This window comes from Carcharodon carcharias, chromosome 2 (genome assembly GCF_017639515.1).
Source record: "Carcharodon carcharias isolate sCarCar2 chromosome 2, sCarCar2.pri, whole genome shotgun sequence".
In the NCBI taxonomy this organism is placed as follows: Eukaryota; Metazoa; Chordata; class Chondrichthyes; order Lamniformes; family Lamnidae; genus Carcharodon; species Carcharodon carcharias.
This window is the reverse complement of record NC_054468.1, coordinates 148341971-148486149: the sequence shown is the minus strand read 5'-3', so window position 1 is coordinate 148486149 and position 144179 is coordinate 148341971. Positions and strand designations below refer to the sequence as shown.

General features: G+C 47.1%; 1 protein-coding gene across 1 annotated transcript; it reads right to left on the bottom strand.

The window, feature by feature from the left end:
- Positions 1 to 73078: 73078 nt before the first annotated feature.
- LOC121270607 (cobalamin binding intrinsic factor-like) lies at positions 73079 to 127109 on the bottom strand. Its single transcript, XM_041175993.1, has 8 exons — positions 127091 to 127109; positions 115005 to 115110; positions 105334 to 105528; positions 104710 to 104859; positions 101864 to 102019; positions 99211 to 99383; positions 78647 to 78830; positions 73079 to 73219 (listed from the first exon to the last, which is right to left on the bottom strand). The coding sequence occupies exons 2-8, from the start codon at positions 115069 to 115071 to the stop codon at positions 73191 to 73193; spliced, it is 954 nt and encodes a 317-aa protein (XP_041031927.1). The 5' UTR covers positions 115072 to 115110; positions 127091 to 127109; the 3' UTR covers positions 73079 to 73190.
- Positions 127110 to 144179: the final 17070 nt, after the last annotated feature.

The following is a 144179-nucleotide window of genomic DNA, read 5'->3' as shown; positions in this document are numbered from 1 at the left end:
CTCAAACACATACACACAGAGACTCACTCGCACTCACACACACACTTACTCTCACACAAGCACATGCACAGAGACTCACTTGCGCATGTGTGCACACACACACAAACACACACAGACTCCCTCACACACAGAAAAACACACACAGACTCGTTCTCACACACACATTCACACATGCGCTCACACATACAGACTCACACAAACAAACCGACTCACTCTCATACGCACAGACAGACTCACTTTCATACACAAACACACAGAATTACTCACTCTCTCACACACACAAACACACACACACAGACTCACTCATACACAAGCATAGACTCACACGCACACACAGACAGATTCACTAACTCACACAAACATACACAGACAGACTTACTCTCACACTCACACACAGACAAACTCACTCTCAGGCACACAAACACATGCACACAGACTTATTCTCACACATGCACACACATATACACACATTCAGTCGCAAGCACGTGTGAAAACACACACAGTCTCACTCACACACAAACACAAACTCACACAAATGCACACAGTCAGACTCACACACACAGCCACACTCTCACTCACATGCAAACATACACACACAGACTCATTCTCACTCACACACAGGCGTACTTTCACACATACACCTGCCCATACACACAGACTCAGTCTCACGCACACAAACAAAAGCACAAACTCACTTAAACAGATTTGCGCACACACACAATCACAGAGAAATATTCACTCCCCACCTGGGTCTGGGATGTTTGGATATTTAACTTCTGAAGAAGAGTTCCTGTAAATGTGCCAAGACGCACTTCCTCACTGTGCCCTGCTGAGGATTCCAGCTGCCCTAGCCAGGAATGAAGGGATGGAGAGGTATGCAGTTGCTGTGATTGCTCTTCCTTATGGCCTCCCTGGATCATGCTGCCATCTTGACCCCAGTTTTCATTTAGGGGCTGGTGCCTGCATGGGAGGGTGAGAGAGAAATTGCCTCATACTGCTCCACTAATCACAGAGCCTCTCTTGAGCCTATCAGCAGCAAATGCAGGAGAGAAATGGCCTGTGATTGAAGGAGGCGCTTCTTGCAGCTCCTTCACTTGAATTAGCTGTATTTTGAACAGTGAATCTGCAGAGACATGTGGGTCTGGACTGTATGTTGGACAAGCCTGGATTAGAGTATAAGAGTAAGGAAGTCTTTCTACAATTAGATTCATTGGCGAGCAACACCTAAGGGGGAATTTTATGGAGGCAATGGGACTCTCATCTCTCAGCTGGAGAGCTGATGAGAGACCCACATTGCCTCCTTTGGAGAAGGCCCACCAACTTATGGGCAAATAAGGCACCCAACCGGCAGGCCTTTCACAGGATCAAGGCACTGGGGGGCAGCAAGCCCTGCCTGCCAAAAGCTGCCAGCCAATCAGAGGCCCAGCAGAAATGCATGAAAGTCCCTGCCAGTTCTCATTGTGATGACTGTCAGCTGCAAATTACATGCAGTTACATGCAGCTCCTCTGTAGTCCTGTGCCCATCCTGTGTGGATTTTCGGCTACGGACTGTGTATGGGTAATGAAAACTGATGACACAACAGCAAAATCCAATGTGAAAGCAGGTTGCGATATGGACAGCTTGAATCTGGTAAATTACTGAACTATATGAAATATTCAGAGTGTTTAATATATTTGAAACAGTGCCTTATAATTGACACCTATAGTGTTGTCAAATGGTTAGTGGTGTAGTGGTGTTTCCTCGATCTAGGCAGCTGTCCAGGAGAAATAAGGATGTTATAAGTGGTGGGAACTGTACCGACATAACCAGTGATCCTTTAGGAAGTCATTGCAAGCTGCTCCTAAAGCACAGCCTGCCAAGGTAAGGCACTGACTTTTACAGGGGTGGAAGGAACATATCTTTTCCTCTTCCTCTCCCATAAACCTGGCCACCTGGTGAATTTCTATCCCATTTACTTCCATTTGAAATCAGTGATCCACTGGATCTCCCACACACCTTGATCAGCAAGCCGCCCATGAGCATGGACTCAACTTTCACAGCTCACTCTCAAATGACAACAAGGCTCTGCCCTTAAAGGAGCTCGAGTCTCTAGTGTGCTAATTCCATCAGCGTACACTTGTTCCTGAGCTAATGACATCTGCGCTGGATGGGTGACAGCTGTATACCCAAAGACCCTCTGCATGGTGAACCGGACATTAGGTCATGACATCCTGGACGTCCATAACTCCACTACAAGGATACCTTCAAGAGAGATAAGATGATGGCGGATATTGACACCAACAGCTGGGAGGCAGTCACTGGTGACCATGACCTCTAGAGGCTGTCTGTTTGGAAGGGAATTGGAAGAGGCGAGCAGAAACAGAAAGTTTCACTGGCTGAGAAGAGGATCCAGAGAAAATAGAGGCCAGCGATTCATGCACCTTCTCATCCATTGTCTTCCTCTGCAGTAAATGAGGTAAAGACAGCCATGCCAATGTGGGGCTCCTGAGGCACACCAGATGATGCTTAACACAAAGTTAACCATCATCGACTTACGAGATGGAAGGCTGCCACAACTACAGTCTTTTCAGTGACGTTAGTTTGAACATACCATCCAGTTTACCATGAGCAGCATTAAAGGACCCGAGCTAGTCCTGTTAAAGGATGGAGTTTTTCACTCCCGCCAGTGGTGGGAATCATGCTGGGTGGAGGCACTGAATTTGGCATGATGGAAAAAGTCAGCTTCCTGCCGGTAGGAAATTAGTTTGGAATTTTGTCTGCCCGAATTTAGCGGTGGGTTAGAGGCAGCTGGAGCTTCCCACTGATCTATGTCAGGAACCAAATTTGCATTCATTAGCATCTCATGAATGCTCATTAAAAGGCCACCTTGCCGGAATTAAGCTCCCCATGACCTGCAAGATGAAGTGCCCCACTAGCAGATTATTAGAATGGTCTGTTTCTCGACTGTTTATAAGTGGCTTGCACCTGGCGGGCTTCATTTCATCATCGATATCGAGATCAGTTAGACGTTGCTTTCTCTTACATTTAAAAGCGTTGCTGCAAGATTTTGGGTGCCTGTATCACAAGCTGTGCCAAGGCTGGGCGCAGAAGGCAATACCAGCAGGGAGTGGGGGGGAAGATGGAGCAAGGACTGGGGGGTGCAAATACAGGAGGTGAGGCAGGACTCCAGGGGGAACACAGGATGGGAGGGAGGAGACAGACAGAGGCAGGGCTGGGGGGTGCCAAGGAACAGAGTAAAGTAGTGAAAGACTGTCCTGGGACAAGAGTTAGAAAACTGTCCAAGGAGGAGTCAAAAACTGTCCTGGGGCTGAGGCCACGCTGTTGGGACATATTGAAGACTGTCCTGGGGCTATACGGGCCATGCGGATTTCTTTGCATGAGATGCATGTCTTGGTCCTGTTCTTAGGTAGGGTAAAGCCTCTCTGGGCAGTGACAATCGTGCACTGAATCATGTGCAGGACATGGTCAGTCACCTAAGATATTTGGTCCTGGGGGTTCAAGTCATTGTATTGTGAGGCAGAGGGCATGGCAACGTTCAGGGGAGGCCTCTGTATTTTGTACGTCAGTAGCTGAAGAGTCATGGGGGGTTACTGAATGGCCTCATGGGTGTGGGGGGGTGCGAAAAGTCATGGCGCATGTGGCCTTGAGAAGGGGAGGGGTCAGGTTGACAAAGGGCATGGGGACATCAACATTAAAGGGTTCAGGGGGAAGAACAGGAATATCCACATGGACAATGATGGGGTCAAGGGTAACAGAGGGAGGCTGGGTACTGGTGGGGGAAGGGGAATTAGGAGGTTGTGAGTATGGAAGAGGTTGGGAGGAACTTGGTGGGCAATAGGGAAAGGTTGGAAGCTTAGCTACATCATTTTCGCGCTCACCTCACAATGATACAGTTCGAATAACAAGCTAGAAAAAAATTGATCAGGGAGGGGTCTCAGGGCATGTGGGAGGAGTTCAGCACAGCAATAGTCGGCCAACTGAAGGGGCATCCTAAAACTATCCTGCTCAAACCATGGAGAACATGGCTCTGCTGGGTGCTGGTCTCGAGGGTCTGATGAACAATGAACAAGCTTGGCTCTTTTACTCATGGTGCACATTCAGGTGAGAATCTATTAAGTCTAGGTGGTGTGATTCATATGGTCTTAATTGGGATCAGATCCTTACAGAGGTGTGTCAGAATGGATGTAGGGTCAAACAATCAAGGGCCACATCTGCTGTACAGAGGCAGCATAGACCCTACAAGCCTCCATGTTCCCAGCGTACTGGTCATAGCATTCAAGGGACCATGCTTGCAGTCATGACAGAAGTGCAAGGATTGGCTATTGATAGCTATTGTCAAGGCCACCAAAGGACAACCAACACACGGCTGACTGTGACTTCAGGAATTGGGTCTTTTGACCCTATTTAAGACTCTCGTTGTGAATGCACAGTCACTTCTGAGGGGAAAGCTCAGCCACATGTTGTTCTCCAGGATGATCTCGTTCTGCAAGAGGTGGCCTTGGTATGTCAAGCACGGACTGAGGGCAAATCAAAGGCTAGAGACTGCATTCCTGCCCTGTATATGGAGGGAGAGCATTCAACAGAAACTACCGTTGATTGTTCAATTGTATCCATTCACAGATACAAGGAGTGGAGAATGCAGCTTGCAGGCAACACTGTCTTCTTGGTCGCTCTGACTAGGATGAGGAGAAGAAGGGCCTGACACTGATTGGCACAGCTCAGGGAAGAGTGCCACCCTGAGGAATGAGAGCCAGTGGGGCCCCAGGAAGACCCAGATGCTGATGAGGAAGGGAAAAATCCATTAAGATATTTTGCGTGACCAAGGATCTGCAAAAGACAAAGCTCATACGATGAGTGAAAGACAGTGCTGCAGGCATCTTCGCCTGTCCAGGGATGTGATAGCTCACATTTGCCACGTTTCCATGAGGAACTCTCACCACATGGACTTGGAGGGCAATGCTGGTTGCTCTACAGGTTATGGCCGTAGTGAACTTTGTTGCCAGTGGATCCTTCCAGGGGTCCATTGGGGATCTTTTGCAGAATCTCACAATCAGTGGTTTTCAATTGCATAAGAGAGGTTACAAATGCCCCTTTCAGTAAAGCTCATCATTACGTGCAGTTCCGCAGGGATGGTGCAAGCCAGGCTGCCAGGGCTGTGGAATTCGCTGTGATCTCAGGCTTCCTGCAAGTGCAGGCTGCCATCGACTGCACACGTATGGCCTTGAGAGCTCCCTGACAACAGCCTGTGAGATTCACTAATAGAAATTGACTCTCTGAATGTTCAGCTGATTTGTGATCACAGAAAGCAGATCCAGCATGTTTGTGCGAGGTGCCCAGGGAGCTCACATGACTCGTACATTTTGATGGTGCCAGAGATACCTGAGGGAGCTTAGCATTTAGAGGTTTGGCTTCTTGGTGTTGAGAGGTACCCCCAGTAGACATAGCTAATGATGCCCATACATCAGCCACTGAGTGCATCTGAATAGAGATGCAATGCTGCACATTCAGCTACCAGGTCCTTAATAGAGCAGGCTATTGGACTCTTAAAGATGCACTTCAGATATTTGAACTGGTCAGGCAGAGCTCTACAATACTCAATGCAGAGAGTGTCCTACATCATTGCTGTTTGCTGCAACCTGCACAGCCTAGCACTGCGAAGGGGGGATGTGTTGCCATAGGGAATCATGGAGGAACTAGATGCCTCCTCGGATGAGGAGGACTTGGAAGCGTAATGAATCAGAAGAGGGAGACGATTCAGACAAGCCACATGAGGATGCCACTGCATGGGCACAACATGGCAGATGTACCAGTGACATCCTTATGGCTACAAGATTTCAAGATGAATAAGGTGAAGACAAGTTTTCATGATAATAGTTCTCTTCAGGCTTTGATGCAGGGAGCACAACAAAACCTTCACTGTCAGCATTAATGATGGGGTCATCCAAGTTCAGTCCTTTCAGCTTTGGCGTTAACAAGTCAGTGGGCATGGCAGCCTTCAAGCGGCTGAAATGCCATTGCCCACATGGATGCACTCATGCCAGTCTAACAGCAGCTTAGCAAGACAGCACTAATCGGAAAAACATTGGCAATGGTTATTGCTTGACCATCTCAAGAGGGAACAATATCTTGGCAGCAGCATCTCTCCAAACATCAGCTCTCTGTGTGAATAATGCAGAGGCCTCAAATTCACAGTGAACCCCAAGAAGCTATCGGACATCAGGACATAGTGACCTGTTACTCAACGGCATGCATTTAAAGCTGTAAGTTATGGTTACCAATGACCTCACAGAGAGTGGTTCAGCAGGACTATTGTTATATTATTGACAAACACTCATTACCCTGCATTCATTGGAAGTCTGCCAAGTATACATCCTGCATTGCCTTGGCATTTGGGAGAGATGTGGCCCAGTCAGTATTGATACAACAGTCAATGACAACTTCTCCCCCTCTTAGATCCTGCTGAACACTCAGGAGATGTGCCGGAGCATTGCTTTCATAGCTTACAGTCCTCAAAAATTGTCCATCTCACAAAGGCCACTCCTTTTTATCTACCCTAAGTCAATGTGTGTACAGTCATGCAATTCCATGTTGATTTGTGTCCTGTGACTTTACAGGAGGATTCTGTTAAGCACCACTCAGCTGCTGTTCAGGAGCAAAATAAAATCCTCACAGGTAAGGAGACGGCTTCACCAGGATGAGCACCCCTGACATCACATACTCATTCCCTCTAGCAGACATTTCCAATGTCACCCAATGGAACTAACCTCCATCGTTTAGCGTCATCCATGGGGAGAATGGGAACTAAGAAAGGAATAATGTTCAGCTCTAAACACAGAGACCAAAACTGCTGCAGGGGGGCATGAAAGGCTGTAGTGCTTGAAGGTGAATACTATTTTTCCCAAAAAGTCACCGTGATAAAATAAATACCATTGCAAAGTCCACTTGGGCAAAAAGATTCTAACGTTGGTCATGACAAATATTTACTTGAGTGCGACAACATCAGGACAATCACTAACCTTGATGAATAATTCTCATGAGGCCAAATAATGTCTGCCTGATATGCAAGGGTGACATGTATATTGTCCAGCCATCGTTTTCATATAGGAAATGTCTTTGTTCATGTCGCAGATGTGGAAATAAAGGTGATTCACTGTGATGAGACTGTCTGAGACTTAATAGAACCAAGGAACCAGATGGGTGATTATTGGGAGTGGTTCATTTTGTACCCTTGAATAAATGCAGGACTTTGCATCATATCAATTAGCCATTCAATACCTGAGACTTGGAGAGAGATAAATGTGAAATATATTTACACCAGTGCAGATTATATACAGTGAATGAACACCTGTGCCACCAGTGTGCATTCAAAACTTCTTAATTTTTCTAACCATCTAGGTGTAGCCCCGACATCCTCAGCAGAGATTGAGGCAGCCTGCTGACTGCTATGTCCTGTTGCCTCTGATGACTTTGGCAGGGGCCCTCTGGAGGCCTGAGGCCTGAATGGGCCAGCCTGCTAAGGGTCTCTTGCTCTGGGGTAGGTACCCCCTCCCCTGCCTGACCTATTGGAATTGATGGAAAATTTACATGCTGCATTGCTTTGGCATTTGGGAGAGATGTAGTCCAGGGGAGATTTGGAGCTGCAGGACACACTTGGATATCCTGGGTGGATGCCCTGGAGTGTCTGGCTGGCGCTCCACCTCCCTTTGTGTGCCCAAGGGCCTCCCCCTCACTCCTTGAGGAGAAGGGGCACCTGGATGGAGGTTGAGGTGCACTGCCCCCCTCTCACCCAGCCACTGCTGAAATGCACCCATGGCTAGAACTTTGGTGTGCAGGTCCAATCACAAATCCGGCAGAAACTGCTGGCCCTGGGTCTTTGAGGTGGCCACCACCTTTCCCATGGAGACTCTGAAGCACTCGCATACCAGAGCCATGACAGCAGACAGAAGGTAGACAGACTCCATCTTTCGTTACAGTCTGGTGACGGCCTCTTACAACTGTGCCTAACGTTCCCCTGCCTGTCTTTACACCTCCAACATTTCTCTCAGGGCCGAATGCAGAGGCCCATCATTGGACACGGATTCAGCAGTGGCCTGGTCTCCAGCAGTCCTCCGAGTGTCAGAGACCTTGGCTGTCACTGCCTCCACCTGCTGTGGACACACGTTGGTGAGGTGATCACCAGATTGTGAACCCAGGCCTACACTAGAACCAGGACACACTGAGGTGTATGTATCTGCACTGGTGGAGGGTGTAGGTGAACACAGTGACAGGTTTCTCTGTATAAAAACAGATGAATTGACTGTGAGCTCTATGGATGAAAGCATTTTAGAAGCATGCATATCTGTTGTGTCTGTTGAATCCTCCCCAGTAAGGGATCAAGATGCTGTTTATGCAGGATCTTACATGAGATGGCGAGCTTAAAGTGGCTGGCAGATATTAGGTGCTGATGTCCCAGCTGCTGGTTGTGTGTGACATCCCTCTGGACTCTAACCCTTAAATTGCCTAATGCCCTTATGAAAATGCACTTGGATTAAATAGAAGTTTCACTTACGCTGGCAGAGAACATCAAATCATTCATTCATTTCCTGCAGTACAGGGCGGTCCTTTTCTGTTGACCATGGACACTGACCCTCCTGGTGACCTCTTCCCAGGCCAGTGTAGTCAGGTGGGAGGACCTCCCGCTCCCACCCCTCAGAAAGAGGACCTCCCGCCTTTCATGGACGACATGGAGGAGAATCCCCAGGGTGGCCTCACTCAACTTGTCCATTTGGGCACCATGGTTAAGCAGAGCTTTACACCATACCTGGCCTGCAGTGAGTGAATATCTGCAGGTGCTGTTTAAATGTAGCACCAGGACCTTCAATCCCATGAGATAACGACGGGGTGGACAAATCTCTGCCCGCCCAGCCATGAGATTCGACGAGCTCCTCATTGATGCATAATTAATGAGCTGAAAAAGGGGAAATTGGGCAGATAAATCTGATCCCCTGCCCAGCGGGAATCATGCCGACTTCCTCACCCACCATTGCACTTATTCTACAGAATGAAAAATTCCACCCAAAATCTCTTGGCATTCTTGGCTCAAAAGAGCTCCTTATTTCCTCTCAGCATTTGTCATCTCGCTCCACGCACACGGCACTATTCTCTGAATCCCACCAGATATTAATCATTCATAGATTTACATTTTTATTACTAAATCCCAAAACACTAACTGGTAACAGAGGGAGAACAGAAAGTTACAAAGATTTATTGAGGGTGGTATCACTGGTCATGTTGTAAATCTCACAGCTGTGAAATAACTATATTCCCAGGAAGCACTTAACGTTTAACAATAAATCAATAATTAAACAAAGTGTTCCCATCCATTGTCATTTATTTTGTCTGCCGGACAAAATATCTCATCGAACAATCGTTTCCTTCATGATTGGGTTCTGTTTCTCTATTATCATGTCACGTTGCAAATGCTCAAGAATACCAAGCCAATTATTTTGCTAGAAAAACACTAATTGAAAATCTAGCATTGGTTCCAATGATTGTAAATGGGACATTTTCCAAGTGTTCACATTTTTACATTTCACATTTTCCATAGTTTAGATGTCAGTCATGGTTCAGTGTGCACCACTCATGCCTCTGAGTCATAAGCTTGTGCGTTTGAGTCCCATTCCAGTGACATAATCTAGGCGCAAGCTCCCTGTATGATGCTGAGGGACTGCTATACTATTGGAAGTGCTATCTTTCAGGTGAAACGTTAAACCGAGACCTTGTCTACTCTCTCAGGTATGTGTAAAAGTTCCCCACAGTACGATTAGGAAGAAGAGCATAGCAATTCTCCCTGGTGTCCTGACAAATACTTTTTGTCAACAAACAACACAGAATCAGATTAACTCATCATTAGCACAAACAATAGCAAAATACTACAGATGCTGGAAATCTGAAGCCAAAACAGAAAATGCTGAAATGACTCAGCTGATCTGGCAGCATTTGTGGAGCAAGAAGTGAAGCCAAAGTTTCAGGTCAATTCCAGGTTCCTGAACTAGCTTTAGGTCTACCAGAATCTCAACTGGATGCTTGATGGCGAACAGATGCTTGACTGCAACCTGGATCGTGACTGCAACCTGGATCGTGACTGCGACCTGGATCGTGACTGCGACCTGCAGCTTGACCTTGTCCTGGAGCATTACAGTTTCATCTATTCCTGCTTGCCATCTGGATATGACCGGCTAGAAATGAGGGTGTTTAGGTAGTGGCTACCATGGCAATGGTAACATCTCAATTTCCAACTCTGCAATTGTGAACTTGGCTGTCGAGGACTTTTTTTAATTTATTTTTTCACGGGGTGTGGGTGTCACTGATTAGGCCAGCATTAATTGCCCATCCCTAATTGCCATTGAGAAGTTGGTGGTGAGCTGCCTTCTTGAACTGCTGCAGTCCATGTGGTGTAGGTACACCCATAGTGCTGTTAGGAAGGGATTTTGACCCAGCGACAGTGGAGGAACAGCAATATATTTTATTGTTGGGAGTTTATTTATGATAGTCAACATTACGTATAAGTGATTAATGCCTGTGCCCACGTGCTGAAACTACATTTTCTTAACTTTCCTAACACTGTCTTACAGTCATAAAGTCGTAGAGGTCTACAGCACAGAAAAAGGCCCTTCGGCTCATCGAGTCTGCACCGGTCAAACAGGTACCTAACTATTCTAATCCCATTTTCCAGCACTAGGTCCATAACCTTGTGTGCCATGGCATCGCAAGTGCACATCCAAATACTTCCTAAATGTTATGAGGGTTTCTGCCTCTACCACCCTTTCAGGCAGTGAGTTCCAGATTCCTACCACCCTCTGGATGAAAAAATTCTTCCTCACATCCCCCTAAACCTCCAGCCCCTTACCTTAACTCTATGCCCCCTGGTAATTGATCCCCCATCAAGAGGAAAAGTTCCTTCCTGTCTACCCTATCCATGCCCCTCATAATTTTATACACCTCACTCATGTCCCCCCTCAATCTCCTCTGCTCCATGGAAAATAACCCCAGTCTATCCAGTCTCTCCTCATAATTAAAACTCTCCAGCCCAAGCAACATCCTGGTAAATCTCCTCTGTACTCTCTCTAGTGCAATCACATCCTTCCTATAATGCGGATTCCAGAACTGCATGCAATACTCTAGCTGTGGCCTAACCAGCGTTTTATACAGTTCCAGCATAACCTCCCTGCTCTTATATTCTATGCCTCGGCTAATAAAGTCAAGTATCCCATATGCTTTCTTTACCACCTTATCAACCTGTTCCACTACCTTAAGGGATCAGTGGACATGTACACCAAGGTCCCTCTGATCCTCAGTACTTCCCAGGGTCCTACCATTCATCGTGTATTCCCGTGCCTTGTTTGTCCTGCCCAAGTGCATCACCTCACACTTATCCGGATTAAATTCTATTTGCCACTGATCAGCCCATCTCAGCTATATCCTCCTGTAATCTAAGGCTATCCTCCTCACTAGTTACCACCCCACCAATTTTCGTGTCATCTGCGAACTTACTGCGAACCCTCCTACATTCAAGTCTAGAGAAAAAGTACTGAGCAAACTATTGGGATTAAAGGGTGACAAGTTCCCAGGGCCTGATGGCCTACATCCCAGGGTCTTAAAGGAAGTGGCAGCAGAGATAGAGAATGCATTGGCTATAATACTCCAAAATTCCCTGGATTCTGCAAATGTTCATTGGATTGGAAAAATGCTAATTATTCAAAAAGGACGGGGGGGGTGCAGAAAGTGGGAAACTACAGACCAATTAGTTTAACGTCTGTCGTTGGGAAATTGTTGGAATCCATTATTAAGGAAGTAGTAATGGGGCATTTGGAAAGTCAAAACGCAATCCATCAGAGTCAGCATGGTTTTATGAAGAGTAAATCGTGTTTGACTAATTTGCTAGAGTTCTTTGAAGATGTGACAAGCAAAGTGGATAATGGGGATCCTGTAGATGTAGTATATCTGGAATTCCACAAGGTCTTTGATAAGGTGCCGCACAAAAGATTAATACACAAGATAAGATCACATGGAGTTAAGGTAATATATTAGTTTGGATAGAGGATTAGGTAACTAACAGAAAGCAGAGAGTCGGGATAAATGGGTCTTTTTCTGGATGGCAGGGTGTAACTAATGGGATGCCACAGGGTTCGGTCCTTAGCCCCAACCATTTACAATCTGTATTAATGACTTGGATTCAGGGGTAGAAGGTACTATAGCTAAATTTGCAGGTGACACCTAAATAGGTGGGAAAGTAAGTTGCAATGAAGAAGTAAGAAATTTACAAATGGATATGGACAGGTTAGGTGGATGGGCCAAAATTTGGCAAATGGAGTTTAACATGGATAAGTGTGAGTCCAGAGGCTCATCATCAGACTCAGGCTCAGCAAATTTCTGGCCTCCAGCAGTCCTCTGGATGCCGGAAACCTGGGAAGTTCCTGCCACCACCTGCTGTGGATCAGACAGTGAAATGTGCTCAACAGATTGTGATCCCGAGGCTTCTCTAAAACTAGGTCCCACTGAGGTGTGAGTCTCTGCGCTGGTGGAGAGTGTGGGTGAGCGCTGTAGCCGGTCTTCAATGAGGGTGTCATCAGATCCTTCTGAGGTTTCTTTGGGGCTTGAGTCGAGGACCTGGGTCATGGACTCCCTCAGCTGTTTCCTAGACGTGCCTGCAAAGTAAGGAGAGATAATTAGTGCATGGCAGTGGCCTGCAGAACAGGGGAACTTACTCACAGCATGATTGTCTGATGGATGTTGCACTGCTGGGTGCGCAGGGCAGATGAAGGGGTGTGTGAGAGAATGAATGGTGATATCCCTTGAATGAGAACCCTGTGAGGGGTTTGTGAGTCTGTGAGTTGAGAGTAATGAGAAGAGTGACTTACCCTGGTGGAGCAGATGAGACCACGCATCTTCTTTTGGCACACAGTACCTGTCCTCTTTTGCAGGACATTGGCAACCGCTGCCACCACCTCCCATGCAGGATTGGTGACCTTGCTTGCTGGCCTTCGGTCAGTGCAGGGGTAGAGGACTTCATAGCAGGCATCCACTGCATCCAGAAGGCCCTCGAGGGCGGCTACTAAATCTGGGGGCTGCATGTTTCCTCCCTTTGGCAGCCATTAGTTCTCAGCAGCTTCCTATCCCTTGAAGAGTGCTAGCTCTGTGCAGGGATGGCCTGGTTTACTGAAGGCCTGAGGTGACGACAGGGCAGGCAAATCAGGGGCCGCCCCACCAGCGACCCGGCGTGTTTCCCGGCAATGTATTATTCATGAGGCGGTATGCGCTTGGAAGCAGACAATATGGAGTGAAAAACTGCCATTTTGGCTGGCGGGTAATCCTTTTTTCCCACCCATAACTGCACTTAGTGCAAATCTGGATAATTCCATTCAATGTCCTCTGGTTCTAGGCCCCACCAGCCAGGCCCTCTTGAGCCCTGTAAGAATTTTATATGTTTGAATGACCTCTTATTCTTCTAAATGCTAGAGAATATAGGCCCAGTCTCCTCATAGGACAATCCTGCCATTCCAAGGGTCCGTCTAGCAAACATTAACTTCTCTCCCTCTATGGCAAGTATCTCATTCCTTTGGAGAGGGTACCAAAACACAACAGATACTGAAGCAGTCCATGTCCATATGCAGTAAAATCTGGACAACATTCTGACTTGGTTTGATAAGTGGCAAGTAACATTCGTGACACACAAGAGAGAATCTAACCATCTCCCCTTGACATTCAATGGAATTACCATCACTGAATCCCCAATATTAACATCCTGGGTTACTATTGACCAGAAACTGATCTGGACAAGCCAGATAAATACTGTACACAATACTCTAGGTGTGATCTCACCAAGGCTCTATACTACTGTAATTGCAGAAAGACCTCTTTACTCCTGTACTCAAAGTCTCTTGCAATAAAGGCCAACATACTATTAGCCATCCTAACTGCTTGCTGCATCTGCACATTAGCTTTCAGTGATTTATGAAGAAGGACACCCAGGTCCCTTTGGAAATAAACCTTTCCCAATTCATTCAAGAAATATTCTGCATTTCTGATTTTCCTACCAAAATGGATAACTTCACATTTTTCCACATTATATTCCATCTGCTGTGTTCATACCCACTCACTAAGCCTATTTAAATCCCCTTTAAACCTCTTTGCATCTTCCTCACAAATCATACTACCACCTAATTATGCATCATCAGCAAACTTGGAAATATTACCACTACTCCCCACATACAGATCATTGATACAGATTGTGAATAGCTGGGGCCAATGCACTGATCTTTGCGGCACCCCACTAGTCACAGCCTGCCAACCTGGGAATGACATGTTTATTCCTACCGTCTGTTTTATGTCTATTAACCAATTCTCAATCCATGTCAGTATATTACTGCCTTTCCCATGTGTTCTAACCTTGCTTACATATGTCCTGTATGGGATTTTATTGAAAGCCTTCTGAAAATCCAAATATACCACACCCATTGGTTCCCTTATCTATTTTGCCTGTTACATCTTCAAAAATCTCCAGTAAGTTTGTCAAACATGATTTCCCTTTCATAAATCCATGTTGCCTCTGCCCAATCCTACCATTATTTTCTAAGTGCTGGATTTCAATCATCTCAGCTCCAGAACATCACTGCAGGAGTTCCTTAGGGTAGTGTCCTAGGCCCGTCCATTTTCAGCTGCTTCATCAATGAGTCCTGTGCCAAGTATCCTGTGTCAAATTTCTCCTTAGCTCTCACCTACCTCTGACCTTTTATCTTGCTCCACCTGCCCCACCTCCTCTTAAACAGTATAAAATCCATCACATTTCTATTTCTCTTTAACTCTGAAGAAGAGTCATATGGACTCAAAATGTTAACTCTGTTTCTCTTTCCACAGATTGTTACGACTCACCCCGAGGTGAGGTTCACCAAAGTTGGTAAACGATGCGAGATTCTTCAATTTGTCACCATCTGGCTGGGACACCCCCAAACTGTTATGTGCTGGGTGAAGAGAGATGAACTGGCTCTCTCTTTATTCTGCACGCCACCAATTCTGTTGGTTGCAACAAGATTTAATCCAAAAAGGACCCCTTTCATGGACACCTTTTTTCCAGAACAAATTTTGAAGGAGCTCATTTGATTAGACTTTCTGGGATTAAAGGTAAGAGTAACTTTATTAACTATTAAAGGCAAGAAAGGAGAAAACACATGCATGTACATGCAGCCGTTGAAATTCAAGATTCCAGTAGAATTGAATCCGGCAAATGACACAGGATGAAAGAGCGTGAGGAGAGCGGCGGAGACGCAGGATAAAAGAGCGCAAGAAGAGCAGTGGAAACGCAGGATAAAAGAGCTCAAGGAGAGTGGCAGAGACATAGGATAAAAGAGTGCGAGAAGAGCGGAGGAGACGCAGGATAAAAGAGCGCAAGGAGCATGGAGACACAGGATAAAAGAGCGGGAGGAAAGTGGAGCCACAGGATAAAAGAGCGCAAGGATAGCGATGGGGACACAGAATAGAGGTGGGCGAGGAGAGCACCGGAGATGCAGGATAAAAGAGGGCGAGAAGGGCAAATTCACAGGAAAGAAGAGCGCGAGGAGAGCAGCGCAGAAGCAGAATAAAAGACCGCGAGGACAGCAGTGGATACACAGGATAAAAGAGCGTGAGGAGAGAGGCAGAGACACAGAATAAAAGAGCGTGAGGAGAGCAGGAGAGATGCAGGATAAAAGAGCCCGAGGAGAGCGGAAGAGACGCAGGATAAAAGAGCACGAAGAGAACGGCGGAGACGCAGGATAAAAGAGCATGAGGAGAGGGTAGACACAGGATAAAAGAGCGCGAGGAGAGCGGCGGAGACACAGAATAAAAGATTGTAAGGAGAGCGGCGGAAACGCAGGATAAAAGAGCTCGAGGAGAGCGGAGACACAGGATAAAAGAGCATGAGGAGAGCACAGACACAGGATAAAAGCGCGCGAGGAGTGTGGCGGAGACACAGGATAAAAAAGCATGAGCAGACTGGTGGAGACGCAGGATAAAAGAGCGCGAGGAGAGTGGCGGAGGTGCAGGATAAAAGAGCGTGAGGAGATCGGAGTCACAGGATCAAAGAGCATGAGGAGAGTGGTGGAGATGCAGGAGAAATGAGCTCGAGGAGAGCGGCAGAGACGCAGAACAAAAGAGCACAAGGAGAGCAGAGACACAGGATAAAAGAGTGCGAGGAGAGCAGTGGAGACGCAGAGGAAAAGAGCATGAGGAGAGCGGAGACAGAGGAAAAAAGAGCTCGAGGAGAGGGGAGACACAGGAAAAAAGAGCTCGAGGAGAGTGGAGACACAGGATAAAAGAGCACGGGGAGAGCAGAGGACACACAGGATAAAAGAGCATGAGGAAAGTGGAGACACAGGATAAAAGAGCGCAAGGAGAGCGGAGCGACTGGATAAAAGAGCGCAAGAAGAGCGATGGGGACGCAGGATAAAAGCGCGCGAGGGGAGCAGCGGAGACGCAGGATCAAAGAGCGCGAGGACAGCGGTGGATACACAGGATAAAAGTGCGTGAGGAGAGTGGCAGAGACACAGAATAAAAAAGCGTGAGGAGAGTGGCAGAGACGCAGGATAAAAGAGCGCAAGGAAAGCGGAGACAAAGGATAAAAGAGCGCGAGGAGAGTGGCTGAGACACAGGATTAAAGAGCGCGAGGAGAGCAGTGGAGACACAGGATAAAAGAGTGCGAGGAGTGTGAAGACACAGGATAAAAGAGCACGAGGAAAGCAGAGTCATAGGATAAAAGAGCACAAGGAGAGCGATGGGGATGCAGTATAAAAGTGTGCGAGGAGAGCTGCAGAGAACAGGATAAAAGAGCGCGTGGAAAGCGGCGGAGACACATGATAAAAGAATGAAGAGGAGAGCGCCAGAAATGCAGGATAAAAGAGCTCAAGGAGAGCGAAGACACAGGATAAAAGAGCATGAGGAGAGTGCAGACACAGAATAAAAGAGCACGATGCGAGTGGCAGAGATGTAGGATAAAAGAGTACGAGGAGAATGGCAGAGAACAGGATAAAAGAGCACGAGGAGCGTGGAGACACAGGATAAAAGAGCACGAGGAGAGCAGAGACAAAGGATAAATGAGTGCAAGGAGAGCGGCGGTGACACAGGATAAAAGAGCACGAGGAGAGCGGCGGAGACACAGGATAAAAGAGTGCGAGGAGAGCGGCGGAGACACAGGGTAAAAGAGTGTGAGGAGAGTGGCGGAGATGCAGAAGTAAAGAGATCGAGGAGACCGGCGGAGACGCAGAACAAAAGAGCGCAAGGAGAGTGGAGACACAGGATAAAAGAGTGTGAGGAGAGCAGTGGAGACACAGGGTAAGAGAGCGTTAGGAGAGTGGCAGAGACACAGAATAAAAGATTGTAAGGAGAGCGGCGGAAATGCAGGATAAAAGAGCTCAAGGAGAGCGGAGACACAGGATAAAAGAGCATGAAGCGAACGCAGACACAGGATAAAAGAGCGCGAGGAGCGTGGCGGAGACACGGGATAAAAAAGCGCGAGGAGACCGGTGGAGACACACGATAAAAGAGCGCGAGGAGCGTGGAGACACACGATAAAAGAACGCGAGGAGACCAGAGACACAGGATAAAAGACCGTGAGGAGAACGGTGGAGACGCAGGATAAAAGAGTGTGAGGAGAGTGGCGGAGATGCAGGAGAAAAGAGATCGAGGAGACCGGTGGAGACGCAGAACAAAAGAGCGCAAGGAGAGTGGAGACACAGGATAAAAGAGCACGAGGAGAGCGGCGGTGACACAGGATAAAAGAGCGCAAGGAGAGCGGTGGAGACACAGGATAATAGAGCGCAAGGAGAGCAGTGGAGACGCAGAGGAAAAGAGCGTGTGGAGAGCAGAGACACAGGATAAAAGAGCGCAAGGAGACCGGAGACACAGGATAAAAGAGCATGAGGAGTGCAGAGACACAGGATAAAAGAGCGTGAGGAAAGTGGAGCCACAGGATAAAAGTGCGCAAGGATAGCAATGGGGACGCAGGATAAAGGCGCGCGAGGAGAGCACTGGAGATGCAGGATAAAAGAGGGCGAGGAGGGCGAATTCACAGGAAAAAAGAGCGCGAGGAGAGCGGCGCAGAAGCAGGATAAAAGACCACGAGGACAGCGGTGGATACCCAAGATAAAAGAGCGTGAGGAGAGCAGTGGAAAAACAGGATAAAAGAGTGTGAGGAGAGTGGCAGAGACACAGAATAAAAGAGCGTGAGGAGAGCAGGAGAGACGCAGGATAAAAGAGCCCGAGGAGAGCGGAAGAGATGCAGGATAAAAGAGCACAAGGAGAACGGCGGAGACGCAGGATAAAGGAGCACGAGGAGAGGGTAGACACGGGATAAAAGAGCGCGAGGAGAGCAGCGGAGACACAGGATAAAAGATTGTAAGGAGAGCGGAGGAAACGCAGGATAAAAGAGCTCGAGGAAAGCACAGACACAGGATAAAAGAGCATGAGGAGTGCACAGACACAGGATAAAAAAGCGCGAGCAGACTGGTGGAGACGCAGGATAAAAGAGCGCGAGGAGAGTGGCGGAGGTGCAGGATAAAAGAGCGCGAGGAGATCGGAGTCACAGGATCAAAGAGCATGAGGAGAGTGTTGGAGATGCAGGAGAAAAGAGCTCGAGGAGAGCGGCGGAGATGCAGAACAAAAGAGTGCAATGAGAGCGGAGACACAGGATAAAAGAGTGCGAGGAGAGCAGTGGAGACGCAGAGAAAAAGAGCATGAGGAGAGCAGAGACAGAGGAAAAAAGAGCTCGAGGAGAGGGGAGACACAGGAAAAAAGAGCTTGAGGAGAGTGGAGACACAGGATAAAAGAGCGTGAGGAGAGCGGAGGAGACACAGGATAAAAGAGCGCGAGGAAAGCGGAGACACAGGATAAAAGAGCACGAGGAAAGTGGAGACACAGGATAAAAGAATGCAAGGAGAGCGGAGCCACTGGATAAAAGAGCGCAAGGAGAGCGATGGGGACGCAGGATAAAAGTGCACGAGGAGAGCAGCGGAGATGCAGGATCAAAGAACGCGAGGACAGCGGTGGATACACAGGATAAAAGAGCGTGAGGAGAGCAGCGGAGACACAGGATAAAAGTGCGTGAGGAGTGCGGCAGAGACACAGAATAAAAGAGCGCGAGGAGTGTGGCAGAGACGCAGGATAAAAGAGTGCGAGGAGCGCGGAGACAGAGGATAAAAGAGCACGAGGAGAGCAGAGCCATAGGATAAAAGAGCGCAAGGAGAGCGATGGGGATGCAGTATACAAGCGTGCGAGGAGAGCTGCGGAGAACAGGATAAAAGAGCACGAGGAGCGTGGAGACACACGATAAAAGAGCGCGAGGAGAGCAGAGACACAGGATAAAAGACCGTGAGGAGAACGGTGGAGACGCAGGATAAAAGAGTGTGAGGAGAGTGGCGGAGATGCAGGAGAAAAGAGATCGAGGAGACCGGCGGAGACGCAGAACAAAAGAGCGCAAGGAGAGTGGAGACACAGGATAAAAGAGCACGAGGAGAGTGGCGGTGACACAGGATAAAAGAGCGCAAGGAGAGCGGTGGAGACACAGGATAATAGAGCGCGAGGAGAGCAGTGGAGACGCAGAGGAAAAGAGCGTGTGGAGAGCAGAGACACAGGATAAAAGAACGCAAGGAGACCAGAGACACAGGATAAAAGAGCATGAGGAGTGCGGAGACACAGGATAAAAGAGCGTGAGGAAAGTGGAGCCACAGGATAAAAGTGCGCAAGGATAGCAATGGGGACGCAGGATAAAGGCGCGCTAGGAGAGCACTGGAGATGCAGGATAAAAGAGGGCGAGGAGGGCGAATTCACAGGAAAAAAGAGCGCGAGGAGAGCGGCGCAGAAGCAGGATAAAAGACCACGAGGACAGCGGTGGATACCCAAGATAAAAGAGCGTGAGGAGAGCAGTGGAGACACAGGATAAAAGAGTGTGAGGAGAGTGGCAGAGACACAGAATAAAAGAGCGTGAGGAGAGCAGGAGAGACGCAGGATAAAAGAGCCCGAGGAGTGCGGAAGAGATGCAGGATAAAAGAGCACAAGGAGAACGGCGGAGACGCAGGATAAAAGAGCACGAGGAGAGGGTAGACACAGGATAAAAGAGCGCGAGGATAGCAGCGGAGACACAGGATAAAAGATTGTAAGGAGAGCGGAGGAAACGCAGGAAAAAAGAGCTCGAGGAGAGCACAGACACAGGATAAAAGAGCATGAGGAGAGCAGAGACAAAGGATAAAAGAGCGCGAAGAGTGCAGAGACACAGGATAAAAGAGCGCGAGGAGAGTGGCAGTGACACAGGATAAAAGAGCACGAGGATAGCGGCAGAGACACAGGATAAAAGTGCGTGAGGAGAGCGGAGACACAGGATAAAAGAGCACGAGGAAAGTGGAGACACAGGATAAAAGAATGCAAGGAGAGCGGAGCCACTGGATAAAAGAGCGCAAGGAGAGCGATGGGGACGCAGGATAAAAGTGCACGAGGAGAGCAGCGGAGATGCAGGATCAAAGAACGCGAGGACAGCGGTGGATACACAGGATAAAAGAGCGTGAGGAGAGCAGCGGAGACACAGGATAAAAGTGCGTGAGGAGTGCGGCAGAGACACAGAATAAAAGAGCGCGAGGAGTGTGGCAGAGACGCAGGATAAAAGAGTGCGAGGAGCGCGGAGACAGAGGATAAAAGAGCACGAGGAGAGCAGAGCCATAGGATAAAAGAGCGCAAGGAGAGCGATGGGGATGCAGTATACAAGCGTGCGAGGAGAGCTGCGGAGAACAGGATAAAAAAGCGCGAGCAGACTGGTGGAGACGCAGGATAAAAGAGCGCGAGGAGAGTGGCGGAGGTGCAGGATAAAAGAGCGCGAGGAGATCGGAGTCACAGGATCAAAGAGCATGAGGAGAGTGTTGGAGATGCAGGAGAAAAGAGCTCGAGGAGAGCGGCGGAGATGCAGAACAAAAGAGTGCAATGAGAGCGGAGACACAGGATAAAAGAGTGCGAGGAGAGCAGTGGAGACGCAGAGAAAAAGAGCATGAGGAGAGCAGAGACAGAGGAAAAAAGAGCTCGAGGAGAGGGAAGACACAGGAAAAAAGAGCTTGAGGAGAGTGGAGACACAGGATAAAAGAGCGTGAGGAGAGCGGAGGAGACACAGGATAAAAGAGCGCGAGGAAAGCGGAGACACAGGATAAAAGAGCACGAGGAAAGTGGAGACACAGGATAAAAGAATGCAAGGAGAGCGGAGCCACTGGATAAAAGAGCGCAAGGAGAGCGATGGGGACGCAGGATAAAAGTGCACGAGGAGAGCAGCGGAGATGCAGGATCAAAGAACGCGAGGACAGCGGTGGATACACAGGATAAAAGAGCGTGAGGAGAGCAGCGGAGACACAGGATAAAAGTGCGTGAGGAGTGCGGCAGAGACACAGAATAAAAGAGCGCGAGGAGTGTGGCAGAGACGCAGGATAAAAGAGTGCGAGGAGCGCGGAGACAGAGGATAAAAGAGCACGAGGAGAGCAGAGCCATAGGATAAAAGAGCGCAAGGAGAGCGATGGGGATGCAGTATACAAGCGTGCGAGGAGAGCTGCGGAGAACAGGATAAAAGAGCGCGAGGAAAGCGGCGGAGACACATGATAAAAGAATGAAGAGGAGAGCGCCAGAAACGCAGGATAAAAGAGCTCGAGGAGAGCAGAGACACAGGATAAAAGAGGAGAGTGCAGACACAGGATAAAAGAGCATGATGCGAGCGGCGGAGATGTAGGATAAAAGAGTACGAAGAGAACGGCGGAGAACAGGATAAAAGAGCATGAGGAGCGTGGAGACACAGGATAAAAGAGCACAAGGAGAGCAGAGACAAAAGATAAATGAGTGCAAGGAGAGCGGCGGTGACACAGGATAAAAGAGCACGAGGAGAGCGGCGGAGACACAGGATAAAAGAGTGCGAGGAGAGCGGCGGAGACACAGGATAAAAGAGTGTGAGGAGAGCAGTGGAGACACAGGGTAAGAGAGCGTTAGGAGAGTGGCAGAGACACAGAATAAAAGATTGTAAGGAGAGCGGCGGAAATGCAGGATAAAAGAGCTCGAGGAGAGCGGAGACACAGGATAAAAGAGCATGAAGTGAACGCAGACACAGGATAAAAGAGCACGAGGAGCGTGGCGGAGACACGGGATAAAAAAGCGCGAGGAGACCGGTGGAGACGCAGGATAAAAGAGCACGAGGAGCGTGGAGACACACGATAAAAGAGCGCGAGGAGAGCAGAGACACAGGATAAAAGACCGTGAGGAGAACGGTGGAGACGCAGGATAAAAGAGTGTGAGGAGAGTGGCGGAGATGCAGGAGAAAAGAGATCGAGGAGACCGGCGGAGACGCAGAACAAAAGAGCGCAAGGAGAGTGGAGACACAGGATAAAAGAGCACGAGGAGAGTGGCGGTGACACAGGATAAAAGAGCGCAAGGAGAGCGGTGGAGACACAGGATAATAGAGCGCGAGGAGAGCAGTGGAGACGCAGAGGAAAAGAGCGTGTGGAGAGCAGAGACACAGGATAAAAGAGCACAAGGAGACCAGAGACACAGGATAAAAGAGCATGAGGAGTGCGGAGACACAGGATAAAAGAGCGTGAGGAAAGTGGAGCCACAGGATAAAAGTGCGCAAGGATAGCAATGGGGACGCAGGATAAAGGCGCGCTAGGAGAGCACTGGAGATGCAGGATAAAAGAGGGCGAGGAGGGCGAATTCACAGGAAAAAAGAGCGCGAGGAGAGCGGCGCAGAAGCAGGATAAAAGACCACGAGGACAGCGGTGGATACCCAAGATAAAAGAGCGTGAGGAGAGCAGTGGAGACACAGGATAAAAGAGTGTGAGGAGAGTGGCAGAGACACAGAATAAAAGAGCGTGAGGAGAGCAGGAGAGACGCAGGATAAAAGAGCCCGAGGAGTGCGGAAGAGATGCAGGATAAAAGAGCACAAGGAGAACGGCGGAGACGCAGGATAAAAGAGCACGAGGAGAGGGTAGACACAGGATAAAAGAGCGCGAGGATAGCAGCGGAGACACAGGATAAAAGATTGTAAGGAGAGCGGAGGAAACGCAGGAAAAAAGAGCTCGAGGAGAGCACAGACACAGGATAAAAGAGCATGAGGAGAGCAGAGACAAAGGATAAAAGAGCGCGAAGAGTGCAGAGACACAGGATAAAAGAGCGCGAGGAGAGTGGCAGTGACACAGGATAAAAGAGCACGAGGATAGCGGCAGAGACACAGGATAAAAGTGCGTGAGGAGAGCGGAGACACAGGATAAAAGAGCACGAGGAAAGTGGAGACACAGGATAAAAGAGCGCGAGGAGAGTGGCAGGGACGCAGGATAAAAGAGCACGAGGAGAGCAGAGACAAAGGATAAAAGAGCGCAAAGAGCGCAGAGACACAGGATAAAAGAGCGCGAGGAGAGTGGCAGTGACACAGGATAAAAGAGCACGAGGATAGCGGCGGAGACACAGGATAAAAGAGTGCGAGGAGAGCTGTGGAGAATCAGGATAAAAGAGCTCAAGGAGAGCGGTGGAGACACAGGATAAAAGAGCGCGAGGAGCGTGGAGACACAGGATAAGAGAGCACAAGGAGAGTGGAGACAAAGGACAAAAGAGTGCGAGGAGAGCGGCGGTGACACAGGATAAAAGAGTGCAAGGAGAGCGGCGGAGACACAGGATAAAAGAGCACGAGGAAAGCGGCGGAGACAGAGAATAAAAGGATGAAGAGGAGTTGCCAGAAATGCAGTATAAAAGAGCTCGAGGAGAGCGGAGAGACAGCATAAAAGAGCATGAGGAGAGTGCAAGACACAGGATAAAAGAGCATGATGTGAGCGGCGGAGATGTAGGATAAAAGAGTACGAGGAGAACGGCGGAGAACAGGATAAAAGAGCATGAGGAGCGTGGCGACACAGGATAAAAGAGCGTGAGGAAGGCAGAGACAAAAGATAAAAGAGCACGAGGAGAGCGGCAGTGACACAGGATAAAAGAGCGCGAGGAGAGGGGAGTCAAAGGATAAAAGAGCGCGAAGAGCACAGAGACCCAGGATAAAAGAGCGCGAGGAGAGTGGCTGTGACATAGGATAAAAGTGCACGAGGATAGCGGTGGAGACACAGGATAAAAGAGTGTGAGGAGAGTGGCGGAGGCGCAGAATAAAAGAGCGCGAGTCGATCGGAGACACAGGATCAAAGAGTGTCAGGAGAGTGGCGGAGATGCAGGAGAAAAGAGATCGAGGAGACCGGTGGAGACACAGAACAAAAGAGCGCAAGGAGAGTGGAGACACAGGATAAAAGAGCACGAGGAGAGCGGCGGTGACACAGGATAATAGAGCGCGAGGAGTGCGGAGACACAGGATAAAAGAGCGTGAGGAAAGTGGAGCCACAGGATAAAAGAGCTCAAGGATAGCGATGGGGATGCAGGATAAAGGCGCGCTAGGAGAGCACTGGAGATGCAGGATAAAAGAGGGCGAGGAGGGCGAATTCACAGGAAAAAAGAGCGCGAGGAGAGCGGCGCAGAAGCAGGATAAAAGACCACGAGGACAGCGGTGGATACCCAAGATAAAAGAGCGTGAGGAGAGCAGTGGAGACAGAGGATAAAAGAGCGCGAGGAGAGTGGCAGTGACACAGGATAAAAGAGCACGAGGATAGCGGCGGAGACACATGATAAAAGAATGAAGAGGAGAGCGCCAGAAATGCAGGATAAAAGAGCTCGAGGAGAGCGGAGACACAGGATAAAAGAGGAGAGTGCAGACACAGGATAAAAGAGCATGATGCGAGAGGCGGAGATGTAGGATAAAAGAGTACGAGGAGAACGGCAGAGAACAGGATAAAAGAGCATGAGGAGCGTGGAGACACAGGATAAAAGAGCACAAGGAGAGCAAAGACAAAGGATAAAAGAGCACGAGGAGTGCGGCGGTGTCATAGGATAAAAGAGCACGAGGATAAAAGAGTGCGAGGAGAGCGGCGGAGACACAGGATAAAAGAGCGTGAGGAGAGCCGAGACGCAGGATAAAAGAGCATGAGGAGAGCAGTGGAGACGCACAGGAAAAGAGCGTGAGGAGAGCGGAGACAGAGAGAAAAAGAGCTCAAGGAGAGCGGAGACACAGGAAAAAAGAGCTCGAGGAGAGTGGAGACACAGGATAAAAGAATGCGAGGAGACCAGAGACACAGGATAAAAGAGCGCGAGGAGTGCGGAGACACAGGATAAAAGAGCATGAGGACAGCGGAGGCACTGGATAAAAGAGCATGATGTAAGTGGAGTCACAGGATAAAAGAGCGCAAGGAGAGCGGAGCCACCAGATAAAAGACCGCGAGGACAGCGGTGGATACACAGGATAAAAGAGCGTGAGGAGAGCGGCAGAGACACTGAATAAAAGAGCGCGAAGAGAGCAGCAGAGACGCAGGATAAAAGAGCACGAGGAGAATGGCAGGGACGCAGGATAAAAGAGCATGAGGAGAGCAGAGACAAAGGATAAAAGAGCGCGAAGAGCGCAGAGACACAGGATAAAAGAGCACGAGGAGAGTGGCAGTGACACAGGATAAAAGAGCACGAGGATAGCGGCGGAGACACAGGATAAAAGTGCGTGAGGAGAGCGGCAGAGACACTGAATAAAAGAGCGCGAAGAGAGCAGCAGATACGCAGGATTAAAGAGCGCGAGGAGAGTGGCAGGGACGCAGGATAAAAGAGCACGAGGAGAGCAGAGACAAAGGATAAAAGAGCGCGAAGAGCGCAGAGACACAGGATAAAAGAGCGCGAGGAGAGTGGCAGTGACACAGGATAAAAGAGCACGAGGAGAGCTGTGGAGAATCAGGATAAAAGAGCATGAGGAGAGCAGTGGAGACGCACAGGAAAAGAGCGTGAGGAGAGCGGAGACAGAGAGAAAAAGAGCTCAAGGAGAGCGGAGACACAGGAAAAAAGAGCTCGAGGAGAGTGGAGACACAGGATAAAAGAGTGCGAGGAGACCAGAGACACAGGATAAAAGAGCGCGAGGAGTGCGGAGACACAGGATAAAAGAGCACGAGGACAGCGGAGGCACTGGATAAAAGAGCATGATGTAAGTGGAGTCACAGGATAAAAGAGCGCAAGGAGAGAGGAGCCACCAGATAAAAGACCGCGAGGACAGCGGTGGATACACAGGATAAAAGAGCGTGAGGAGAGCGGCAGAGACACTGAATAAAAGAGCGCGAAGAGAGCAGCAGAGACGCAGGATAAAAGAGCACGAGGAGAGTGGCAGTGACACAGGATAAAAGAGCACGAGGATAGCGGCGGAGACACAGGATAAAAGTGCGTGAGGAGAGCGGCAGAGACACTAAATAAAAGAGCGCGAAGAGAGCAGCAGATACGCAGGATTAAAGAGCGCGAGGAGAGTGGCAGGGACGCAGGATAAAAGAGCACGAGGAGAGCAGAGACAAAGGATAAAAGAGCGCGAAGAGCGCAGAGACACAGGATAAAAGAGCGCAAGGAGCGTGGAGACACAGGATAAGAGAGCACGAGGAGAGTGGAGACACAGGACAAAAGAGCACGAGGAGAGCGGCGGTGACACAGGATACAAGAGTGCAAGGAGAGCGGCGGAGACACAGGATAAAAGAATGCGAGGAGAGCAGCAGAGACACAGGATAAAAGAACACGAGGAGAGTGGCAGGGACGCAGTATAAAAGAGCACGAGGAGAGCAGAGACAAAGGATAAAAGAGCGCGAAGAGCGCAGAGACACAGGATAAAAGAGCGTGAGGAGAGTGGCAGTGACACAGGATAAAAGAGCACGAGGATAGCGGCGAAGACACAGGATAAAAGTGCGTGAGGAGAGCGGCAGAGACACTGAATAAAAGAGTGCGAAGAGAGCAGCAGAGACGCAGGATAAAAGAGCACGAGGAGAGTGGCAGGGACGCAGGATAAAAGAGCACGAGGAGAGCAGAGACAAAGGATAAAAGAGTGCGAGGAGAGTGGCAGTGACACAGGATAAAAGAGCACGAGGATAGCGGCGGAGACACAGGATAAAAGAGTGCGAGGAGAGCTGTGGAGAATCAGGATAAAAGAGCTCAAGGAGAGCGGTGGAGACACAGGATAAAAGAGCGCGAGGAGCGTGGAGACACAGGATAAGAGAGCACGAGGAGAGTGGAGACAAAGGACAAAAGAGCGCAAGGAGAGCGGCGGTGACACAGGACAAAAGAGTGCAAGGAGAGCGGCGGAGACACAGGATAAAAGAGCACGAGGAAAGCGGCGGAGACAGAGAATAAAAGAATGAAGAGGAGTCGCCAGAAACGCAGTATAAAAGAGCTCGAGGAGAGCGGAGAGACAGCATAAAAGAGCATGAGGAGAGTGCAAGACACAGGATAAAAGAGCATGATGTGAGCGGCGGAGATGTAGGATAAAAGAGTACGAGGAGAACGGCGGAGAACAGGATAAAAGAGCACGAGGAGCGTGGAGACACAGCATAAAAGAGCGCGAGGAGAGCAGAGACACAGGATAAAAGAGCACAAGGAGAGCGGCAGTGACACAGGATAAAAGAGCGCGAGGAGAGTGGCAGAGACGCAGGATAAAAGAACACGAGGAGAGTGGCAGGGACGCAGTATAAAAGAGCACGAGGAGAGCAGAGACAAAGGATAAAAGAGCGCGAAGAGCGCAGAGACACAGGATAAAAGAGCGTGAGGAGAGTGGCAGAGACGCAGGATAAAAGAGCGCGAGGACAGCGGAGTCAAAGGATAAAAGAGCGCGAAGAGCACAGGACCCAGGATAAAAGAGCGCGAGGAGAGTGGCGGTGACACAGGATAAAAGTGCATGAGGATAGCGGTGGAGACACAGGATAAAAGAGTGTGAGGAGAGTGGCGGAGGCGCAGAATAAAAGAGCGCGAGACGATCGGAGACACAGGATCAAAGAGTGTGAGGAGAGTGGTGGAGATGCAGGAGAAAAGAGATTGAGGAGACCGGCGGAGACGCAGAACAAAAGAGCGCAAGGAGAGTGGAGACACAGGATAAAAGAGCACGAGGAGAGCGGCGGTGACACAGGATAAAAGAGCGCAAGGAGAGTGGTGGAGACACAGGATAATAGAGCGCGAGGAGAGCAGTGGAGACGCAGAGGAAAAGAGCGTGTGGAGAGCGGAGACACAGGATAAAAGAGCGCAAGGAGACCGGAGACACAGGATAAAAGAGCGCGAGGAGCGCGGAGACACAGGATAAAAGAGCATGAGGAGTGCGGAGACACAGGATAAAAGAGCGTGAGGAAAGTGGAGCCACAGGATAAAAGAGCGCAAGGATAGCGATGGGGACGCAGGATAAAGGCGCGCGAGGAGAGCACTGGAGATGCAGGATAAAAGAGGGCGAGGAGGGCAAATTCACAGGATAAAAGAGCTTGAGGAGAGCACAGACACAGGATAAAAGAGCATGAGGAGAGCACAGACACAGGATAAAAAAGCGCGAGCAGACTGGTGGAGACGCAGGATAAAAGAGCGCGAGGAGATCGGAGTCACAGGATCAAAGAGCATGAGGAGAGTGTTGGAGATGCAGGAGAAAAGAGCTCGAGGAGAGCGGCAGAGATGCAGAACAAAAGAGCGCAAGGAGAGCGGAGACACAGGATAAAAGAGTGCGAGGAGAGCAGTGGAGACGCAGAGGAAAAGAGCATGAGGAGAGCAGAGACAGAGGAAAAAAGAGCTCGAGGAGAGGGGAGACACAGGAAAAAAGAGCTTGAGGAGAGTGGAGACACAGGATAAAAGAGCGTGAGGAGAGCGGAGGAGACACAGGATAAAAGAGCGCGAGGAGAGCGGAGACACAGGATAAAAGAGCACGAGGAAAGTGGAGACACAGGATAAAAGAATGCAAGGAGAGCGGAGCCACTGGATAAAAGAGTGCAAGGAGAGCGATGGGGACGCAGGATAAAAGTGCACGAGGAGAGCAGCGGAGATGCAGGATCAAAGAACGCGAGGACAGCGGTGGATACACTGGATAAAAGAGCGTGAGGAGAGCAGCAGAGACACAGGATAAAAGTGCGTGAGGAGTGCGGCAGAGACACAGAATAAAAGAGCACGAGGAGTGTGGCAGAGACGCAGGATAAAAGTGCGCGAGGAGAGCGGTGGAGACGCAGGATAAAAGAGTGCGAGGAGCGCGGAGACACAGGATAAAAGAGCACGAGGAGAGCAGAGCCATAGGATCAAAGAGCGCAAGGAGAGCAATGGGGATGCAGTATACAAGCATGCGAGGAGAGCTGCGGAGAACAGGATAAAAGAGCGCGAGGAAAGCGGCGGAGACACATGATAAAAGAATGAAGAGGAGAGCACCAGAAACGCAGGATAAAAGAGCTCGAGGAGAGCGGTGACACAGGATAAAAGAGGAGAGTGCAGACACAGGATAAAAGAGCATGATGCGAGCGGCGGAGACGTAGGATAAAAGAGTACGAGGAGAACGGCGGAGAACAGGATAAAAGAGCATGAGGAGCATGGAGACACAGGATAAAAGAGCACGAGGAGAGCAGAGACAAAGGATAAAAGAGCGCGAGGAGTGCGGCGGTGTCACAGGATAAAAGAGCACGAGGAGAGTGGCGGAGGCACAGGATAAAAGAGTGCGAGGAGAGCGGCGGAGACACAGGATAAAAGAGCTTGAGGGGAGCTGCGGAGACGCACAGGAAAAGAGCGTGAGGAGAGCGGAGACAGAGAGAAAAAGAGCTCAAGGAGAGCGGAGACACAGGAAAAAAGAGCTCGAGGAGAGTGGAGACACAGGATAAAAGAGTGCGAGGAGACCAGAGACACAGGATAAAAGAGCGCGAGGAGTGCGGAGACACAGGATAAAAGAGCACGAGGACAGCGGATTCACAGGATAAAAGAGCTCAAGGAGAGCGGAGCCACCGGATAAAAGACCGCGAGGACAGCAGTGGATACACAGGATAAAAGCGCGTGAGGAGAGCAGCGGAGACACAGGATAAAAGTGCGTGAGGAGACCGGCAGAGACACTGAATAAAAGAGCGCGAAGAGAGCAGCAGAGACGCAGGATAAAAGAGCACGAGGAGTGTGGCAGGGACGCAGGATAAAAGAGCACGAGGAGAGCAGAGACAAAGGATAAAAGAGCACGAAGAGCGCAGAGACACAGGATAAAAGAGCACGAGGATAGCGGCGGAGACACAGGATAAAAGAGTGCGAGGAGAGCTGTGGAGAATCAGGATAAAAGAGCTCAAGGAGAACGGCGGTGACACAGGATAAAAGAGTGCAAGGAGAGCGGCGGAGACACAGGATAAAAGAGCACAAGGAAAGCGGCGGAGACAGAGAATAAAAGAATGAAGAGGAGTCGCCAGAAACGCAGTATAAAAGAGCTCGAGGAGAGCGGAGAGACAGCATAAAAGAGCATGAGGAGAGTGCAAGACACAGGATAAAAGAGCATGATGTGAGCGGCAGAGATGTAGGATAAAAGAGTACGAGGAGAACGGCGGAGAACAGGATAAAAGAGCACAAGGAGAGCAGAGACACAGGATAAAAGAGCACGAGGAGAGCGGCAGTGACACAGGATAAAAGAGCACGAGGAGAGTGGCAGAGACGCAGGATAAAAGAGCTTGAGGAGAGCGGAGTCAAAGGATAAAAGTGCGCGAAGAGCACAGAGACCCAGGATAAAAGAGCGCGAGGAGAGTGGCGGTGACACAGGATAAGAGTGCACGAGGATAGCGATGGAGACACAGGATAAAAGAGTGCGAGGAGAGCGGTGGAGACACAGGATAAAAGAGCGTGAGGAGAGCTGCGGTGACTCAGGATAAAAGAGCTCAAGGAGAGCGGTGGAGACTCAGGATAAAAGAGCATGAGGAGCACAGAGAAACAGGATAAAAGAGCACGAGGAGAGTGGAGACACAGGATAAAAGAGCGTGAGGAGAGCAGCAGAGAGGCAGGATAAAAGAGCGCAAGGAGAGCGGCAGAGACGCAGGGTAAAAGAGCATGAGGAGAACACAGACACAGGATAAAAGAGCGCGAGGAGCGTGGCAGAGACACAAGATAAAAAAGCGGAAGGAGACCGGTGGAGACACAGGTAAAAAAGCGCGAGGAGACCGGTGGAGATGCAGGATAAAAGAGTGCGAGGAGCGTGGAGACACAGGATAAAAGAGCGCGAGGAGAGCGGAGACAAAGGATAAAAGAGCGCGAGGAGAGTGGAGACACATGATAAAAGAGCGCGAGGAGACCGGAAACACAGGATAAAAGAGCGCGAGGAGTGTGGAGACACAGGATAAAAGAGCACAAGGACAGCTGAGGCACAGGATAAAAGAGCGCAAGGAGAGCGGAGCCACTGGATAAAAGAGCACAAGGAGAGCGATGGGGACGCAGGATAAAAGCGCGCGAGTAGGGCGAATGCACAGGAAAAAAGAGTGCGAGGAGAGCGGCGCAGATGCAGGATAAAAGACCGCGAGGACAGCGGTGGATACACAGTATAAAAGAGCGCGAGGAGAGCAGAGACACAGTATAAAAGAGCACGAGGAGAGCGGCGGTGACACAGGATAATAGAGCGCGAGGAGAGCAGTGGAGACGCAGAGGAAAAGAGCGTGTGTAGAGCTGCAGAGACTCAGGATAAAAGAGCTCAAGGAGAGCGGTGGAGACACAGGATAAAAAAGCTCGAGGAGACCGGTGGAGACGCAGGATAAAAGAGCGTGAGGAGCGTGGAGACACAGGATTAAAGAGTGTGAGCAGAGCAGAGACAAAGGATAAAAGAGCGCGAGGAGAGCAGAGACGCAGGATAAAAGAGCACGAGGATAGTGGCAGAGACACAGGATAAAAGAGCTCAAGGAGAGCGGTGGAGACACAGGATAAAAGAGTGCGAGGAGCGCGGAGACACAGGATAAAAGAGCATGAGGAGAGCGGAGACACAGGATAAAAGAGCCCGAGGAAAGTGGAGACACAGGATAAAAGAGTGCAAGGAGAGTGATGGGGAAGCAGGATAAAGGTGCACGAGGAGAGCAGCAGAGACGCAGGATAAAAGAGTATGAGGACAGCGGTGAATACACAGGATAAAAGAGCGTGAGGAGAGCAGTGGAGACACAGGATAAAAGAGCGTGAGGAGAGCAGCAGAGATGCAGGTTAAAAGAGCTCGAGGAGAGCGGAAGAGATGCCGGATAAAAGAGCACGAGGAGAACGGCGGAGACGCTGGATGAGAGAGCACGAGGAGAGGGTAGGCACAGGAGAAAAGAGCGCGAGGAGAGCGGTGGAGACACAGGATAAAAGATTGTAAGGAGAGCGGTGGAAACGCAGGATAAAAGAGCTTGAGGAGAGCGGAGACACAGGATAAAAGAGCATAAGGAGAATGCAGACACAGGATAAAAGAGCGCGAGGAGCGTGGCGGGGACACAGGATAAAAAAGTGCGAGGTGACCGGTGGAGACGCAGGATAAAAGAGCGTAAGGAGCATGGAGACAAAGGATAAAAGAGCGCGAGGAGAGCAGAGACAAATGATAAAAGAATGCGAGGAGAGCAGAGACACAGGATAAAAGAGCGCGAAGAGAGCAGCGGTGACACAGGATAAAAGAGCGCAAGGAGAGCGGCGGAGACACAGGAGAAAAGAGTGCGAGGAAAGTGGCGGAGACACAGGATAAAAGAGCGCAAGGAAAGCGGCGGAGACACAGGATAAAAGAATGAAGAGGAGAGCACCAGAAACGCAGGATAAAAGAGCTCGAGGAGAGTGGAGACACAGGATAAAAGAGCATGAGGAGAGTGCAGACACAGGATAAAAGAGGACGATGCGAGCGGCGGAGATGTAGGATAAAAGTGTACGAGGAGAACGATGGAGAACAGGATGAAAGAGCGCGAGGAGCATGGAGACACAGGATAAAAGGGCGCAAGGAGAGCAGCGGAGAACAGGATAAAAGAGCACGAGTAAAGCTGCGGAGACACAGGATAAAAGAATGAAGAGGAGAGCGCCAGAAACGCAGGATAAAAGAGCTGGAGGAGATTGGTGACACAGGATAAAAGAGCATGAGGAGAGTGCAGACACAGGATAAAAGAGCACGATGCGAGCGGAGACACAGGCTAAAAGAGCATGCAGAGAGCAGCAGTGACACAGGATAAAAGAGTGCGAGGAGAGCCGAGACGCAGGATAAAAGAGTGCGAGGAGAGCAGTGGAGAGGCAGAGGAAAAGAGCGTGAGGAGAGCGGAGACAGAGGAAAAAAGAGCTCGAGGAGAGCGGAGACACAGGGAAAAAGAGCTCTAGGAGAGTGGAGACACAGGATAAAAGAGCACGAGGAGAGCAGATGAGACACAGGATAAAAGAGCACGAGGAGACCGGAGACACAGGATAAAAGAGCACAAGGAGCGCGGAGACACAGGATAAAATAGCACGAGGAGATCGGAGACACAGGATAAAAGAGTGCGAGGAGAGCGGAGACACAGGCTAAAATAGCGTGCGGAGTGCGGCAGAGACGCAGGATAAAAGGGTGCGAGGCGAGCAGAGAACAGGATAAAAGAGCGCAAGAGGAGCGGAGACACAGGATAAAAGAACGTGAGGAAAGTGGCGACACAGGATAAAAGAGCGCAAGGAGAGCGGAGCCACAGGATAAAAGAGGGCAAGGAGAGCGATGGGAACGCAGGATCAAAGCACGCGAGGAGAGCTTCGGAGACACAGGATAAAAGAGCGCAAAGAGAGCAGCGGAGACACAGGATAAAAGAGTGAAGAGGAGAACGCCGGAAATGCAGGATAAAAGAGCTCGAGGAGAGCGGAGACACAGGATAAAAGAGCGCGAGGAAAGTGGAGACACAGGATAAAAGAGCGCAAGGAGAGCGGAGACACTGGATAAAAGACTGCAATGAGAGCGATGGGGACGCAGGATAAAAGCGTGCGAGGAGAGCAGTGGAGATGCAGGATAAAATAGCGCGAGTAGGTCGAATTCACAGGAAAAAAGAGTGCGAGGAGAGTGGAGACCAAGGATAAAAGTGCGTGAGGAGAGCGGCAGAGACACAGAATAAAAGAGCGCAAGGAGAGCAGCAGAGTCGCAGGATAAAAGATCGTGAGGAGAGTGGCAGAGACGCAGGATAAAAGGGGGAGAGGAGAGCGGAGACAAAGGATAAAAGAGCGCGAGGAGAGCAGAGACAAAGGATAAGAGAGTGTGAGGAGAGTGGTGGAGACAAAGGATAAAAGAGCGCGAGGAGAGCCGAGACGCAGGATCAAAGAGCACGAGGAGAGCAGTGGAGACACAGAGGAAAAGAGCGTGAGAAGAGCGGAGACAGATGAAAAAAGAACTCAAGGAGAGCGGAGACACAGGAAAAAAGAGCTCAAGGAGAGCGGAGACACAGGATTACAGAGTGTGAGGAGAGCAGAGGAGACATAGGATAAAAGAGTGCGAGGAGACCGGAGACACAGGATAAAAGAGCACGAGGAAAGTGGAGACACAGGATAAAAGAACCAAGGAGAGCGTTGAGGAAGCAGGATTAAAGTGCTCGAGGAGAGCAGTGGAGACGCAGGATAAAAGAGTGCGAGGAGAGCGGTGGAGACACAGGATAAAAGAGCTCGAGGAGATTGGCGGAGATGCAGGATAAAAGAGCACAAGGAGAGCAGAGAACAGGATAAAAGAGCGCGAGGGGAGCGGAGACACAGGATAAAAGAACGTGAGGAAAGTGGAGACACAGGATAAAAGAGCGCAAGGAGAGCGGAGCCACAGGATAAAAGAGCACAAGGAGAGCGATGGGAACGCAGGATCAAAGCGCGCAAGGAGAGCATCGGAGACACAGGATAAAAGAGCACAATGAGGGCGGCGGAGACACAGGATAAAAGAGTGAAGAGGAGAGCGACAGAAACGCAGGATAAAAGAGCTCAAGGAGAGCGGAGACACAGGATAAAAGAGCATGACGGGAGGGCAGACACAGGATAAAAGACTGCGAGGAGAATGGCGGAGACGCAGGATAAAAGAGCACGATGCGATCGGCGGAGATGCAGGATAAAAGATTGCGAGGAGAGCGTCGGAGAGGCTGGATAAAAGAGCGAGAGGAGAGCATCGAAGACACAGGATAAAACAGCGTGAGGAGAGTGGAGATGCAGGATTAAAGAGTGCGAGAAGAGTGGCGGAGGGACTGGATAAAAGAGCGAGAGGAGATCGGAGAGACAGGATAAAAGAGCATGAGGAGAGTGGTGGAGATACAGGAGAAAAGAGCACGAGGAGAATGGAGGTGCAGGATAAAAGAGCGCGAGGAGAGTGGCAGAGACACAGCATAAAAGAGCGCAAGGAGAGTGGAGACAAAGGATAAAAGAGCGCTAGGAAAGCGGCAGAGACACAGGATAAAAGAGCGTGAGGAGAGCGGAGACACAGGATAAAAGATCACAAGGAGATCGGCGGAGACACAGGATAAAAGAGCACGAGGAGAGTGGCGGAGACGCAGGATAAAAGACCACGAGGAGAGTGGCGGAGGCACAGGATAAAAGAGGGCGAGGAGAATGGCGGAGAACAGGATAAAAGAGCGCGAGGAGAGAGAAGACACAGGATAAAAGAGTACACGGAGATGAGGGATAAAAGAGCACAAAGAGAGCAGAGAACAGGATAAAAGTGTGTGAGGGGAGCAGAGACACAGGATAAAAAAGTACGAGGAGTGCGAAGAAGCAGGATAAAAGAGCACCAGGAGAGTGGAAAAAAAGGATAAAAGAATGCAAGGAGAGCAGAGACACTGGATAAAAGAACGCAAGGAGAGCGGCGGTGACAGAGGATAAAAGAGTGTGAGGAGAGCGGAGACAGGAAAAAAGAGCTAGAGGAGAGTGGAGACACAGGAAAAAAGAGCTCACGGAGAGCGGAGACACAGCATAAAAGAGCGCGAGGAGAGTGGAAACACAGGATAAAAGAGCATGAGAAGAGTGGAGGCAAAGGATAAAAGAGCGTGAGGAGAGCGGTGGAGACACAGGATAAAAGACCGCGAGGAGAACGGTGGAGACACAGGATAAAAGAGCGTGAGGAGAGGGGCGGAGGTGCAGGATAAAAGAGCGCGAGGAGATCGGAGACACAGGATCAAAGAGCATGAGCAGAGTGGCGGAGGTGCAGGAGAAAAGAGCTTGAGGAGAGTGGCGGAGACGCAGAACAAAAGAGGGCAAGGAGAGCATAGACACAGGATAAAAGAGTGCGAGGAGAGCGCCGGAGACACAGGATAAAAGAGCGTGAGGAGAGTGGCGGAGACAAAGGATAAAAGAGTAAAGAGGAGTGCGCCGGAAATGCAGAATAAAATAGCTTGAGGAGAGCGGAGACACAGGATAAAAGAGCACGAGGAGAGCGGCAGAGACACAGGATAAAAGAGTGCGAAGAGAGCGGAGACACAGGATAAAAAAGCACGAGGAGAGCGGAGGCACAGGATAAAAGAGTGCGAGGAAAGTGAAGACACAGGATAAAAGAGTGCGAGGAAAGTGAAGACACAGGATAAAAGAGCGCAAGGAGAGCGGAGCCACCAGATAAAAGAGCGCAAGGAGAGCGATGGGGATTCAGGATAAAAGCGCGTGAAGAGAGCAGCGGAGACGCAGTATAAAAGAGTGCGAGTAGGGTGAATTCACAGGAAAAAAAATGCGAGGAGAGCAGCGCAGATGCGGGATAAAAGAGCGCGAGGACAGCGGTGGACACACAGGATAAAAGAGCGTGAGGAGAGCAGCGGAGACAGAATAAAAGTGCGTGAGGAGAGCGGAAGAGACACAGAACAAAAGAGCGCGAGGAGAGCAGCAGAGATGCAGGATCAAAGAGCGCGAGGAAAGCGGCAGAGACACAGGATAAAAGAGAGCGAGGAGAGCGGCAGTGACACGAGATAAAAGAGCTTGAGGAGAGTGGAGTTGCAGGATAAAGGAGTGCGAGGAGAGCGGCGGAGAGGCTGGATAAAAGAGCGAGAGGAGATCGGAGACACAGGATAAAAGAGTGCGAGGAGAGCAGCGGAGACACGGGATAAAAGAGTGAAGAGGAAAGTGCCGGAAACACAGGATAAAAGAGCTCGAGGAGAGCGGAGACACAGGATAAAGGAGCATGAGGGGAGTGCAGACACAGGATAAAAGAGTGCGAGGAGAGTGGCGGAGACGCAGAATAAAAGAGCACGATGTGATCGGCATAGAACAGGATAAAAGAGCCCGAGGAGAGCGGAGACAAAGGATAAAAGAGGACGAGGGGAGCGGCGGAGACACAGGACAAAAGGGCGCGAGGAGAGCGGTGAAGACACAGGATAAAAGAATGCGAGGAGAGTGGAGATGCAGGATAAAAGACTGCAAGGAGAACGGCGGAGAGGCTGGATAAAAGAGCAAGAGGAGATCGGAGACACAGGATAAAAGAGTGCGAGGAGAGCGGCGGAGATGCAGAAGAAAAGAGCACGAGGAGAGTGGAGGCGCAGGATAAAAGAGCGCGAGGAGAGCAGCGGAGACACAGGATAAAAGAGCTGGAGGAGAGCAGAGACACAGGATAAAAGATCACAAGGAGAGCAGCGGAGACGCAGGATAAAAGAGGATGAGGAGAGTGGCGGAGACGCAGGATAAAAGAGGGCGAGGAGAACAGCGGAGAACAGGATAAAAGAGCACGAGGAGAGCGAAGACACAGGATAAAAGAGCGTGAGGAGAGCAGCGGAGACAGAATAAAAGTGCGTGAGGAGAGCGGAAGAGACACAGAACAAAAGAGCGCGAGGAGAGCAGCAGAGATGCAGGATCAAAGAGCGCGAGGAAAGCGGCAGAGACACAGGATAAAAGAGAGCGAGGAGAGCGGCAGTGACACGAGATAAAAGAGCTTGAGGAGAGTGGAGTTGCAGGATAAAGGAGTGCGAGGAGAGCGGCGGAGAGGCTGGATAAAAGAGCGAGAGGAGATCGGAGACACAGGATAAAAGAGTGCGAGGAGAGCAGCGGAGACACGGGATAAAAGAGTGAAGAGGAAAGTGCCGGAAACACAGGATAAAAGAGCTCGAGGAGAGCGGAGACACAGGATAAAGGAGCATGAGGGGAGTGCAGACACAGGATAAAAGAGTGCGAGGAGAGTGGCGGAGACGCAGAATAAAAGAGCACGATGTGATCGGCATAGAACAGGATAAAAGAGCCCGAGGAGAGCGGAGACAAAGGATAAAAGAGGACGAGGGGAGCGGCGGAGACACAGGACAAAAGGGCGCGAGGAGAGCGGTGAAGACACAGGATAAAAGAATGCGAGGAGAGTGGAGATGCAGGATAAAAGACTGCAAGGAGAACGGCGGAGAGGCTGGATAAAAGAGCAAGAGGAGATCGGAGACACAGGATAAAAGAGTGCGAGGAGAGCGGCGGAGATGCAGAAGAAAAGAGCACGAGGAGAGTGGAGGCGCAGGATAAAAGAGCGCGAGGAGAGCAGCGGAGACACAGGATAAAAGAGCTGGAGGAGAGCAGAGACACAGGATAAAAGATCACAAGGAGAGCAGCGGAGACGCAGGATAAAAGAGGATGAGGAGAGTGGCGGAGACGCAGGATAAAAGAGGGCGAGGAGAACAGCGGAGAACAGGATAAAAGAGCACGAGGAGAGCGAAGACACAGGATAAAAGAGCGTGAGGAGAGCAGCGGAGACAGAATAAAAGTGCGTGAGGAGAGCGGAAGAGACACAGAACAAAAGAGCGCGAGGAGAGCAGCAGAGATGCAGGATCAAAGAGCGCGAGGAAAGCGGCAGAGACACAGGATAAAAGAGAGCGAGGAGAGCGGCAGTGACACGAGATAAAAGAGCTTGAGGAGAGTGGAGTTGCAGGATAAAGGAGTGCGAGGAGAGCGGCGGAGAGGCTGGATAAAAGAGCGAGAGGAGATCGGAGACACAGGATAAAAGAGTGCGAGGAGAGCAGCGGAGACACGGGACAAAAGAGTGAAGAGGAAAGTGCCAGAAACACAGGATAAAAGAGCTCGAGGAGAGCGGAGACACAGGATAAAGGAGCATGAGGGGAGTGCAGACACAGGATAAAAGAGTGCGAGGAGAGTGGCGGAGACGCAGGATAAAAGAGCACGATGTGATCGGCATAGAACAGGATAAAAGAGCCCGAGGAGAGCGGAGACAAAGGATAAAAGAGGACGAGGGGAGCGGCGGAGACACAGGACAAAAGGGCGCGAGGAGAGCGGTGAAGACACAGGATAAAAGAATGCGAGGAGAGTGGAGATGCAGGATAAAAGACTGCAAGGAGAACGGCGTAGAGGCTGGATAAAAGAGCAAGAGGAGATCGGAGACACAGGATAAAAGAGTGCGAGGAGAGCGGCGGAGATGCAGAAGAAAAGAGCACGAGGAGAGTGGAGGCGCAGGATAAAAGAGCGCGAGGAGAGCAGCGGAGACACAGGATAAAAGAGCTGGAGGAGAGCAGAGACACAGGATAAAAGATCACAAGGAGAGCAGCGGAGACGCAGGATAAAAGAGGATGAGGAGAGTGGCGGAGACGCAGGATAAAAGAGGGCGAGGAGAACAGCGGAGAACAGGATAAAAGAGCACGAGGAGAGCGAAGACACAGGATAAAAGAGCACAAGGAGAGCGGCAGTGACAGAGGATAAAAGAGCACGAGGAGAGCGGTGGAGACGCAGGAGAAAAGAGTGTGAGGAGAGCAGAGACAGAGGAAAAAAGAGTTCGAGGAGACCAGAGACACAGGAAAAAAGAGCTCACGGAGAGTGGAGACACAGCATAAAAGAGCGCTAGGAGAGTGGAAACACAGGATAAAAGAGCATGAGGAGAGTGGAGGCAAAGGATAAAAAAGCGCGAGGAGAGCAGTGGAGACACAGGATAAAAGAGCGCGAGGAGAACGGTGGAGACACAGGATGAAAGAGCGCGAGGAGAGGGGCGGAGGTGCAGGAGAAAAGAGCTCGAGGAGAGTGGCGGAGACGCAGAACAAAAGATGGCAAGGAGAGCATACACACAGGATAAAAGAGTGTGAGGAGAGCGGCGGAGATGCAGGATAAAAGAGCGCAAAGATAGCGGCAGAGACACAGGATAAAAGAGCATGAGGACAGTGGCAGAGTCGCTGGATAAAAAATCGCGAAGAGAGCGGCGGAGACGCAGGATAAAAGAGCGCGAGGAAAACCCAGGATAAAAGAGTGCGAGGAGCGCAGAGACACAGGATAAAAGAGCGCGAGGAGAGCAGCAGAGACACAGGATAAAAGAGCGCGAGGAGAGCGGCGGAGACGCAAGATAAAAGAGCGTGAGGAGAGTGGCGGAGACACAGGCTAAAAGAGCAGGAGGAGAACAGCTGAGATGCAAGATAAAAGAGGGCGAGGAGAGCAGAGACCCAGGATAAAAGAGCGCAAGGAGAGCGTCCGACAGAGGACAAGGAGAGCGGTGAAGACACCGGATAAAAGAGCGCAAGGAGAGTGTAGACAGAGGATAAAAGAGCACACGGAGAGTGTAGACACAGGATAAAAGAGGGCGACGAGAGTGGCGGAGACACAGGATGAAAGAGTGCAAGTGGAATGATGGAGACCCAGGATCAAAGGATGTGAGGAGCGCGGAGACACAGGATAAAAGAGCATTAGGAGCGTGGAGACACAGGATAAAAGAGCATGAGGAGAGCAGCGGACACCAGTGATAAAAGAGTGCGAGGAGAGCAGCAACACAGGATAAAAGAGCGCGAGGAGAGCGGCGGAGACATAGGATAAAAGAGCAGGAGGAGAACAGCGTAGATGCAGGATAAAAGAGGGCCAGGAGAGCAGAGACCCAGGATAAAAGAATGCAAGGAGAGCGTCAGACAGAGGACAAGGAGAGCAGTCAAGACACAGGTTAAAAGAGCGCGAGGAGAGCAGAGACACAGGATAAAAGAGCGCAAGGACAGCGGCGGAGATGCGGGATAAAAGAGCACAAGGAGAGCAGAGACACAGGATAAAAGATCACAAGGAGAGCAGCGGAGACGCAGGATAAAAGAGGATGAGGAGAGTGGCGGAGACGCAGGATAAAAGAGGGCGAGGAGAACAGCGGAGAACAGGATAAAAGAGCACGAGGAGAGCGAAGACACAGGATAAAAGAGCACAAGGAGAGCGGCAGTGACAGAGGATAAAAGAGCACGAGGAGAGCGGTGGAGACGCAGGAGAAAAGAGTGTGAGGAGAGCAGAGACAGAGGAAAAAAGAGTTCGAGGAGACCAGAGACACAGGAAAAAAGAGCTCACGGAGAGTGGAGACACAGCATAAAAGAGCGCTAGGAGAGTGGAAACACAGGATAAAAGAGCATGAGGAGAGTGGAGGCAAAGGATAAAAAAGTGCGAGGAGAGCAGTGGAGACACAGGATAAAAGAGCGCGAGGAGAACGGTGGAGACACAGGATTAAAGAGCGCGAGGAGAGGGGCGGAGATGCAGGAGAAAAGAGCTCGAGGAGAGTGGCGGAGACGCAGAACAAAAGATGGCAAGGAGAGCATAGACACAGGATAAAAGAGTGTGAGGAGAGCGGCTGAGATGCAGGATAAAAGAGCGCAAAGATAGCGGCAGAGACACAGGATAAAAGAGCATGAGGACAGTGGCAGAGTCGCTGGATAAAAAATCGCGAAGAGAGTGGCGGAGACGCAGGATAAAAGAGCGCGAGGAAAACCCAGGATAAAAGAGTGCGAGGAGCGCAGAGACACAGGATAAAAGAGCATGAGGACAGCAGCGGAGACGCAGGATTAAATAGCACGAGGAGAGTGGGGATACAGGATAAAAGAGCATGAGGAGAGCAGCAGAGACACAGGATAAAAGAGCATGAGGACAGCAGCGGAGACGCAGGATTAAATAGCACGAGGAGAGTGGGGATACAGGATAAAAGAGCATGAGGAGAGCAGCAGAGACACAGGATAAAAGAGCGCGAGGAGAGCGGCGGAGACGCAGGATAAAAGAGCGTGAGGAGAGCGGAGGAGATGCATGATTAAAGACTGCGAGGAGAGCGGCAGAGACACAGGAAAAAAGAGCACGAGGAGAGCGGCGGAGACGCAGGATAAAAGAGGGCGAGGAGAGTGGCGGAGACACAGGCTAAAAGAGCAGGAGGAGAACAGCTGAGATGCAAGATAAAAGAGGGCGAGGAGAGCAGAGACCCAGGATAAAAGAGCGCAAGGAGAGCGTCCGACAGAGGACAAGGAGAGCGGTGAAGACACCGGATAAAAGAGCGCAAGGAGAGTGTAGACAGAGGATAAAAGAGCACACGGAGAGTGTAGACACAGGATAAAAGAGGGCGACGAGAGTGGCGGAGACACAGGATGAAAGAGTGCAAGTGGAATGATGGAGACCCAGGATCAAAGGATGTGAGGAGCGCGGAGACACAGGATAAAAGAGCATTAGGAGCGTGGAGACACAGGATAAAAGAGCATGAGGAGAGCAGCGGACACCAGTGATAAAAGAGTGCGAGGAGAGCAGCAACACAGGATAAAAGAGCGCGAGGAGAGCGGCGGAGACATAGGATAAAAGAGCAGGAGGAGAACAGCGTAGATGCAGGATAAAAGAGGGCCAGGAGAGCAGAGACCCAGGATAAAAGAATGCAAGGAGAGCGTCAGACAGAGGACAAGGAGAGCAGTCAAGACACAGGTTAAAAGAGCGCGAGGAGAGCAGAGACACAGGATAAAAGAGCGCAAGGACAGCGGCGGAGATGCGGGATAAAAGAGCACAAGGAGAGCAGCGGGGACGCAGGATAAAAGAGCACCAGGAGAACAGCGGAGACACAGGATAAAAGAGCAGGAGGAGAACAGCGGAGATGCAGGATAAAAGAGGGCCAGGAGAGCAGAGACCCAGGATAAAAGAGCGCAAGGAGTGCGTCAGACAGAGGACAAGGAAAGCGGTGAAGACACAGGTTGCAAGAGCGCAAGGAGAGCGTAGTCAGAGGATAAAAGAGCACACGGAGAGTGTAGACACAGGATAAAAGAGGGCGAAGAGAGTGGCGGAGACACAGGATGAAAGAGCACGAGGTGAGCGGTGGAGACGCAAGATAAAAGTGCGTGAGGAGAGCGGCGGAGTCGCAGGATTATCGAGCACGAGGAGAGGGGCGGTGACGCTGGATAAAAATCGCGAGGAGAGCGGCGGAGACGCAGGATAAAAGAGGGCGAGGAGAGTGGCGGAGACACAGAATAAAAGAGCTCATGGAGAGAGGCGGAGACGCAGGATAGAAGAATGCATGGAGAGCAGGGAAGACACAGGATAAAAGAACAGGAGGAGAATGGCGGAGATACAGGATAAACGAGCACGAGGAGAACGGCAGAGACACAGGATAAAAGAGCACGAGGAGAACGGCAGAGACACAGGATAAAAGAGCATGAGGAGAACATCGGAGATGCAGGATAAAAGAGCACGAGGAGAACGGCGGAGACACAGGATAAAAGAGCACGTGGAGAGCGGCGGAGACGCAGGATAAAAGAGCACGAGAAGGTGGTGGAGACACAAGTTGAAAGAGTGCAAGGAGAGCGGCAGAGACACAGGATAAAAGAGCGCAAGGACAGCGGCGGAGATGTGGGATAAAAGAGCGCAAGGAGAGCAGCAGAGGCGCAGGATAAAAGAGCGCGAGTGGACCGGCGGCGATCCAGATAAAAGAGCACATGGAGTGCGGCAGAGACATAGGATAAAAGAGCAATAGGAGAGTGGCGGAGACGCGGGATAAAAGAGAGCATGGAGAACGGCTGAGACACAGGATAAAAGAACAGGAGGAGAACGGCAAAGACACAGGATAAAAGAGCATGAAGAGAATGGCTGAGACACTGGATAAAAGAGCAGGAGGAGAACAGCAGAGATGCAGGATAAAAGAGGGCGAGGAGAGCAGAGACCCTGGATAAAAGAGCGCCAGGAGAGCGTCGGACAGAGGACAAGGAGAGCGGTGAAGACACAGGATAAAAGAGCACAAGGAGAGCGTAGACAGAGGATAAAAGAGCGCACAGAGAGTGTAGACATAGCATAAAAGAGGGCGAGGAGAGTGGCAGAGACACAGGATGAAAGAGCGCAAGGGGAATGACGGAGACACAGGATAAAAGAGCGTGAAGAGCACGGAGACACAGGATAAAAGAGCGCCAGGAGAGTGTCGGACAGAGGACAAGGAGAGCGGTGAAGACACAGGATAAAAGAGCACAAGGAGAGCGTAGACAGAGGATAAAAGAGCGCACAGAGAGTGTAGACATAGCATAAAAGAGGGCGAGGAGAGTGGCAGAGACACAGGATGAAAGAGCGCAAGGGGAATGACGGAGACACAGGATAAAAGAGCGTGAAGAGCACGGAGACACAGGATAAAAGAGTGCGAGGAGCACGGAGACACAGGATAAAAGAGCATTAGGAGCGTGGAGACACAGGATAAAAGAGCATGAGGAGAGCAGCGGACACCAGGGATAAAAGAGGGCGAGGAGAGCAGCAACACAGGATAAAAGAGCGCGAGGAGAGCGGCGGAGACAAAGTATAAAAGGGCGCAAGGAGCATGAAGACACAGGAGAAAAGAGTACGAGGAGAGCAGCGGAGATGCAGGGTAAAAGAGTGCGAGGAGAGCGGAGGAGATGCAGGATCAAAGAGCGCAAGGAGAGTGACAGGGACACAGGATAAAAGAGCACAAGGACAGCGACGGAGATGCAAGATAAAACAGCGTGAGGAGAGCGGGCGGAACACAGGATTTTAGTGCACGGGGAGAGCGGTGGAGATGCTGGATAAAAGATCGTGATTAGAGCGGGGAGATGCAGGATACAAGAGCACGAAGAGAGCATAAACACATAATAAAAGAGCTCATGGAGAGCGGCGGTGACGCAGGATAAAAGAGTGCAAGGAGAGCGTAGACAGAGGATAAAAGAGCACACGGAGAGTGTAGACACAGGATAAAAGATCGCGAGGAGTGTGGCGGAGACACAGGATGAAAGAGCCCAAGGTGAGCGGCAGAGAACCAGGATAAAAGAGTGCGAAGAGTGCAGAGACACAGGATAAAAGAGCATTAGGAGTGGGGGGACACAGGATAAAAGCATGAGGAGAGCAGTGGACACCAGGGATAAAAGAGGCCGAGGAGAGCAGCAACACAGGATAAAAGGGCGCGAGGAGTATGGAGACACAGGATAAAAGAGCATGAGGAGAGCAGCGGAGATGCAGGATGAAAGAGCGCGAGGAGAGTGGAGACACAGGAGAAAAGAGTACGAGGAGAGCAGCAGAGACACAGGATAAAAGAGTGCGAGGAGATCAGCGGAGAGGCTGGATAAAAGAGCGCAAGGAGAGCGGCAGAGACACAGGATACAAGAGCACGAGGACAGCGGCAGAGTCGCTGGATAAAAGATCGCGAGGAGAGCGGCGGAGACGCAGGATAAAAGAGCAGGAGAAGAACGGCGGAGACGCAGGATAAAAGAGCGCGAGGAGAGCATCGGACAGAGGATAGGAGACCAGGGAAAACAAAGGATAAAAGGGCGCAAGGAGAGCATAGACAGAGGATAAAAGAGCGCACGGAGAGTGTAGACATAGGATAGAAGAGGGCGAGGAGAGTGGCGGAGAGACAGGATGAAAGAGCGCAAGGGGAACGGCGGAGACACAGGATAAAAGAGCGCGAGGTGAGCGGCGGAGACGCATAATAAAAGAGCGTGAGGAGAGCAGGGGAGACACAGGATTATAGAGCACGAGGAGAGCGGCGGAGATGCTGGATAAAAGAACGTGAGTAGAGCGGGGAGAGGCAGGAGAAAAGAGCGCGAGGAGAGCGTAAACACAGAATAAAAGAGCTCATGGAGAGCGGCAGAGACGCAGGTTAAAAGAGCGCATGGAGAGCGGTGAAGACACAGAATAAAAGTACAGGAGGAGAACGTTGGAGACACAAGATAAAAGAGCACGGGGAGAGCAGCGGAGACACAGGATAAAAGAGCACGAGGAGAAGGGCTGAGACACTGGATAAAAGAGCAGGAGGTGAACAGCGGAGATGCAGGATAAAAGAGGGCGAGGAGAGCAGAGACCCAGGATAAAAGAGTGCAAGGAGAGCGTCGGACAAAGGACAAGGAGAGCGGTGAAGACACAGGATAAAAGAGCACAAGGAGAGCATAGACAGAGGATAAAAGAGCACAAGGAGAGTGTAGACACAGGATAAAAGAGGGCGAGGAGAGTGGCAGAGACACAGGATGAAAGAGCACAAGGGGAATGACGCAGACACAGAATGAAAGAACGCGAGGTGAGCGGCGGAGACACAGGATAAAAGAGTGCGAGGAGCGCAGAGACACAGGATAAAAGAGGGCGAGGAGAGCTGCAACAGAGGATAAAAGAGCGCGAGGAGAGCGGCGGAGACACAGAATAATAGAGCTCATGGAGAGCGGTGGAGACACAGGATAAAAGAGCACGAGGAGAGCGGCAGAGACGCAGGATAAAAGAGGGCAAGGAGAGTGGCAGAGACACAGGGTAAAAGAGCATGAGGAGAGCAGCAGAGACCAGGGAAAAAAGAGGGCGAGGACAGGACCAACACAGCATAAAGAGCACGAGGAGAGCGGTGGACACCCAGGATAAAAGAGTGCGAGGAGAGTGGGGATACAGGATAAAAGAGCACGAGGAGAGCAGCAGAGACACAGGATAAAAGAGCATGGGGAGAGCAGCGGAGACGCAGGATAAAATAGCGCGAGGAGAGTGGGGATACAGAATAAAGGAGCATGAGGAGAGCAGCAGAGACACAGGATAAAAGAGCATGAGGAGAGCAGCGGAGACGCAGGATAAAAGAGCACGAGGAGAGCAGCAGAGACACAGGATAAAAGAGCACGAGGAGAGCAGCAGAGACACAGGATAAAAGAGCACGAGGAGAGCAGCAGAGACACAGGATAAAAGATCGTGAGGAGAGCGGCGGAGACGCAGGATAAAGGAGCAGGAGGAGAACAGTGGAGATGCAAGATAAAAGAGGGCGAGGAGAGCAGAGAGCCAGGTTAAAAGAGCGCAAGGAGAGCGTCCGACAGAGGACAAGGAGAGCGGTGAAGACACAGGGTAAAAGAGCGCAAGGAGAGTGTAGACAGAGGATAAAAGAGCACACGGAGAGTGTAGACACAGGATAAAAGAGGGCAAGGAGAGTGGCGGAGACACAGGATGAAAGAGCGCAGGGGAATGACGGAGACCCAGGATCAAAGAGTGTGAGGAGCGCGGAGACACAGGATAAAAGAGCATTAGGAGCGTGGAGACACAGGATAAAAGAGCATGAGGAGAGCTGCGGACACCAGCGATAAAAGAGGGCGAGGAGAGCAGCAACACAGGATAAGAGAGCGCGAGGAGAGCGGCGGAGACATAGGATAAAAGAGCAGTAGGAGAACAGCAGAGATGCAGGATAAAAGAGGGCCAGGAGAGCAGAGACCCAGGATAAAAGAGCGCAAGGAGAGCGTCAGACAGAGGACAAGGAGAGCGGTCAAGACACAGGTTAAAAGAGCGCAAGGAGAGCAGAGACACAGGATAAAAGAGCACGAGAAGAGTGGTGGAGAAGCAGGTTGAACGAGTGCGAGGAGAGCAGCAGAGACACAGGATAAAAGAGCGCAAGGACAGTGGCGGAGGTGCGGGATAAAAGAGCACAAGGAGAGCAGCGGGGACGCAGGATAAAAGAGCACCAGGAGAACGGTGGAGACACAGGATAAAAGAACAGGAGGAGAACAGCGGAGATGCAGGATAAAAGAGGGCCAGGAGAGCAGAGACCCAGGATAAAAGAGCGCAAGGAGTGCGTCAGACAGAGGACAAGGAAAGCGGTGAAGACACAGGTTGCAAGAGCGCAAGGAGAGCGTAGACAGAGGATAAAAGAGCACACGGAGAGTGTAGACACAGGATAAAAGAGGGCGAAGAGAGTGGCGGAGACACAGGATGAAAGAGCACGAGGTGAGCGGCGGAGACGCAAGATAAAAGAGCGTGAGGAAAGCGGCGGAGGCGCAGGATTATCGAGCACGAGGAGAGGGGCGGTGACACTGGATAAAAATCGCGAGGAGAGCGGCGGAGACGCAGGATAAAAGAACAGGAGGAGAATGGCGGAGACACAGGATAAACGAGCACGAGGAGAGCGGCAGAGACAGAGGATAAAAGAGCATGAGGAGAACGGCAGAGACACAGGATAAAAGAGCATGAGGAGAACGTCGGAGATGCAGGATAAAAGAGCACGAGGAGAACGGCGGAGACGCAGGATAAAAGAGCACGAGAAGGTGGTGGAGACACAAGTTGAAAGAGTGCAAGGAGAGCGGCAGAGACACAGGATAAAAGAGCGCAAGGACAGCGGCGGAGATGCGGGATAAAAGAGCGCAAGGAGAGCAGCGGAGACGCAGGATAAAAGAGCGCGAGTGGACCGGCGGCGATGCATGATAAAAGAGCACATGGAGTGTGGCAGAGACATAGGATACAAGAGCAATAGGAGAGTGGCGGAGACGCGGGATAAAAGAGAGCATGAAGAACGGCTGAGACACAGGATAAAAGAACAGGAGGAGAACGGCAAAGACACAGGATAAAAGAGCACGAAGAGAACGGCTGAGACACTGGATAAAAGAGCAGGAGGAGAACAGCGGAGATGCAGGATAAAAGAGGGCGAGGAGAGCAGAGACCCTGGATAAAAGAGCGCCAGGAGAGCGTCGGACAGAGGACAAGGAGAGCGGTGAAGACACAGGATAAAAGAGCACAAGGAGAGTGTAGACACAGGATAAAAGAGCGCAAGGAGAGCGTAGACACAGGATAAAAGAGGGCGAGGAGAGTGGCGGAGACACAGGATGAAAGTGCGGAAGCGGAACGGCGGTGACACAGGATAAAAGAGCACGAGGGGAGCAGCAGTGACACAGGATAAAAGAGCATGAGGAGAGCGGCGGAGACGCAGAATTATAGAGCACGAGGAGAGCGGCAGAGACGCTGGATAAAAGACCGCGAGCAGAGCGTAGACACAGGATAAAAGTGCATGAGGAGAGCGGTGGAGACACAGGATAAAAGATCACGAGGAGATCAGAGACACAGGATAAAACAGCAAGCAGCGAGCAGCAGAGACCAGGGAAAAAAGAGCGCGAGGAGAGCTGCGGAGACCCAGGATAAAAGAGTACGAGGAGCGCAGAGACACAGGATAAAAGAGCATGAGGAGCACGGAGACACAGGATAAAAGAGCACGAGGAGACCAGTGGAGACCAGGGATAAAAGAGTGCGAGAAGAGCGGCGGAGACACAGTATAAAAGAGCGCAAGGAGCATGGAGATGCAGGATAAAAGAACGTGAGGAGCGTGGTGACACATGATAAAAGAGCATGAGGAGAGCAGCGGAGACGTAGGATAAAAGAGCGCGAGAAGAGTGGAGACAAAGGATAAAAGAGCACGAGGAGAGCAGCAGAGACACAGGATAAAAGAGCGCGAGGAGAGTGGAGACACAGGATAAAAGAGCACGAGGAGAGCGGCGGAGACACAAGATTAAAGAGCGTGAGGAGAGCGGCGGAGATGGAGGATAAAAGAGCACGAGAAGAGTGGTGGAAACGCAGGTTAAAAGAGTGCAAGCAGAGACACAGGATAAAAGAGGGAAAGGACAGCGGTGGAGAAGCAGGATAAAAGACCGCGAGGGGACCGGCGGAGACGCATGATAAAAGAGAGCATGGAGAGCGGCAGAGACACAGGATAAAAGAGCAATAGGAGAGCGGCGGAGACCCAAGATAAAAGAGAGCATGGAGAGCGGTGGAGACACAGGATAAAAGAACAGGAGGAGAACGGCGGAGACGCAGGATAAACGAGCACGAGGAGAGCGGCGGAGACACAGGATAAAAGAACAGGAGGAGAACGGCGGAGACACAGGATAAACGAGCACGAGGAGAGCGGCGGAGACACAGGATAAAAGAGCACTGGAAGAGTGGTGGAGACGCAGGTTAAAAGAACGCAAGGAGAGCGGCAGAGACACAGGATAAAAGAGCGCAAGGACAGCGGTATAGACGCGGGATATAAGAGCGCAAGGAGAGCAGCGGAGACGCAGGATAAAAAAGCAATAGGAGAGCGACGGAGACGCAGAATAAAAGAGCGCATGGAGAGCGGCGAAGACACTGGATAAAAGAACAGGAGGAGAACGGCGGAGATACAGAATAAAGGAGCACGGGGAGAGCGGCGGAGACACAGGATAAAAGAGTGCGAGGAGAACGACGGAGACACAGGATAAAAGAGCACGAGGAGAACAGCGGTGATGCAGGATAAAAGAAGGCGAGGAGAGCAGCGGAGACGCAAGATAAAAGAGCGTGAGGAGACCGGCAGAGACACAGGATTATAGAGCACGAGGAGACCGGCGGAGACGCTGGATAAAAGATCGTGAGGAGACCGACGGAGATGCAGGATTATGGAGCAGGAGGAGAGCGGCGGAGATGCAGGATAAAAGAGCACGAGAATAGTGGTGGAGACGCAGGTTAAAAGAGCGCAAGGAGAGCGGCAGAGACACAGGATAAAAGAGCACAAGGACAGCGGCGGAGACGTGGGATAAAAGAGCACAAGGAGAGCAGCGGAGACGCAGGATAAAAGAGCACGAGTGGACCAGCGGAGATGCATGATAAAAGAGCGCATGGAGAGCAGCGAAGACACAGGATAAGAGAACAGGAGGAGAACGGCGAAGATACAGGATAAAAGAGCACGGGGAAAGCGGCGGAAATACAGGAAAAAAGAGCACGGGGAGAGCGGCAGAGACACAGTATAAAAGAGTGCGAGGAGAACGACAGAGACACAGAATAAAAGAGCACAAGGAGAACAGCAGTGATGCAGGATAAAAGAAAGCGAGGAGAGCAGCGGAGAGGCAAGATAAAAGAGCGTGAGGAGAATGGCGGAGACACAAGATTATAGAGCACGAGGGGTGTGGTGGAGACGCTGGATAAAAGATCGTGAGGAGAGCGGCGGAGATGCAGGATTATGGAGCACGAGTAAAGCGGCGGAGACGCAGGATAAGAGAGCACAAGGAGAGCAGAGACACAGGATAAAAGAGCGCGAGAAGAGCCGTGGAGACGCAGGTTAAAAGTGCGCAAGGACAGTGGCAGAGAAGCAGGATAAAAGAGCGCGAGGGGACCGGCGGAGACGCATGATAAAAGAGCGCATGGAGAGCGGCAGAGACACAGGATAAAAGAGCATGAGGAGAGCAGTAGAGACACAGGATAAAAGAGCAATAGGAGAGTGGCAGAGACACAGGATTAAAGAGCGCAAGTAGAGCAGAGACACAGGATAAAAGAGCACGAGAAGAGTGGTGGAGTCGCAGGTTAAAAGAGCGCAAGGAGAGCGGCAGAGACACAGGATAAAACAACAGGAGGAGAACTGCGGAGACACAGGATAAAAGAGTGCGAGGAGAACGGCGGAGACACAGGATAAAAGAGCAGGAGGAGAACAGCTGAGATGCAGGATAAAAGAAGGCGACGAGAGCGGCGGAGACGCAAGATAAAAGAGCGTGAGGAGAGCGGCGGAAACACAGGATTATAGAGCACGAGGAGAGCGGCGGAGACGCTGGATAAAAGATCGCGATGAGAGCGGCGGAGATGCAGCATTAAGGAGCATGAGGAGAGCAGCGGAGACGCAGGATTAAAGAGTGCAAGGAGAGCAGAGACACAGGATAAAAGAACGCGAGCAGAGTGTAGACACAGGATAAAAGTGCATGAGGAGAGCGGCGGAGACACAGAATAAAAGAGCTCGTGGAGAGCAGTGGAGACACAGGATAAAAGATCACGAGGAGAGCAGAGACACAGGATAAAACAGCATGCGGAGAGCAGCAGAGACCAGGGAAAAAAGAGTGCGAGGAGAGCGGCGGAGACCCAGGATAAAAGAGTACGAGGATCGCAGAGACACAGGATAAAAGAGCATGAGGAGCGCAGAGACACAGGATAAAAGAGCATGAGGAGAGCAGCGGAGACCAGGGATAAAAGAGGGCGAGGAGAGCAGCAACACAGGATAAAAGAGCGCAAGGAGAGCAGCAGAGACACAGGATAAAAGAGCATGAGGAGAGCAGCGGACACCAGGGATAAAAGAGGGCGAGGAGAGCAGCAACACAGGATAAAAGAGCGCGAGGAGAGTGGAGACAAAGGATAAAAGAGCACAAGGAGAGCAGAAGAGACACAGGATAAAAGAGCGCGAGGAGAGTGGAGACTCAGGATAAAAGAGCACGAGGAGAGCGGCGGAGACGCAAGATAAAAGAGCGCGATGAGAGCAGCGGAGATGCAGGATAAAAGAGCCTGAGGAAAGTGGCAAAGACACAGGATAAAAGAGCATGAGGACAGCGGCGGAGATGCAGGATGAAAGAGCGCAAGGAGAACGGAGAAGCAGGATAAAAGAGCGCGAGAAGAGTGGTGGAGATGCAGGATAAAAGATCGCATGGAGAGCAGCAGAGACCCAGGATAAAAGCACACGAGGAAAGCAGAGACACAGGATAAAAGAGCAATAGGAGAGCGGCGGAGACGCAGGATAAAAGAGAGCATGGAGGGTGGTGGAGACACAGGATAAAAGAACAGGAGGAGAATGGCAGAGGCACAGGATAAACGAGCACGAGGAGAGCGGTGGAGACGCAGGATAAAAGAGCGCGAGGAGAGCAGAGACACAGGATAAAAGAGCACGAGAAGAGCGGCAGAGACACAGGATTAAAGAGCAATAAGAGAGCGGTGGAGACACATGATAAAAGAGCACATGGAGAGCGGCGAAGACACAGGATTAAAGAACAGGAGGAGAACGGCGGAGGCACAGGATAAAAGAGCACGAGGAGAACGGTGGAGATACAGGATAAAAGAGCACGAGGAGAACAGCGGAGATGCAGGATAAAAGAAGGCGAGGAGAGCGGTGGTGACGCAAGATAAAAGAGCGTGAGTAGAGCGGCGGAGACACAGGATTATAGAGCACGAGGAGAGCAGTGGAGACCAGGGATAAAAGAGGGCGAGGGGGGCAGCAATACAGGATAAAAGAGGGCGAGGAGATTGGCGGAGACACAGGATAAAAGAGCGCGAGCAGAGTGGCAGAGAAACAGGATGAAAGTGCGGAAGCAGAGCGGCGGAGACACAGGATAAAAGAGCACGAGGAGAGCGGCAGGGACGCAGGATAAAAGAGCACGAGAAGAGTGGTGGAGACGCAGGTCAAAAGAGCGCAACAAGAGCAGCATAGACACAGGATAAAAGAGGGCAAGGACAGTGGTGGAGAAGCAGGATAAAAGAGCGTGAGGGGACCGGCGGAGATGCAGGATAAAAGAGCGCATGTAGAGCGGCATAGACACAGGATAAAAGCGCACGAGGAAAGCAGAGACACAGGTTAAAAGAGCAATAGGAGAGCGGCGGAGACACAGGGTAAAAGAACAGGAGGAGAACAACTGAGACACAGGATAAATGAGCAAGAGTAGAGCGGCGGAGGCACAGGATAAAAGAGCGCGAGGAGAGCAGAGACACAGGATAAAAGAGCATGAGAAGAGTGGTGGAGATGCAGGTTAAAAGACTGCAAGGAGAGCGGAAGAGACACAGGATAAAAAGCGCAAGGACAGCGGCGGAGACGTGGGATAAAAGAGCACAAGGAGAGCAGCGGAGATGCAGGATAAAAGAGCATGGGGAGAGCGGCAGAGACACAGGATAAAAGAGTGCAAGAAGAGTGGTGGAGACGCAGGTTAAAAGAGTGCATGGACAGCGGTGGAGAAGCATGATGAAAGAGCGCGAGGGGACCGGCGGAGACGCATGATAAAAGAGCGCAAGGAGAGCGGCGAAGACACAGGATAAAAGAACAGGTGGAGAACGGCGGTGATACAGAATAAAAGAGCACGGGGAGAGCGGCGGAGACACAGGATAAAAGAGTGCGAGGAGAACGACGGAGACGCTGGATAAAAAAGCACGAGGAGAACAGCGGTGATGCAGGATAAAAGAAGGTGAGGAGTGCGGCGGAGACGCAAGATAATAGAGCACAAGGAGAGCAGCGGAGACGCTGGATAAAAGATCGCGAGGAGAGCAGCAGAGATGCGGGATTATGGAGCACGAGGAGAGCGGCGGAGACGCAGGATAAAAGAGCGCACGGAGAGCGGCAGAGACACAGGATAAAAGAGTGCGAGGAGCGCGGAGACACAGGATAAAAGAGCATGAGGAGAGCAGCGGAGACCAGGGATAAAAGAGGGTGAGGGGGGCAGCAACACAGGGAAAAAAGAGCGCAAGGAGAGCGGCGGAGACACAGGATAAAAGGGCGCGAGGAGCATGGAGACACAGGATAAAAGAGCATGAGGAGAGCAGCGGAGACGCAGGATGAAAGAGCGTGAGGAGAGTGGAGACACAGGAGAAAAGAGGGCGAGGGGGGCAGCAATACAGGATAAAAGAGGGCGAGGAGATTGGCGGAGACACAGGATAAAAGAGCGCGAGCAGAGTGGCAGAGAAACAGGATGAAAGTGCGGAAGCAGAACGGCGGAGACACAGGATAAAAGAGCACGAGGAGAGCGGCGGAGACACAGGATAAAAGAGCACGAGGAGAGCGGCAGGGACGCAGGATAAAAGAGCACGAGAAGAGTGGTGGAGACGCAGGTCAAAAGAGTGCAACAAGAGCAGCATAGACACAGGATAAAAGAGGGCAAGGACAGTGGTGGAGAAGCAGGATAAAAGAGCGTGAGGGGACCGGCGGAGATGCAGGATAAAAGAGCGCATGTAGAGCGGCATAGACACAGGATAAAAGCGCACGAGGAAAGCAGAGACACAGGTTAAAAGAGCAATAGGAGAGCGGCGGAGACACAGGGTAAAAGAACAGGAGGAGAACAACTGAGACACAGGATAAATGAGCAAGAGTAGAGCGGCGGAGGCACAGGATAAAAGAGCGCGAGGAGAGCAGAGACACAGGATAAAAGAGCATGAGAAGAGTGGTGGAGATGCAGGTTAAAAGACTGCAAGGAGAGCGGAAGAGACACAGGATAAAAAGCGCAAGGACAGCGGCGGAGACGTGGGATAAAAGAGCACAAGGAGAGCAGCGGAGATGCAGGATAAAAGAGCATGGGGAGAGCGGCAGAGACACAGGATAAAAGAGTGCAAGAAGAGTGGTGGAGACGCAGGTTAAAAGAGTGCATGGACAGCGGTGGAGAAGCATGATGAAAGAGCGCGAGGGGACCGGCGGAGACGCATGATAAAAGAGCGCAAGGAGAGCGGCGAAGACACAGGATAAAAGAACAGGTGGAGAACGGCGGTGATACAGAATAAAAGAGCACGGGGAGAGCGGCGGAGACACAGGATAAAAGAGTGCGAGGAGAACGACGGAGACGCTGGATAAAAAAGCACGAGGAGAACAGCGGTGATGCAGGATAAAAGAAGGTGAGGAGTGCGGCGGAGACGCAAGATAATAGAGCACAAGGAGAGCAGCGGAGACGCTGGATAAAAGATCGCGAGGAGAGCAGCAGAGATGCGGGATTATGGAGCACGAGGAGAGCGGCGGAGACGCAGGATAAAAGAGCGCACGGAGAGCGGCAGAGACACAGGATAAAAGAGTGCGAGGAGCGCGGAGACACAGGATAAAAGAGCATGAGGAGAGCAGCGGAGACCAGGGATAAAAGAGGGTGAGGGGGGCAGCAACACAGGGAAAAAAGAGCGCAAGGAGAGCGGCGGAGACACAGGATAAAAGGGCGCGAGGAGCATGGAGACACAGGATAAAAGAGCATGAGGAGAGCAGCGGAGACGCAGGATGAAAGAGCGTGAGGAGAGTGGAGACACAGGAGAAAAGAGGGCGAGGGGGGCAGCAATACAGGATAAAAGAGGGCGAGGAGATTGGCGGAGACACAGGATAAAAGAGCGCGAGCAGAGTGGCAGAGAAACAGGATGAAAGTGCGGAAGCAGAACGGCGGAGACACAGGATAAAAGAGCACGAGGAGAGCGGCGGAGACACAGGATAAAAGAGCACGAGGAGAGCGGCAGGGACGCAGGATAAAAGAGCACGAGAAGAGTGGTGGAGACGCAGGTCAAAAGAGTGCAACAAGAGCAGCATAGACACAGGATAAAAGAGGGCAAGGACAGTGGTGGAGAAGCAGGATAAAAGAGCGTGAGGGGACCGGCGGAGATGCAGGATAAAAGAGCGCATGTAGAGCGGCATAGACACAGGATAAAAGCGCACGAGGAAAGCAGAGACACAGGTTAAAAGAGCAATAGGAGAGCGGCGGAGACACAGGGTAAAAGAACAGGAGGAGAACAACTGAGACACAGGATAAATGAGCAAGAGTAGAGCGGCGGAGGCACAGGATAAAAGAGCGCGAGGAGAGCAGAGACACAGGATAAAAGAGCATGAGAAGAGTGGTGGAGATGCAGGTTAAAAGACTGCAAGGAGAGCGGAAGAGACACAGGATAAAAAGCGCAAGGACAGCGGCGGAGACGTGGGATAAAAGAGCACAAGGAGAGCAGCGGAGATGCAGGATAAAAGAGCATGGGGAGAGCGGCAGAGACACAGGATAAAAGAGTGCAAGAAGAGTGGTGGAGACGCAGGTTAAAAGAGTGCATGGACAGCGGTGGAGAAGCATGATGAAAGAGCGCGAGGGGACCGGCGGAGACGCATGATAAAAGAGCGCAAGGAGAGCGGCGAAGACACAGGATAAAAGAACAGGTGGAGAACGGCGGTGATACAGAATAAAAGAGCACGGGGAGAGCGGCGGAGACACAGGATAAAAGAGTGCGAGGAGAACGACGGAAACGCTGGATAAAAAAGCACGAGGAGAACAGCGGTGATGCAGGATAAAAGAAGGTGAGGAGTGCGGCGGAGACGCAAGATAATAGAGCACAAGGAGAGCAGCGGAGACGCTGGATAAAAGATCGCGAGGAGAGCAGCAGAGATGCGGGATTATGGAGCACGAGGAGAGCGGCGGAGACGCAGGATAAAAGAGCGCACGGAGAGCGGCAGAGACACAGGATAAAAGAGTGCGAGGAGCGCGGAGACACAGGATAAAAGAGCATGAGGAGAGCAGCGGAGACCAGGGATAAAAGAGGGTGAGGGGGGCAGCAACACAGGGAAAAAAGAGCGCAAGGAGAGCGGCGGAGACACAGGATAAAAGGGCGCGAGGAGCATGGAGACACAGGATAAAAGAGCATGAGGAGAGCAGCGGAGACGCAGGATGAAAGAGCGTGAGGAGAGTGGAGACACAGGAGAAAAGAGTACGAGGGGAGCAGCAGAGACACAGGATAAAAGAGTGCGAGGAGAGCAGCGGAGAAGCAGGATAAAAGAGCGCGAGGAGAGCGGCAGAGATGCAGGATAAAAGAGCACGAGGACAGCAGCGGAGGTGCAGGATAAAAGAGCGCAAGGAGAATGGAGACACAGGATAAAAGAGCACGAGGGGAGCAGCAGTGACGCAGGATAAAAGAGCGCGAGGTGAGCGGCGGAGATGCAGGATTATAGAGCACGAGGAGAGAGGTGGAGACGCTGGATAAAAGATCGCGAGGAGAGCGGCGGAGACGCAGGATTAAAGAGCACGAGGAGAGCGGCAGGGACGCAGGATAAAAGAGCGCGAGGAGAGCAGAGACACAGGATAAAAGAGCGCGAGAAGAGTGGTGGAAACGCAGGTTAAAAGAGCGCAACGAGAGCAGCATAGACACAGGATAAAAGAGGGCAAGGACAGCCGTGGAGAAGCAGGATAAAAGAGCGTGCGGTGACCGGCGGAGACGCAGGATAAAAGAGCGCATGGAGAGCGGCATAGACACAGGATAAAAGAGCGCGAGGAGAGCAGCAGAGACGCAGGATAAAAGAGAGCATGGATAGCAGCGGAGACACAGGATAAAAGAACAGGAGGAGAACAGCGGAGACAGAGGATAAACGAGCACGAGGACAGCAGCGGAGATGCAGGATAAAAGGGCGCAAGGAGAATGGAGACACAGGATAAAAGAGCGCGAGGTGAACGGCAGAAAAGCAGGATTATAGAGCATGAGGAGAGCAGCGGAGACGCTGGATAAAAGAGCGCAAGGAGAGCAGTGGAGACGCAGGATAAAAGAGCGCGAGTAGACCGGCAGAGATGCATGATAAAAGTGCGCATGGAGAGCGGCGAAGACACAGGATAAAGGAACAGGAGGAGAACGGCGGAGATACAGGATAAAAGAGCACGGGGAGAGCGGCGGAGGCACAGGATAAAAGAGTGCGAGGAGAATGAGGGAGACACAGGATAAAAGAGCACGAGGAGAACAGCGGAGATGCAGGATAAAAGAAGGCGAGGAGAGCGGCAGGGACGCAAGATAAAAGAGCGTGAGGAGAGTGGCGGAGACACAGGATTATAGAGAACGAGGAGAGCGGCGGTGACGCTGGATAAAAGATCGCGGGGAGAGCGGCGGAGATGCAGGATTCTGGAGCACGAGGAGAGCGGCGGAGACGCAGGATAAAAGAGCGCAAGGAGAGCAGAGACACAGGATAAAAGAGCGCGAGAAGAGTCGTGGAGACGCAGGTTAAAAGAGCGCAAGGACAGCGGCGGAGAAGCAGGATAAAAGAGCGCGAGGGGACCGGCGGAGACACATGATAAAAGAGTGCGTGGAGAGCGGCAGAGACACAGGATAAAAGAGCGCATGGAGAGCGGCAAAGACACAGGATAAAAAAGCGCGAGGAGAACGGCAGAGACACAGGATAAAAGAGTACGAGGAGAATGGCGGAGACGCAGGATTAAAGAGCGCGAGGAGCGCAGAGACACAGGATAAAATAGCACGAGAAGAGTCGTGGAGACGCAGGTTAAGAGAGCGCAAGGAGACCAGCAGAGACACAGGATAAAAGAGCGCAAGGACAGCAGCGGAGACACGGGATAAAAGAGCGCAAGGAGAGCAGCGGAGACGCAGGATAAAAGAGCGCGAGTGGACCAGCGGCGATGCATGATAAAAGAGCGCATGGAGAGCGGCAGAGACACAGGAAACAAGAGCAATAGGAGAGCGGCGGAGACGCAGGATAAAAGCGCACGAGGAAAGCAGAGACACAGGATAAAAGAGTGCGAGGAGAACGGCAGAGACACAGGATAAAAGAGCAGGAGGAGAACAGCTGAGATGCAGGATAAAAGAAGGCGAGGAGATCGGCGGAGACGCAAGATAAAAGAGCGCAAGGAGAACGGAGACACAGGATAAAAGAGCACGAGGGGAGCAGCAGTGACACAGGATAAAAGAGCGCGAGGAGAGCGGCGGAGACACAGGATTAAAGAGCACGAGGAGAGCGGCGGAGATGCAGGATAAAAGAGCGCGAGGACAGCGACGGAGACACAGGATAAAAGAGCGTGAGTAGAGCGCCAGAGAGACAGGATGAAAGAGCACGAGGAGAGCGGCAGAGACACAGGATACAAGAGCGTGATGAGAGCGGCAGAGAGACAGGATGAAAGAGTGCGAGGAGAGCAGAGACAGAGGATAAAAGACCGCAAGAAGAGCGGCGGAGATGCTGGATAAAAGAGCGCGAGGGCAGCGGCAGAGACACAGGATAAAAGAGCGTGAGGAGAGCGGCGGAGACACAGGATAAAAGAGTGTGAGGCCAGCGGCTGAGACGGAGGATAAAAGAGAATGAGGAGAGCAGCGAAGACACAGGATAAAAGAGCACGAGGAGAACGGCGGAGATGCAGGATAAAGGAGCGCAAGGAGAGCAGAGACACAGGATAAAAGAGCACGAGAAGAGCGGCGGAGACGCAGGTTAATTGAGCGCAAGGAGAACGGCGGAGACACAGGATAAAAGATCGCGAGGAGAGGGGAGACACAGGATAAAAGAGCGCGAGGAGAGCGATGGGGACACAGGATAAAAGAGCATGAGGAGAACGGCTGAGACACAGGATAAAAGAGGACAAGAAGAGAGGTGAAGAAACAGGATAAAAGATCACAAGGAGAGCATAGACAGAGGATAAAAGAGCGCACGGAGAGCTGAGACACAGAGTAAAAGAGCGCGAGGAGAGTGGCGGAGACACAGGATGAAAGATCGCAAGGAGAGGGGAGACACAGGATAAAAGAGCACGAGGAGAGCGGTGGAGACACAGGATAAAAGAGCACGAGGAGAATGGCGGAGACACAGGATAAAAGAGGACAAGAAGAGAGGTGAAGAAACAGGATAAAAGATCACAAGGAGAGCATAGACAGAGGATAAAAGAGCGCACGGAGAGCTGAGACACAGAGTAAAAGAGCGCGAGGAGAGTGGCGGAGACACAGGATGAAAGATCGCAAGGAGAACGGCGGAGACACAGGATAAAGGAGCGCAAGGAGAGCGGAGACGCAGGATAAAAGAACATGAGGAGAGTGGGGACACATGATAAAAGAGCTCGAGGAGAGTGGAGACACAAGGTAAAAGAGGACAAGAAGAGCGGTGAAGACACAGGATAAAAGAGTGCGAGGAGAACGGTGGAGACACAGGATAAAAGAACGCGAGGAGAGCGGCGGAGACACAGAATAAACGAGCTCGAGGAGAGCGGCGGAGACACAGGATAAAAGAGCGCGACGAGAGCAGAGACACGGGATAAAAGAGCGCGAGGAGAGAGGCAGAAACACAGGATAAAAGACCGTGAGGAGAGCGGTGGAGACACAGGATAAAAGATCGTGAGAAGAGCGGAGACACAGGATAAAAGATCGTGAGAAGAGCCGAGACACAGGATAAAAGAGCACAAGGAGAGCGGTGGAGACACAGGATAAAAGAGCACAAGAAGAGCGGCAGAGACACAGGATAAAAGAGCACAAGGAGAGCAGAGGAGACACAGGATAAAAGAGCACAAGGAGAGCGGAGACACAAGATAAAAGAACGCGAAGTGAGTGGAAACACAGGATAAATGAGCGTGAGGAGAGCGGTGGAGACACAGGATAAAAGAGCGCGAGGAGAGCGGAGACACACGATAAAAGAACGCGAAGTGAGTGGAGACACAGGATAAATGAGCATGAGGAGAGCGTTGGAGACACAGGATAAAAGAACGCGAGGAGAGCGGAGACACTGGATAAAACAGCATGAGGAGAGCGGCGGAGACATGGGATAAACCTGAAAAAGTGACATCACAGGAAAGCTGTGACCTGATTGGTTGGTAGGAAATCTGCACCAAATTTGAAAAAAAACCACTGCAAAGCTAATTAATAAATTAATTATCTAAGTCGAGATGGCTGGGCAGGTGATGTGCTGTAGCTGTATGATGTGGAAGCTGGCAGATCCCATTGCGAGCCGCAGTGACCACATCTGCATCAACTGTTGGTTGCTGGAGGAACTCCGGCTCAGAATTGATGAGCTGGAGTCCGAGCTCCGGATGCTGCGGCACATCCAGAAGGAGGAGAGTTACCTGGATGCTTTGTATCAGGAGGCGGTCACACCCGGTAGATTAAGTACCTGAAGTTCGGTCAGTTGTCAGGGTCAGCAGGGTGTGACTGCAAGTGAGGCAAGGAGAGGGATCCTGTGTTCAGGAACAGAGGAGCCTCAGCTCTTGACCTTGTCCAACAGGTACAAGGTACTTGCTCCCTGTGTGGATGAGGAAGAGGGCTGTAGGGAGGATGAGCCAGCTGACCACGGCACCGTGGCACAGGAGGCCATTCAAGAGTGGGGATCAAAAAGATAAGTGGTAGTTGTAGGGGATTCTATAATTAGGGGAACTGATGGCATCCTTTGTAAGCAGGATCGAGAGTCCCGCATGGTATGTTGCCTGCCCAGTGCCAGGGTGAGGAACATCTCTGACCGGCTTGAAAGGATATTGGAGAGGGAGGGGGAGGATCCAGTTGTTGTGGTCCATGTCAGGACAAATAACATAGGTAAGACTAGGAAAGAGGACCTGTTTGGGGATTATCAGGAACTAGGAACTGAATTAAAGAACAGGTCCTCAAGAGTTATAATCTCTGGATTACTACCCGAGCCACATGCAAATTGGCATAGGGACGCGAGAATAAGGGAAATAGACACGTGGCTAAAGGAGTGGTGGGGAAAAGAGGGGTTCCATTTCATGGGGCACTGGCATCAGTATTGGAACAGGAAGGATCTGTACCGTTGGGACGGTCTCCACCTGAACCAATCTGGGACCAATGTTCTAGCGAAAAGGGTAAATAGGGTGGTCAACAGGACTTTAAACTAGAAAGTGTGGGGTGGGTGGGGGGGGGGGGGGTGGTGGGGCTGTGGTGGGGAGGGTAAAACTCCAAGAAGCATGATTAATGGGAAACAAAGCAGCAGGTTAGCGTGTGGGGGGGTGGATTCAACTTCATGGAAAATTATGAAAAAACTGAAAAGAAAGGAGAGCCCAGGAGAGGCTATTAAAGTCTCCAGAACATAAAATAGGACAGAGTGTTGGAAAGGGCTAGGAATCTAACTTCAAGCACATCAGATAAAGGGATGACGTTGAGAAGGGGGCCAGGAATACAGGATTGAAGGTGTTGTATCTGAATGCACGCAGTATACGAAATAAGGTAAATGAGCTTGTGGCGCAGATTGAAATTGGCAGGTATGATGTGGTGGGCATCATGGAGACATGGCTGCAAGGGGATCAGGACTGGGAGCTAAATATCCAAGGATATACATCCTATCAAAAAGATAGGCAGGTTGGCAGAGGGGGTGGGGTTGCTTTGTTGGTAAGAAATGAAATTAAATCGATAGCAAGAAACAATGTAGGGACAGATGATATAGAATCTGTGTGGGTAGAGTTGAGGAACCGCAAAGTAAAAAAACCATAATGGGAGTTATGTACAGGCCTCCGAACAGTAGTCAGGATGTGGGGCACAAGATACAGCAGGAGATAGAAAGGGCATGTAAGAAAGGCAAGGTTACAGTGATCATGGGGGATTTCAATATGCAGGTAGACTTGGAAAATCAGGTTGGTAGTGGATCCCAAGAAAAGGAATTTGTGGAATGTCTACAAGATGACTTTTTGGAGCAGCTTGTGATGGAGCCCACTAGGGAACAGGCAATTCTAGATTTAGTGATGTGTAATGAGGCAGATTTGATAAGGGAGCTTAAGGGGAAGGAACCCTTAGGAGGAAGTGACCATAATATGATAGAATTTACCCTGCAATTTGAGAGGAAAAAGCTGGAATCAGATGTAACGGTATTATAGTTGAATAAAGGCAACAACAGAGGCATGAGGGAGGAGATGAGCCTAGCAGGAAAAACAGTGGAACAATGGCAGGAGTTTCTGGGAGTAATTTGGGAGACACAGCAAAAATTCATCCCTAGGAAGAAGAAGCATATTAAAGGGAGGACAAGGCAACCATGGCTGACAAGGGAGGTCTGGGACAGCATAAAAGCTAAAGAGAAAGCATACAATGCGGCGAAGAGCAGTGGGAAACCAGGGGATTGGGAAGCCTACAAAGACGAACAGAGGACAACACAAAAGAAATAAGGAGGGAGAAGATTAAATATGAGAGTAAACTAGCCAGTAATATAAAAGGAGATTGCAAGAATTTTTTTTAGATATATAAAGGGTAAGAGAGAGGCAAAAGTAGACATTGGGCCGCTGGAAAATGACGCTGGAGAAGTAATAATGGGGAACAAAGAAATGACGGAGGAACTGAATAGGTACTTTGCGTCAGTCTTCATGGAGGAAGACACGAGTAACATCCCCAAAGTTCAAGAGAGTTGGAGGCAGAGGTGAGTATGGCGGCCATTACCAAGGAGAAGGTGATAGAATAACTGAAAGGTCTGAAGGTGGATAAATCACCTGGACCAGATGGATTACACCCCAGAGTTCTGAAGGAGGTAGCTAAAGAGATAGTGGAGGCTTTAGTGGTGGTCTTTCAGGAATCACTGGAGTCAGAAAGGGTCCCAGAGGACTGGAAAATCACTAATGTAGCCCCCCTGTTTAAGAGGGGAGTGAGGTAAAAGACGGGAAATTACAGGCCGATTAGCCTGACCTCAGTCGTTGGTAAGATTTTAGAGTCCATTATTAAGGATGAGATTTCAGAATACTTGGAAGTACATGGTAAAATAGGGCAAAGTCAGCAATGGTTTCATCAAGGGGAGGTCATGCCGGACAAATCTGTTAGGATTCTTTGAGGAGGTAATGAGCAGGTTAGACAAAGGAGGGCCAATGGATGTCATCTACCTGGACTTCCAGAAGGCCTTTGACAAGCTGCCGCACAGGAGGCTGCTCAGTAAGGTAAGAGCCCATGGCGTTAGAGGCCTGGTACTAGCATGGATAGAAGATTGGCTGTCTGGCAGGAGGCAGAGAGTGGGGATAAGGGGGTCCTTCTCAGGATGGCGGCCAGTGACTAGTGGAGTTCCGCAAGGGTCAGTGTTGGGACCACAACTTTTCACTATATATATTAATGATCTAGATGAAGGAACTGAGGGCATTCTGGCTAAGTTTGCAGATGATACAAAGAAAGGTGGAGGGACAGGTAGTATTGAGGAGGCGAGGAGGCTGCAGAAGGATTTAGACAGGTTAGGAGAATAGGCAAAGAAGTGGCAGATGGAATATAACATGGGGAAGTGTGAGGTCATGCACTTTGGTAGGAAGAATAGAGGCAATGACTATTTTCTAAATGGGGAGAGAATTCAGAAATCTGGAGTCCAAAGGGACTTGGGGGTCCTAGTCCAGGATTCTCTTAAGGTTAACTTGCAGGTTGAGTCGGCAGTTAGGAAGGCAAATGCAATATTGGCATTTATTTCAAGAGGACTAGAATATAAAAGCAGGGATGTGCTGCTGAGGCTTTATAAGGCTCTGGTCAGACCACATTTAGAATATTGCGAGTAATTTTGGGCCCTGTATCTCAGGAAGGATGTGCTGGCCCTGGAGAGGGTCCAGAGGAGGTTCACGAGAATGATCCCAGGAATGAAAGGCTTAACATATGAGGAACGTTTGAGGACTATGGGTCTATACTCGATGGGGTTTAGAAGGATGAGGGGGGATCTGATTGAAATTTACAGAATACTGAAAGGCCTGGATAGAGTGGACGTGGGGAAGATGTTTCCATTAGTAGGAGAGACTAGGACCCGAGGGCACAGCCTCAGAGTAAAGGGAAGACCTTTTAGAACAGAGATGAGGAGAAACTTCTTTAGCCAGAGAGTGGTGAATCTATGGAATTCATTGCCACAGAAGGCTGTGGAGGCCAGGTAATGAGTGTATTTAAGACCGAGATAGATAGGTTCTTGATTGGTAAGGGGATCAAAGGTTGCAGGGAGAAGGCGGGAGAATGGGGTTGAGAAACTTATCAGCCATGATTGAATGGCGGAGCAGACTCAATGGGCCGAATAGTCTAATTTCTGCTCCTCTGTCTTATGGTCTTATGAATAGTCTGTTTCAAAGTTCTAGTCGTGTTGAATTCAGTAGGGAGGGAGAGAGATCGGGATACCTGCAAAATGGTGATTTGCAGGGGTACTGTGTGTGGCTGTTACTTCTGAGTCAAACTTACAGCACTTGTTCTCCCTCGGAACACCCACTAACAGACAGACACCGGGGCAGCTTTTTAGCTCACTTTTATCCCCTTCTTTGTATATTCCAAGTGGGAATCATATTCACAAATCTGTCTGGGCATTGCTCACAGCGTTTCTTGATGAGATGATAAGATGACCCATTGTCTCTACCAGAGGGAGCAATTAGTTTCTGGATGTCTTTAGAAGTACCTTGTCTGGCAACTGGGTGGGGTTCCATTGCCTCTTAGGGAGTCCTGCAGCATTCCAGCCAGTGGCTTGTGCGCATTTTCAAAAACTCAGGTCCAATATTTCTGGACGCAATTCGATGTTTTTCCTTCATCATCATGACAACATGTTCCTTCTGTCAGCAAAGGACAGGGCACTGTATATTAATGTATGTAGCTTCCAGTACAGGTAAATATGCCACACTGTGAGCCCAACTGACAATCTTAAATTGGCTGTCAGCGTAATTCTTAGCACACTGAGGATTATTTAGCAAATGTTGTCCAATCGTGGAATCACATCTGATGTTGGACACTGTTTTGAATTTTGCAAGCACTGTCTGGTTGGGTACAGTCCGTATCTTGCCCATTATGAACAGCGGCTGAGACATGCTGTTTGATAAGATCTGCCAGTCTTTGGGATGTACAGCCTATACACCTAGTATCACACTAGCACTGCAATTCATATACCACTTTACTCATTTGTGTGATAGGCAGAACGTATTTTTGGCTTGACGGCAGCATCCTGTCAGTAGCGAATACCACTCGTGTTGCTACTGCATAGTAGCAGCATGAAACAACTAGTTTCTCCTGTTGCTCAAGTTTTTGAGATACCTTGCTCATCCGGGGTAATCTGAGGGAGACTGGGTGGAACCGGAAAATCCCGGCCTATATGCTTTTACTTTTGACAAGTATTACGTTTGTGGAGATGTGGGTTCCATTGTTGAGGAATGCAACATGTTCCCATTTCAGCATCAGCTGAGAAGATTTCTGTTAGCCAGAATCTCACACACCCATTTCACCCCTAGCCTCAGCTGATTATCCTTGGCTGTGCCACTGTGAACATTTCCATTGCACACACCTTTGACCTCCCTGAGAGAGATTGCCAATTCATTGTCAATATGTGTTACAGTCTGTACCAGTTGGGGATTCAATTGAGACCACCTAATCTTGTTTGAAACAGGATCCTCACATCCAACAACAACAACAATTTGTATTTATATAGCACCTTTAACATCATAAAACATCCCAGGCGCTCCATAAGAGCGTTATCAAACAAAGCTTGGCACTGAGCCACATAAGGAGATATTAGGAAATTTTCCAACAGCTTTATCAAATAGGTAGGTTTTAAGGAACATTTTAAAGGAAGAGAAAAAGTTAGAGGGGTTTAAGGAGGGAATTGTGTAGCTCAGGGCTTAGACAGCTGAAGGCATGGCTGGTAATGATAGAGAGATTAAAATCGGGGCTGCACAAGAGGACAGAAATGGAGGAATGCAGAGATCGCAGAATGATCCATTGAAGGGGAAATTGTCAAGCCATCTGTCTGAGCTAAATTTGAATCAACTCCCATGGAAAAATAAAAGCAAAATACTGCGGATGCTGGAATTCTGAAACAAAAACAAAAATTGCTGGAAAAACTCAGCAGGTCTGACAGCATCTGTGGAGAGCAAGAAGGAGTTAACGTTTCGAGTCCATATGACTCTTCATCAGAACACATTAGAACTCGAAACGTTAACTCTGTCTTTACATCCACAGTTGCTGTCATACATGCTGAGTTTTTCCAGCAATTTTTGTTTTTGTTTCCCATGGATAGACCCTGTCCAAACCCACAGCATGTGGCCAGTCCCTCTTTACAGAGCATAGTTATTCCAAAAAAATCAAGGCACATAAACCACTACAGTGATCATTCAAGTCCCAGCAGAACTGTTTTCATTGAAGTTTTCACTTACAGCAACTGAGACTGAAAGCAGACCTCCACTACTATGTCAAAGAATGAACAACACTGGAAACCACCTCATTATCAATGCTAGGCATATAGCTTGACTTCTTATATTCCTCCCTCTTAGTCTTTCTGTCAATATGGTTAAAATACAATGAACTGTTTGAAAACTGCTAAACAGCAGTAGCACCATATATTGTGCCAGTAATGTCATTCAGACCAGAAGCCAAAGAAAACCTGTCATTCACACACGTTATATTTGGAGCTGTTTTATCCATTGTTTTATCTCTACCTTTTAGCCTATTTTGATCCCTTCCCCCCACCCCACCCCCACTAGGGCTATCTGTACCTTGCTGGTCCTGCTTTCTACCCTTAATTAGCACATTCCTTAGATAATATCACCACCTTCAACACCTCTTTGTCCTTTTGTCTGTGACAGCTTTTGGTTATCTCCACCTATCACTGGCCCTCTATCCAGCTCTTCTTGTCCCACACCGCACCACCCCCCCTCCCTTAAACCAGCTTATATTTCACCTCTCTTCTATTTTTACTTAGTTCTGTTGAAGGGTCATGAGGACTCGAAACGTTAACTGTGTTCCTTTCCGCAGATGCTGCCAGACCTGCTGAGTTTTTCCAGGTATTTTTGTTTTGGTTTTATATTTGGAGTTGATGTGTGTAAGAGTGCCATCTAATGGTTTAGCATTGTAATGACAGCTCTTTATTTCTTCTTGCAAAGAAAATCAGAAAATCAGAACAAACTATGTTCCATTCTACTGCAGTGGAATTACTTTACTAGAAACTAAACCACTGAAAGGTAACATGCTCATATTTTCTCAGCAGAGCTAATTGGTTCTTAATAGTGTCCCAAACCATTAAGGTTTTGACCACACAAAATGGATATTAGCGCGGAATAAATATAACAAAGGGGTTGTTGGGAGCTGCCCCTGTGCAGTGCAAGTGCAGTGGTAGAGGCCTGAACAAGGGGATGGGGTCACCTATATCCCTGTTTACAATACCAGTCCAGCTACTGGCATCTTCTGCAGGGTCCTAAGAAAGGCAGCTGGATAGCCTATCTGTTTTAATAGGGAGGCCACTAAAATGGGGTCCAATAATATACAGTGTGCTTAGGACCTTGACTGTAATTTTGGGATGCTAAAGGATATACTATGCATCATCCATTTGTATTGGCATTGAGCAGTCTCCAGCAGTCCTGAAGATCCCTCAGAAGCAACCCAAGAACTCTCACTTTTATTTTTATGGGACCAGGAGGAGCAGGAATGTTTTTACCCCGTCAACCCGTGAGCGCTTTGCTCACCCCATACATCACTTCCAATTCCACCTAACCCTTCCCTCCTGCCCTGAGCCTTTGTACAAGCAATGCTTTAATTCTGTCATCTAGCTGGGTGGAACGCAGTCACTGATTTCCATTCTTATTTATCCAGTCAGAGGCCTAGAATCATCTGCCTTGGCTACTCTTCCAACTCCTGTGCTGTTACCTCTGGAGTTCTCCAAGGATCTATCCTTGGCCCCTCCAATTTCTCATCTACATGCTGCTTCTCAACAAATATCATCTGAAAAAACAACCAGTTCCACAAGTACACAGGCGGCACCCAGCTCTACATCACCACTACCTCTCTCAATCCTCCACTCTATTATATGTCAGACTGCTTATCTAACATCCAATACCAGATGAGCAGAAATTCCTTCTATTAAATATTAAGAAAACTGAAGCCCTTTCATTCCCTAGCCGCCAACTCTATTTCCCCACCTGGCAACTGTCTAAGGCTTCAACAGACCATTTGCATTCATATTTGACCCTGAGATGAGCTTCTGGCTACATATCACTCCACCACGAAGAGCACTTTTTTCCACCTCCATAACATTGCCCAAATCTGTCCCGTCTCAACTCATCTGTTGCTGAAACCCTCATCCATCCCATTGTTCCTCTAGGCTGGAGTTTTTGAATGTTCTTCTGGTCATCTTCCACACTCCATAAACTTGAGTTCATCCAAAGCCCTTGTCATAACTTACACAAAACCCCATTCACCCAACATCCTTGTGCTCGTTGGCCAAATTGGCTCCTGGTTCGGCAATTCTTCAATTTTAAAATTCTCATCCTTGTTTTCAAATCCCTCTATTGACCCTCCCTGTCTATGTAGGTCTTCCACCCTACAACTATCCAAGAACTCTGCACTCATCTAATCCTGGCCTCTTGTACATCTTTGATTTTAATTGCTCCATTATTGAATCTCACTTGTGTTGATATAAGATGTTCAGCGGGGCTCGCTGTACAATGATCAGCAGCAGGAGCCCTGGCTGTGATATTCCGTTTAAATCTATATTAACCCTAAGGCCACTTATGCAAACTATGTCTGAGTCAGACACAGGCTGAGAACTGGATCTGAGACTTTCCATTTCATTGTAGACACATCATGCAGCTTTGGAAATTGCTTTCATTGCCTGCCGCATAATCCCGATTTAATTATTAATCATTTTCTCTTTTACTATATGCTACACTCCATCCTGTTCATCCATTATTTCTCAAACTTTTAATATTAACCCTGCCACTAGACATCAGCCCTGTCAAAGGTAACATTATTAGCTCCCAGTGCTGGATGGAAGTTTCACCGAGAACCCAGTTAAACTTTTACAGCAGGGTTTTCCCCCAGTCAGGGACGAAGTTGAATGGCGGGTGCACACAGGTGCGCTTCCAATCGGTGCCCTGGATTGGGGGTGTGGTGCCATTTTACATGAGTGGGCCAATTAAGGCCTGCCCAGCATGACATCCTCATGGAAGCATTATGCGCTCCCTGTGTGGGTGGCTGGGTGGGGGGGGTGGTGGAACCCCAAAATCGAGAGTGTGCTCTTTCACACATGCGCACAAAAGAGCGTATTCATTTCCCTGAGGCTAAGTGCTGCCTCAGGGAGATCAGTTGGCCTGTGACAGAAATTAAAAATAGAAAAAAAAAATTCCTGACATGTCCCATCATGTGACACTGTCGCATGAGTTGGGACATGTCCATAATTTTAACAAAAACTTTATTAAAATTTTTTAAAACCTACATGAAACCTCATCCCGCTCGTGGATGAGGTTTCATGCTTTTTCTAATTCCTGCCGGGGCCCCTGGCCTTAAGGTTGGACGGGCAGGTCCATTAATGAGCTAAATGACCCTGTCAATGGCCTCAATTGGCCATTGGCAGATCGGCAGGCCCGCAGCTGATTTTGCTGCGCCCCCGCCTACCAGAAAATTTAAATGGAGCACGGTGACGTTGGGAGTTCTGCCATACGTCACCATGCATCATTTTATGTGTTGGGAAAATCCTGCCCCTAACTTTGTTCCCAGTCTGTTTGATCATTTCTCTGCTGATCCCTTTTACTTTACAGTTGTGATAGTGATGATTGGGATCCTGGCTCATTAAAAGTTCAATTTCTCCAAATCTCTCAATCACTCCCTGCTTGCCATTATGGATCTATTGGCCATTCTTATTGACTTGATGTCAAAGCAGTTTACTGTTTGACATGTGCTGAATATCCTGGTGTATAATATCCACTTTGCACTCACAGACTGTTATCTAGAACTGAATATGGGACAGGGTATATAACAGGTGGCCAGTGCGATATCGCCCATTTAGCATGACCACTCACGACCATTTTCTATCTATTTGAGTTTAACAGGCCTCCTGTCATGTTTTATGCCTGGATGAAATCTTACCCGAGAAATTTTTACTTAGTGCCTGATGTTTAGAGAGCAATTACAGCCTTATGAGTTAAACCTACACAGGACATGAGAATTATCCGAAGATTCCTAGCTGCTGTTGTTCTTGCGTCTAATCTGTAAAATATATCAGATTTTCAGTTCTGATGAAAGATCATCGACCTGAAATATTAACTCTTGTTTCTCTCTCCACTGATGCTGCCTTACCTGCTGAGGTCCAACATTTTCAGTTTTTATTTGTGATTTTCACGTGTTCCCAAATGTCGTTTGGCAGTACAGAACTTGAGTATTGCTGAAAAAAGAGACATGCTGTTGAAGCTTTTCATCTTATGCTCATCAGGAGCGTAACAATTCGTACTGCTTGAGAAGATAGTGCTGGTTGGTTGGCAGTGGACTCTGATTGGTAGAGGCAAATGCACCAGAGAGCAATTAACTGCCAAGCTTTTGCTTGAATTCAAACCAGGCAGGTCAACGTTCATTCCCTGGTTCATCCCCCATAGCAATGCCTTGTGCCATGGAATCTTTCACATCCACCCTGTGCACCTGGAAGATTCTAGCAGCACAGAAATTAAGTACAACTGTGACCTTGACAGCCACAGGCAAATCCAGTCCTTGCTGTTGTGTGACATAGAATTACATAGATTGTACAGCATAAAAACAGGCCATATTCATGCTGTGTCTATGCTCCAAAGGAGCCTCCTCTCCCTCCTTTTCAACTAACTTTATCAGTGATGTATGGGATTTCATTTCACGAGGCCTCACAACTCTGTGACGATCTCCTGACAAAATGGAGCCTCCTGATGCAATGCTCTTGCGTCATGTGAATGTAGGAGTCGTGGTCTCTGAACATAAGAACATAAGAACTAGGAGCAGGTGTAGGCAATTCAGCCCCTCAAGCCTGCTCCACTATTCAATATGATCATGGCTGATCTCATTTCAGCCTCAACTCCAATTTCTCGCCCTCTCCCCATAACCTTTCAACCTGTTACTAATTAAAAATTTGTCTATCTCTTCCTTAAGTTTATTCAGCATTCTGGCATCCACTGCACTCTGAGGTAGTGAATTCCATAGATTCACAACCCTTTGAGAAAATTAATTCCTCCTCATCTCTGATTTAAATCTACCACCCCTTAGCCTAAAACTATGGCCTCTCATTGTAGAATGCCCCACAAGGGGAAACATCCACTCCACGTCTACATTGTCTATTCCCTTTAGCATCTTATATACCTCAATTAGATCTCCTCTCATCCTTCTAAACTCTAGCGAGTATAGGCCTAAACTGCTCAATCTCTCCTCATAGGACAAGCCCCACATCTCTGGAATCAATCTAGTGAACCTCCTCTGAACCGCCCTCAATGCAACTACATCCTTCCTCAAGTAAGGGGACCAAAACTGTGCACAGTACTCCAGGCGTGGTCTCACCAATGCCTTGTACAGTTGCAACAACACTTCCCTATTTTATACTCTATTCCTTTAGCAATAAATGGAAAAATTCCATTTGCCTTCCTTATTACCTGCTGTACCTGCAGTCTAGCTTTCAGCGATTCATGCACGAGGACACCCAGATCCCTCTGCACTGAAGCATTCTGAAGTTTCTCTCCATTTAAATAATAAGTCGCCTTTTTATTCTTCCGACCAAAATGGATAACCTCACATTTATCTGTGGTAAACTCCATCTGCCAAATTCTGGCCCTTTCACCTAACCTGTCGATTCTGGGTCTCCAGCTGAAAATTTTCCTTGCCCTCCTATCCCTCTCTCTCTCCTGCAGCAGTAGGTGCTGCTTTGTATTATCTCATTTCCGACTCTAATTCCTCATGTAGATGGTGGGGGACACCTAGCAAGATAGCATGACCTTTCTCCTCATCACTCCTGTACAGCAGGCACAGCATTCATTCTTTTTAGGTAAATTCCTGAGAGAATTTCCAGAATAAGTGCTGATGGTGTTGATGAATTCTTGACAAACTGTCCATGAATGTCTCCCAAACTGTCCTCTGAACATGATGTAGACAGTCTATCCCAATCAGCAAGGCAACACTGAAAGCAGAGCATGACTTAAGTACCATTCAAAATTCTCAGCAGTGATTTATTCATTCCTATTCAGCTGAGTTGCTGTAAGAGAGGTTGTCAAATGAAGCATTACCCACCAGATTGGTGTGCAGCTATTTTAATGTGCCATGAAAAATCCTCCAGGCAGCTGTTCCTGGCACACACCTGAATTTCTCTACCAAGATGGTGTCACATGCTAAACTGGGCTAAACCAGTGTTGCTGCTTAAGACCCCATCTTGGTCATGGCAGACACTCTTCAATACTTAATGTTTGAAGTTACCTCAGCAATTACTATAGATTGGGACAGAGGTTTAATAGTATAGAAGCATGATGACTTTGTGATCCCGGTCTGTATATACAAAAATGATTTTTTTCAAGGAAGGCATAGCATTTATTTGGATTAAGAAGTGCCTTTATACAGTCTGGAAAGGTGTTGATAACTTTATCCAGTTCACCATCTCCAGGTCTCTATATCCATTTTAGCTTTCGTTTTCCTGAAGTAGATTATCTGAGGGAGAAAAAAAAATCTCATTTTCAATTCATAATTTATACGTTAATAAGGTTCAATATGTCAAGCTAAAAGCAAAATACCGCAGATGCTGGAAACCTGAAACAAAAACAAAAATTGCTGGAAAAACTCATCAGGTATGACAGCAACTGTGGATGGAAAGACAGAGCTAACATTTCGAGTCCTAATGTGTTCTGATGAAGAGTCATACGGACTCGAAACGTTAACTCCTTCTTGCTCTCCACAGATGCTGTCAGACCTGCTGAGTTTTTCCAGCAATGTTTGTTTTTGTTTCAATATGTCAGAAGCTAGGCAATGAAAACTTATATAATTGCATTGAGTTGTTTAAAAAAATAATTAATATCTACCAAGGAAAAAAGAAGAAAAAGTAAGGTTAGCATTTATAAAGCAGCTTTCAAGTCCTAAGGGCATCTCAAAACACTTTACAGTCAATGAGGAACTTTTGAAGTGTAGTCATTATTGCAATGTAGGAAATGTGATAACCAATTTGCACACAGCATACTCCCAAAAACAGCATTGAGATGATAAATAGATAATCTGTTTTAGGTGCTGGTTGAGGAATAAATCTTGCTCTTCATTAAAATAGTGCCATGGGATCATTTATATCCACCTGAGAGGGAAGATGGTTTAATATCTCGTTCAAAAGACAACACTTTCAATAGTTCCAACACTCCCTAATACACTGAAATGTCAGTCCAGATTTTGGGCTCGACTCTCTAGAGTGGGAGTGTGAACCCAGAACATTCTGACTCAGATGTGAGTGGATTACCACTATGGCTGACACCTAAGTCATTTTTCTTTTATACGTTCATGGGATGTGACCATCGCTGGCATGGCCAGCATTTATTGCCCATCCTTGGATTGCCCTTGAGAAGGTAGTGGTCGACCGACTTGCCCATCTGCCAACTATAAGGTTGGATAGGTAATGTAAAATTAAAGACAATTGTGCCATTAATGACCTTAATTGGCCTCTTAATTGTCAGGGGCGCACTTCTGACTTTTGCGTGCGTCCGCCAACTGAAATATCGTTGGGACGCTCGCCCGATGCCATCTCGCATGATTTCAAGCCGGATCAGGTCGGGCGTGTGCCCACTCGATCAGTGTAAAATTTTTCCCCATGTGGTGTAAGTACAACCACAGTGCTGTTTGGAAGGGAATTCCAAATTTTTGACCCAATGACAGTGAAGAAACAATGATGTAGTTCCAAGTCAGGATGGTGTGTGGCATGGAGGGGAATTTGCTGGTGGTGCTGTTCACATGCATTTGCTGCTCTTGTCCTTTCAACTGGTAGAGGTCAGATGTTTGGAAGGTGCTGTTGAAGGGGGCAGGGTGTGTTGCCACAATGCATCTTGTCAACAATACACACTACTGCCACTGTGTGCTGTTGGCGGAGGGAATGGATGTTGAAGGTGGTGGATGGGGTGCTGACCAAGCAGGCTGCTTTGTCCTGGATGGTGTCAATCTTCCTGAGTGTTTTTGGAACTGCACTCATCCAGGCAAATTGAAAGTGTTCCATCAAACTAATGACTTGTGCTTTGCAGATGGTGGCTTTGGGGATTCAGGGGATGAGTTACTCACCTCAGAATTCCCAGCCTCTGACCTGTTCTTGTAGCCACAGTAATATCTGGCTGGTCCAGTTCCGTTTCTGCTCATTGGTAACCCCCAGGATGCTGATGCAGGGGCATTCAGGATGATAATGCAATTGAATGTCAAGGGGTGACGGTTAGGTTCTCTCTAGTGGGCATTTTTTGTCTGGCGTATGTGTGCCATTAATGTTGCTTACCACTTATCAGCCCAAGCCTGAATATTGTCCATATAGCTGCATGCGGGCACGGACTGAATCAGGATCTGAGGAGTCGCAAATGGTACTGAACATTGTATAATCAACAGCAAGCATCATGATGGAGGGAATCACAGAATCACACAGCTCAGAAGAAGCCCTTCAGCCCATCGAGTCTGCACTGCAATGAGAGAAACACCTGACCTACCTACCTAATCCCATTTACCAGCACCTGGCCCATAGCCTTGAATGTTATGATGTACCAAGTGCTTATCCAGGTACTTTTTAAAGGATTTGAGGCAACCCGTCTCCATCACCCTCCCAGGCAGCACATTCCAGACCATCCCCACCCTCTTGGTAAAAAGGTTTTTTCTCACATCTATCCTAAACCTCCTGCCCCTCACATTGAAGTTGTGTCCCCTCATGACTGACCCTTCAACTAAGGGGAATAGCTGCTCCCTATCCACCCTGTTCATGCCCCTAATAATCTTGTACACCTTGATCAGGTCACCCCTCAGTCTTCTCTGCTCCAACGAAAACAATCCATGTCTATCCAACCTCTCTTCATAACTTAAATGTTTCATCCCAGGCAACATCCTGGTGAATCTCCTCTGCACTCCCTCCAGTGCAATCACATCCTTCCTATAATGTGGCGACCAGAGCTGCACACAGTACTCCAGCTGTGGCCTCACCAAGGTTCTATACAACTCCAACATGACCTCCCTACTTTTGCAAACTATTCCTCGACTGATATGCCTTTTTCACCACCCCACTAATATGCCCCTCTGCCTTCAGAGATCGACGGACACACACGCCAAGGTCCCTTTGTTCCTCAGAACTTCCTAGTGTCATGCCATTCATTGAATACTTCCTTGTCAAATTACTCCTTCCAAAGTGTATCACCTCACACTTTTCAGGGTTAAATTCCATCTGCCATTTATCTGCCCATTTGACCATCCCATCTATATCTCCCTGTAGCCCAAGACACTCAACCTCACTGTTAACCACCCGGCCGATCTTTGTGTCATCCGCAAACTTTCTACTCTTCACCCACAACCCCCCCCCCCTCCCACCCCCCACCCCCACCCCACATAGCCATGTATGTTGTTTATATAAATGACGAATAATAGGGGACCCAGCACAGATCCCTGTGGTATGCCACTGGACACTGGCTTCCAGTCACTAAAGCAGCCTTCTGTCATCACCCTCTGTCTCCTGCAACTAAGCCAACTTTGAACCGACCTTATCAAATTACCCTGTATCTCGTGTGCATTTGCCTTCTTTATAAGTCTCCCATGCGGGACCTTGTCAAAGGCTTTGCTAAAATCCATATAAACTACATCAACTACACACCTGGTCACCTCCTCAAAAAATTCAATCAAATTTGTTAGGCTTGACCTCCCTCTGACAAAGCCATGCTGACTATCCCTGATAAAACCTTGCCTCTCCAAGTGGAGATAGATTCTCTCCTTCAGAATTTTCTCCAATAGTTTCCCTACCACTGACATGAGACTCACTGGTCTGTAGTTCCCTGGCTTATCTCTACAACCCTTCTTAAATAGTGGAACCACATTAGCTGTTCTCCAGTCCTCTGGCACCTCCCCCGTGGCCAGAGAGGAATTAAAAATTTGGATCAGAGCCACTGCGATCTCCTCCCTTGCCTCCCTCAGCAGTCTGGGACACAAATCATCCGGACCTGGAGATTTGTCCACCTTTAAGTCTGCCAACACCTCCAATACCTTGTCACTCCCTATATCAATTTGCTCAAGAACCTGGCAGTCTCTCTCCCCAAGTTCATTGCTGAAGCAGCTGAAGATAGTTGGTCTAGGACACTGCCCTGTGGAACAGCTGCAGTGATGTCCTGAAGCTGAGATAACTGGCCTCCAACAACTATCTTCCTAGATGCTAGTGTGATTAAATCTATATTTTTTGGGACTTTTTGTCTGTATGTGTTTTAAATACAGTACTTAGGTGGAGAGCCACAGTAATTTCACACCTGTGGGGGGTGACCCTTTGTTGACTGGAAATCGTAACCTTTAAGGTGCAGTACGTACCAAAGACTGATACATTCAACCCTGCCTCAGAACGGAGGCGGAACCCTGTTGGGAGATACTAACAGGGCAGATCACTTCAAGGATCAGGGAATTGGAAGCAAGCAAAGAACATGTTTGGCTCCACACAGCTAAAGTGGTACCATTAGCTCCATGCCGCTATGAGAGCTGGGGCCAGGTGCCATTGGCATCTCTATGCTGCTGAGAGTTGAGGTTTAAGGAAAGCTCAGGAGCAGCATTCGCTTGGTGCAGCTGGGGAGATTGGAGCTCAGAGAAACCCAGGGGCAGTGCCAGTTCTGTGAAGTTGGTTGTTGGGGCAAAGGAAAGCCCAGAAGCCGTTGTTGGCAGCAACATGGCTGAGAAGCTGGGACATGCCTGTGTTCAGGTGCTGGAGTGTAGTCTGGCCATTACCGGGGTTGGGGGGGTGGGGGGGCGGGGGGAAGCCATCTTGGTAGTCGTCAGCTCAGCTGGAAAAGAAACCAAGAAGATTGGATCTTGGAGCAGATTCAAAAGAAAGCTGGAATTGTGTGCCTTTTAGGTTAAGATTGTACCTGTGGAACTCAGGTGGAGTAGAATTGATGTCAGCTGGGGATCAGTGGATCTTGGAAGAAGAGGAGCTGAAATCCCTCCTGAGGAAGACAGAGTTTTAAAAGGATTTTGTGGCTCACAGTGGTGACTGTTACTTGGGTGGGTTGCTGAGACAATTTGGGAAACCTGTCTTGGTTGTGTCTGCCATTTAATGTGTAGTTTGTGAAATGTTCGACCACAGTTTGCCTGTTAATTCATGTTTACCTCATGTTAATTCTGGATGTTAGTGTATAAGATAGCGTTGACTTTTGCTTTGCTGATTTTTGTATCATAAAACTTCTTCAATTTATTTAAAACTGTGGAATACAGTGGCTTTATTCTCTTCGTAAGTAACTGGAATTTCAAATATCACCTATTTTAACAACAACAAGGTTCCTGTTCCCTAACCGGATCATAACCAAATTTTGAGGTGTCGTCCAGGACCATAACAAATTGGGGGCCTGGTCTGGATCACAACACTGGGTATGGCTCCAAGCAGTGGAGAGTTTTCCCCTTAATTCCCATAGACGTCAGTTTTGCTCGGGCTTCTTAATGCCACATTCAGTCGAATGCTGCCTTGATGTCAAGGGCAGTCACTCTTGCCTTGCCTCTAGAATGCAGCTCTTTTGTTCATGTTTGAACCAAGGCTATCTGGAGCCGAGAGTCCCTGGATAACCTCAAACAGAGCATTGGTGAGCGGGTTATTGCTGAATAAATACTACTTGCTAGCACCGTCCATGATGCCTTCCATCATACTTCCTGTTTTTTGTGCACAGGGCAAACCTGGGCAATTTATCACACTGTCAGGTAGATGCCAGTATTGCAGTTCAACTTGAGCAGTCTGGCTATGGGTATGGCTAGATCTGAAATATAAATACTCAGTGCTACAGCAGGGATGTTATCAGGGCCATGGCTTTTGCTGTGTTCAGTGTCTTTAGTTGTTTCTTGATTTCTGAAAATAATTTTAGTAACTGCTTTCTATATTTGTAAAAGTTGTTGCACACTCACCTTGATCAGATGTACAATCAAGGCTTTGAACATCCAGATACGTGTGACCTTCCAAAGCTGGTATGACTTGGGAAATCCTCTGCACGCTGTCAAACGTTCCTTTAGGAATTTCACTGATCAGTTTTTCCAAATAATTTGAACATTGGAACTGCTGAAATTTCAATTGCTGGTTTACAATCAAAGCCTGAAATATAAAACAAACAGCCCTAAAATAATAAAATGATGTAAAATTGATAATACAATAAGACATTCTATTAATTCAAAAGGTCATATTTGGATATTTGGTTAAAGGCCACAAGTAAATGAATTTGACAGGGGATGAAATTCTTTTCACATTCTTTAACAGAATTGGGTTGGAGTGAGCTTCATTTGCCAACTGCATCAGCAGCAGGATAGCGGGAACAACCTTCAGGTAAGGAAGTTATCTGCAAAATAAACAGGACTTCTCCTGTGTCATGGACGATTTTACGGTGTTATCTTTTATTGTCTGTGATCATTTATTTTGTATTTGAGAAGTGTGTATTTCTTACCCTTGGTGTTTAAATAACCTAGCAGCAAGCATCTTGTCTTTTAAAAGCAAAAGGTTAGTTTATTTTTCACACCCCCATGCCCTGGAGGTTACCAAAGAAATTATGTATCACTCTCATCCACATCATACTCTCACACACACACCAAAACAATGCACAGGTAAAGATACAAGCAATAATTATAAAAATCAGTCTCTCTTTTAATGCAGGCCTGTTATTTCGTAGTCACATTGTTACATTGTTATAGGTGAAGGCTTTGAAATCGCAGAGATGATTTTAGCAGTTATGATGACTCCTTTAGTTGATATGCCAGAGGTTAGTTTCACAAGTAAGCTTGAAGATGGAACCAGGTAGGTGGGAGACAGGAGGCTCTTTGCCTTCATAGAACTGTAGTGTGCCTTTTCTTTAGCCTGGCTGGTCTCGCCCATAAAGAAATGAATGAAAGTCAATTCCTGCCTGAACAGAGCTTCTGTCACCAGCTTGACGCAACTATAAACAGCTGATTGGGAGACTCCATACAGATCCCCCACTGACCCCTGGAAAGAGCTGGATGCATAGAGATTGAGGGTCACTGTGACCTTCAGAGCCACTGGCATGGGGTGTCCACCCACATGATCTCAGGCCCAATCATCTGACAAATGAAGTTCACTGTCTCCCTTGAGATGCGGAGCCTCCTTCGGCATTGGACTTCTAACGTATTGAGGTAGCTGCATTGCCGTCTGTAAACCCTGGCAGCAGGATAATGGCATCTTCTGCAGCACCTTCTACTTTGGACTTCCTGCTGGTCTTGTGCCCCTTGTGCCTGCGCCTCTCCTCCCACAGGTGCCCCCCGTGGAAGCTGCATTGGCACACCTGGCCTCCTCTCCCTTCTGCCCCTCTCTTCCTCCTCAGAGGAGGTGCCTCCGGTGGAGACCACAATCCCCATTACCAGGGTAACGGAAGGGTGCCTGATACCTGGAAGGGTCCAGATGGTCTGAATCCTCCGGGGAACTTGGACACACCAATGATTCCTGAAATGAAGCCTGGAAATGCTAAGGATGAAGCACTGAACAGAGATGAATCTACCAAGTACCAATAAGTCACCAGCAGCAAACTATCTACTAAACTCCTTACTACTCACATTGGCAATGCTGCTGACCCTTCTTATCCTGCCTGTGGATGAGGTTTTGCAAATTGTCGGCTGGCCACCTACACATTTTTCCCACGCAACGAGCGCAAAACCACACAGGCAACATTAAATCGGCGTCATCTGCCGATTTAATGGCCTTAACTGGCTTCTTAATTAATGGTGGGTGCAGCTCCAACTCCCACTCGAGCTCACTGACCGAAATATTGCAAAGGTGAGCGATGACATCAGGACGCTCACCCAACGTCATCACATGCTGTTTTATGCTTGAACGGGTTGGGTGCGCACCTGCCCACTCAGCGAAAAATTCTGTCCATTGAGATAACTTAAACTAGCACTCTGAAACCTTTTTCCACTTGTAGCCTTAGCTTTTGTTCTGGCCAAGATGAAACTTATGTTCTTACAAAGAGACATTGAAAAATGTTGTTATCTCCTGGGGAAGGCCACAGTGAGCCATAATTAAATTAAAGGTTGTCTTTGACCTCATGAAAGATAAACACAGTCTGATCCACAAATCTGTCTGGTAGATTGGAGCCATTTTGATATTTAGTCTTTTAAAAATCAGTTCAATCTTTTTAAATGTAACCTTAAAATACAATTTTTTAAAATTTGCAACGCTTATGCCTGCACAGGAATAACACCTGACAAATAAGCCGTCACACAACACAATATCAGGGTGTTTAGGCTGGAGTGAGGTTGAAGGTGGTGTTAATGTTTTATTAATTACATTGTAAACATTTAATGGCAATTACATTGTTAAACATGTGATGGATATTTGTACAGCTATAAATGGGGATAGATGTGACTTGTGTTGGTCCAGGTTGAGTGCAATGCCTGACTTGGCGGCTGCGACGAAGGGCAGTGTCGAAACAGTCGCTGATTAAAGTCATCAAGAAGCCACTTAAGAAGCAGAGAAAATCTCGTAAGCAGAGCTATTCCATTTACGTGTACAGGGTGCTGACCCAGGTCCACCCTTCCACCAGGATCTCGTCCAAGGCCATGAGTGTTATGAATCCCTTTGTTGTTGTTATTTTCGAGAGCATCACCTCCGAGGCGTCGCACCTCATTCACTACAACAAGCGCGCACCATCTCGGCCCGGGAGATCCAGAGCGTCGTCCGCCTCATGCTGCCAGGGGAATTGGCCAAACACGCCGTCTCCAAAGGCACCAAATCGGTCACCAAATACACCAACTCCGTTTAGCTAGACAATTCTAAAGATTATAAATGGGGATAGGAGAGGAGCAGGGAGGGAGGTTGACCTCCTCATGAACCTGCTCCTGGGCCTGGCCAAGTTGGCCATTAACAGGTCCAGGCAGCGGGTGACCGAGGGGGTCACCCAACCTAACTGTCTGTCCCTCTTCCACGGCTACGTTCGCGGCCGGGTGTCCCTGGAGAGGGAGCACGCGGTGTCTGCCAGCACCGTCGTGGCCTTACATGCTCGGTGGGCACCGCGGGGACTGGAGTATTTTATCGACACCTTTAGTCACATTTTAGTTTAATGTTTGTAAGCTTCCTTTAAATTTTGTCTTTTGTTTTTGCAGTTTCCATTTAAGCGGCTGCCTTTTAGTTTGTCCCCTGATTTGTTAATTTAGTTTATTTGGCCTGACTCGAAAGATTTATAAATGGAGAAGGGCAGGGAGGGAGGATGACCTCCTCGTGAACCTGCTGGGCCTGGCAAAGTTGGTAGCAACAGTTCCAGACAGAGGGTTATCGAGGGGTCCTCCGGCCCGACTGCCTGATCCTCTTCTGCGGCTACATTCGCGGCCGGGTGTCCTTAGACAGGGGGCACGCAGTGTCTGCCTTCGAGGCCTTTCATGCACAGTAGGCACCGCAGGGACTGGTTGCCTTATCAACTACATTAATTATGTTTTAATTTGAGTTTTGTAAGTTTCCTTTAAGGTTTGTCTTTGTTTTTGCACTATCTCGTTAAGGGGCTACATCTTAATTTGTCCCTCATTTTCTAGATTTAGTTTAATTGGTTTTATCAAAATAGTATAAATGAGGATAGGAGAGGGGCAGGGAGGGAAGAGGACCTCCTCATGAACCTGTTCCTGGGATTGGCCAAGTTGGCCAGCAACAGGTCCAGGCAGTGGACAATTGAGGGGATCGTCCGACTGTCGGCCCCTCTTTCGCAGCTCTGCTCGTGACCGGGTGTCGGGGTGTTTCTACTGGCTGTTTTCAAAAAGAGTATAAATGGGGATAACTGGGACACTGGTGGTTTGGAGCAGTGTTGACTGTGAACTAAATCAATAAATTTTCTCCAGCAAAGAAAGCAGCTGTGGCTTAGTTTCAACTTCACCCATCGGCATGGATCCAATTAACAGATGGTCCCTCTACATTATTCAAAACCCCATAAACCTACTTTATAGCACTGTGATATGGTGATGAAGGGCCACCATCATTCAATAAGTCCTGCAACAACAAAATCTCTCAACTGCTGGCTGAAATGGGATATCACATGAAGAACACAGAATGCATGCAATCAGCGTTGCCATCAAAAGCAAACTCATGAAGAGTGTCTCTGACTCCCCTGTTGGGATCAATGAGCATATTATGACACTCAGTCTTAAGCTTAAATGTAATCAATCTGCTACCCTCATCAGTACTCATGCATCTACCTGGACTCCAAGGGTGGGGTGAAAGAAACCTTCTATTCTAGGTGCAACTCTGGCCTTTGTTCCAATAAAGAGCATTCTTCTTGATGATTTCAATACCAATGTGGTGCAACGACTGCCCTTTGTCTAAACACCATTGGAAAGCATGGAGTTGGAAAGTCCAATCCCAATGATGTACACCACCTTATCCTGTGTGCTGAATCTGATCTTGTGGTAACTAACACCCTTTTCCGTCAAAAAATACATTTCAATACAGCCTGGTAAGATCCTGGTACCTAATAGGCTAAGTGATAGTCAGGAGTAGGGATCGGAAAGATGTGCAAATACATGTGTTATTGTTATGGCTGGTGAATGCTGGACAGAGCACCAACTCATTCGCTTGAGGCAGCCCTGTAAAGGGAATAACAGCCACGACACGTATGGAGAAAGTTCAAGGTTTCTAGCCTGTCAAAGGACAACTTATGGGTGCCATATCAAGGCCCTAGAACAGCAACATCAATGCTGTCTTAGAAGAATTTGCGATTCAAGTGGGTGGGCAAAAAAACAAGCACGATCGCCCTCCAAAACATAGCTGCCAAGTATGGAGGCTATGGTAATCTCACATCAGCTGAAATGGATGGGACTTGTCATCAGAATGCCTGGCTCAAGACTGTCTCAGAGCTACGCCAGAGAGCCTGTTCATCTGAGGGCCAAAGGAAACATTTTAAAGACACTCTCAAAGCTTCCAAGATGGTCTGTTAACATCAACACATGGGAAGCAAATGTCTAATAGTAACCAAATGATGAGTCACAATCAAAAATGGTGTCAGGACCTTTCAATCAACAAGAGTAGCCACTGAGAGAGAACGGTGAGGGAGATAGAAAGAGAAGGAAGCTGCTTAAGCCAACAAACCACCACCATCTCTACCAGCTGACAACCTATATTCTCACTGTGGGAGACTTTACAAGGCTAAGAAAGGTTATATAAACCATTTGCAAACCCACAGCTAACACTGACATCTCACTCAAACCCAGTCAAATGTGAGGAAAAATCATCCTCAGCATGGGGGGCAGCCGGTGATGGCAAAACTGGGTATTAGACAGGGCATTTAACTGGTGTCTGATACAATACCCATTTAGTGTTCCTGCTCAAGTTGAATTTTGTCCCCATAGATTTGCTTATTGAAATTCAAGTATTATGTAAGGAAAGGTGTATTTAAAAAAAGTACTTGCAGTCATTTCTGCTTAGTGGAGATGGTTAAGAAGAGATTTAATATTAGTCCTAAAGTTATACTAAGAGTTTTGATAGGGCAAATAACAAAATACTCTTTTGCCTAGTTGGACAATCAATGAGGAAGGGTCATTAATTAAAATGGTCATTGCGAAGAGAGATTAGGGGAAATTTCTTCAGGAAGATTTTTTTGGCAGATAGCATGCTTTAGGCACTAAAGAGGGGGCAAAGCTGAGTTCTCAAGTTAAAACATCAGTTTGGCCTGCATTTAGATACAGACACCATCTTGGCAAAGGAATTGAAGACACAACAAAGAACAACCACCCACAGGCTTGTTAAACAGCCATGTCACTAAAAATGCCTGCTTGTGTTCATTAAAGAGACTTGCAGCATTTTAGTGGCTAGCGCTTCAGCTAACGTCCTTTCTGAACAGTTGTATTAATATTAATATAGCTGCATTTATTGCTGTCAGTTTCAAATGCGACTTAAATGCATAGTTACTAATTCATGGTCACCGCTGCTGGAGATATGAAGAGGATTTCTGAAATAGATCTGGCGATTTTCTTAGACACTTTCTCAAGACTTCACTAATATTTGGGAAACATTTATTTTGGAAATTCTCTGAGGACTTCACCTCAAAAGCGTAAGTGCTCCACTTACTCAACACCTTATAGGAGTTACCAGAGTGAAAAGAGTGCTTGAACATGGGCACCGTGTTAGGGATCCCCATTGGTCTGGATGAAAAATGGAAAAGGACATGAGACCAGGCAGGATAGAACCAACTACTGCAGGAGAGAAAGGAAATGGATGGCAAGAAGACATGCTTCTCTCCTGAAAGTACAGAACTTTCCTCCTCCTCTAAATCTCCTCCAATAGGTCTTCTGGTGCTGCATGAGAGAGTGCGTGCCTTCTCGCTCAGTCCCTGAGCTCTTCTACAATGTGCTGCAATGCACCAACCAGCACACTCCACAACCTGGTTGAAGTGAGTGTAAGAAATCCGCACTGAGTGTGCGACATCAACAGAGTGTGAGAGTTTGGTGAGCTGAGAGAAACTTAAATATCGTTCTAAAAATTGAATATTGTTTGTATTTAACATTTATCTGCAAGTACTATTTAAATTCTAAATCTCATCCAGGGGCCTAAGCAGGCAGATAGAAGCTATCCACTGGCAACAGTTGAAATAGTTAATTAAGGAAACTAGCTTGAACTGGTCTTGCTGTATCTGGACTCAGCAAGTCCCTTTGTTTATAACATATAAATTCAGACATTCTCAATGTGACCTTGCACTCAAGTGCAGCTGCAATGGATGGAGTGTGGGAGTTTGGTGAGCTGAGGGAGTTCAGTATAAAGGGGAGGGAGGTGCTCCTTTGCTTTTTCAAATTTTTTCACCCTTTAGGAACTGATTCTTGCTCTACAACAGGGGAAGAAGCTAACCATTTCTATTCTATTCTATTCCTAAGGTTTAAAATAGTAGAGGAATTTCTGATAATATTAATCAATATATTAAAAAAATAATTGAATAAAATAATTAAGTAATTAATTAAAGCACATAAATATGGCAGGATAGGTGATGTGTCATGGCTGCAGCATGTGGGAACTCCTGGATACCAGTCTAATCCAGGGCAAACACGTCTGCAGTAAGTGTCTGTGGCTTGAGGAGCTTCGACTCAGAATCATTGAGCTGGAGGCTAAGCTGTGAACACTGTGACACATTAAGGTGGGGGAAAGTCACCTGGACACTTTGTACCAGGAGGCGATCACATCTATTAGGATAGGGTCTTCTGATTTGGTCAGCAGTCAGAGACAGGAGGGTGTGTCTGCAGCTGAGACAGGTAAGGGGATCCAGAGGGCAGGAGTGCCAGCATCTGCAATTGTCCAACAGGTTTGAGGTTCTTTCAAAAACAGAATTACCTGAAAAAACTCAGCAGGTTTGGCAGCATCGGTGGAGAAGAAAAGAGTTGATGTTTTGAGTCCTCATGACCCTTCAACAGAACTGAGTGAATCTAAGGAGAGGGCTGAAATATAAGCTGGTTTAAGGTGGGGGAGTGGTGGTTGGGTGGGGGGAGAGAAGTGGGGGGGTGGTGGTGTGGTTGTAGGGATAAGCAAGCAGTGATAGGAGCAGATAATCAAAAGATGTCACAGACAAAAGAACAAAAGAACACAGGTGTTGAAGGTGATGATATTATCTAAATGAATGTGCTAATTAAGAATGGATGGTAGGGCACTCAAGGTACAGCTCTAGTGGGGGTGGTGTGGAAATGCTAGCAGGGCATAAAAGATTTAAAAATAATGGAAATAGGTGGGAAAAGAAAAATCTAGATAAATTATTGGAAAAAACAAAAGGAAGGGGGAAGAAACAGAAAGGTGGTGGGGATGGAGGAGTGAATTCAAGATCTAAAGTTGTTGAATTCAATATTCAGTCCGGAAGGCTGTAAAGTGCCTAGTCGGAAGATAAGGTGCTGTTCCTCCAGTTTGCGTTGGGCTTCACTGGAACATTGCAGCAGGCCAAGGACAGACATGTGGGCAAGAGAGCAGGGTGGAGTGTTAAAATGGCAAGCGACAGGGAGGTTTGGGTCATTCTTACGGACAGACCGCAGGTGTTCTGCAAAGCGGTCACCCAGTTTACATGTGGTCTCTCCATTGTAGAGGAGACCGCATTGGGAGCAACGAATGCAGCAGACTAAGTTGGGGGAAATGCAAGGGAAATACTGCTTCATTTGAAAGGAGTGTTTGGGCCCTTGGACAGTGAAGAGAGAGGAAGTGAAGGGGCAGGTGTTGCATCTTTTGCGTGGGCATGGGGAGGTGCCATAGGTAGGGGTTGAGGAGTAGGGGGTGATGGAGGAGTGGACCAGGGTGTCCCGGGGGGACGATCCCTACGGAATGCCGCCAGAGGGGGTGAAGGGAAGGTGTGTTTGGTGGTGGCATCCTGCTGGAGTTGGCAGAAATGGAGGAGGATGGTCCTTTGAATGCGGAGGCTGGTGTGGTGATAAGTGAGGACAAGGGGGACCCTATCATGTTTCTGGGAGGGAGGAGAAGGCATGATGGCGGATGCGCGGGAGATGGGCTGGACACGGTTGAGGGCCCTGTCAACGACCGTGGGTGGAAAACCTCAGTTAAGGAAGAAGGAGGACGTGTCAGAGGAACTGTTTTTGAAGGTAGCATCATCAGAACTGATGCGACAGAGGCGAAGGAACTGAGAGAATGGGATGGAGTCATTACAGGAAGCGGGGTGTGAGGAGCTGTAGTCGAGGTAGCTATGGGAGTCGGTAGGTGTGTAATGGATATTGGTGGACAGTCTATCACCAGAGATTAAGACAGAGAGGTCAAGGAAGGGAAGGGACGTGTCAGAGATGGACCATGTGAAAATGATGGAGGGGTGGAGATTGGAAACAAAATTAATAAATTTTTCCAAGTCCCGACGAGAGCATGAAGCAGCACCGAAGTAATCATTGACGTACCGGAGAAAGAGTTGTGGAAGGGGGCTGGAGTAGGACTGGAACAAGGAATGTTCCACATACCCCATAAAGAGACAGGCATAGCTGGGGCCCATGTGGGTACTCATAGCCACACCTTTTATTTGGAGGAAGTGAGAGGAGTTGAAGGAGAAATTGTTCAGTGTGAGAACTAGTTTAGCTAGATGGAGGAGAGTAGTGGTGGATGGGGATTGTTCGTGCCTCTATTCGAGGAAGAAGCTAAGGGCCTTCAGACCATCCTGGTGGGGGATGGAGGTGTAGAGGGATTGGACGTCCATGGTGAAGAGGAAGCGGTTAGGGCCAGGGAACTGGAAATTGTTGATGTGATGTAAGGTGTCAGAGGAATCACGGATGTAGGTGGGAAGGGACCGGACAAGGGGAGAGAGAAGGGAGTCAAGATAACGAGAAATGAGTTTCATGGGGCAGGAGCAAGCTGACACAATCGGTCTACCGAGACAGTTCTGTTTGTGGATTTTGGGTAGGAGGTAGAAGCAGGCCGTCCGAGGTTGGGCGACTATCAGGTTGGAAGCTGTGGGAGGAAGATCTCCAGAGGAGATGAGGTCAGTGACAGTCCTGGAAACAATGGCTTGATGTTCAGTGCTGGGGTCATGGTCCAGGGAGAGATATGAGGAAGTGTCTGCGAGTTGACGCTCAGCCTCCGCGAGGTAGATGTCAATGCGCCAGACAACAACAGCACCACCCTTGTCAGCCGGTTTGATGACAATGTTGGGGTTGGACCTGGTGGAGAGGGAATATTAGAGGTGGGTAAAAGGATCTGTTGAACGGGGCGAGGACTCCTGCCCAAAGAAGTAAGCACGGAGACGAAGACGGCGGAAGAAGAGTTCAGCATCGTGCCAAGCCCAAAATTCATTGAGATGAGGGCATAAGGGTATGAAACTAAGTCCTTTGCTGAGCACTGAATGTTCAGCGTCGGAGAGGGGAAGGTCAGGGGGTATAGTGAATACACGGCTGGGGCTGGGATTGGAAGATGGGGTGGGGACAGAGGGACAGGCAGGGGGGGAGGGTCCTAGATGGGTGTTGGTGTCGATGAGTTGTTGGAGCTTGCATTCCTTAGCACTTGAGAGAAAGAGAAAAAGTTTCTTGTTGAGGCGTCGGATGAGACAAAGAATAAAATGAAACTGCAGCTTTGAAAATGAGTGCGGCGGTGCTGCTGGAGGGAGAGGTCGAGTGTGTTCATATGGCGGCGCATGGCACTGAGTGTGGATCTCAGAATGTGACCAGAACAGCAGTCCGAGAAACGTTTTATGTCCCGGAGATACCTGTAATCCTGGGTGGGTTCGAAACAAGAGGGACGGAATTTCAGTTGAAATCCTCGTGGGGTAAGTCAGAGACGGAGACAGTCACTGAGAAAGGAGATATGGCTGTGAAAGTGGGTTTTAGTAAACGCCTTGTCAAACACCAGGAGAGAAATGGAAAGCAATGAAGGTGAACAAGGCAAAAGAGATACGGAAATCTTGTCGCAGAGAGGAACAAAACTTCTTCAATGTAGGCATTCCTTGAAGAGGAGTGGCAGTCAATGAAACAAAGAGATAAAAACAAAATACTGCGGATGCTGGAAATCCAAAACAAGAACAGAATTACCTGGAAAAACTCAGCAGGTCTGGCAGCATCGGCGGAGAAGAAACGATTTGACGTTTTGAGTCCTCATGACCCTTCAACAGAACTGAGTGAATCTAAGGAGAGGGGTGAAATATAAGCTGGCTTAAGGTGGGGGGGTGGTGGTGTGGTTGTAGGGACAAGCAAGCAGTGATAGGAGCAGATAATCAAAAGATGTCACAGACAAAAGAACAAAAGAACACAGGTGTTGAAGGTGATGATATTATCTAAACCAATGTGCTAATTAAGAATGGATGGTAGGGCACTCAAGGTACAGCTCTAGTGGTGCTTGGCCTAAATAGCCAAGTGGTTATGGTACTGCGTTTGTAACCCCAAGATCAAGAGTTCAAATCTCACAATGGCAAACTATGGAACAATGTGACTTCATCTGAAACAGATGGAAACAGGTTTGTACTTGAAAGAGTATCAAGAGTTCAAATCTCACAATGGCAAACTATGAAACAATGTAACTTCATCTGAAACAGATGGAAACAGGTTTACTCAAAAAGAGTATCAAGAGTTCAAATCTCACAATAGCAAACTATGAAACTATGTAACTTAATCTGAATAGGAACAGATGAAAATGTGTTTGTACTCGAAAGAATTACAGCTCTAGTGTGAGTGGGGTGGAAAGGCTAGCAGGGCATAAAAGATTAAAAAATAATGGAAATAGGTGGGAAAAGAAAAATCTATATAAATTATTGGAAAAAACAAAAGGAAGGGGGAAGAAACAGAAGGGGGGTGGGGATGGAGGAGTGAACTCAAGATCTAAAGTTGTTGAATTCAATATTCAGTCCAGAAGGCTGTAAAGTGCCTAGTCGGAAGATGAGGTGCTGTTCCTCCAGTTTGCGTTGGGCTTTACTGGAACAATGCAGCAAGCCAAGGACAGACATGTGGGCAAGAGAGCAGGGTGGAGTGTTGAAATGGCAAGCGACGAGGAGGTTTGGGCCTTTCTTGCAGACAGACCGCAGGTGTTCTGCAAAGCGGTCGCCCAGTTTACGTTTGGTCTCTGCAATGTAGAGGAGACCGCATTGTGTGCAACGAATGCAGTTGACTAAGTTGGGGGAAATGCAAGTGAAATGCTGCTTCACTTGAAAGGAGTGTTTGGGCCCTTGGATGGTGAGGAGAGAGGAAGTGAAGAGGCAGGTGTTGCATCTTTTGCGTGGGCATGGGGAGGTGCCGTAGGTGGGGGTTGAGGAGTAGGGGGTGATGGAGGAGTGGACCAGGGTGTCCCGGAGGGAACGATCCCTACGGAATGCCGCCAGAGGGGGTGAAGGGAAGATGTGTTTGGTGGTGGCATCATGCTGGAGTTGACGGAAATGGCAGAGGATGATCCTTTGAATGAGGAGGCTTGTGGGGTGATAAGTGACGACAAGGGGGACCCTATCATGTTTCTGGGAGGGAGGAGAAGGTGTGAGGACGGAAGTGCAGGAGATGGGCTGGACACGGTTCAGGGCCCTGTCCTACTCCGGCCCCCTTCCACAACTCTTTCTCCAGTACATCGATTATTACTTCAGTGCTGCTTCATGCTCTTGTCGGGACTTGGAAAAATTTATTAATTTTGCTTCCAATCTCCACCCCTCCATCATTTTCACATGGTCCACCTCTGACACTTCCCTTCCCTTCCTTGACCTCTCTGTCTCAATCTCTGGTGATAGACTGTCCACCAATATCCATTACACGCCTACCAACTCCCACAGCTACCTCGACTACAGCTCCTCACACCCCACTTCCTGTAAGGGCTCCATCCCATTCTCTCAGTTCCTTCGCCTCTGTCGCATCTGTTCTGATGATGCTACCTTCAAAAACAGTTCCTCTGACATGTCCCCTTCTTCCTTAACTGAGGTTTTCCACCCACGGTCGTTGACAGGGCCCTCAACCGTGTCCAGCCCATCTCCCACGCATCTGCCCTCATGCCTTCTCCTCCCTCCCAGAAACATGATAGGGTCCCCCTTGTCCTCACTTATCACCCCACAAGCCTCCGCATTCAAAGGATCATCCTCCTCCATTTCCGCCAACTCCAGCATGATGCCACCACACCAAACACATCTTCCCTTCACCCCCTCTGGCGGCATTCCGTAGGGATCATTCCCTCTGGGACACCCTGGTCCTCCTCCATCACCCCCTACTCCTCAACCCCTACCTACGGCACCTCCCCATGCCCACGCAAAAGATGCAACACTTGCCCCTTCACTTCCTCTCTCCTCACTGTCCAAGGGCCCAAACACTTCTTTCAAGTGAAGCAGCATTTCACTTGCATTTCCCCCAACTTAGTCTACTGCATTCATTGCTCCCAATGCGGTCTCCTCTACATTGGAGAGACCAAACGTAAACTAGGCTACCGCTTTGCAGAACACCTGCGGTCTGTCCACAAGAATGACCCAAACCTCCCTGTCGCTTGCCATTTTAACACTCCACCCTGCTCTCTTGCCCACATGTCTGTCCTTGGCTCGCTGCATTGTTCTAGTGAAGCCCAATGTAAACTGGAGGAACAGGACCTCATCTTCCGACTAGGCACTTTACAGCCTTCCGGACTGAGTATTGAATTCAACAACTTTAGATCTTGAGCTCACTCCTCCATCCCCACCCCCTTTCTGTTTCTTCCCCCTTCCTTTTGTTTTTTCCAATAATTTATGCAGATGTTTCTTTTCCCACCTATTTCCATTATTCACCCCACCCCCACTAGTGCTGTACCTTGAGTGCCCTACCATCCATTCTTAATTAGCACATTCATTTAGATAATATCACCACCCTCAACACCTCTGTGTTTTTTTGTTGTTTTGTCTGTGACATCCTTTGGTTATCTGCTCTTATCACTGCTTGCTTGTCCCTACAACCACACACCCCAACACTTCTCTCCCCCCACCCAACCACCCCACCACCACCCCCCCCCCCCCGCAACCCCACCTTAAACCAGTTTATATTTCACCCCTCTGCTTAGATTCACTCAATTCTGTTGAAGGGTCATAAGGACTCAAAACGTCAACTCTTTTCTTCTCCGCCAATGCTGCCAGACCTGCTGAGTGTTTCCAGGTAATTCTGGGTTTTTTTTGGATTTCCAGCATTTGCAGTTTTTTGTTTTTATCTCTTGAGGTTCTTTCAGTTTGTTTGGATGAGAGTGGGGGCTGCAGGGTGGATGAGCTGACTGACCATGGCACTGTGGGACAGGAAGCCATTAAGTGAGGGGCGCAAAAAGAAATGTAGTGGTCGTAGGGGACAGTATAGTAAGGGGGATTGAAAATGTTCTCTGTAGCAAGGAGCAAGAGTCCAGACGGCTACATTGCCCGCCCGGTGCCAAGATTTGGGATATTGCTCAGGGCTGGAGAGGAACTTGCAATGGGAGGGGGAGCATCCATGTAAATACCAATGACTTAGTTAGGATGAGGAAGGAAGTTCTTCATAGTTAGTATGAGCAGCAAGGCACCAGATTAAGATGCAGAACCGCAATGGTAATAATTTCTGGATTATTACCTGAGCCACATGCAAATTGGCATAGGACAAATAAGATGCGAGAAGTAAATGCGTGGCTCAAAGACTGGCATGGGAGAAGGGGGTTCCAATTCATGGGGCACTGGCACCAGCACTGGGGAAAGTGGGATCTGTATCGTTGGGACGGTCTACACCTGATCCATGCTGGGGCTGGTGTTCTCGCGAGATGCATAACCAGGGAAGTAGAGAGGGTTTTAAACTGAATAGTGAGGGCAAGGGATCAAATTTGGGAAGAAGGTAGAAGGAATAGAGGCAAGGCAAGAGAGTAAGGTACTAATATGGGAAATGATAAACAGAGTTCAAATCTAGGAGTAAATCAGCAAATAGGGCTAGATGCCATAAAAATGAAAGAAGGACAATACTAAAGACTCTGGGCAGAATCGTCTCAGATTTACATTAAGTGAGGTGGCTGGCAGGAAAAAGGAAGTTTTACCCACTGGCTGCAATGGCAGGTTTTCACACCGTATCTCAATCCCGCCTCATTAATCATGCACTTCCGGGAAATATGCCGTTTCTCTGGAGGGTGGCCTCCGATTCACCCGCCGGGCGCCATATTTAAAGTGCTGATACGCGCACACCTCTCAGTGCTTCCAGCCCAGGATTGCTGCACAGAAGACATGACTCCAAAAGGCAAGAGGACTCCAGCCCTCCGACTCAGTGACACATCCCTGGGACCCCTTATGGATACTGTTGGAGCCTGCTGCGATGTCCTCTGCCCCCACTCTGGCCGCAGGAGACCTATCAGTGTCACCACTCCAGCTTGAGAGGTGGTGGCATTGGTGATCTGCGCCAACGCTACACAGAAGAGGTTCACCATCCAGTGCAGAAACAGGATGAATGATCTCATCCATGCCGCCAAGGTAAGGCAGCCATCTCAACACTCCAAACTCACACACTCACAAGCCCATCAACATTCACTGGCATCTCACTCACTGCCAGCTCAAGGGACATCACCACTCACTCTCTCATACACGCCTTTATATCTCCCCCTGGACACTGCCTTCTCAGCCCTCACCCTTTGAGGCCACTTGCACAGGACAACATGTGTCCCCACACACACCCTAGGATACCTCCCTTTCCCACAGCAATGGCCTAGCCCTGCAGCTTCTTACCTTCCTTGAGGCCATTTTTCCCCCTTCCCCAAGGAAGCCATAACCTTGCAGCCATTGAAAAGCCACTCCCACCTTACGACTGGCCTTGTAAGTAGAGACCTGCTCATGAGCCCCACTAAAAGTGGTGCGCCGCTGTCTGCGAAGCCTGGTGTTGGTGACTGTGAGTGCTGCCAAAGCAAGGTTGGCAAACAAAGCTCAAAAGTCCTGAGTGAAGTGCAGCTCACCAGGTGCACATTGCTTATCTTCAGTTGTGAAGCACATCAATGTGCAATCACACCGACACGCCTGGAGAATCCAGTGTGGCTGCGGGGGGAGGAGGGGTGATCCTGATGAGCAGGGCTTATAATGATATGCAGGTGTATTACAATGTAATTCCCAATTTGCGGTGGCGGGAAACACAGCCCGCCATTGATGGGTCAAGCAGACGACTGGTTTCACAACATCATGAAACTGACTTTTGGTCTTCCATATTGTCCATTCACCACCACCACGACACCCGATACCTGATACTCAGCGGGCATGGAAAATACCACCCTCTGTATCTAAATACACGTAACATTCAAAACAAAACAAATTAACTGATGGCACAAATAGAAATGAATAAGTACAATCTGATAGCCATTACAGGGACATGGCTACAGGATGACATAGATTGAGACCTGAATAATAAAGGGTATGTGATATTTAGGAAGGACAGGAAGTTATGAAAAGGTGGAGAAGTGGTTCCATTAATTAATGATGGTATTAGCACATTAGAGAGGGATGACCTAAGTTCAGAAAACCAGGATAGAGAGGCAGTTTGGGTTGAGATGAGAAATGATAAAGGCAAGAAGTCACTTGTGGGAGTGATGTACAGGCCCTTTAATTGTAACTACATGATAGGACAGACTATAAAAGAAGAGATAATGGGAGTTTGTCAGTAAGGCATGGCAATAATCATGGGGGATTTTAATCTATATATAGGCCTGTGATCGGCGAGCCCAGGACAGGTCGGGAAACGGACCACCAACCGCGATCAGCCCTCTACCCCGATTTCACACTGGCTGGCCAATTAACGGTGGTAGGCGTATCTGGGTCCAGTGCCGGAAGCGCTTCAATGACCTGCTGCGCTCAGGAAGAGCAAGTATCATGTTGGTTTTGGGTCAGTGTGCAGAAGTGTTAAGGTGTGGCTGTCCCGCCCCATGGACCTCATGGGTGCTAGAATGAAGGCCAACTGTCAATGACACCGGAGCTGGCCAAGGGGGTGAGCCCTGGCTGTTCCTGCTCAGAGAAGAGGCTGGCAAGTACCAATAAGCAACCAGCAGCAAACTATCTCCAAAGCTCCTCATTACTCACACTGGCAATGCTGCTGACCCTTTTTATCCTGCCTGTGGATAAGGTTTTTGAAAATGCCAGCCGGCCACCTGCCCATTTTGCCTGTGCGATGAGCTTGAAATTGCACGGGCAATGAAAAACTGCAGTCAATTGGACTGTTAAGGGCCTTAAGTGGCCTCTGAATTAATGGCAAGCACAGCTCCAGCACCCACCAAACAAAATATCATGCGAGTGCACAATGATTTGGGAATTTCACCCAATGTCAACGTGTGCGATTTTACGCCCAATCAGGTTAGATGTGTGCCCACCCACGGGATGTAAAATTCTGCCCATAGACTGGAAAAATAAGATGGAAAAGGTAGTGTAGATGAGTTCATAGAATGTTTTTGGGATATTTTGTTAGAACAGCACATTCTGGAGACAACCAGAGAGCTGGTATTGTGCAACAAGATAGGATTAATTGATAATCTCATAGTGAAGGCACCCCTAGGTAGCAGCGATCATAATATGATTGAATTTTGAGGAAGAGACGAGTGCGTCCAAGACTAGTATTTTAAACTTAAATAAGAGCAATTGTGAGGGTAAGAACGTGGAGCTAGCTAAAGTGAACTGGCAAATGTCCTTAAGGGATAGGTCAATAGAGATGCAGGCAGACATTTAAAGGGGTATTTCAGAATACACAGAATAGAAACATTCCAATGAGAAAGAAAAATTCTGAGGGGAGGGCCCACCATCTGTGGTTAACTCAAAAAGTTAAAAATAATATCAAACTTAAAGAAAAGGCATAAAAGCAAAATACGGCGGATGCTGGAAATCTAAAACATTCTGCTTTCTTACCTTTATTCTACTATCAGCACCTGCTTTAGTCCTTACCATTACCATTAACACTCCCTTTGTCAATCTCTTCTTAGCCATCTATCCAGCTTCACCTGTTCCAATCCCCTTAAGCAGTATAAATTTCATCACATTCCAACTTCTCTTTAGCTCTGAAGAAGGGTCATACAGACTCAAAACATTAACTATGTTTCTCTCTCCACAGATGCTGTCAGACCTGCTGAGTTTTTCCAGCATTTTTCTACTTTTGTTAAAGAAAATGCATGTAATTGTGCAAAGACAGGTGGCAGGTCAAAAGATTGGAAAGAATATAAAGAACAGCAAAGAATGACAAAATGATTAGTAAGGAGGGAAAAACTAGAGTACAAGGGAAAGCTAGCCAGTAAGAGTTCCTATAAATGTTTAAATAAAAAAAGATTTGACAAAGTGAGCATTGGTCCTATAGAAAGTGCATCTGGAGAATTGATAATGGAAAGTAGGGAGATGGCGGATGAATTAAACAGGTATTTTGCATTGTCTCCACTATAGAGGACAGAAGCAACATCCCAGAAATAGCAATAAATTAGGAAATGGAAGGGACGGAGGGACTCAAGAAAATTACAATCACCAGGGAAGTGGTATTGAGCGAATTGTTGGGGCTACAGGCTGACAGATCTCCGGGCCCAGAAGGACTTCACCTTAAGGTCTTGCAAGAAGTGGCTAGTGAGATAGTTGCTGCACTGGATTTAATTTTCCAAAATTCATTAGACTCAGGGTAGGTTCCATTAGATTGGAAAAAGGCAAATATAACTCCTTTATTCAAAAAGGGAGGGAGACAGAAAGCAGGAAACTATAGGCCAGTTAGCTTAACATCTGTCAAAGGGAAAATGCTAGAAGCTAAATTTAAAGATGTTATAGCAGGGCAGTTAGAAAAATTCAAAGCAATCGGGCAGACTTAACATGGCTTTGTGAAAAGGAAATCATGTTTAACCAATTTTTTGGAGTTCTTTGAAGGAGTCGCATGTTCTGTGCATAAAGGGGAACTGGTGGATGTCCTGTACTTAGATTTCCAGAAGGCATTTCATAAGGTGCCATATCAAAGGTTATTGCGGAAAATAAAAGCTCATGGAGTAGGAAGTAATATATTAGCCTGGATAGAAGATTGGCTAGTCAACAGGAAGCTGAGAATTGGCATAAATGGGTATTTTTCTGGTTGGCAGGATTTGATGAGTAGTGTTCCACAAGGATCAATGCTAGGGCCTCAACTTGTTACAATTTATATAAATGACTTGGATGAAAGGACCAAAGGTATGGTTGACAAATTTGCTGCTGACACAAAGATAGGTAGGAAATTAAATTGTGAAGAGGACATAAGGAGGCTACAAAGGGACATAGATAGGTTAACTGAGTGGGCAAAGATCTGGCAAATGGAGTATAATGTGGGCAAGTGTGAAATTATCTATTTTGGCATGAAGAATAAAAGAGAAGCTCGTTATCTAAATGGTGAGATATTGTAGAGCTCCGAGATTCAGAGGGATCTGGGTATCCTAGTGCATGAGTCACAAAAGGCTAGTATGCAGGTACAACAAGTAATTAGGAAAGCTAATAGAACATTATTGTTTATTGTGAGGGGAATTGATACAAAAGTAGGGAGGTAATGCTTCAGTTGTACAGGGCACTGGTCAGATCACATTTGGAGTATTGTGTGTGTAGTAGTCTCCTTATTTAAGGAAAGCTGTAAATGCATTAGAAGCAGTTCAGGGAAAGTTTACAGGAGTAATACCAGGAATGGCAGGTTGTCTTATGAAGAAAGGTTAGACAGGTTAGGCTTTATCCACTGGTGTCTAGAAGAGTAAGAGGCAGCTTGATTGAAACATTTAAGATCCTAAGAGGTCTTGATAGGGTGGATGTGGAGAGGATGTTTTCCTGTTCTGGGAGAATCTAGAACTAGGGGTCACTGTTTAAAAATAAGGGGGTGGGTGCTCATTCAAGGTAGAGATGAGGAGAAATTTTTTCTCTGAGGGTCATGAGTCTTTGGAACTCTCTTCCTGAAAAGGTGGTAGGAGCAGAGTCTTTGAATATTTTAAAGGCAGAGCTAGATAGATTCTTGATTAAATGTTATTGAGGAGACAGGAATGTGGGATTGAGGTTATAATCAGATCAGCCATGGTCTTATTGAATGGAGGAGCAAGTTTGAGGGGCAGGCTGGCCTACTCCTCCTCCTAATTCGTATGTTCATATGTATGTATACCGATCCACAAGAATTGCATCTAATCAGCACTAAGTGCTTAACCTCTATGTTTTTAGCTGCTCAAGACGAGTTGAAATCATGGTAATCGGCAATGAGGACCAAAATTGTGTAAAAAATCGGCTATTAAATCTTATTAACACTGCACCCAGGAGATGCAGGTTTTCACCCTTTGGCCAATATAACTCCCAAAATGTGTTGCCACTGTGAGTGGTTGCCTTTTTATAAGAAACCTGTAAAAATATTTAATACAAAGGAAAATGCAGGGCTAGAGTGGGACAGTGAGATCATTTTTGGAGTGTTTAGTAAAGAGACATCACACATAATGCTGATGAACCAAATGACCTACTTGTGGCCAACTGCTCCACATAGTGATCAGTGCAGATGCAGAATACAAGCAAGATGGGAAAGTGACTGAGGAAAATGGAGTACATAAGTTACAATACGTACTATATGAGCCCTGGAGAGAAAGCATTAATGAAAAAGCTGACAGCGTAGCAATTAGACACAACCAATAAAAGAGGACATCACCGGAACAAGATGTCTTCTTCAATGCTTAAGTTACATTACTGGCTTAATTTGCTGAGCGTACCTGTTTACATCTTATAGTCACCATAGTTGTCTTGTACGTTTACATTCCTCTGAAAGAACTGTCGAAAGCTTACTGAAAGTTGAGTCATTTGAAAGAAAAATGGAGTTCAGATCATCAACTTTAACTTTGGGCATTGACAAGGAATGGGAGATACGGAATTAGCAATCAGTTGTATAGCCAACTCCATTTTTTTAAAGTCAATAGAAGGAGAAATTGGGCAGGATGTATAATAAACAATTTATTCACTACTGCCAATTTTTGACTGTCACAACTATCCGCCCTCTCCTCCCAGTTCATGAATCCTAAATATTGTCCAGTTTGTGCTGTACATTCTCCTGTTCCAAACAATGGCTGATTGTTACTAACAGTCAAATAAATTCAATAGTTAATTAAGTTTGAGATTTTTTTTGTTCCGATTTTAACTAACCTGAATCGCGAGGCCTGTACTGTAGATAGTCCCAATGTTTCCATCTTCTTGCTTTCTCGCAAGGATTTCCAGCAGCAGTTGCATGATGGGCTTCTCAATTTCATGTCTTGAGATCTCATTGTGTGGGGAGCGATGTAAACAACTTAGAGCAAGTACAGACATGGAGGCTGTGTCTACAATTTACAGAATGAACCAGTTACTACTCTTGGACAGTCGTTTTATTGCATCTTTTTGTTTTGGATATACACTAAATTACAAAAGCAGTCAGATCCTATGAGAGTAAATGTATCTTCTGGTGATGATGTGAAGTAAGGCATCCATTATACACCATATCCGATATCCTCTTCCAATAACTTAAAAGATAGAAAAATTGGGTGGATGTATAAAGGATGGCACATTTTATATCATCACTCAAAGTTAAATGACCTCTTACATATTTAAAGGCTGTGTTTATTTCTGCTGCAACACTAGGGGAAGGACTTCCTGCATATGCGCAGATGCAATGTCAGTCTCAGTCTGTCAGATTAGTGATTGTTTAAAATAAGAGATGCTTTTAAGTACAGCTTTCTGTCAATGAATTATAATTGTAAATGAGACAGTTACAAGACACCAACTTGCAAAAATTGCATAATTCAGCAACAGAAAGCAGAGCTGCATTTAAAAATCATCTTAAACAGTCACAGGCCGGGATTCTCTGCTCCCATTTGCGACGGTTATCATAGTGGTGGGAGCAGAAAATATCGGGAGATCGCAAAAATCGGCTTCATGTCATCGCAAAACCAGTTTGCAATCGTCCGCTCCACCTATCAATGGTGGGCCACATTCCCCGCCACCGCACATCGGAACCTCATTTCAAACTTTAGCATCTCATTATAAGCCCTGCTCGCCGGAATCATCCCCCCGAGCTGGATCATGGGCTCATGTGTTTCACAACGGTATTTAAGCAAAGTGCACCTGATGACCTGCATTTCGCTCAGTACTTCAAAGTTCATTTGTCTACCTTGATTTGGGCAGCACTCGCGGTCATCAGCGCCAGGCTTCACAAGCAGCACCACATCACTTTTAGGGGGGCTCACGGGAAGGTCTCTACCTACCAGGCCAGCTGTAAGGTGGGAGGTGGCTTTTCAATGACTGCAGAATTAGGGCTTGCTTAGGGAAGTCGGGGGAGTGGCAGGGGGGTATCCCAGGGTGTGTGGGGACACGTTGTTTTGTGCAAGTGGCGTCACACTGGGCAGGCCTTAATTGGCCCACCCACATAAAATGGCGGCGCACAGCCAATCGCAGGTGGCAATTGGCTCTGCACCCACACGCACCCATTCCCGACTGGCTTGCCTGACAGGGAGAAAATTCTCCCCATGATCTAATTGAATGGTGGCTGAGTGCCCTGCTCCTTTAATTATGTTCCTGTGTAAAACAAGAGATGCTGGATTTGATGTCCAATATAAAGCATGCCCAACATTTTCTTTCCATTGACATCAATAGATAGAAAAATCAGGCATGCTGTATAATGGGCAGGTGAATTCTTCATGCTCGTTTGGCACCATCAGCCATAGAAATGCCCTATCAGCATTGCAGGGTAAACAATATACTGGTTTAGTCAGAAAGCAAGTGGATTCTGCGTGATCAGATGCCCAATCCTAGGACCACATTGTCACTGCATCTCAGAAAAGGCGAATATTTATCCCTCAACCAATATCACTAAAAAGAGGTTATCTGGTCATATCACACTGCTGTTTGTGGAGTCTTGAGTGAAAATTAGCTTTGTGATTGCATTTTTAAAAGTGTAAATTTAATTGGCTGTAAAGCACACTGGGACAGCATAAAGTAGTGAAAGGTGCGATATGGTTGTAAATCTTTCTCAAACTTCACCTCTTTGACGAAGCTTTACCTCACACACCTTAATATCTCCTTATGTGACTCATGTCAAAGTTTGGTGATAGCACTTCTTCTGAAGCACCTTGGGATGTTCTACTGTTAAAGGCACTATAGAAATGGAAGTTGTTGGTGTAAAATGAATATGTGCTCATGGACAAGGGAAAAGGTCAGGAATTTAACTAACCAAAGTTCTGTACAATGGAGGCATCACCCCTTCCTCTTTATATCCCAGGAACAGTATTTTGGGAGAAGCTAACTAGAACTAAAAAATGGAAGATACTACAGGAGACAAAGGAATCAAGTAAAATTAAGAAGAGATTACTGGTGTTCCCCTTGTGGGAGAATCTGGAACTAAGGGTCACTGTTTAAAAATAAGGGGTCACCCATTTAAGACAGAGATGAGGAGAATTTCTTTCTCTCAGAGGGTCATGAGTCTTTGGAACTCTCTTCATCAAAAGGCAGTGGAGGAGAAATCCTTGAATATTTTTTAAGGCAGAGGTGGATAGATTCTTGATAAGCAAGGAGGTGAAAGGCTATGGGGGCTAGACAGGAATGTGGAGTTGAGGTTAAAATCAGATCAACCATGATCTTATTGAATGGCAGAGCAGGCTCAGAGGGCCAAGTGGCCTATTCCCTCTCCTAATTTGTATGTTCATATGTCACTGGTATTAGCAATAGGCAATAAGCAATAGGCATCTACATCTGAGAAAAGAGCATGGTTAAATGTTAAAGTATCAAACTATCAAAGTACGTGACAGTGACAGTGAATTGTACTTACCAACAGAAAAAACCTTTCCAAATGGAGCTTCATAATTCATAATTCTACCAATGAGCTCCTTCACAACATTAGCAGGGACACGTTGTTTTTCTGTGCAGTGTGCTAGAATTGCTAAAGTAAGTTGGTAGTAGTCTGTAAGAGGCTGTCGATTCAACACTGTAACATTGAAGCAAGATGTTTAATTGCAGCACAACAGCCAAGCCAAGGTGACCATTGAGCAGTGTGGCTTTCAATAATATTAAAAGGGAGAGTGCATTTGAAGGGAGAAAAGTGAATACAAATATTGTAATTGCTGCAGTTTGTGAAAGGCACTTTGAAATGTTGAAACTAAAACAACAGGTATAAACTGAACAAATAAAATCACAAAACAAAATTCAAAAAAGTGAAGAGTCAAGACATGAGAGGTAATGATGTAGATAGATATAGAAAATAGAGATAGGGATAGGCAGATCTAGATAGGTAGTGTGTGAGAGAAGAAAAACAAAGGTAAAGTAAGTAAATGTGAAAGGCTCAGGCTGAAGAGAAGGAAAGATGGAAAGTTGAAAGGGAGACGAAAAGAAAGAGCAAAAATGGAAAGAAAAGGAGAGAGGAAAGGAATTGGGAAATAAAAAGGAGAAAAGAGAAAGAAGAAAGAAAATTAATTCAAATCCCGTAAGTATTACAGCCTGGTGCATTGTTTTCCTAACTATAAAACAGATTTCCACCTTCTTCTTTGAAGGAAAATTTAATTTAATCTTGAAGGCATCTAAAATACTTTTGCCATGTCCTTACTTGCACCAGGTCCCATTCACCCATTGCCATGCACACATTGGCCTATATTGGCTGCCGGTGAAGCAATGTCTCGATTTTAAAATTCTTATCTTTGTTTTCAAATCTCTCCATAGCCTTGCCCCTCACTATCTCTATAACCTCCTCCAATCCTGCAATCCTCCAAGACACTCCTTAATACCTGTGGCACTCCTTTGACCAAACTTTCAAAAATCAGTCCAAGTACCACCTTATGTGGCACAGTGCCAAATTTTGCCCCTGTGAAGAACCTTGGGATGTTTTATTGCTTTAAATTGCTACATAAATCCAAGTTGTTGTGTTAAAACATCTTTTTTGTCTGCTATTAGATTGAATTTGTATATGATGAGCATGCGCTGAGGACATACAGACACAATGGCCTGGATTTTCACTGATTCAGGAAGACTCTGGAGCCTTTAAAATGGCAGGTGAGTCCCGATTCCAGGATTCCCAACATCATTCCTGGACTGTCTGATTTTTAGGAGTACCTTTATAGGGTGCGGGCTGGTTCCTGTCAAAAGCCTGCATCCAGCACTCACAATCTGGCCAGCTCCATTGTGGAGGTAGGCAAATCCTACTCCTCTGCAATTTCATTGGAGGCAAGCCAGGCTTTTGAAGAGTTGTGGCAGAGGAGTCATATACGGGGGGACCTTTTAAAAGGTGAGTTCACAAATCCTCGTCATGCTTCCTATGCCAAACTCTGCTCTTCCACCCACCCACCCCTCCCCCACCACTGCCCCCACCCCCCACCCCACCATGGCCCCTCAGCATCCATGCTAAACTCTGCCCCTCCACCCAACCCTATGGCATCTCATGCCCCCCATGCCAAGCTATGGCACTTCAATGCTCATTGACCCAGTATATACTGCCTACAACCAATGAACCCCGTAGTGACAGTAGGATATTTTCTCTAGGGGACAGGTGTTTCAACAAAAGTAATAGTTGAATGGGCTGTCAGCCAAGCATATATAATGAGGCTTAGCTGAGAGCACTGACATCCATTGCTTGTTGAAACAGCTGCACCCCAGAGAAACTATTGTTTGATTGACAACTCAGGCTTTCTGATCTCTGCTGTCAATTTCACAATGTTTGTTTACACAAGGTTAAATGGTTTTAAGGGTTTGTTATTGAAATTTTAAAGGGGCTGGATGATTGACACTTTTATTGGCTTGTAGTGAAATGGCCTTTTTTCAACATAGGAGGAAGTTATGAATGAATTACTTTTTTAAAAGCTTTTTTTACACATCCTACTGACACTCTAGGGTACATTGGTTCTAGACAGTGTATAGTGGGTCAATGGACATGGAAGTACCATAGTTTGGCATGGGGGGGGCACAACGGGCCATAGCGGGTGGGAGGAAGGGCAGAGCATGGCATGGAGATATGAGGGGCCATGGGCCATGGGCCATGGGTGGAAGGGCTGAGCTTGGCATAGGGAGCATGAGGGGCCATAGGGCATGCGCAAGCACAAAGTATGGCATTGGGGGGGGCATGAGGGGCCATAGGGGTGGGTGGAGGGCATGAGGTGGCATGCATAGGGCATGAGGAATGTCTGGAGGTTGAGGGGGTGTGAGAGGTGAAGGCTAGAGGGCCTTTGTGTTTTCATTTTAACTGGGACAAAGCCACTCAGCACTAAGGCGGACCTTTTAAACAGCCCGCCTCCACAGCCAGCAGCCCCAGTGACTGCCTTCAAACTTGTTCCCAGGTCAGCTGGTCCGAATCCAGCTCACAACCACCCCCCCAGCAATGAAGATCCTGCCTTTGCAGGCACTTTATCCCCAGATGGGCAGGCCAAGTCGAGAATTTTCTTGATTCCCACTGCCTGCCTGGCAATGACAATCCAGCTGTGTTCTAAAACTCAAACCAAATAAGCTTTTTTTGTGGAGACTCAAGGGAATTCTTTGATTACAAAAGTCTTATGTTTTATTATAGAAATTTCTGAAAAATACTTAAATCCCACTGTGGCTAGAGCAAAAGTTGGATATTTTCTCAGGTAATGTTTTCTTCCATCAGTCAAACACACAACTTAATTCGCTTATAATGTTGTTTCCATTACGTGCCTAGGCTTTGGATCTCCTGCCTTAACTTGAAACTGAGAAGTTCCACCAGGTTAATTTGACTGTGTCCATCTGATATATAGGCCGGGTCAAGGCAGGCAGACCTGAAAGCCAATGTGTAGAGTGCAATACGACCAGTGGAAAAATCTTCACCTTGAGGTAAAGAAGGTAAAGAAGCACAATCATGAATATCATCCACATCTATAACAGTAATCTTTATTACAACTTGCAATAGCCTATTTAGTTATTATCCTCATATGAGTTATTGTAAAGATTTTCATAGTCTCTGTTTTGTTATTCTTCCATCATCCATCCATTCACCATCAATCAACTAATCAATTATCAATAACAATATGCTCGTCATGATCATGTGAATGACGTCAAATCCAATTAGAGCTTTCAAGGCTGGAATTACTTGGGTATGGAGGTAAAGCAGGCGGGAAGTTATCAGTCATCTGTGATATGCCCCACCCAATATTCAGTTCCACTAGCTTTGATAGGACTGAATATTGAGCAACTCATATTACAATCATTCAATGCAATTCGATCTGATTTGTGCCCCTGCCGTATCCAATTTCATTCCCACCAGTGTCTTCAAATGAGTATTTGTAAATGACGAATATTTACCTTTCTTTACTTCTCTGACGGCAGCTTCAGCCAGGCGCTGTCGAAATCGCCTCTCCCCTTTAAAGTTGTGTTGGTTGGCCAGACGCAGAGCGAGGAAAGCAGCAGGATCAGGGTTGGTGGAGTGGTCATCCTCCACACTCCGCAGCAACGTGCTGAGGAGTGAATTGACCAGAGGCCTTTCGGTCTCATAAAAGTCTGCCCAATATAATAAGACATGTTTAATGGTAACTTAATTTAGCTGTGAACAATCACAAGAATTTGTACTAATTGTTAAAGGCCATTAGGCAAAAGATTCAAGCTCTCCTAATGGACTAGTCATGCCTAGTCAGCTTTTCAGCATATCATTCAAAGGATGTTCTCCAGAGGAATGTTTCCAACTGCCAATGGAAGCCATTTATGTTGTGGATTATGCTGACATTCACTCACCACCCTAGACAACATGACAACAAATATAGATCATTCAGCCCTTGTGGCTTGCTCCACCCTTCAATCATATCATGGCTACTCTCAATCTCAACTCAATCTTTCTGTTTCCCCCTTCCTTTTCCCTTTTTTTCCCAATAAATTATATTGATTTTCCTTTTCCCACCTATTTCCATTATAAAAAGAGGAAAAAAAAGAAAAAAAGAAAAAAAAATTTATTTATTTATTTATTTTTTACATCTTTTATGCTCTCCCCACCCCCACTAGAGCTATACCTTGAGTGCCCTACCATCTATTCTTAATTAGCACATTCGTTTAGATAATATCACCAACTTTAACTTTAATACCTATGTGTTCTTTTGTATTATTGTTGTTGACATCTTTTGATGATCTGCTTCTATCACTGCTTGTTTGTCCCTACAACCACACCCCCACTCCACCTCTCTCTCTCTCTCTCTCTCTCTCTCTCCGCCCCCCACACACACACCTTAAACCAGCTTATATTTCAACTCTTTCTTGGACTCGAACTCAAGTTCTGTCGAAGGGTCATGAGGACTCGAAACGTCAACTCTTTTCTTCTCCGCCGATGCTGCCAGACCTGCTGAGTTTTTCCAGGTAATTCTGTTTTTGTTTTTGTTTTCAATTTTTCTGCCTTAGCTCCTTATTCTTTGATATCCTTACGTACCAAGAATCTAGCAGTCCCAGTCTAGGTAGCTCTAATTGTACTAACCCCTACAACCTTTTGGGGGTGCAAGCTCCATAGACTTGAACACAAAATCTACACTGACACTCCAGTGGAGTACTGAGGAACTGCTACACTGTTAGAGATACCATCTCTTGGATGACATGTTAAACTGAGACTCTATCTACCCTCTCAGGTGGACACAAAATATTCCATAGCATAATTCAAAGAAGAGCAGGCTGTCTCCCAAGAGTCCTGGTCAGTACTTATTCTTCAACCAACATCACAAAAACAATTATCTGGTTACAATCACATCACTGTTTGTGGAACCTTGCTTAATTGTCTGCTGGGTTCACTATTTTGTAACCCAAACTTACCTACACTTAATAATTACTTAACTGGCTGTACAGTATTTTTGGAATTCCTATAGCACAATACATGAAGGGTCCTTCTTTCTTGCAATAACTTCCAGAGAAAGAAACCCACTTCCTGGACATGAATTTATGACACCGATAAGCCTGTTCCTTCTTCACCTTTCTAGCTTCTCGGCGCATATTATGATTAAGGGCAGAATCCCGTGCCCCCCCACCCCCCTGCTGCGGGGGGAGTTCAGGAGCGGGTGCATGCAGGCGCGCCGAGTGGGGGGGTGCCCTGCCGTTTGACACGGGCGGGCCAATTAAACCCACCCAGCGTGACATCCACCAGAAAGCGCGATGCATTCCCTGTGTGGGTGGGGGGTTGGGGGGTGGGATTCCCTAAGCCAAGAGTGTGCTCTTTCACTAAGTGCCCCTTTCACTCAGGGAGATCGGCACCAGATTCAAAAATGTTAAATATAGAAAAATAAAATTTCCCTGACATGTCCTCTCATGTCACATGAGTTAGGACATGTCCATCACTTTTAAACAAACTTGTATTAAATTTTTAAAAACCTACATGAACCCTCATCCATTGGTACAAACGACATAGGTAAAAAAAGAGATGAGGTCCAACATAGAGAGTTAGGAAGTAAGTTGAAAAGCAGGACCTCAAAGATAGTGATTTCAGGGTTACTGCCAGTGCCACGTGCTAGTCAGAGTAGAAATAGCAGGATATATCAGATGAATATGTGGCTGAAGAGGTGGTGTGGGGGGGAGGGTTTCAGATTCCTGGGACATTGGGACCGGTTCTGGGGGAGGTGGGACCAGTACAAACTGGACAGGTTACACCTGGGCAGGACTGATGTCCTCGGGGGAATATTTGCTGGAGTGGTTGGGGAGGGTTTAAACTAAAATGTCAGGGGGATGGGAACCTATGCAAGGAGTCAGAGGAGGGGGAATCAAGGATAAAAACAAAAGACAGAAAGGGGAATAAGAAAAGTGATAGACAGAGAAATCAAGGGCAAGATTCAAACAGGGCCCCAGTGAAAAATAGTGGGAACTGGACAAGTAACGTTAAAAAGACAAGCCTTAAGGGTTTGTGCCTTAACGCGAGGAGCATTCACAATAAAGTGGATGAATTAACTGCGCACGTAGATATAAACAGGTATGATATAGTCGGGATTACGGAGACATGGCTGCAGGGTGACCAGGGATGGGGACTGAACATCCAGGGGTTTTCAGAATGTAGGAAGGACATACAAAAAGGAAAAGGCGGTGGAGTTGCATTGCTGGTTGAAGAGGAAATTAACGCAATAGTGAGAAAAGATATTAGCTCCGACAATGTGGAATCTGTACGGGTAGAGCTGAGAAAGACTAAGGGACAAAAAGCATTAGTGGGGGTTGTATATAGGCCCCCAAACTGTAGTGGTGATGTTGGGAATGGCATTAAACAGGAAATTAGAGATGCATGCAATAAAGGAACATCTTTAATTATGGGTGACTTTAATCTGCATATAGATTGGGCAAATCAAGTTTGTAACAATACCATAGAGGAGGAATTCCTGGAGTTTATACGGGATCTGGACCAATACATTGAGGAACCAACTAGACAACAGACCATCCTAGACTGGGTATTGTGTAACAAGAAAGAAATAATTGGCAATCTAGTTGTGTGAGGCCCCTTGGGGATGAGCAACCGTAATATGATGGAATTCTTCATCAAGATGAAGAGTGACGTAGTTGATTCTGAGACTAGGGTCCTGAATCTTAATAAAGGAAACTACGATGGTATGAGGCATGAGTTGGCTGTGATGGAGTGGAAAATGTTACTTAAAGGGATAACGGTGGATAGACAATGGCAAACATTCAAAGGGCACATTGGTGAACTGCAACAATTGATTATTCCTGTCTGGCGCAAAAGTAAAACAGGAAAGGCGGCCAAACCATGGCTTACAAGGGAAATTAAAGATAATATTAGGTCCAAGGTAGGGACAGAAAAAACAGCAGATCTGAGGATTGGGAGCAGTTTAGAATTCAGCAAAGGAGGACCAAGGGATTGATTAAGAAGGGGAAAATAGAGTTCAACTTGTGGGGAACATAAAAACTAACTGTAAAAGTTTCTATAGGTATGTGAAGAGAAAAAGATTGGTGAAGACAAATGTAGGTCCCTTACAGTCAGAAACAGGGGAATTTATAATGGGGAACAAAGAAATAGCTGACCAACTAAAAACATGCTTCGGTTCTGCCTTCACGAAGGAGGACACAAATAACATACCAGAAATGTTGGGGAACACAGAATTTAGTGAGAGGGAAGAACTGAAATAAATCAGTATTAGTAGCGAAATGGTGTTGGGTAAATTGATGGGATTGAAAGCCGATAAATCCCCAGGGGCTGATAATCTACATCCAAGAGTACTTAAGGAAGTGGCCCTAGAAATAGTGGATGCATTGGTGGTCATCTTCCGAGATTCTAAAGACTCTGGAACAGTTCTACAGATTGGAGGGTAAATAATGTAACCCCACTGTTTAAAAAGGGAGGTTGAGAGAAAAACAGTGAATTATAGACCAGTCAGCCTGATGTCAGTAGTGGGGGAAATTCTAGAGTCCATTATAAAAGATTTAATAACTGAGCACTTGGAAAACAGTGGCAGAATCAGACAGGGTCAGCATAGATTTACAAAAGGGAAATCATGCTTGACAAATCTACTGGAATTTTTTGAGGATGTAACTAGTAGAGTTGATGAGGGATAGCCAGTGGATGTGGTTTATCTAGACTTTCAGAAGGCTTTTGACAAAGTCCCACATAAGACATTAGTATGTAAAATTAAAGCATATGGGATTGGGGGTAGTGTATTGAGATGGATAGCAAACTGGTTGGCAGACAGGAAACAAAGAGTAGGAATAAACGGATCTTTTTCTGAATGGCAGACAGTGACTAGTGGGGTACTGCAGGGATCGGTGCTGAAACCCCAGCTATTCACAATATATATTAATGATTTAGATGAGGAAACTAAATGTAACATCTCCAAATTTGCAGATGACACGAAGCTGGGTGGGAGGGTGAGCTGTGAGGAGGATGCTTCAGTATGATTTGGACAAACTGAGTGAGTGGCAAATGCACGGCTGTTGCAGTATAATGTAGATAAATGTGAGGTTATCCACTTTGGTAGCAAAAACAGGGAGGCAGATTACTATCTGAATGGCTATAGGGAATGTGCAACGAGACCTGGGTGTCCTTGTACACCAGTCACTGAAGGTAAGCATGCAGGTGCAGCAGGCGGTAAAGAAGGTAAATGGTATGCTGGCCTTCATAGCGAGAGGATTCGAGTACAGGAGCAGGGATGTCTTGCTGCAATTATTTAGGGCCTTGGTGAGACCACACCTAGGATATTGTGCGCAGTTTTGGTCTCCTTATCTGAGGAAGGATGTTCTTGCTATAGAGGGAGTGCAACGAAGGTTTACCAGACTGATTCCTGGGATGGCGGGACTAACATATGAGGAGAGATTGAGCCGGTTAGGATTATATTCGCTGGAGTTCAGAAGAATGAGGAGAGATCTTATAGAAACCTATAAAATTCTAACAGGGTTAGGCAGGGTAGATGCAGGAAGGATGTTCCCGATGGTGGGGGAGTCCAGAGCCAGGGGTCACAGTCTGAAGACACGAAGTAGACCATTTAGGACTGAGATGAGGAGAAATTTCTTCACCCAGATAGTGGTGAGCCTGTGGAATTCACTACCACAGAAAGTAGCTGACGTCAAAACATTGTATGTTTTCAGGAAGGAGTTAGATATAGCTCTTGGGGCAAAAGGGATCAGAGGGAATGGGGAGAAAGTGGGAGCAGTCTATTGAATTGGATGATCAGTCATGATCATAATGAATGACGGAGCAGACTCGAAGGGCCAAATGGCCTACTCCTGCTCCTAGTTTCTAGGTTTCTATGTTTCTATGTTTACGACCTTGTGCTGCAACAGGGAGAGAAGCTCAATGAGGAGGAGATGCTGGAGTTGCACATCTCCTCCGATGAGGACAATGCCGACTGGGATGAGGCTGAGGAGGTCCTTGGAGGCGACGATGACAGGGATGAGGCCCATGCACTGGCTGGATGAAGCAAGCGCACTTGGAAGGCCCTCATAGTTACTAGATTTGTGGAGGATGATGATGACATGCAGTGAGGTGACCCCATAGTTCCTCACATTGCATTTGTGAACATTTGACTCCAGTCTGGCTTATGGCAGTGTGAATACCCTCTGTGAGAATGCTCCTGTCATGGAGATGCGGTGGAGGCCCTAATAGTCATTCGACTGCAGGAGGATGATGATGACATGCACTGAGGACATTCCATAAATCTTCCCCCAGCCTCTGAGAATGTCTGACTCCTGTCTGGCCTATCAGCTGGCTTGTGCTCCGTAATCAGGGTCATATCATAGAGGAGCAGCCATGAAACTTTGGAAGCGTCTGATGCTTTTCTGCCTTCAGCCCTTCAAAAGCTGGAGCACAGCATCACTGGTCGCTGAAGAGATGGAGGACAACCCCTCCTTAAAGGTGCTGAGAACACACCGAGAAAAAGAGAGAACTCTGTGGCTCTTGCCCACTACATTGTAGCAGCAATGACAAGCACCGCCAAGGTGCAGGCATCAGTAATGCCTCCAGGGAGTGAGAGGCCAGACAATCACTTTGGTCTAAAGGCTGCACAGAGCACAGGGAAGAGGTCCTGGACTGAGACACCTGCCTTTATCTTTTGCAGAAAGGTTTCACATCTGAGTGACAAGAACATTTCTCATCTGAAGAAGGAGCCACAGGCAGAGTGACATTCTAGGAGTTTATTGACAATAGTGAACAGTATGTATAAATGATTAACACCCATGCCCAGGTGGGAAACTAATTCTCCTTAACCGTCCTAACCCTACCGCTACGTGTTGGTGCTCCCCAGACAACCACAGCAGAGGTGGAGGTAGCCTGCTGACTGTGACGCCCTGCCTGTGATAACTTTGGGGGGGCGTCCTCTGGAAGGTTGAGACTTGAAGGGCCCCGGTCTGCTTTCAGGGCCCTGCTGTGTGGCAGTGGCACCTTCCTTGGCCTGTGGAGCTAGAGCTGCTGAGGTCACAGGAAGAGGGGAGTTGAATGGGCTAGGCACTCTAGTCACCTGGGTGGATGGGCCTGAAGTGTGCACCTGTGGATCCTCCTCCCTTTGGATGCCCGGGGGCTCCAGGCTGACTCATTGAGGACCAGGGTAGCTGGAGTGAGATCGAGCTGCCCGGCACCCCTCTCATGTACACACTGTTGGAGGCCAACTATGGCGTCAGTGTTGGAGTTGAGCACACGTGGCAGTGCAGGAGTTAACTCCTGGACCAAGGCCTCCATGGCGGCCACCATCCAACCAGTGTTGATCTCGGTGCGTTGCAATGCCAACGCTATCACCCCAGACTGAAGGCAAATGGACTCCTCCGTCGTGCCTTGCAATCTGAGGAGTGCAGTCCTGATGTTCCCGAGCTTGCCTTTGCAGCTCAGCAACTGTGACATGACCGATTCCAGAGGCTCGTTATCTGATTTGGACTCAGCAAATTTCTGGCCTCCAGCAGTCCTTCGAGTGCCGGACACCTGGGAAGTCCCTGCTGCCACCTGCAGTGGATCAGACAGTGCGATGTGCTCACCAGATTGTGATCCTTGGGCTACCCTAAAGCTAAGTCCTATTGAGGTGTGTGTCTCTGCGCTGGTGAATGGTGTGGGTGAGCGCTGTGAAGGGACTTCATTGAGGGTGGCTCCAGATTCCTCTTCAGGTGTTTCTTCAGGGCTTAGTTGGAGGCTCTGGGTCATGGACTCTGTTGACTGTTTGACAGGTGTGCCTGTGAAAGCAAGGAGAGATAATTAGTGCATGGCTGTGGCCTGTGAAAGGGGCACATCACTCACAGCATGGTTGGCTGATGGATGTTGTACTACTGAATCCTCACTTGGTAGAGCAGCACCGACCTCACCATCAGCACAGGAATGGCCCAGCTGGCCAGCTGGATGGCTCTGTTTTCAAAGTCCTTGAGGACCTTGATTTTGGGAATTCTGCCACCGGTCTGTGACCTCTCCCTGTTGTGAGCCAACTTGTCCTGCATGGATAGAGATGGAGAAAGTGTAAGCAGAATGCCTGCCAGGCCAGATGACAAATGTGCCTGACCTCTGCAGGTGGTGAGTGGTCCCATGGATGGGATGAGGACAATGACAGTGAGAGAGTGAATGGCGATGTCTCTCGAACTGGCAGTGAGTGAGGGCCCTGTGGATGTGTGCTGTGTTTGTGATTGTGTGAGATAAGAGTGATGAAAAGAGTGACCTACCCTGGCAGAACAGAGGAGATCGTTCTTCCTCTTGAGGCACTAGATGGTTGTCCTCCTCTGAAGGGTGTTGGCGCAGACCACCGCTGCCACCACCTCCCAAGCTAGATTGGCCATGTTGCTCCCCATCCTGCGGCCAGAGCAGGGTTACCGGCCCGGCGGGCCTCATCAGCATCCAGCAGTCTCTCGAGGGACTCGTCATTAAACCTAGGCTGCAGTCTTCTTGCCTTTGAGGGCCATGTCTCCCAGGCAGCAGTGGTGAGCTGGAAGAAATGAGCACTGTGCTTGGGGCTAGCCTTTAAACATGGCACCCAGTGTGATGCAACGGTGGGGTGATGGCGGGCAGGAGAATGAGGAGCCCACCCGCCATGGAAATGGCGTTTCCCAGGAGTGCATAAATAATTAGGCGGGCTTGGGACAAAACGGCGTGAAAACCCGCCATCACTGTCAGTAGGCAACTCACCATCTTACCCACCCGCTACCATACTTAGTGCAAATCTGGGAAAATTCTGCCCTTAATATCAAACAGGACGTATATTGTATGATAGGTGAGATGCCAACTGATTTTTATCACTGCTCAAGTTGAATTTCACCCCCTCAGCTTCAAGCTGCTGCCATTTGGCCAATATTACTATTTTTAAAAAAGCTATTTTTCTATTCTAATGCTCTGTGAAACTGGTCAGGACTTTCTTTGGCCATTTCCTATGTACTCTTTATTTTACTTTACTGATCATAATTCAAACAGATTTGTAGCTTACAAAGGGTAGAGAGAGATAAAACAACTGGCATTGAAAAGACAAAATTAGAGAAAAAGCTTGAAATCATTTTAGTCGTGATGACAAAAAAGTAAAATATGCTAAACAAAGGAACAAAGGGCCATTCAGCCCTTTGAAATTGTTTCACCATTCATGGCTGCTCTGTATCTTAACTCCATCTACCCACCTTGGTTCCATAACACTTAATGACTTAGACTAACAAAAATCTGTCCATTTCAATTTTGAAATTTTAAATTGGTCTGGCCTCAACAACATTTTGGAGGAGAGAGTTCCAAATTTCTAATACCATTTGTGAAACAAAGTGATTCATCACATCACCCTTGAACGGCCTAGGTCTAATTTTATGGTCGCATTCCTTTGTTCTGAACTCCCCACTAGAGAAAATTGATTTCACCTAGCCTATCAAGTCCAATACAATCTATAATTTATACCTAGTCTGTCCAACTTATCCTCATAGTTTAACCCTTTTATCCTCAGTACCATTCCAGTGAGTACCCACCTCCCCCAACACTTTAACCATCAACTCCCAACCCTGAAGCCAATAGTAAATACATCACTACTACAAAGATGGAGAGAATGAGCTAGGGTGCTATGTGTTCCTATAGAGCGACCATTCTAGCTTCAACAGACAAATGAAAATCATAGCAGAGAATACAATTAGCAGTTATTACATGAAGTTTATTGATCATTTACAATGTTTTGTTTAGCACTTGTTACCCCTTGCATAGGTCACTTGGGAACTTGCACAATCTCTGTTCCACTGACTATCCATTTATCCATACATCACAATGGGACAAACTTGTGGATCGAACTGCCAGTAGAGTTGATTACTAGGGTAGTTTTAACTAAAATCGCTGGTAGGATCCCTGGGATTGGGTGGGAATGCCAGTTTTACACAATACTTCCAATATTATTCTCCTCATCAACATAACAGTATAATGAAAAAACACCAGGGCAGAGAGGGGTCTGAGCAGAGGTGAAAGAAGGATCATCAACTGGAATACAATCTTTCCATGTTTACATTTTGCATCTTGTACAAGAAAGGGAGAAGCAGCAACTCTCATTTAAATTAATAAAGACAGATCCAATGGAATGCACAGGAATTCAATTACTTACGGCATTCTTCAGTGGAATGTCCAAAGGTAATGAGAAATTGGAAGACAATAACTCTACAAATAGACATTGTCAAATTGAAGCTCCTTGTTCCGTAACCTGTATGTTGCTGAACAGAAATAAAGTGACAAAGTAAATTTAAAACATCCTCCTTTAGAATGAAGTCAGCGACAAACCAATTTTCAGATTTAATCGGTACTGCCCTGGCTATGCCCAGTCTATTTGTTGTGTATAGGCAGCGGAGTGTTGGAAACTGGATTGTACTCAGTCTGTATTCTAATTATCCCCAATGGGGATAAATTGAACTTTGAGTAATGGCACAAAATGCCTTATGTTACCTTCTATCTTTTTCATTCTCAGTGAGTGGGCATTACTGGCAATGTTGGCATTTATTGCCCATCACTAATTGGTGGTAGACCTTCATCTTGAACCATTGGGAAGCAGTTTTTATAGAAATGAGTGACAGGCTAAGCTTTTTCAGACAGGCCGGGTGTGGATGACAGGTTCACTTCCCTGAAGAACTTTACTGAACCAGTTGGATTTTTATGATAATCGGACAACTTGGTAGTCACTTTTGCTGTTATCAGCTTTGTATTTTTAAACTGAATTCAAATCTCAATTGACATTGTCAGATTTAAATTCACAGGCCCTGATCAGAGAGACAAGGAGGGATGGGGGGAATGGAGACTGTGGGAGATCCCACCGAATTTAATGGCAGGGCCTTGTTGATAATTTTAGACTGTTTCCTATCTGGCAGCCGATCAGATGGAAAAGTTGTACCAGGCAGGAAGGCCTACAGCACCAGGCTGCAGCCAAGGAGCAAAGAGAAAGGAGGATGAGACTAAGGGTTGGGTACCAGAATGGGTCGTGAATTGATTGTCGGCTGAATCTATCAGGAGGGCTGAAGAGAATGGTGAAGGGCTGTGGATAGAAAGGTTTCAGGGGCAGGATTTTCCTTGCAGGCTTCTGAAGCTCACTGTCAGGTCAAATGGAGGTTGGAAGCTCAGACTATGGGAAATAGTCAGTCATTGTGATTTTCCCCAGAGCATGCGATTAATGGCCAGAGGGCAGACTCACTAGCTATCTAATTAAGGATGGCAGGTAGGCTTTTGAAGCTGGAGGACCAATCAGAGGCCTTCCAGCTTGAAAGCAGCACAAGGATGCCACGAAAAGTATAAAGTAGAGGGCGCTTCAAAATGGAGGCAGGCCCCCTTCGACTTTTTCAAAGTTTAAGTTAAAAATGGCCTTTGCAGCCTTGTCAACATGATAACATTGAAAATGGCAATTCTCAGGGTTATGTACTTAGGGTAATTCAATAAATGAATTAAGTTACTCTGTGGATTGTAATCAGAGAACACAGCCTTAAAACAGTGCTCATACAGGCTCTGCTTGCAGCAGCAACTAGTTAATTAGATAACTGACTGCTTTTCAGAGGCTAGGATATCTTATAGTACTGACTTTATCTAAACTGAAGTGCTGTTTTTGGCTGCAGTAGAGAACTTCAGTTGGAGTTTAAAACAAAAACAGAATTACCTGGAAAAACTCAGCAGGTCTGGCAGCATCGGTGGAGAAGTAAAGAGTTGACGTTTCGAGTCCTCATGACCCTTCAACAGAACTGAGTGAATATTAGGAGAGGGGTGAAATATAAGCTGGATTAAGGTGGGGGGGGGAAGAATTGGGGGGGTGGTGTCGTTGTAGGGACAAGCAAGCAGTGATAGGAGCAGATAATCAGAAGATGTCAGAGATAAAGGAACAAAGAGGTGTTGAAGGTGATGATATTATCTAAACAAATGTGCTAATTAAGAATGGATGGTAGGACATTCAAGGTACAGCTCTAGTGGGGGTGGGGTGGAAAGACTAGCAAGGCATACAAGATTTAAAAATAATGGAAAGAGATGGGAAAAGAAAAATCTATATAAATTATTGGAAAAAACAAAAGGAAGGGGGAAGAAACGGAAAGGGGGTGGGGATGGAGGAGGGAGTTCAAGATCTAAAGTTGTTGAATTCAATGTTCAGTCCTGAAGGCTGCAAAGTGCCTAGTCGGAAGATGAGGTGCTGTTCCTCCAGTTTGCGTTGGGCTTCACTAGAACAATGCAGCAAGCCAAGGACAGACATGTGGGCAAGAGAGCAGGGTGGAGTGTTAAAATGAGGTTTGGGTCATTCTTGCAGACAGACCGCAGGTGTTCTGCAAAGCAGTCGCCCAGTTTACATTTGGTCTCTCCATTGTAGACGAGACCGTATTGGGAGCAATGAATGCAGTAGACTAAGTTGGGGGAAATGCAAGTGAAATGCTGCTTCACTTGAAAGGAGTGTTTGGGCCCTTGGACGAGGAGAGAGGAAGTGAAGGGGCAGGTGTTGCATCTTTTGCGTGGGCATGGGGAGATGCCATAGGTCGGGGTTGAGGAGTACTCTGGCCCCCTTCCACAACTCTTTCTCCGGTACATCGATGATTACTTTGGTGCTGCATCATGCTCTCGTCGGGACTTGGAAAAATGTATTAATTTTGCTTCCAATCTCCACCTCTCCATCATTTTCACATAGTCCATCTCTGACACTTCCCTTCCCTTCCTTGACTTCTATGTCTCAATTTCTGGTGATAGACTGTCCAACAATATCCATTACAAGCCTACTGACTCCCACAGCTACCTCGACTACAGCTCCTCACACCCCACTTCCTGTAAGGACTCCATCCCATTCTCTCAGTTCCTTCGCCTCCGTCGCATCTGTTCTGATGATGCTACCTTCAAAAACAGTTCCTCTGACATGTCCTCCTTCTTCCTTAACTGAGGTTTTCCACCCACGGTCGTTGACAGGGCCCTCAACCGTGTCCAGCCCATCTCCCGCGCATCCGCCCTCACGCCTTCTCCTCCCTCCCAGAAACATGATAGAGTCTCCCTTGTCCTCACTTATCACCCCACAAGCCTCCGCATTCAAAGGATCATCCTCCACCATTTCCACCAACTCCAGCATGATGCCACCACCAAACACATCTTCCCTTCACCACCCCCCCCCCGGCAGCATCCCGTAGGGATTGTTCCCTCCGGGACACTCTGGTCCACTCCTCCATCACCCCCTACTCCTCAACCCCTACCTATGGCACCTCCCCATGCCCACGCAAAAGATGCAACACCTGCCCCTTCACTTCCTCTCTCCTCACTGTCCAAGGGCCCAAACACTTCTTTCAAGTGAAGCAGCATTGCACTTGCATTTCCCCCAACTTAGTCTACTGCATTCGTTGCTCCCAATGTGGTCTCCTCTACATTGGAGAGACCAAACGTAAACTGGCGACCGCTTTGCAGAACACCTGCGGTCTGTCCGCAAGAATGACCCAAACCTCCCTGTCGCTTGCCATTTTAACACTCCACCCTGCTCTCTTGCCCACATGTCTGTCCTTGGCTTGTTGCATTGTTCTAGTGAAGCCCAACGCAAACTGGAGGAACAGCACCTCATCTTCCGACTAGGCACTTTACAGTCACACCGCAGCTTCAGGGCCTAGAGACAGAGAGGGAATGGGTGGCCACCAGGCAGCCCAAGAGAAGTAGGCAGGTAGTGCAGGAGTCCCCTGGGGTCCCGCTCACAAATTGGTTTTCCATTTTGGAAGCTGGTGAGGGTGCTGGTTCCTTAGAGGAGTGCAGTCAGAGCCATATTTGTGGCACCACAAGTGGCTTGGCTGTACATGAGGGGAGGAAGAAGAAAGGAAGAGCTATAATGATCGGGGATTCATTGGTTAGGGAAACAGACAGATGTTTCTATGGCCATAGACATGACTCCAGGATGGTATGTTGCCTCTCTAGTGCCAGGGTCAAGGATGTCACAGAGCGGCTACAGGACATTCTTCTGGGGAAGGGTGATCAGCCAGTGGTCGTGGTCCATGTTGGTAACAAAGATGTAGGTAGGAAAGGGGATGCGGTCCTGCAATCAGAAGTTAGGGAGAATTAGCAAGCAGGACCTCTAAGTTAGTAATCTCCAGATTGCTCCCAGTGCCACGTGCCAGTGAGTGCAGAAATAGGGAAATAAGACAGGTGAATGCGTGGCTGGAAAGATGGTGCAGAAGGGAGGGCTTTCAATTCCTAGGACACTGGGACTGGCTCTGGGGGAGATGGCACCTGTATAAGACAGACGGGTTGTACCTTAATAGAGCTGAGACTGAGTTCCTTGCAGGGGATTTTAGCTAGTGCTGTTGGGAGGGCTTTAAACTAACTCGGCAGTGGTGTGGGAACCAAGAAAAAATATTAGAGAGGCATACCGGGTGCACAAAATACTGAGGGACAGATAGCACTAGTAAAGAAAATAGTAAGTTAATAGGTAAAGTCGGGGTAGGAGAGAAAGTAACAAAATCTATATCAGGGTCACTGTGCATGTATGTGAATGCATGGAGTATAGTAAATAAGCTTGGGGAGTTATAGGTACAGATTGCCATGTGGAAATATAATGTTGTGGCGATAACAGAGACCTGGCTGAAGGAAGGGCAGAACTGGGTGTTAAATATTCCTGGGTACAAGGTGTTCAGAAGAGATAGGAAAGGAGGATGGGTGGCGGTATTGGTTAAGGAGGGCATTGCAGTGCTGGAGAAAGAGGATGTCCCAGGGGTTCAAGGACAGAATCAATTTGGCTAGACCTAAGGAACAAAAAGGGTGTAACTACGTTGCTTGGTGTAGTCTGCAGACCGCCAAATAGTGAGAAGGATGGAGACAAACAAATATGCATGGAAATTACAGGGAGATGCAGCATTATAGAGTAGTTATAATGGGGACTTAAATTACCCGTATGTAGACTGGGACAGTGGTAGTATAAAGGGTGCAAAGGGGCAAAAGTTCCTAGATTGTGCTCAGGAGAACTTTCTACAGCAGTATGTGTCTAAACCACAAGAAAAGACGTGCTGTTGGAACTGGTTCTTGGAAATGAGATGGGCCTAGTAAATCAAGTATCAGTGGGAGAACATTAAGGAGACAGTGATCATTGTATTGTAGTTTTAGAATGATGATAGAAAAGGATGATAGGCAACCCAGAGTAAAAATAATGAACTGGACAAGAGCCGACTTCGATGGAGCAAAAACAGAGCTGGGCCAGATAGACTGGAATGAAAGATTGGCAGGAAAGACTGTGGATGAACAATGGGCTACCTTCAGAAAATAATTGGTTCTGGCACAGTCGAGGTATATCCTATCAAAAGGGAAAGGTAATGCAAACAAATCCAGAGCTCCTGAATGAAAAATGAGATTAAAATTAAGATAAAGAAGAAAAAGTGCATTTATGACGGGTGTCATAATACAGAATACAGAAGGTTCAGAGGGGAGGTGAAAAAGCATATTAGAGAAACAAAGAGGGATTATGAGAAAAGACTGGCAGCCAACACAAAGGGGAATCCCAAAGTCTCCTATAGGCATATAAATTGTAAAATGGTGGGAAAAAGAGGAGTAGGGCTGATTATGGACCTAAAAGGGATGAAGGGGCCATGGCTGAGATATTAAATGAATACTTTGCATCTGTCCTTACCAAGGAGGTAGATGCTGCCCAGGCCATGGTGACAGATGAGGAAACTCTGTCACCAGAAGGGTTCAAAATTGATAAGGAGGAAGTGTTGAATAGACTTAAATTTGACAAGGCACCAGGAATGGATGAGATGCATCCAAGGATATTGAAGGAAGTAAGCCTAGAAATTGCAAGGCACTGGCCATAATGTTTCAATCTTTCCTAGACTCAAGGGTGGTGCCAGAGGACTGGAGAATTGCAAACACTACGTCGTTGTTCAAAAAAGTTGTAAGGATAAGCCCGAAATTACAGACCAGTCACTTTAACTTCAGTGGTGGGCAAGATTCTAGAAACAATTATTCAGGATGGAATTAGTAGTCACATGGAGTTTGACAAGGAAGAGCCAGTATAGATTTCTAAAGGGGAAATCGTGTTTGACTAACTTGCCAGAGTTTTTTGAAGAGGTAACAGAAAAGGTCGATGAGGTTAATGCTGCTGATGTGGGGTACATGGACTTTGAAAAGGCATTTGACTCTGCCACACAACTGACTTGTGAGAAAAGTTATTGCTCATGGAATAAAAGGGACAGCAGCAACGCGGATACAAAATTGGATGAAAAATAGGAAGCAGAGAGTAATGGTCAATCAATATTTTTCAGGCTGGAGGAAAGTTTGTAGTGGAGTTCCCCAGGGCTTGGTATTTGTACACTTGCTTTTCCTGATATATATTAATGATCTGGATCTTGGTGTGTAGGGGACAGTTTCAATGTTAGCGGATGATGCAAAGCTTGGGAATGTTGTGAACTCTGAGGAGGACAGTGTGGTATTTCAAGAGGACATAGACAGGGTTGGTGGAGTGGGCAGATAGGTGGCAGATGAAGTTCAATGTGGAGAAGTGTGAGGTGATACATTTTGTTAGGAAGAGCATGGACAGACAACATAAAATAAGGGGTGAAATTTTGAAGGGGGTGCAGGAGCAGAAAGACTTGGGCGTATATGTGCATAGATCATTGAAGGCGGCAGGACAGGTGAAGAGAGCAGTTAATAAAGCATATAGTATCCTGGGCTTTATTAATAGGGGCATAGAGTACAAGAGCAGGGAGGTTATGTGAATTTATATAAGACACTCGTTAGATCTCAGCTGGAATATTGTGTACAGTTCTGGGCACCGCATTATAGGAAGGATGTGAACACATTAGAGAGAGTGTAGAAGAGGTTTACTAGAATGGCTCCAGGGATGAGAAACTTCAGCTATGAGGATAGATGAGAGGTTGGGACTGTCCTCCTTGGATAGAAGAAGGCTGAGAGGAGATTTGATAGAGATGTTCAAAATCATGAGGGGGCTGGACAGTGTCGATAGGGAGAAGCTGCTCCCATTCGTAAAAAGATCAAAAATGAGAGGGCAGAGATTTAACGAGTTTTGCAAAAGAAGCAAGTGTGACGTGAGAAAAAACTTTTTCACACAACGAGTGGTTCGGGTCTGGAATGCACTGCCTGGAAATGTTGTAGAGGCAGGTTCAATCGAGACATTCAAGAGGACATTAGATGATTATTTAAATAGAAACAACATGCAGGAGTATGGGGAAAAAGCAGGGCAATAGCACTAGGTCATAATGCTCATTTGGAGAGCCGGTACAGACATAATGGGCTGAATGGCCTCCTTTGATGCCATAAAGATTCTGTGAACACATTAAATAGTATTTGTGTTGATGCTAAGTGAATGGGATTAACATTTTGTTCCTAAAGGTGTCAGCAGCATATGCAGGAAATAAAAACACGGATAGGCCATTCAGACCCTCGACCCTGTTCCATCATTTATTACATCATGGCTGATCTGCAGACTAACTCCCTATATCTGCGTTAGCTCCATGATATCTTAGCCAAACAGATAGTGTCCAATAGCTTGAAGGCACCAAATGTCCCATCTTCCACAGCTTATTGGTGAGAGTTCAGGATGTCTATTACCCTTTAAGTGAGAAAATGCTTTCTGATTTCAATCTTGAATGGTCTAGCTCTAATTTTAGGGTTATGTCTCCTAATTCTTGCTGCATGCACCAGAGGAAATAGTGGGCCAAAACTTCTGAGGAGTGGTAATCAAAGTCAGATTGCCACTCCGTTCCTTTTTGCTTACACTTGAATGCAATTGCACATTTCTCACCCAACCTTCCGACTTAGGCCGGGTGAAAAATGTGCAATGCAGCAGGTTCCCGAGGCCCAAAGTTTCAATCTAATGTCCACCACCTGCCTACAATTAAACATAATGAATATACAATTAACAGGTTCCCTTCTCTTGCCTTAAATGAAAATTCGAGTTTATATAGGCAAGCAAATTTTCAAAACAAATTAAATCAAATGCCTCCATATTCTGTACCAAGCATTACATTGCAAGATGTCCCTCTTCTATGAGCCCTAACAATTTCTTCATACCTACATTACTTTTTGTAAACCAAACAGTTGATGATTTGCTTCCAACCATTGAATTTTACAACAGTTGTTTCAAGCCTGCCAGGTCAACCGTAACCATTTCTCACTCGTGCTTTTCATAGAGTGTACATTATTGATGTATGATGAAAGATAATTAACATAACATTCAATGAGTAAATGACCTGCGAGGTTCCCATTGTACAGAATCTCATTCAAAATATTTATTATATAGGGCTGGATTTTAATCTCAGGCTTGGAAAATGCAAACCAGGGCAATTCCCAACTTCGCTAACCCAAACCCGTCATCTTCTCCAATTTCTGTCACATTTCCGTCTCCTAGAGACATGGGTGGGCAAGGTTTAGGTCTGCCATCACCCTAGGCAGACTCAAGATAGCATTGGAGGAGCGTGGGTGCTGGGGCGAGCTAATTAGAAGGCCCGCCTCTTTTCACAGGAACATCGGCCCAGCTATCCACATTGTTCTTATGACCCCCTAACCATCCTCCCTCACACCCATACCTACACACCATGCTCTTTCCATGGCCCCTCATACCATGCATGTCTCCTCCATGCCTCCCATCTATCTTCCATAGCCACTCACCCAGTATCCACGATGTACAGACCACGAGCCATATAATTTCAATGGGAAGCCTTCAAAATGGACATGAAAAACAACTACCAACAATCTAATAACTATCAACATCCTGGGGTTACTATTGGCCAGAAACTGAACTGGACTAGCCACATAAATAGTGTGGCTACAAGAGCAGGTCAGAGGCTGGGAATTCTGCTGCAAATAACTCACCTCCTGACTCCCCAAAGCCTGTTCACCATCTGCAAAGCACAAGTCAGGAGCATGATTGAATACTCTCCACTAGCCTGGATGAGTGCAGGTCCCACAACACTCAAGAAGATCGACACCAACCAGGACAAAGCAGCCCACTTGATTGGCAGCCCATCCACAAACAATCATTTCCTCCACCACCGATGCACAGCAGCAGCAGTGTGTACCATGCATAATATGCACATATCACAAAGGTTCCTTCGACAGCACTTTCCAAACCCGCAACCTCTACCACCTAGAAAGGCAAGGGCAGCAAACACATGGGAACTCCATCACCTGCAAGTTCCCCTCAAAGTCACACACCATCCGAACTTGGAACTATATCGCCGTTCCTTCATTGTTGCTGGGTCAAAATCCTGGAACTCCCATCCTAATAGCACTGTGGCTGTACCTATACCACAGGGACTGCAGTGTTTCAAGAAGGTGGCTCACCACCAACAGCCCAAGGGCAATTAGTGATGGGCAATAAATGCTGGCCTATGAAGTGACGCCCACATCCCAAGAATAAATAAAATAAAACTGTCAATCAAACATACGGCCACTCATAATTCACAAAAAAAACTAGTCTCATTGAAAAAAAGTTAAATCCCATAAAGTGGTAATTAAATTGTGAAAACAAACAAATGTCTATTCAAAACCAGAGCTTGGATTTTTGTTCCTGAGGCAGGTACACAGAGTAGGGAAATCTCCTGGCTCACTGCACCTGCCTCGGGAAAAGTGTCCCAAATGGTGGGATCTTTGATCCAGGGCAGGGTATGTGCAGGAAAGAGTCTGGCCTGCTAACCCTAGACTCAGATGAAAGGTAACCACAGGGATTGTCGTGCGCCAAGGCAGGCTGGTTAAAAGGCCTGCTTTGGAACTCTGGAAAATTGACCCAGTTGTTTTCTTATACATTAGGCCCTCTAGGCATCACCCTTCATCTGATCACCCACTCCACAAGCTCATACTTGCCAGCCCATGCCCCTGCACCCACACCCATGACCCCTTATAGCCCCTATGCCAACCTAATGCCAACTTATGAACTCCACCCACCCCTATGGCCCATTACAGCCCCTATGCCAACTTAATGCCAATGCATGCACCCCACCCACTACCCTTTGCTCTCACAAACTCCATGCCAATTCATCCAATATCCAACATAGGCAGACTTCAGGAGCCATGCTGAGATGAAATAAAATAAAGTTCTAAATATCTATTACAGGCTTCACAATCTAAAAAGAAACACCCTCATTCATGAAAACCCTTTTAAGATATTGAAGTCCCCTTAATACATTATAAAAACAAATACTTGTATTCATAACCCCACATCAAAAACATATAATCCTTTAATAACCACTTGCAGCTGCCAATCAAACTGTGAACTTACAACCACCATCTGTGATAATGATAGGTTATGGAAGCAATCAAGTAATGATACAATAATGATAGCACTTCAGGTTATGTCAACAACCAACTATTGAAATTGCAAGCAGACTTATTTTCAACTCACTGACACAGGCAGGCTTTATTTCAATTTTTAAAGGGCTGGCTACTTAACAGCTTGACAGTTCCACAGGCCTTATCAGCCTTATATGAACGTTTATGTCTACTTTAAAAGTTGTAACTCACACTCTGCAGGATAAGGCCCTTGCTGCATCAAAAATGGGGGCATGTTTGAACTCAGCAGTGAGTTCAAATAGCCCTGCTGAGATCAGGTTTCCTGCATGTGTGAGTCACATCCTGCCCCATTCCCCACCAGCGAAAATAGGATCTGATGGAAATTGGGCAGGACTTCCAGATCTGGGTACCCAATGCCCTTTTGGACATGCTGTTTAAGCAACAGGCCAATTTTTTTCTAAGTTAAAGCACTCTGGACATTTAAAATCACTGTTGAAAGCATGACAGGAGGTTCCCAGGCACTGTTTTCTTCAGTTTTGGATGTACTTTTTCAAACAGAAAAGTACTCCAATGTATCTCAACACACTATCTTTGCAGGGCAGAGCCCTAAGGTCAATCATTGCTGTTAAAACGTATCTAAATTATAAGACAGATTGTAATAAATAGTTGTGAAAACAATTAACACTTACATTTCAGAATGTTCCTGATTCCTCACAGGCTTCCGCCAAGGTTCACAAACTCTCTTACCTGACGGGTTTCCAAAGGTTTCCAAAACCAGTCCAATCCAATGAAAATACTACAGTGCAAATTTCCTCTCGGCCTGTCAATGGTGACCCCGACATTATAGGCCATGCATGCAGGCTCACAAACCAATCTTGACTTGAATCTCTTCCTGCCTATCGGAAATTTGTGTGGGGATCGTTTTTTGTGGGGGAAATTCAGATTTCCATTCCTGTGGCCTCAATTTTGCCAATTCTCATACCCATTCCCGACGTTATTGAGACATGAAAATCCGACCCATAGAATCCCATATCAACTAACTCCATGAGCCAGTTTTTCAGCAGCTTTTTAGCTTTTAACAAGCCTTTTTTTTATTTTCTTAGCTTCCCAAGCTAAAGGACAACATTTTGCATTCTCACCTATCAGAAATAGTATGAAACAAGTAAAGCATCATTAAAATTGACTAGCTTCATGTTCTTTGGACCCCCTAAGGATGGGAAATTACAATGCTCATTTATCCAAGCTTAATATTTTTAATATTTAATTTGCACTTAAAATATTCTCTACTTTAAGGTGTTTCATCGTAGTTCTTAACACCAACACACCAAAACTAGCCCGAGAAGTTCAACTGACTAATCAAGCTTCATGACTGCTCTGTTTCTTCTTGAGACAAAACATCATCTTTTTGTGGTGACACAGTACGATTAACTGGTATGGGAGTGAGACCTTTGAAAGAGGATGCTGACTTATACAAACCTACTTTGTTTAAAATCTAAACCAATATAATTAAAAGCCACACAAGCCCAGCTCCTATTTCTGAAGGCAGCTCTAATCTTTCTCAAATTCAACAGTTTCATCCCATAAAAAAGCATGAACATGCATGATGAAGTTGAAATAAAACATTGCAGAATCTCCTTTTAGTTGAACACAACCTATTTTCAGAAAAATAAACCTCACGAGGAGAGGGTGCTAGTATAAAAGAGGGAGGTGGGAAGGTGCACGGATTCGGAGCTGATTGACACACTCTGAAGAAAGTGAAAGTGTGACGTCACAAGGAAGAAAGTAAGCGATTAATTGGTGCATATTTTCTCTTTTCTCTCTCTAAACTAGGGCATTAATTTGTTCAAATTAGGAACTAGGAAATTAAAAATTTCACTCAGCATTAGTATTATAGTAAGTGAATGAATAAAAGTATAATTGCAGAGCAGGTCCAGAGGCATTAATAAAAATTAACAGTTTAAACAGAATACTGACTAAATTGTTAAAGGTGGAATAGAGGGCTTTTTTCCCACACTTTGAAACCTGTTGCTTGCAATTCCTGTGCCATGCAGGAACTTCAGGACACTTCACCTGTCTTGGGGAAACTTATGATAGGAAGTATTTCCAGTTTCGTCAGCTCGAGCTCAGGGTTTCTGAGTTTGAGGGGGATCTGAAGTCTCTGAGGAGCATCAGGGAAGGATGAGAGTTTCCTGGATTGTACATTCCAAGAGGTGGCCGCTCCTTAGGGAGTGAGAGTTCAAGATAGCAGGTGAGTGGTCGCCAAGAAGATGTAGGAAGAGGCACGAAGTACAGGAATTTTCAGTGTGTGTGCCACTCTCAAACCAGTACCCAGTTTTTTACACTGCAGGGAGTAACGATATCCTGGAGGAGTGCAATCAAGACCATGGTAATGATGAGCAAGGGGCTGCACAGGAGGAAACAAAAGAATAGAAATGCTGTTGTCATTGGAAATTGTATAGTCTGGAGGACAGACAAACACTACTGTCAGGCACCAACATGGTGTGTTACCTCCCTGATGATAAAATAAAGGAACGTGGAGAGGGTGAGCACTATTCTGCAGGGGGAAGGGAGTGAGTCAGAAGTTGTGGTGCAGGTTGGTACCAACAGCATACAGAGGGCAGGTATTGAGGTCCTAAGCTATAAGGAGCTAGGGAGGAAGTTAGAGAATCTCAAAGGGAGTAATCCCTGGATTACTCCAAGTGCCATGCGCTAGCCAGATTAGAAATGGGAAGTTAGAGAAGATCAACGTGTAGCTTGAGACACGTGCAGGAGTGAGGGCTTCAGAAATTTCCCATCCTGCCTAATTAAGTCACGTTACCCGCACCTGGGGCCACCATAAAACCCCCACTTCCAGCATCCACCCCCCCTCCCCACCCCACAACCAGTTTGCAAAGTACTGTGCTCAAAATCATAACAGTTTTGGTATGGCAAATATGGTCAACTGTTTCTAGTGGCAGAGGGCTGGTAAGCAAAGGACACAACTTTAAGGTGATTAGAAAAAGAATCAAAGGCGATGAGGAAATATTTTTTACTCAGCGAGTTGTTGTGACCCATGGTACCTTTCAAAAGAGAATTTGATAAATACTCAAGGAAAAAAATATTCCGAGTTTGTGGCAGGAACAAGAGGTGGGTCTAGTTAGATAGCTCTACTAGAGAGTCAGCACAAGCATGATGGGTCACATGGTCTTCTTCTGTGGTGTGCATTTCATTCTACATAATCACCAAAGTTAAAATTCAACTTATTGCAGACTCAGGCTGTCAGTATCTAATCAGATCACACCTTATCCAGACACTTTTTCATTAACTTCTGCCTATCTAGATATTCTGCGATTGGACATTGTTTTTGACACTAACTCTTCCATGACTCTGACAGTGCCCTATATTGCTATTGCTCCATCGCCTTTTCCTAATCGCCGTCATTTCCCTGGATTGGTCTGCTGATTTGCTACATAATCCTGCATTGAAATTTTCACCTGCTTGTCCAAGGAGGACATGTCAGGAGTGATCGAGGGATGCTTGGAAGGTCTTTGATCTTTGGATGATAGTGTCAAACAGGTGATACCCAATTGACCTTCCATTATTTGTACACCTTGTTCAGTTTTGCCTTTAGCCAGGCGTGCAGTATAATAAGTGGTTTCCATTTGATTCATTTCCCACCATCGTGTAAAGTCCAGCCTACCCCTGTTTTGTGTTATAGCCATGTGATCTGCTCAGCCTGCTCCTATGTGCACTGCACCTATGCAACACTTTTCGCACAAGTGTCTGCTGCTCGCTCAAGTATGTTGGAATTCATTATGATTTATCGCATATTTCCATACCTAATTCTTTCTTTCCCAAACTTGGTCTGAAATATTAGATGCTGCCTTATTTTTGTGTTATTTCCGTCTTCCTACAGTTGACCCTTATTCCTGTTTTCTGACTTGATGATCCCTGCGCCTCTGGTCTGCTATAGCTTTTCATAACGCATGTCCATAGAAAGTATCCAACTGGAACAGTCAGGGAGCTGCTGACAGCATTATTTCACTCTCTAATTTAATCTACCTATCCAATTCTCAATCACTTCCTTTCTCTCTCTTCATCTTTCTTTCTTGTTCCCTCTTTTTCTTTCTCTCTCCCTTCCTCTGTCTCTTTCTCTTTCCCTTCCTCTGTCTCATCTTAACTCCCTCTGTCCCTCCCTTTCCCTTGGTCTCTCTCTTCGCACTTTTTCCTCTATCTCACCCTAACTCTTTCTCTCACCCCCTTCCCCCATTTCTCCCTATTTCCCTCCTCTCTCTTGTCCCCACTCTTTCTATCTCTCCCTTTGTCCCCCTCTTTCCCCCCTTCAATCTCCTTCACTCACCTTTCTCTCCAACTCCCTTTCTTTCTGTCTCCTTCCCTTACTTGCTCTTTATTTTCTTCTCTCCTTTTCTCCCTTCTGTCTCTTATCTCTATCTTTTTTGCTCTAGCTTTCTTTCTTTTCCTCAGGTCCTTGTCTTCTCTCTATCTCTCTCTTTGCCTCCCTCTCTCACTCCCTCTCTCTCTCTCTCCCTCTCTCTCTCTCTTCCCCTCGATCCAACCCTCTCACCCACTTTTTCTCTCTCTCCTTTTTGTCTCTTTCTCTCTCTCTCTCTCTATCTACTTCTCCGTCATGTTATCTTTCTCTCCAGCCATCTCTCTATCCCTCGGTCTTTCTCCCTTCCCTCATTCCCTTTCCCTCTTTCTTTCCTTCACCCTCCTGTTCACTCCATCCTTCTGTGCCCATCTGTTTCTTCTGCTGTCTCAGTTGCCTTCTCTGACCCCTCTGTCCCTCTCAATCTCACTGTCTCTCTAATTCTCCGTCTGTCCCTCTACTCCCCTCTCTGCCTCTCTATTCTCTCCCCCCTCTGTCTTCCCTTTCTATCCCGTATCTTCCACTTTCTATCTCTCTCCTTCAGTCTACTATCCTTCCCTCTCTGATCTCTTTCTTCTGCTCTGTTTTCTGTTTCTTCCTCCCTGTCCCTTGTCTCTCTCCCTCCCTCTGTCTATGTCTCTCCCCTCCCTCTCTCCCCAGTCTCTTGCCCTTCCTCCCTTTGACTCTTGATCTCTCCCCTTTCTCTCTCTTGCTTTCTCTTTACCTCTCCCTCTATCTCTATCTCTCTCTCCCCATTTCAATTCCCTCTCTCCCCTCTATCTCACTCTCCCTTTCTCACCCTTCTGTGTCTCTCTCCTTTTCCCCTGTCTCTTCCCCCATCCCTCCCTCTATCCTTCCCCTTGTCTCTGCTTGTGTCTCTTTCCTGACAAATGTTATGATCTGTGACCTTACCCCGACCAGTCGACTGTAAAACCGTGAGTTCGCTCATAACTCTCTCAGTTCCCTGGCTTGGCAATAAGACCATCAGATACAATCAAATTGTCATGAATCTATTTCTCTCTCAATTCATTTATTTTTATCAAATTGTGAAACTTACTGTTGAAGTGGATCGAACAGGATTTCTCTGCTCCTTGTCTTGGCACCTACTTCTTCGTTGTGACTCAGAGGCTTAAATAAGGTTATTTGATTTACTGTGGAATCCAGTATTCCCAGTTTCTCAGGCAGCATCCAAATATGCTAATACCTCTGCCGTAATCAAAGGTTGCCTTGGGCTCATCCTGTATCCTGCTGAATTATGTCAAAACAAAGCAGCTGGAGAATTATTAACTTCAAACATTTCTCACAGTATCACAGTATCTTTACAGTGCAGGAGAAGGCCATTTGACCCATCAAGTCTGCACTAGCTCTCTGAAAGAGCATTCCACCTAGTCCCACTTCCATGCCTTATCCCCGTAACCTTACACATTCTCTCATTACAGATAGCAATCAATTCCCTTCTGAATACCTCTATCGAGCCTGCCTTCGTCACCCTTTCAGGAAGTATTAATAAAGCCTAAGATACTTTATGCTTTATTAACTGCTTTCTCAACATGCCCTGCCATTTTCAATGACCTGTGTACATATACACCAAGGTCCCTCTGTTCCTGCACCTCCTTTAGAGGCTCTCCTTTTATTTTATAGTGTATCACCATATCCTTCCTGCCAAAACTAATCACCTCACACTTCTCTGCATTGAACTTCATCTGCCACTTGTCAGCCTAATCCATCAACATGCCTATGTCCTTTTGAAGTTCAAGACTATTCCCATCACAGTTGACAACATTTCTAGTCTTCGTGTCATCTGCAGATTTTGAAATCCTACCCTGTACACCACAGTCTAGGTCATTGATTTATATCAGGAAGAGCAAGGGTCCCAGCACTGACCCCTGGGGAACTCCACTACAAACTTTCAGCCAATTGTAAAACAACCATTTATCAACTACTCTGTTTCCTGTCACTCAGTCAATTTCTTATCCAAGCACCTACTTTCTCTTTTATTCCATGACCTAGAATTTTGATCACAAGTTCTGTTGTGTGGCACTGTGTCAAATGCCTTTGAAAATCCATATACATCACGTCAACAGAATTTTCTCTTATCTCCTCAAAAAACTCCAGAAAGTTAGTTTTCCCTTAATGAATAATTACTGGCTTTTCTTAATTATCTTGCACTTGTCTAAGTGATTATTGATTTTATCCCATACTATAGTTTCCAGAAGTTTCCCTACCACTGAGGTCAAACTGACTGGTTTGTATTTGCAAGATTTATCCTTGCACCCCTTTTTGTACAAGGGTATAACATTCTCAATTCTCCAGATGTCTGGCACCTCCCTTGTGTCTAAGGAAGACTGGAAGGTTATCGCCAGTGCCTCTGCAATTTCCATTCATTTCCCTCAGTATCCTTGGATGCATCCCATCCAGTCCTGGTACCTTAACTATTTTAAGTAATGATTGCCTTTCCAACGCCTCCTTCCTCTCGATTGTAAGTTCTTCTAGTGAAACAGTTACCTCCTCTCTCACCTCGGTCTGGGTAGCATCAATTCCTTTGTAAAGACAGATGCAAAGTACTCGTTGAACACCTCTGCCATTTCTCTGGCCTTCACATGCAATCCCCTTTGTTGTCCCTAATTGGCCCTACTTTTTCCTTTACCACTCTTTTATGCTTTACATGCTTATAGAAGACCTTGGGATTCACTTTTATGTTCACAGCCAGCCTATTTTCATGCTCTCTCCTTGCTTTTCTTATTAGTTTCTTCACTTCCCCTCTGGTCCTTCTATACTCAGCCTGATTCTCCATTGTATTTTCTACCTGACATCTGTCGTATACGCACTTCTTTCCTTTCATCTTTACCTCTATCTCTCTCGTCATCCAGGGTGCTCTGCATTTATTTGTCCTAGCTTTCCCCTTCAAGGGATTATATCTTGATATTGCCTATAATACTTTATCTTTGAAGGTGGCCCATTCTTCAGCCACCATCTTTTCTGTCAATATTTGGCTCCAACTCACTCAACTCAGATGCATTCTCATCCCATTGAAGTTTGCTTTCCCCCAATTAATTATCCCTACTCTGGATTGCACCCTGTCCTTTTCCATGATTAATCTAAACCTTATGATACAATGGTCACTGTCCCCTAGAGGCTCTCCCACTGATATTTGATCCACTTGGGCCAACTCATTCCCCAGAACCAGGTCCAAAAGTGCATGTCCGCTCGTTGAACTGGAAACATACTGATGTAGAAAATTATCTTGAACACATTCCAGGAACTCTCGCCCCTTTTGTCCCTTTGTACTATTCCTATCCTAGCCTATATTTGGGTAATTGAAGTCGCCCATTATAATTATTCTATACTTCTTGCATTTCTCTGTAATATCTTTGCAAATTTGTTTCTCCACATCCCTTCCTTTGGTGGTCTATATTTTACAGCAATCAATGCTATTGCACCGTTTTCATTCCTTACCTTTAGCCAGAGAGGTTCCCTCCTTGACCCCTCTGGGATATCCTCTGTCTCCAGTACTGAAATGTCATCTTTAATCAATATTACCCCCCCCCCCCCCCACCCCCACCACCCCCTCTCCCAAACCCCCCATTTTCTTCCTTTCCTTTCTCCTAAACACCTTGTACCCAGGAATATTTAACACCCAGTCCTGCCCTTCTTTGAGCCAGGTCTCCATTACAGCAATTATATCATAATTCCATTTGTCAATCTGTCCCTGCAGTTCACCAAACTTATTAATCGCACTCCGTGCACTCACATACAAGCACATAAGCCCTGATGTGGGCTTTTTTATTTTCCCCCTTATTCTGGCACCATCTAATGAATTACTATTACCAACTCTAATTCTATCAAACTCTCGTATTCTGTCAAACTCTCAAGTATTCTAGCTACCTTGATACTACTCTCTGATATATCCTCCATTATTAGTTAATACTTCACTACTTCCCACTGCCAGTTTTTCTCCTCTGCATTCTGAATTTCCCCCCAGGTTTCCATCCCCCACCAATCTAGTTTTAAACCCTCCCCAACAGCACGAGCAAACCTCCCCTTAAGAACACTAGACCCAGTCCTGTTAAGGTGTAACCCATCCTTCTTGTACAGGTCCCATCTGCCCCAGAACCGATCTCAATGCCTCAGAAATCTAAGCCCTCCCTCCTACTCCATTTCTCCAGCCACATGTTGAACTGCTCAATCTTCCTATTATGCTCACAAGCACATGGCACTGGGAGTAATCCTGAGATTACTGCTCTTGAGGTCCTGCTTTTTAATTCTCTTCCTAACTCCCTAAAATCTGCTTTCAGGGCCTCGTCTCTTTCTACCTATGACAATGGTCCCAATGTGGGCCCAGATCTCTGGCTATTTACCCTCCCCCAAAAGAATATCCTGCAGCTGATCTGTGACATCCTTGACCCTGACACCAAGGAGGCAATATACCATCCTGGAGTCATGTCTACGGCCACATAAATGCCTGTCTGCTCCCCTAACTATGAAATGCACTATTACTATAGCACTTCCACTCTTCCTCCTCCCTTCCTGTGCAGCTGAGCCACCTGTGGTGCCACAGATTTGGCTCTTGTTACAATCCTCTGGGGAACCAGTATCTAAAATGGAAAAGCAGTTAGAGAGCAAGATAGCCTCAGGGGATTCTTGCACTACCTGTTTCTCTTAGATACTCTGGCAGTCACCCATTCCCTCTCTGCCTTATTTCTTAACTGCAGTGTGAGCACCTCTCTAAATGTGCTATCCACATAATCCTCAGCCTTACAGATGCACCACAGTGATTCCAGCTGCCAGTCAAACTCCACAATACAGAGCTCAAGCTTCTGCAGCTGGTGACACTTCCTGCAGATGTAGTCATCGAGGGCACTTTTTGCCTGCATGATTTCCCACATTCCACCTGGCCAAGCTGCACGGACATACCTTAAACTTTATATAAAGTATTTACTACAGTATTTATTTACTAATTTATTTTAATTTACTAATTTATTTTAATTATTTTCTTAACTAATTTAGAATAATTCCTTTCTTTAGTACAATTTACATTGCTCATTAAATGCTAGCACCACAAATACAACTAAAAGTTATATGTTTCTTAATTACACAGGTATATGTTTTAGGTAATTATTTAAATTATTTTATTTTAACTGTTCTATTTTATAAGTTTTTTATTTTAAAGTTTTGCTTCTTGTCATTTATAGACTCTTGTGTCCTAAACTGGCTTTTAACACACTGTTCCTTACACCAAACACTTACCAGCCAATCAACTTACTGGCTTTCTGTGATGTCACAGTTGTTCTTTTTTCCCACTCAGTTTCTTCAGAAGCTAAGATGCTCCCAGCTGTCAACCTGTCTCCGTTCTGGTCCCAGATAGGAAAGGCTGTGCTGCAATCCTTGGGCTATATTATTTCTGCTCCCAGCTCCAAACCTGCTTCTGCTCTACTCCCAGGCAGGAAATCAGTATTTTATACAGGTTCAACACAGATGCTGTTAAACCAGCTGAGTACTTCCAGCATTTCCTGATTTCAATACAAGTCAGTTACCAACCCTCCAAGGCAGTTCTGGAGGTATTAGAAATTAAAGATTAATCCGCTGGCAACTATTCTAAAGGGGATGCAGGAGCAGAAGGACACAGTACATATGTCCATTTATCATTGAAGGTGGCAGGACAGGTTGAGAGAGTGGTTGAAAAAAGCAAATTGGAACTTGGGCTTTATGTTTAGGGACATAGAGTACAAAATCCAGGAATGATGAACCTGTATAAAACATTGGTTCAGCCTTAAATGAAGTATTGGCCTAGCTCTGGACACCACATTTTAGGAAGGATGTGAAGGCATTAGAAAGAGTGCAGAAAAGATTCATGAAAATCATTCCAGGGGTGAGGAACTTCAGTTATGTAGAAAGATTGGAGAAGTTGGAACCCATCGCCTTGCAGAGAAGTTTGACAGGAGATTTGATCAAGGGATCTGGACAGAGTAGGGAGAATCTGTTCCCATTGGTGGAAGGATCGAGAACCAGCGGACACCATTTAAGGTAATTGGAAAAAGAAGTAATGGTGACATGAGGAAATACCTCTGTGTGCAACGAGTGGTTAGGATTTGGAATTCCCTGCCTGAGAGGATGATGGTAGCAAGTTCAATCATGGCATTCAAAGGGAATTGGACAATTATCTGAAAAGGAAAAATTTGCAGGACTATGGGGAAAAGGCAGGGGAATTGCTCTTACAAAGAGCCAGCATGAACAGGACAAGTTAAACAGCCTCCTTCTGTGCTGCAACAATTCTATAATGAAACTGCTCTAAGCACCCAGGAAAGATATCATAAGACTGTTACAATAGAATGTTTATTTCACTTTGTGAACCTTTTGTTAATTAGTTATAAAAATCTTGGAGGCGTGTAAGATAAACTGACTGGGGCCGATGTGTGCTTGGAAAGATGAGATCATGTGATGAAACTTCCAGGAAACTCTCAATCTTGGTGATGAATCCCAGCTGAGTGCAAGTTCACAAGGAGCTAAAAGCTGATTGAAATGGCTCAGACGAATGGCACAAATTAAAATGCGGCTCCGAATTATGGCCCTAGCTTCTGCTATGCCCGAATTTAGGAGAGTTGCTGAAATTGGAATACCAATCAACAAAGAGGGCTTGGGGGCAACTTGTTAACAGCCTGTGAAAATATTGCCAACACAAACACAGACCTGGAATTGGTATAACATGTTCTTACAGCTTCAATCCTTCAACTGCAGTTTACTGTCAAAATTCCATTGAGCATGAGTTAACTATTTCTGTGCTATATTTTTCAACAAAACATTGTATAGAGGTTAACCTTTTTTATGCTGTATATACTGACAAGGTGCTGGACAAAAGTCAACCCTTTATGTATAGCCCAACCATTTTCAGCTGCTTCATCAAGGACCTTCCTTCCATCAAAAAGTCAAATGAGAGGATGTTTGCAGATGATATCACAATGTTCAGCACCATTTGCGACTCCTCAGATACTGAAGCAGTCCATGTCCAAATGCAGCAAGACCTGGACAATATTCAGGCAAGGGATTGACCAGAATCTGAACTGGACTAGCCATATAAATACTGTGGCCACAAGAGCATGTCAGAGGCTAGGAATCCTGCAGCAAGTAACTCACCTCCTGACATCCCAAAGCCTGTCCACCAGCTACAAGGCACAAGTCAGGACTGCGGTAGCAGGCGGGAGAAAGGACATTTTACCCACCAGCTGCAATGGCAGGTTTTTGCGCTGTATTGTCCCGCCTCATTAATAATGCATTCCCGGGAAACACGCTGGATCATGGGCAGGGCAGCTTCTGATTCAGGCCTTCAGTAATCAGGGTGCTATATTTAAGGCCCCCCCTGCACTCTCTCTAAGGAAGCTGCTGCAAAGTCATAGATGCCAAAGGTAAGAAATATGCTGCCCCTAAATTTAGCGACACCTCCCCCAGGTGCCAACGGGAAGCAGTGGAGGCCTGCCGTGAAGTCCTCTACCCCGCTCTGGGTGAAGATCAGCAAGCAAGGTCACTAATCCAGCATGGGAGGTACTGGTCAGCGCCAACACCCTGCAAAAGAGGACAGCCACCCAGTGCCGAAAGAGGATTAATGATTTCCTCCATTCCGCCAGGGTAAGTCTCTCTTCTCATTACTCTCAAATCACACACTCTCAAACACATCACACATCCACAGCAATCTCACTCACTGCCAGTTCAAGAGGCATCACCATTCCACAAGCTCTGCAGTTTAATCTGTATGTAGGACATTTCTTCCTGTCTGAACTCATCCACATCTTACTCTCTGTTTGGTGTGCATCCTTTCTTGCTGTTTCACTGCATCAATCCTTTCCCTTGATTTAACTGAAGGCTAGCCGTTTGAGTAACCAGCATCCTCATCTGAATATTCATAGATTCATGTGCTCTGGCAGTGCCAACAGCCTGTGATATTGTGAGTTTGTCTTTTTCAATCAGAGGTTTTTGTACATCAGGTCTGCAGAGTCCAAAATGAGCTGATCTATCAGCTTTTCATCTATTTCCTTGAATTTACACTTACTGGCTACATTTCTCAATTTTGGTAAGAAATTGTCAACAGATCTCACCTGGTTCCTGTCTCATACTCTAAAATTCCTGTCAGTGGATTCAGTGGTTTGACTTTGGTTGAGATGTGTGCAACATTTCTCAAAATCCTTGACTGGGTTTTTACTGACGTCCTCACTTATTTCCCAGCTGTTGAAAAATCTAAACTTTTCTCTCCTGTCTACAAAAGGATGCAACTGATCCTTTGCTCTTCACCAGTGCCTTTTAAAAAACTACTGAATGTCAAACTGTTTTTGTTTAAAATTCTCAAACGCCTTGACAACATTAGTGACCTCCCAATTCATTATATGTGTTCATGCTGCAGTAGCAGCCATTAAGTTTTTACACTATTCACATTCAGTTTTTTCTCTCTCTGACACTAACTCAGGTTGATTTTTCTCAATTTAATTGAGTATTTATTTTGTTTATAATGTTTGGGGTTTTACTCACATGCTGCCACCATGTTGTGTTTTTGTGGGTTCTCAGAAGTTTGCAATAATCACTTATAGACATAAATACAGGAGCTTACATTAAGTGTATTTTTCCAGATCTCACCATGTGCTTTGGAACAATGCATGATTAGAAACATAGAAACTAGGAGCAAGAGTAGGCCATTCAGTCCATCGAGCCTGCTCCATCATTCAATATGATCATGGCTGATCCTGAATCTCAACGCCATATTCCTGCTTTCTCTCTATACCCCTAGATGCCCCTAATACCCAAAAAATTATCAATTTCTTTCTTGAATATACTCAGTGATCCGGCCTCCAGCCTCTGTGGTAGAGAATTTCATAGGTTGACCACCCTCTGAGTGAAGAAATTTTTCCTCAACTCAGTCCTAAAGGCCTGCCCGAAATCCTGAGACTGTGGCCCCTGGTTCTAGACTCCCCAACCAGGGGAAACGTCCTCCCTCCATCCAGTCTGTCTAGCCCTGTTAGAATTTTATATGTTTCAATCAAGTTCCCTCTCATTCTTCTAAACTCTAGTGAATACAGGCTCAATCGAACCAATCTCTCCTCATACAACAGTCCTGCCATCCCTGGAATCAGCCTAGTGAGCCTTCACTGCACTTCCCCTATGGCAAGTATATCCTTTCTTAGGTAAGGAGAACTAAACTGCATGCAATACTCCAGGTGTGGTCTCATCAAGGCCTTGTATAACTGCAGTAAGACATCCCTACTCAGAACTCAAATCCTCTAGCAAGGAAGACCAATTGCTTTGTTACACTGACTATAGTGAATGATGTAGTACTCTGGATATGCATGTATACATGCTCATGACAATATAGTTCCTATCTCCTATTGGAATAATGTAAAAATATAACAGGAGGGGGGCCCTTTTTCAAGTTTGGGGATTTCCCAGTAAAAGCTGGTGGCCTCCCTGTATGCTCAGGGATTGGGTCCTCATTATCAGGAACCTTGTGGCCCATGGAGGGCCCCCCTGATGGCAAAACCTCACCCCTGGCCTCAGCAATGGCAGCATCCTACCTGGCCAGGACCTGCCTGACTGGCCCCAATGAGCTGAACCTAACTATCTTAGGTTCTGAGGCCTTCCCTATCTTGCTTGTCCAGGCTGGGTACAGTTCCAACAGTGGCCGTTGCTCCCAGTGGCACTGCTGGGCCTGTATTGGGGAACCAAGGACCCAATGCCTGGTAATTAATTGTCTGATGGGCAAAGAATGAATTCGGGGCTCCTGGAAACAGCCATGGTGGGGTTGCACTGCCTTTCCAGTTGTTGCATAAGGCTACCATCGCCCATATTAAATTCAGCCCTCTGTCTCACTCTTTCCTTTTCCCTATCCATGTTGCTCTCTTCACCTATTTGCTTCTCTCTCTCTCTTTTTCTTTCTCTCTCTCTTTTTCTCTCTCTCTCTCACACACACACACACATTTTCTATCTCTCTCTCTCTTTTCCCCTCTCTGGGCAAGATTTGCATTCCAGAGTCATGGCCCCATGTCACGGTCACTTCCGTGTCCTGACTTCACACCACAAAGTATACATCACAATTTTATTATGAAAATGAGCTAATTGGCTAGAATCATGTTCGTCATCTAATTAGCAGTGGTAGATGCAAGACGGAGGCAGGATTGGAGTTATAGCAAACTGATTTAAAGGGCATGGGGAAGCCATTGCTGAGGTTGCCCTTTACCCAAGGGATGGAGGAAGGAGCAGGGCAACGGGTAGTGCTGGGGCAGCCTATTTGTCAGAAGGGGGAACCCTCTCTCCACCTTTATAAACTATTAAATCCAAAAAGCCCTTAGCAGCCAAGCCACCATTGTGGAGGGAAACACCTCGGAGGGGTGAACAGCGGCCTGAACTGCAGACAAGCAGGTAGGGAGGGCCTCAAAACATGCCTGGAGTGCTGGCCCTGCCCTTAGCCCTACCCCCAATCCCAATCTGCAGCCTTAAGGCAACTTGCCTAGTCCCCAAATTCTCAGGGTCCTGGAACCAACTGGAAAATTCCAGTCAGCCTCTGTCAATAGACATTTAAATACTATTAATTGACTAGTTGCCACTTGCAGGTGGGTAGCACTGCCAATTCTCATTCTGCCTTTGGAAAAATGGCCCAAAGGTTGGGGTGATATCAGCAAAACAGCCGGTAGCACCAATTTTCACATGTGCCCACCTCTCTGCTCACGCCATGTGCAGAAATCACAGGAAGCTTGGGGACAGGTGCAAAAAATTTTTTAAAAGGCTAATGAAATGTTGGCCTTTAGCTCTGGAATAAAATGGAGTAGAACAGCAGTTTCCAAACTGTGGGTTGTCACCTCAATTTGGGGGTTCACAAAAACAGTGAATGAGGTTGCAAGAAATAATATTACATTAATCTTATACAGTACAATATGATAGAGGGCTTTAAGTGCAGGTACTGTGACACCTCTTCATCCACAATGACAGGAAATAAGACAAGTCAATACACTGCAAGATGATGTCTGGGAGCTGGGAATCTATGTTGCAGTCTCCCCAGAGCTCTGGAACTTTCTACAGCAGCTCTTTCCTGCCACCACACCCCCTCCCACAACCTTTTCCCCAGCCCTCCAATCACATCTTCACCTTCCCGCAACCCCATGCTTGCTGATCCTCCTATCACAGATTCACCTCCCTTCTGTACTCATGGGCCCTCCATTCACTTGTCTGCATTTTGCATGCTCACTGATTTTTGCAACCACAGTTTCCCCATTTCCAGTTCTCTGCCGCTGCTTGCACTTTCCCCATTAGTTTTGATGTTCAACTCACGGTTGCCCTCAGCTGCTTTCACTCAGTCTTGTGCTGCTCTGCTCTGCAGCTTAATAGCCTTTGAAATGAGAGAGATATGACAATAAAAGGTGGAACAGGGAAATGGAATATCAGAGAGGCTTCACTCGACAGGTAGGGATAAGGAAATGGTGAAGACTATGAACTTCTTCTCTCAGACTAAATCCAGGGAGCACTTACACCCAGCCTATAAAATGGAATTTTGAGAAACTGTCACAACATGCATGTGTCTCATCAGGCCTGGTGAGGACATAAAATAATAACATTTCTACAAAATACTTTAAAATCACAGATTTTCATATTTATATGATGTATTTTATATGTTGATCTATTAACTATAATAATTATATACTGAATGGTGCTGTGCTGCTTTATTGCTGTTTTTTAATTGGAATCTGGTGTTGTTAATTTGCAAGTGTTAAAATGGGGTCACATTGGAAAATAATTTTGGAAGCACTAGAATAGAGGCCATGCTATAGTTGTGCTCAACACTGGCTAGATCCCGTCCAGAGTACTGCATTCAATTTTGGGCACCGTAGCTCAGGAGAGATTTATTGACCTTGAAGGAGGTGCAGTACAGATTCACCAGAATCATACCATAGCTAAAAGAGTTAAATCATGTGGACAGAGTGCATAAACTAGGCTTTAATTCCCTCAAGTCCAGAAGTGATATCATCAAGGTACATAAGATGATTGAACAATTGCTTCCGGTGGGGGAACCCATAACTAGAGAGCATAACCTTAAAATTAGCATTAGACAACTTAGGAGTGACACCAAGGAGCACTTACTCTCAGAAAGAGTTGTTGAAATATGGAACTCTCTCCTCAAAAGCTATTGAGGCCAGGTCAGTTAAGACAGCTTATTGTTAGCCAAGGATGTTAAGGATTACAGAACCAAGGCAGGTAAATTGAATTAAGATAAAGATAATTGAATGGTATAAAGGCTTGAGAAGCTGAATGGCCTGCTCCTATTCCTATGCTCCTAGTAATACAATCCGTAAATATAAACTCAATTTGAATTCATGGCGTGTAATACTTCAAGAAGGAACTGTTACATGGGCCTAGACTTTTAAGGAGTTGAAGAGATTCCACGACATATGCAAAATGGTGGATGGACCCCAGATCCGGAAATCTTGCCCCGTATCCAGCAGAAACCATTTTCACTGGGGAGGGATTGGGGGTAACAGAGATGGAATGTACTCCCACATGTGGGAAACCTGAACTCAGCTGGGGCATTTGAACTTGGTGCTAAGGTCAAACAGACCCCCTTTTCACTGCAGCAATGGTCTTATACTCCAAAGTGGGAGTTATGAATCTTTAGAGCACATATGCTCCTGAAGGGTGCATAAAGCATGTAGAACTATAAAGTTGTTTACATTTGAAAAAAAGCAGGCTGGTTGTGTCTGAGAGTGTTTTTTTTAAAATGTGTTCCGACAGTTTCAATAACTATTTGTTGACATAACACTAAGTGCTTTTATTATAGCATTATTAATACTTAACTGCTTTCCTCAGCCCATCCTTAACAACCTGGGTGGGGTGGGGGCAGTGGGATTTGTAAGCTGTCTGCTTGATTGATAGCTCAAATAGTCTATTAAAGGATCAGTTGATTTTGTTGTGGGTTTATGATAAGGAATTAAGCAGTTGAGGGAATTTAAATGTTTTGCATGGGCTTTCATGAATGGGAGGTTTTTTTTATACAGTGAACTCTGTAATAGATATTTAGAGCTTCATTTTATTTCATCTCAGCATGGCTCCTGAGGTCTGCATATGGTGGATACTGGGTGAGTTGGCATGGGGGGTGTAAGGGCAAAGGGTGGGCAGGAGGGGTCATGAGTGGCACTAAGTTGGCACAGGGATATAAGGGTTCATTGGAAGTGGGTGGGGGCATGGGTTAGCATGGAGGGTATATGGGACCATTGGGGTGGGTAGAGCCAAGGGTTGCCATAGGGAATGGGGGTCCATTAGGTATGGGTGGTAGTATGGCTTGGGACCATGGGGATGGTAGGGGCATGGGTTGACATGGAGGGTATGAGAGGCCATTGGTGGTGGGGGCATGAGTTGGCAAGTGGAAGTGAATACAGGAGAGTGAAGATGTCAGGGCAAGGGCTAGAGGGCCTACTATTTAAGAAAACAACAGGGGCGAAGTCACAGAGAATCAAAGCAGGCCTTTTAACCAGCTGGCCTTGGCACTCAGCAGCCCCTGTGGCCACCTGTAACCTGGACAGCGGGCCGCACCGGCTGCCACTCCATCCCTGCACTGGAACAAAGGTCCTGAGATTCAGGACACATTTTCCCAAATATGGTGTGGCAAAGCCAGGAAATTCCTAACTTCCTCTACCTGACTCAGGAGGGCAAAACCAGGCCATGGTTTTATATGGCAAGACACAACATTTCTGATGAAAAGTCACAGACCTGAAACGTTAGCTCTGTTTCTCTCTCTACAGATACTGTCAGACTTGTTTAGTGTTTCCAGCATTTTCTGATTTGATAATAGATTAAATATTGAGTAAGGCAGCAATTGACCAGGAAGAACTCCCCTGTTCTTTGAATAGTGACATGGGATCTTTTTTGTTCACTTGCATTACTTAGACTTTTATAAAACAAGGATCAACGTGCAAATATGAAATGAAACTGAAACACTGAGAAATGGCCAGCTGTTCATTTGAAACACTTGGGTCAATCAAGCTGCATCGACATTTCAGAAAAAGGAGTGAGATCTGATTGTAGAAAGAGGTTCAGGTAGTCTAACTATTTAGAAATATACCTAAAGTCTCACACAGGAGAGAAACCATTTGAGCAGACCATGAATGCAAAAGAACAACAACCTATATTTATATACAATGGCTTTAACATAATAAAACATCCATGATGCTTGATAGAAGCATGATAAAATGACATATGATGCTGAGCCACATAAGGAGTTATTGGGTCAAAGAGTTTTAAAGATTGCCTTAAAAGAGGAAGGCAAGGTAGAGAGGTGGAGAGGTATAACGAGGGGATTCCAGAGCTTAGGGCCCAGACAACTGAAAGTGCAGCCACCAATGATGGAGCAATTAAAATCAGGGATGCTCAAGAGGCCAGAATTAAAGGAGCGCAGGAACCTTGGAGAGCTGTGGGGCTGAAAGAGATTATGAGGATAGGGAGGGGAGAGGCCATGAAGAGATTTAAAATCAAGGATGAGGATTTTAAAATCAAGGCACTGCTTGACCAAAAGCCAATGTAAGTCAGCGAGCACAGGGGTGATAGGTGAACGGGACTTGGTGTGAGTTAAGACATGGGTAGCAAAGGTTTGGATTACCTCACATTTACACGGGTAACAACAATATCATACAGGTCATGCTTTCAAATTACTGAAGCAAATTCATACTGGAGTGA

Bases quoted from the DNA above. Each gene is read 5' to 3' on its own strand.
- LOC121270607 (XM_041175993.1), bottom strand. From the start codon at position 115,071: ATGTCTATTTGTAGAGTTATTGTCTTCCAATTTCTCATTACCTTTGGA. The intron at 104,860-105,333 runs GTAAATATTCGT...CTTTACCTCAAG, and splicing joins CGTCAGAGAAGTAAAGAAAG to GTGAAGATTTTTCCACTGGT. The intron at 73,220-78,646 runs GTGAGTGTGCAA...TTTCTCCCTCAG, and splicing joins TGATTGTACATCTGATCAAG to ATAATCTACTTCAGGAAAAC.